Source organism: Spermophilus citellus, assembly GCF_964194105.1.
Source record: "Spermophilus citellus genome assembly, chromosome: 5".
NCBI classification, from domain to species: domain Eukaryota; kingdom Metazoa; phylum Chordata; class Mammalia; order Rodentia; family Sciuridae; genus Spermophilus; species Spermophilus citellus.
The window spans coordinates 46,982,820-47,126,998 of record NC_138186.1 but is presented as its reverse complement, the minus strand read 5'-3'; the positions used below and the strand labels follow the sequence as shown (position 1 = coordinate 47,126,998).

General features: G+C 41.1%; 3 protein-coding genes and 1 pseudogene across 4 annotated transcripts; 3 read left to right on the top strand and 1 right to left on the bottom strand.

Annotated features, from left to right (window-relative positions):
* Nucleotides 1–35,830: 35,830 nt before the first annotated feature.
* Nucleotides 35,831–49,119, bottom strand: LOC308648984 (MHC class I polypeptide-related sequence B-like). The gene is made up of 5 exons (XM_081294233.1): nt 48,977–49,119; nt 48,453–48,619; nt 47,639–47,917; nt 47,402–47,536; nt 35,831–44,586 (listed from the first exon to the last, which is right to left on the bottom strand). The coding sequence occupies exons 2-5, from the start codon at nt 48,580–48,582 to the stop codon at nt 44,534–44,536; spliced, it is 597 nt and encodes a 198-aa protein (XP_081150359.1). The 5' UTR covers nt 48,583–48,619; nt 48,977–49,119; the 3' UTR covers nt 35,831–44,533.
* Nucleotides 49,120–56,239: 7,120 nt separating this feature from the next.
* On the top strand, nt 56,240–59,616 carry LOC308648931 (formin-binding protein 1-like). Its single transcript, XM_081294137.1, is given in 3 exon segments — nt 56,240–56,596; nt 56,599–57,891; nt 59,399–59,616. Coding segments are annotated over 3 exon segments (1,491 nt in total). The 5' UTR covers nt 56,240–56,406; the 3' UTR covers nt 59,407–59,616.
* Nucleotides 59,617–70,002: 10,386 nt separating this feature from the next.
* LOC308649368 (S-adenosylmethionine synthase-like) lies at nt 70,003–71,252 on the top strand (the record flags this gene model as incomplete). Its single annotated transcript, XM_081294961.1, has 3 exons — nt 70,003–70,048; nt 70,147–71,142; nt 71,227–71,252. The coding sequence occupies 3 exons, from the start codon at nt 70,003–70,005 to the stop codon at nt 71,250–71,252; spliced, it is 1,068 nt and encodes a 355-aa protein (XP_081151087.1).
* An 8,891-nt stretch (nt 71,253–80,143) lies between these two features.
* LOC308649367 (trimeric intracellular cation channel type B-like) lies at nt 80,144–110,523 on the top strand (annotated as a pseudogene). The gene is made up of 3 exons: nt 80,144–80,772; nt 109,788–109,942; nt 110,476–110,523. The product of its transcript is annotated as a trimeric intracellular cation channel type B-like (transcript).
* The last annotated feature ends 33,656 nt before the right edge of the window (nt 110,524–144,179 follow it).

The window sequence follows — 144,179 nt, the reverse complement described above, 5'->3', positions numbered from 1 at the left end:
AAGATTCCCTGTTAGTGTTTTATAGAAGTGTTGCTTTAAGAACACAACCTGGAAGAGGGAGAGAATTGAACAACAGCAGGGGAGGTAGAGAGGGAAGATGGGAGGGGAGGGGAGGGGAGGGGGGATAGTAGGGGATAGGAAAGGTAGCAGAATACAACAGTCACTAATATGGCATTATGTAAAAATGTGAATATGTAACAGATGTGATTCTGCAATCTGTATTTGGGGTGAAAATGGGAGTTCAAAACACAATTCGAGTCAAATGTATGAAAGATGATATATCATGAGCTATGTAATGCTTTAAATAATCAATAAAAAAATCAAAAAAAAAAAAAGAACACAACCTGGGTTAATTGAAGATAATAAGCCATCACCTACAAGACAGATAGGATAACAGAGATCCCAATTAATAAAAAGATAAATAAGTGTAAAGTTATAGACATTAAAGCCCAGTACAAAGCCATGAAAAGATAATTTCGGCTTTACTATAAATTCCTGCAAATTCTGAACCTGCTTGGAATGCCTGCCCCGCCTTGAACTCACCCATGCCTGGCTCTCTGACCAGATAGCAGCCCTCTCTGAAACTTTAGTGATGCCTCACAAATCTTGGCCTTCCCTGGCCAGATAATGACCCTCTCTGAGGCTCTAATGACCTTCATAAATTCTGATGTTGGGCCAGCAAAATGTAAACTACCATTTGTGTTATGCTCGTCAGAGTTTTGTTATCTGTAACCTCCCTTTGTGTAACTTTCTGGGCTATAAAGCTGGGCTGCAGAAAAGCTGTGGCTGCTGTCTTGTTCCCGTGGTTTTTGGTGGGAGAGGCAGCCAGGCCAGTCAAAATAATAAACTTGCTTTAATTTGATTTTAATTGGAGTCAGTGGTCTTTTCTTGCGTTCTGGTCTAACACCCTTCTGAATCTGACTGCAGCCAATAAATCTGCTTCTTGCTACTTCTCATTGTCCAGCCTCCTCTGTCCTACTTCATTATCAGACAGGCACAGTGAAGCTGGCTAGCAGGTGACTTAGAACACTTCTGGGGGCCTCTGACCTGGATAAGAACTCTGGCCCTGCCACTAACCAGTTGACTTTAGGCAGGCTACTTGATCTTTATATTTTAGATTCCACACCCTGTGGACGTTTGTGAGTACTAATTGTTCAAAATAAGCTTTGGTCTAGCATTAAAAAACTCTCCCTACTGCATTAGAAATGTTAGTCTCCAGACCCAGATGGCTTTATGGGTCATTCTTCCTGAAATTTAAGAAACAGGGGATTCCTATTTTATGCATAGAATAAAGAAAAACAGACTAAAGGAAAGATGTGCATCTCATTTTCAAAAATAACAGTTTTGATTCTAAAACTAGAAAAAGATACAACCAGAAAAGAAATATGTGCTAAATTTCTTGTTAACATAGATGCAAAAATCATAAAAAGATTATTTGTCAAGTGTATCAGCTGCATACACACAGAAACACAGACACACACGCACATTCACACAATCCCACAGAATAAGCATACTCAATCCTGAAGATCCCTTCATATCACTACAAAGAGATATTTTAATTCCTGTGAACTGCTGCTGGCCTTATTGTGTGGATGGACTCAGTGTTCCCTAGACCCCATCTGGTGAACAAGAACAATTGCCATGCACTTTGAAACACTCTCTAGTTTTGCTCTTCTTTTGGCTTAAATTTTCTTTGTGCTACATAGTTATTTTTCACTATAGTTTAAAAGAAAGCAACCATGAGCACTGGGAAGATTAAAAAATTAGTGCAGAAAATGATAGAGAAAGCAAAGAAAGACCGATATTTATTGAGCAAAAGATCCCTCCTCCCTAATTTCTCCCTCTCCCCTTCCTTTCCTCTGTCTCTCCCCCTCTTCACCTCTCTTCTCTCTCTCTCTCTCTCTCTCTCTCTCTCTCTCTCTCTCTCTCTCTCTCTCTGTGTGTGATAAAGGGGATTAAAAAGGAGAGAAAGAATACTACATTCTATCTTAGTTATTTTGTATATATGATACTAACAAATAATGAAAGATGAAAGTCCTGAATTGATTGCATTTCTGAAGAAGTTATTTATTACAGATCAGAAAAGAAGCAGATATTTAAGACTCCTTCACACTAATTGCCGACAACATTTGCCTACTATTATGAATCCTCCTCCTTCTTGGGGTGTGAAGTCATTGAGGCTCCCCCCAACCCAGGTTTTAAAAATAGTTTTTATTTTTTTAAAGTTAATATGTACATTATAAGAGACAGAAAAACACGAGCAAAAGCAAAGTCATATAGTCACAAGCAGCTTAGTTGGATATCTCTCTCCAGGTTGTGCATATACATATATAACATCCCATTTTGTGTAATTGGTATTGTATACATCAGGCATTTTCCACACATCATTAGTATTCACCAACTCAAAATCCCAAAGCTACATGGGTATTTTTGACAATCAAGAATACCTACTGTTATAGTTTGGATGTGAAGTGTCCCCCCAAAACTCTGCATTAGAAAGGTTAGACTGTAGGACTCACAGTCTGTAGAAGCTCACATAAAAGCTTTGGGGGGATGTGGAGTGTCCCCCCCCCAAAAAAAAGCTCATGAGTGAAACAATGCAGGAAGGTTTAGAGGAGAAATGATTGAGTTGTGAGAGCTTTAACCCAATCAGTGAATTAATCTCCTGATGGGATTAACCAAATGGTAATTAAAAGCCAGTTGGGTGTGGCTGAAGGGGATATGTCCCTGGGGTATATATTTGTATCTGGTGAGTGGAGTCTCTGTGTTTTTCTGATCATCAAGTGAGCTGCTTCTCTCTGCCACACTTTGCCACATGATGTTTTGCTTCACCTCAAGCCCAGAGGAATGGAACTGGCTGTCCATGGACTGAAATCTCTGAAACTATGAGCTCTTAAATAAACTTTTCCCCCTCTACAATTGTTCTGGTCAGGTCCTTTAGTCACAGCAATGAAAAGCTGACTGAAACAACTACTCAAACTCAATTTCTTGGAACAAAATTGTAATCCTTTCTTGGGGACTAAAATTTCACTGAAGACAGAAATGGCAACAGGCCTCTAGATAGACATATTGGCAGAGTTACAATTAAAATGATGCATTCTTTAATGGTCAATTTAAAATTAGCTAAAGCAACAGAATATACCAAGCATATTTTTAAGAGTGTTCATTATCAGATTGCTACTTCTAAAATATTAGCAAGAATGCATGTTCCCTGTGAATTAAAGGATTCCTATAGTACAGCTAGAAGATGCACACAAACCAGTGGCTCACATCAGAATGTAAATCCTTGAGCATTTGCTCCCACCTTTCCCCGTGTGCTTCTGTCTGCCCTTCTGCTGCTAGCCTGATGAACAAGTCCTGATACACACTGCCCAGAGATAAAACAATTTATGTCTAAGATGCATCTTTTCTTACAAGTTGGCTAATTCACTAGCTTTACTTTTTATGGTACACTGTCACTTCAGGACATCTTAGATGTTGTGAAATAAATTATGAACTTTGTGCACAATGAACTTGAATACTTTACCAAAAATGCACATATAGATCTATGGTTATAATCCAAAAATGTCTTCTGGCTATGGAGATACTTGAAAAAAGCACTTCTCTTCAACCTTCCTTGTCTCCCTCTTCACCATTCCAGTGACTAAATTCAAGACTATGCCTAGCTCCATGAGGTGGATTAACAAAGGTCATTCCCAGAAGACAGTTTTTCCTAAAAACTAACAAAATGATGTTTATATAGGAATTATTTTGCTACTTCTAACAAACTTGGGGCATTAGGATTTACCCTTTAATACCTGGCAATATTAACTAAAATGTACAAATAATAATGGCTAGACAGTCTGAACTAATCTAAGGGGCACAGAATGCTTCTTTCTGCATACTTTCTCCTCCCCACCCCCACACCCAGTGAACCTTCAACATACTCTTCAAGACATCAAGGTTTAACAAGGCATTACTTTAGCCATCTACTACTATATGTTTCCAACAAGAACTTAAGTTTCCCACCATAGTACAGAATAAACCACACATGCTTAACAAAGGCTAGACTTGAAACAAAACTCCCTGTTTTAAAGGCTAGAATTTGAATTGTCTTTGAAACAGGCATATTCTGGCCTAGAATCCTCCCCCTTCTTATCTGTTAACCATCTTGGATCATGCATCTTTTATACTTCGACATCTCTAACAATTTTACTTCCTGAAATGTGGTTTTAAAAGCAGTTCTTACTATGAATCTTTACACAAAGTCAGTACACTGGTTTATGGAAGAATTGAACATTACTTTGAAGTTTCTCTTCATTAGTTACATAGAATATTTCCATTGCTTGATTAAAAGATCTTTCTATCTATAAAATTTATCAGTGGATCTTGTATTTGTATAGGTTGTACCATATGTAATTTTTACCATTAGGATTTTAATTTTAATTTTCTGTTTTTTACTTGGTGTCAGGATGTACAAGAAAGAATTAAAGTCATAAAGGAAGAGCAAGTTGCTATGCATTTGAATATCTTTGGGGTTTTTCTATTATGCTCCATTGGTTTGTCTGTTCATGCAGAGCCAAATTGTTCTGATGACACTGAGTTTGTAAAATTGTTAAATATGGAGTGTGGCTAAATATTCTTTCCTCACTTTGTTCTTCATTTTCCAGAATATTCTTTAATCTACTGATTTCCCTTGGATTTTCATGAGACCCCTCCCTCCCCTCCCCCACACCTTTCTTTTCCTTTTTCCTTTCTAGCTCCCACCTATGAGAGAAAACATGACTCTTGACCTTCTTAGTTTGGCTTATGTTGCTTAATTTAATCTTCTCAAATTCCATTCATTTCCCTGCAAATGTCATAATTTAATTTTTCTTTATAAATGAATAAAACTCCATTGTGTATATACATCACATTTTTTATCCATTCATCCATTGATAGACACCTAACCTGGTTCCATAGTTTGGCTATTGTGAATTGTGCTGCTATAAACCTGGGTATACATGAATTGTTATAGTGTGACAACTTTGCCTCTTTAATATAATTACCAAGAAGTGGTATTGTTGGGTCATAAAGTGGTTCCACTCCTAGTCTTTTGAGCAACCTTGCTACTGATTTCCATAGTGGGTTATACTAATTTACAATCCCATCAACAGTGTAAGACTGTTTCTTTTTCTCCACATCTTCTCCAGCATTTATTGTTGTTCACCTTCTTGATGGCTGCCATTCTGACTAGAATGAGATGAAATCTCAGTGTGGTTTTGATTTACCTTTTCCTGATTACTAATGATGTCAAACATTTTTTTCATGTATTTATTGGACTTTGTATTTCTTCTTTTGCGAAGTGTCTGTTTCATTCATTTGCCTGTTAATAAACTGGGTTTGTTTCTAGTGTTAAGTTTTTTAAGTTCTGTATATATTATGGTTATTAATCCTCTGTCAGAGAGTAGTTAGAAGAGATTTCTCCCATTCCACAGGTTCTTTCTTCACATTCTTATTGCTTCCTTTGCTGTGCAGAAACTTTTTAATTTGATGCCATCCTATTTATGAACTCCTGGCATCATTTCCTAGCTTTAGTGGTCTTATTGAGAAAGTTATTTCTTGTGCCTATATGCTGGAGTGTTAAATCCTACATTTTTCTAGTATTTACAGGGTTTCTGGTCTAATTCCCAAGGTCTATGATCCACTTGGGTTGACTTTTGTGCAGGGTGAGAGATAAGGGTTAATTTTATTCTTCTACATATGGATAACCAGTTTTCCCAGAACCATTTGATTAAAAGACTGTAGTTTTTCCAATGCATGTTTTTGGCACCTTCATCAAGGATCAGATGACTGTATCTGGGTGGGTTTGTATGTGTGTCTTCTGCTGCACCATTGGTTTATGCATCTGTTTTTATGTCAAGTACCATGTAATTTTTGTTACTATAGCTCTGTAGTATAATTTGAAGTTAGGTATTGTGATGCCTCAGCATGCTTTTGGGGCTTAGAATTGATTTGGCTATTCTGGGTCTTTTAGTCTTCCAAATGGATTTTAGGACTGTTTTCTCTAGTTCAATGAAGAAAGTCATTGGTATTTTTTTTAGAGAGAGAGAGAGAGAGAGAGAGAGAGATAATTTTTTAATATTTATTTTTTAGTTTTTGGCGGACACAACATCTTTGTTTGTATGTGGTGCTGAGGATGGAACCCGGGCCGCACGCATGCCAGGCGAGCGCGCTACCACTTGAGCCACATCCCCAGCCCCGTCATTGGTATTTTGATGGGGATTGTATTTAATCTATAGATTGATTTTGGTAGTATGGACATGTAAACATTATTTATTCTGCCTATCCATGAACATGGGTGGTCTTCCCATTTTCTGTGCCTTCTTCAGTTTATTTATTTAATGTTCTATTCATTGTGGAGGTCCTTCACTTCCTAGGTTAGATTTACTCCCAGGTGTCTTAAATTATTTTTGAGGCTATTGTGAAGGGGATTGCTTTCCTGACTTTTTTCTCAGCAATTTCATTATTGGTATAAAAACTATTGATTTTTGTATGCTGATTTTGTTAACTTCTGCATTGATGGATTTGTTTATTAGATCTAGCAGTCTTTTGATGTAATTCTTTGGATCATCTAAGATAGGATCATATCATGGGCAAACAGTGATAACTTGACTTCTTCCTTTCATACATTTGTCTCTGTTATTTCGTTTTCTTGTCTAATTGTTATACCTAGAATTTCTAGTACTATGGTTAAATAGGAGTGGTGAGAGGGGAATCCTTGTTTTGTTCCAGATTTTAAAGAAAATGCTTTCGGTTTTCTCCCATTCACTATGTTTTTCTTATATGGCCTTTATCATGATGTTAAGAGGTTTCATCTATCCTTAGTTTCTTCAGTGATTTTTTAACATGAAAGGGTGCTGAACTTCTTGAAAGCCTTCTCTGCATCTAATGTGTATGTAATTTTTGTCCTTAATTCCATATATGTGATGAATTACATCTATTGATTTGTGTATGTTAAACCATCCTTGCATCCATGGGATAAGACAAACTTGGTCAATGTACAATCTTCTTAAAATGCTAATTGAAGATAATTTGATTATATTTTATTAAGGATTTTTTCCATTTGAGTTAATCAGGGATTGTTAGGGTCTGTAAACAAGTCAAGATGGTGCCTGGCATTTTGCCAGAGGGAGTGGTTTGTGAAGTAACGCCATCGAGCCATTAAGTGTGGAGATTCCTTATTGGTTGACTGCTGTATCTAGTTTATGTTAATTAAGATAAGCTGTGTGTAATGTATATATACCCCTCCTGTCCTACAATAAATGGCTCCCTCTCCTGCTGTATCAATGTACACAAGTTGCTCATCACCCCCCGGTTATTTTACTGCAGCTAGACTGCGGCAGATGGTGGCCTGTACCGGGAGTCCTGGTACACTCGGGGGTAAGTGATGAAAAAGCTGCCCATCCCTAGATAGGACGGGAGAAAATCTGCTCATCCCTAGGCAGATAGGTCGAGAGGAAAAATGGCCATTTTGAGAAAATGGAGAAGATTGATACAGTATGTTTGTGTCTTGTTTTGTCTTGAAATGTTGTATTGTCTTTGTGACGAAAATATGGAAGGGGTCAGATTCCAACATGGCGGCGGGCGTGGAGAGATCAAGTCTCTGACCTCTTCAGCTGTGCAGGCATAGGGAGTCGTAAACAACCTAAATCTGTTTGCTCAGGATCACTAGGCAATGCTGAGCTGACGTGGATCTGGGGTGAACAGTCTGGGCCTCTCAGAACACACACTGAGCCTGAATCGGCTGAATTCAAGCTCCCGTTCACCTGCTTCCTGCAGACAAACAGCTGTGACTCAGCATTAATCCATCCAGCTGAAACAACTGGTCAGCCCTTCTGATCCTACGGAGGTAAATGCCAACCAAGCCTTCATAGGTAGTGGCCACAGGTTTGAAACGGGGCTTGGGAGAGACAGTAAGGACACACCCGTTGCATTGGTCACCCGGAAAAGGGAAACGAACTGTCACCATTTGCAAGAGATACCACCATGGCAGAGAACTGACGTCATCAGACTGCGGCGGAGGAGATAACTTCATTGAAACCTGCAGCTACAGGTGTGTAATTCCCTAGCCTTCCCTCTCCACACATCGGGGAAACCTTAAGGGCCCCTCCCAGCTCTCCCGTGAGCACGATAGCCAGACCAAGGGAATCAGAGGTGGCGTGGGACCCACGGCGCGGAACTACCGCTCCCACCAGGGCTGACTGCTGAGGTCTCTTGCTGAGGTCTCTTGCACCAGCTACCGGGGGCGTGGCTACCGGAGGGCAAGTAAAATTCGCTGAGGATTCTCAGCCCCAAGCTCTACAAACTTAGGGTCTGAGGGAATGGCAAACTGGGAGAGTGTGCCCAGTCGTTCATGAAAACAGGGCTCCCGGGAGCAGCAGACCTGGCGTGTAGCCAGTATTGTGGTGAGCGGCACCCGTGAGAGGGGCCTGGCTAGAGGAAAAGTGGGAAGTGACTAGACACAAGAGGAGGCCCTAGGCACTCAGGATTGGAGACTCGCCCAGTCTGGGAGGAGCTGCTGCACAGTGATTGGTTCCCGCGTATTGACAGGAGAAACTTGGCCTGGTGGGCACAGCGCCACCTACTGGAAGAGAAGTTAATCAAACTCTAAGACTGCATTTATTAGTTTTTTTTCTTTTTTCTTTTCTCTCTCTTTTTTTTTTGATTTGGGTTTTTCTTTCATTTTCATTTTTCTTTCTTGTTGTTTTTTTAAATTTGTTTTTACAATTTTTTTAAATTTTTTTCTTCTAATTTTAATTTTAATTTTTTTAATTATTTTTAAAAAAATTTTTTCTTTTTTTATTTCCTATTTTTTTCTTCTTTTGTCTTATCATTTCTTTTCAATTATCTTATCTCCCCTTCCTTGAATTCTACCTGCTTACTCTCATTCTCTTTAGTGACTTCTTCCCTTCCCTTCTAATACCTTTCCTCCCAAGCATCAAATAAATTTATAGGAGTAAACAGCAACTCAGCAGTCAAACAGAACAAGAAGTAACATGAGAAGCTTCAAAAAGCAAGGAAGAAAAGGACTACAAACAATGCAGGACAGCCTAAATATTCAGGAGGACCTAGAGTCATCAGAAAAATGGTCATATAAAGAACTCAAGGAACACCTTACACAGATGGAATGGAACCTTAAAGAGGATACAAGACAGCAAATTCAAGCAGCGAAAGAACACATTGAGAATGAATTACATAAATGGATAAAAGAAGAAGTTAAGCATCTTTATCAGGAGATAGAGATTATACAAAATAAATCAAACAATAATTCTAGAAATGAAGGAAATGATAAACCAAATTAAAAACTCAATTGAGAGTATCACTAACAGAGTGGTGCAAGTAGAAGCCAGAACGTCAGATAATGAAGACAAAATATATCATCTTGAAAAGAGTCTAGCCGACTCAGAAAGGCTGGTAAAAAATCATGAGAAAAACATCCAAGAGTTATGGGATAACATAAAAAAACAAACTTACGAGTCATTGGGATAGAAGAAGGTACAGAGATTCAAACCAAGGGAATGAGTAACCTGCTGAATGAAATAATTACAGAAAACTTTCCAGAAATAAAAAAGGAAACAGATATACAAATTGAAGATGCATACAGGACACCGAGCACACAAAATCACAGTAGACCAACGCTAAGACACATTGTTATGAAGATATCCAATATACAGAACAAAGAGAAAATATTAAAAGCTACAAGAGAAAGGAGACAGATTACATTCAGGGGTAAACCAATAAGGTTAACAACGGATTTTTCATCACAGACACTGAAAGCAAGAAGGTCATGGAACAATGTATTTCAAACACTGATAGACAATGGATGCCAACCAAGAATTCTGTATCCAGCAAAATTAAGCTTCAGGTATGACAACGAAATAAAAATCTTTCATGATAAACAAAAGTTAAAAGAATTTGCAGCCAGAAAACCAGCATTGCAAAGCATTTTGAGCAAAACACTACACAAGGAAGAAATGAAAAACAATAACCAAAACCATCAGTGGGAAGTGCCTCAGTAAAGACAGAGGGTGAGGGGAAAGATAATCATGGAGAAACAAACTAAATTTTTTTAAAAAAAGGATAAATAATCAAACATGGCTGGAAGTACAAACCATATATCAATAGTAACTCTGAATGTTAATGGCTTAAACTCTGCAATAAAGCGACATAGGCTGGTATCATGGATTAAAAAAACAAATCCAACAATATGCTGCCTCCAGGAGACACATCTGATTGGAAAAGACATACACAGGCTGAAGGTGAAAGGATGGGAAAAAATATACCACGCACACGGTCCTCGTAAGGAAGCAGGGGTGGCCATCCTCATATCGAATAAAGTCAACTTCAAGACTAAGTTAATCAAAAGGGATAAAGAAGGACATTATATACTGTTAAAAGGAACCATTCACCAACAAGACATAACAATTATCAATATTTATGCACCAAATAATGGTGCTGCGACATTCATAAAACAAATTCTCCTCAAGTTCAAGAATCAAATAGACCACAACACAATAATTATGGGTGACTTCAACACACCTCTCTCACCATTGGACAGATCCTCCAAACAAAAGTTGAATAAAGAAACTATAGAACTCAATATCACAATCAATAACCTAGACTTAACTGACATATATAGAATATATCAACCATCATCAAATGGATATACTTTTTTCTCAGCAGCACATGGATCCTTCTCAAAAATAGACCATATATTATGCCATAGGGCAACCCTCAGTAAATATAAAGGGGTGGAGATAATACCATGCATTTTATCTGATCATAATGGAATGAAACTGGAAATCAATGATAAAAGAAGGAAGGAAAAATCCTACATCACATGGAAAATGAACAATATGCTACTGAATGATCAATGGGTTACGGAAGACATAAAGGAGGAAATCAAAAAATTCTTAGAGATAAATGAAAATACAGACACAACATATCGGAATCTATGGGACACAATGAAAGCAGTTTTAAGAGGAAAATTCATCGCCTGGTGGTCATTCCTCAAAAAAAGAAAAAACCAACAAATAAATGAGCTCACACTTCATCTCAAAGCCCTAGAAAAGGAAAAGCAAAACAACAGCAAATGTAGCAGAAGGCAAGAAATAATTAAAATCAGAGCGGAAATCAATGAAACTATTGAAAAAATTAACAAAACTAAAAGTTGGTTCTTTGAAAAAATAAATAAGATCGACAGACCTTTAGCCATGCTAATGAAGAGAAGAAGAGAGAGAACTCAAATTACTAACATACGGGATGAAAAAGGCAATATCACAACAGATGCTACAGAAATACAGAAGACAATTAGAAATTATTTTGAAAACCTATATTCCAATAAAATAGAAGATAGTGAAGACATCGATAAATTTCTTAAGTCATATGAGTTGCCCAGACTGAGTCAGGAGGATACACACAATTTGAACAGACCAATATCAATGGATGAAATTGAAGAAGCCATCAAAAGACTACCAACCAAGAAAAGCCCAGTACCGGATGGGTATACAGCGTAGTTTTACAAAACCTTTAAAGAAGAATTAATACCAATACTTTTCAAGTTATTTCAGGAAATAGAAAAAGAGGGAGCTCTTCCAAATTCATTCTATGAGGCCAACATCACCCTGATTCTGAAACCAGACAAAGACACCTCAAAGAAAGAAAACTACAGACCAATATCTCTAATGAACCTAGATGCAAAAATCCTCAATAAAATTCTGGCGAATCGAATACAAAAACACATAAAAAATAATTGTGCACCATGGTCAAGTAGGATTCATCCCTGGGATGCAAGGATGGTTCAATATACGGAAATAAATAAATGTTATTCACCACATCAATAGACTTAAAGATAAGAACCATATGATCATCTCGATAGATGCAGAGAAAGCATTCGACAAAGTACAGCGTCCCTTTATGTTCAAAACATTAGAAAAACTAGGGATAACAGGAACTTACCTCGACATTGTAAAAGCTATCTATGCTAAGCCTCAGGCTAGCATCATTCTGAATGGACAAAAGTTAAAGGCATTCCCTCTAAAATCCGGAACAAGACAGGGATGCCCTCTATCACCACTTCTATTCAATATAGTTCTCGAAACACTGGCCAGAGCAATTAGACAGATGAAAGAAATTAAAGGCATAAAAATAGGAAAAGAAGAACTTAAATTATCACTATTTGCAGATGATATGATTCTATACCTAGAAGACCCAAAAGGGTTTACAAAGAAACTACTAGAACTAATAAATGAATTCAGCAAAGTGGCAGGATATAAAATCAACATGCATAAATCAAAGGCATTTCTGTATATCAGCGACAAAATTCTGAAACGGAAATGAGGAAAAACACTCCATTCACAATATCCTCAAAAAAAAAATACTTGGGAATCAACCTAACAAAAGAAGTGAAAGATTTATACAATGAAAACTACAGAACCCTAAATAGAGAAGTAAAAGAAGATCTTAGAAGATGGAAAAATATACCCTGTTCATGGATAGGCAGAACTAACATTATCAAAATGGCGATATTACCAAAAGTTCTCTATAGGTTTAATGCAATGCCAATCAAAATCCCAACAGCATTTCTTGTAGAAATAGATAAAGCAATCATGAAATTCATATGGAAAAATAAAAGACCCAGAATAGCAAAAGCAATTCGAAGCAGGAAGTGTGAATCAGGCGGTATAGCGATACCAGATTTCAAACTATATTACAGAGCAATAGTGACAAAAACAGCATGGTACTGGTACCAAAACAGGCGGGTGGACCAATGGTATAGAATAGAGGACACAGAGACGAATCCACAAAGTTACAACTATCTTATTTGATAAAGGGGCTAAAAGCATGCAATGGAGGAAGGATAGCATCTTCAACAAATGGTGTTGGGAAAACTGGAAATCCATATGCAACAAAATGAAACTGAATCCCTTTCTGTCACCATGCACAAAAGTTAACTCAAAATGGATCAAGGAGCTTGACATGAAATCAGAGACTGTGCGTCTGATAGAAGAAAAAGTTGGCTCCGATCTACATATTGTGGGGTCGGGCTCCAAATTCCTTAATAGGACACCCATAGCACAAGAGTTAATAACAAGAATCAACAAATGGGACTTACTTAAACTAAAAAGTTTTTTCTCAGCAAGAGAAACAATAAGAGAGGTAAATAGGGAGCCTATATCCTGGGAACAAATTTTTACTCCTCACACTTCAGATAGAGCCCTAATATCCAGAATATACAAAGAACTCAAAAAATTAGACAATAAGATAACAAATAACCCAATCAACAAATGGGCTAAGGACCTGAACAGACACTTCTCAGAGGAGGATATACAATTAATCAACTAGTACATGAAAAAATGCTCACCATCTCTAGCCGTCAGAGAAATGCAAATCAAAACCACCCTAAGATACCATCTCACTCCAGTAAGATTGGCAGCCACTATGAAGTCAAACAACAACAAGTGCTGGCGAGGATGTGGAGAAAAGAGTACTCTTGTACATTGCTGGTGGGACTGCAAATTGGTGCGGCCAATTTGGAAAGCAGTATGGAGATTCCTGGGAAAGCTGGGAATGGAACCACCATTTGACCCTGCTATTGCCCTTCTCAGACTATTCCCTGAAGACCTTAAAAGAGCATGCTACAGGGATACTGCCACATCGATGTTCATAGCAGCACAATTCACAATAGCTAGACTGTGGAACCAACCCAGATGCCCTTCAATAGATGAATGGATAAAAAAATGTGGCATCTATACACAATGGAGTACTATGCAGCAATAAAAAATGACAAAATCATAGAATTTGCAGGGAAATGGATGGCACTAGAGCAGATTATGCTTAGTGAAGCTAGCCAATCCCTAAAAAACAAATACCAAATGTTTTCTTTGGTATAATGAGAGCAACTATGAACAGAGCAGGGAGGAAGAGCAGGAAGAAAAGATTAACATTAAACAGAGACATGAGATGGGAGGAAAAGGGAGAGAAAAGGGAAATTGCATGGAAATGAAGGGAGACCCTCATTGCTATACAAAATTACATATAAGAGGTTGTGAGGGGAATGGGAAAATAAACAAGGAGAGAAATGAATTACAGTAGTTGGGGTAGAGAGAGAAGATGGGAGGGGAGGGGAGGGGGGATAGTAGGGGATAGGAAAGGTAGCAGAATACAACAATTACTAATAGGGCATTATGTAAAATTGTGGATGTGTAACCGACGTGATTCTGCAATCTGCATTTGGGGTAAAATTGGGAGTTCATAACCCACTTCAATCTAATGTATGAAATATGATATGTCAAGAGCTTTGTAATGTTGTGAACAACCAATAAAAAAATAATAAAATTAAAAAAAAGAAAATATGGAAGGGGTAAGAAGTAAATTGATAAGGGAAGAAGGCAGCCCAGTGGAACCAAGAATAGTTAGGGCATGTGTTGATGGAAGCCCAGGAACTCTAGTCAGAAAGAAAAAGAAAGTTCAGAGGAGGAAGGATTATCAGGAAAAAAGTTGCAGCAAAAGGCTGTTACTGAGTACTTTTTGTTACTGGAGGGTGCGTGAATCGGCCTGGCGGCTGCCACGTGCCCAAACCAGTCAGGGTGCAGCAAGGACTTTCCAAGCAGCGCAGCCGGCTCTTCCACTGCCGGGAGCCCAAATCTAGACCTGACCTGGAGGCACAGGCTCTTGCTCCCTCTGCCTGGTGGCAGTTTGAGTCCGGGACACTCCCCAGGGTCGTCTGGGGCTGCCCCAGATGCTACAGCTGGCGGCAGAAGATGCACCTGCGTCCCTGAAGTTTGGTCATTTCCAATGTCAATAACTACAATGGTTCTCCCACACCTGGAAGCTAATGAGTGATGAGCACTATTAAAGCTTATTTCAAATGTAAAAAAAAAAAACCTTGAGATAATGTACTAAATTGTACAGAAGGTTGTAATTTTTGGTCTGTAATTTTCTTTCCTTGAGGTGTTTATATCTGGTTTTGGTATCAGAGTGAGACTGGCTTCATAAAATGAATTTGGAAGTGTTTCATCCCTTCTATGTTATGAAACAATTTTAGGAGCATTGACATTAGTTATTTTTTAAAGATTCAAAGCCTTTTATATCCAAGGATTCTGTTTTTTTTCTTAATTTCTCTATTTCCTTATTGAAATTCTCATATTCTGTACTGACTTCCTAAATCCATTTGGTTGTTTTTATGTGTGCTCTTGGTATTCATTGATCATTTTTCCAGTGATTCTTTTGAATTCTTTCTCTGATATTTCATCCACTTCAATGTCTTTGGAGTCAGTCGATGGTGAATTAGAATTCAACTGGGAATTCAACTGGTCCTTGGCTTTTGTTTGTTGGAAGACTTACGGTTACTGTTTCTATCTCATTGCTGGTGATTTGTCTGTTTAGGTTTTCTACACCCTATTGATTCAATTTCAGCACGTTTCATGTGTCTATACATGTGTTCTATGTTTTCTAATTTATTAAAGTATAAGTTTTCAAAAATAGTCCCTAATATTCCTCTGTGTTCCTGTGGTAATTTTTTTCTTTTTCATCTCTAATTTTAAAATTTGTGTCTTTTCTATTTTTCTTTTGGTTAGTTTGTCTAAAGGCTTATCAATTTAAATAATATTTTCAAAAAACAAACTCTTCATTTCATTATTCTTTTTTTGATCTTCTCTATTTGATGTTTTGAATGCTTCTATATTGGGATGTCCATCTCATTCTCAAGACTTGGAAACTTTTCTATTATTATTTCCCTGATGAGGTTATCCATTTCTTTAACCAGCATCTCTCAACCTTCTTCAATTCTAATGATTCTTAAATTTGCCACCAGAGTTCTTTTATATTCTGGTCATAATTACTTCTTTTCTTTAACCTTGTCTGAATGTTCAAGGCTGGCTACTGTATATTTCAGTTTTGAGATTCTGTCTTCAGCATAGTCTACTCTAAACTGAACATTTTATTTGATTTATTGTGCCTCTTATATCCAAGGCTTCTGTTTTTTTTTCCTCGATCTATTTCCTTATGAAATTCTCCTTCATATTCTGTACTGACTTCCTTAATCCATTTGGTTGTTTTTATGTGTTCTCTTGGAATTCATTGATTATTTTTACAATGATTCTTTTGAATCCTTTATCTGATACTTCATCCACTTCAATATCTTTGGAGTCAGTTGCTGGAGAGTTATGAACTTTAGGGAATATTGTTTTACTTTTTTCATATTTCTTATATTCCTCTGCTGAGTTTTAGACATCTATTGGGATGGATTTCTTTTTCATTCTTATGTGTGTGCCTTTATAGAGCACAGCCTTCTCTTTCCAAAATATCCTAGAATTATCTAGAGTGAGCCCCTTGTTGGTGTGGTAACCACAGCTTTTCTGTTAATTCTGGTTTTGCTGTAGGAGTGAAAGTCCATTCATGGGACCTGAGGGTCCACCACTAGCTGTTCCTACTTGGGGTCTGGTTGTTAGTTTAGGTCTTTCTCTTCTCTTCTTTGTATTAAAGTATAGATGAAGTTGAAGTGTGGTTAATCTGTGTGGAGCAAGGGTCACCGTCTTTTGGCTGCATTTAGTTCAGCAGCAGAGTCTCTACCTTGCAAACTTACAGTGTCTCTGAGGATTCTAAGCACCTCACATAAAAGAGGGAAACAATGGCATCAACCAATGCAAACAATGTACAGCATTAAAATCAATACCTGTTGTCTCCTAAGATATCTACAACACTAATTGCCACAAAACAGGAATGGTGGGGTCAGCAATTGTGAAAAGCAAAACCAATAACTAACTGCAAAGTAGACCTGGCATTAAAGTAAACATCAGGTGTCAGTTATCATCCATAGCACTAAAAATTGCAAAAACAAATGGTGCAGGCAGGAGGTATATATACCACATTGTTTGAAACGATGGTAAAAATTCCTTAAGAGAAAAGAAATTTGATAGGAAGGTAAAAGATTTTAGAATATTCAAAATGGGGACAGAGAGAATGCAGAAAAGATGTAGCAAGTGATGGTTATAATGAAGGAAAAGAGAAAATAGAAAAAACAAAAGGGGCAGAGAGAGAGAAGGAGAGAGAGAGAGGGAGGGAGGGAGGGAGGGAGGGAAGGAGAGAGAGAGAGAGAGAGAGAGAGAGAGAGAGAGAGAGAGAGAGAGAGATGAGAATTTGGCTGTTAGAGGAAATGAGAGAAACAAACAAACACAACACAAAACCAAACCAAATCAAATTAAAAAACCCAAACCCATAACCCTCAAAAGATAAGACAAGGAAAAATTAACTATAAAAAATGCTAAAAATGAGTCTGGCACAGTGGTGCACGCCTGTCATCCCAGCGGCTCGGGAGTCTAAGTCAGGAGGATCATGAGTTCAAAGCCAGACTCAGCAACAGTGAGGCGCTGAGCAACTCAGTGAGACCCTGTCCCTAAATAAAATACAAAATAGGGCTGGGAATGTGCCTCAGAGGTTGACTTCCCCTGAGTTCAAACCCTTATATCCCTCCCACCCCAAAATGCTAAAAAATGAGGGAAAAAACCCAATAAATATGTATATGTAAATTAAAAAAAAAGAATTGCCTCCACTGAGGTGGTCAAAATAATCAGCGAGAATGGATGGTCACTTTCTATCCCCAACTCTCTTTTCTGTTTCTTATTGAGAAAGAAGAGAGAAAGAGCAAGGGCTGGAGATTGTTAACCACTTCCTCTTCTGTCTTGCTCATAAAGCTGCCAGTGGAATTGGCCTAAAGTTGAAACTGGTTGAAATTCTCACCAGTTTAAGGAGGAAAAAGGAAATATTGTTGTTTGGGGTTTTGTTGCACAGACCAGGTCAATGCATTCCTTGGGTGGGGCTGCTGCAGAAGTCTACAAGGGGGATTCCAGTGGCTGGGACTTGGGTCTAGTCAGGTCTTAGATCTTGTGTTGGGTGGCATCTGCTCTGGAGAGATTAGATCAGTATACTCCTAGGGGCTGGCAGATGCTAATCTATGCTGGGAATCCAGATCTCAGGAATCTACTAAGAATTCTACTAGCTGGGCAGGAGCACCAATTCTCCACACACTCTGCAGCCCCCAAAATGCAGCCTTCCCAGACTTAGTCCCTAAATGTATTCATACTTGCCTGTTCAGTTTCTCTACCCTCTTCAACTGGTCACATGAAGTACCAGGTTCAAAGGGAAAACAAGCTGTACTCCCCTTCATTTTTCTGCCTTGACTCCGCTTGGGTACAATCTTCTTTTGGCCTATTTCTCTCACATTCTGCTGGATATACCCTAAGCCACACCTAGACATTGCCAGGGCAGTAAGGCAGTGCTTGCTCTGATCCCTGCAGCAGCTTTCAAACACCAGTTCACCATGCAACCTCTGGATCAGCTAAGTTCAGGCTGCTTTTCTGAATATGGGCTTTTCTGTGCAAAATCTGTCTGTTGTGCTTTTCTCTCTGTTACCCCTCCCCTACCTGGTGAACCAGCACCACTTCTGCTGCTGCAACGGACTTGGCTCCAGCATACTCTTTCTTGTTCTTTGTTCAATGCACCTGGATTTTTGAGTAGCTAAGATAATGACTGTCCAGTATTGAATTTTAGTGAAGTTCTTCCTTCACCCACTTTGCTGAAAAGCAGTATGTCTTCTACTTGAATCCCAAGTCACAGAGCAACTGGAAATGCAGCCTTCCTTTAATCTGCCATCTTGAATCGCCCCTGAATTTCTTTTTCTTATGTGAATTTTATAATGAATAAGTCCAGCTTGAGAGAGAGATATTTGTTGTCCAGCTTGAGAGAAGTTGACATTTTATCAGGGTGTGTTACATTTATAAATGCAGTCTACCAAACAGCTTTGTATTGTCTTCCTATCCAAGAATATCCCTCCACGTGTTCAGATGTAACTTTGTAAATTTGGAATTTGTAAAATATGTATTTTAAAGCTTTCCTTATATAGGATTTACAAACTTCTTATTAAGTTGTATTTCACTTTTAAAAATATTTTTATTTTTCCTATTGTGTATGAAATCATCTTTTCAAAAAATTTCACTTGTGGGCTCAGTGGTACAGTGCTGGCCTAGCATGCCTGAGGCACTTGGTTTGATCGCCAGCACTGCCCACCAACACACATGCATACAAACTTTAACTTGCTACTGTTTATATAATTAAAGGTAAGCATTTACTGGTGAATAATTTATATCCTATTAATTTGCTAAATGCTACATTATATACAGTAGCTTCCAACATTTCTCTTGTGAATTTCAGGATGTAATCATCTTATCCAAATGGAGATAGGATTAGCCCTTGCTTTCAGATTTCTTCAAGCACTGTTTGCCTGTTATTTTAAAAATTTGTTTATTTTTCTTTTTTCCTTTAATGGGAAACAATTGTACATATTTATAAGCACAATGATATTTCAACCTTTGTATTTAATATGTATTGTTCAGATCATGGCAATCAGCATTTCCATTTCCTATCATTTCTTTATGTTTTGAGCATTTGAGCTCCTCTCTCCTAGTTCTTCTTAAAATATATATTAGGTATTATAAACTATAGTCACTCTACTGTGTTGTAGAATGCTAGAACTTGTTCCTCTTATCTCACTGTATTTTGGTGTCTGTCAACCTTCCCTACCCCACAACCCCTAATAGAAATCACTCTTCTACTCTGCTCAGAGATCTTTACTGGAGATCAACTTTGTTTTAGCTTTGACTGGTGGAAGAGAATAAGCATTTTCTTTATCTCCTTATCTTTTGCTGGGTACTTCAGTTGATCCATATCTTGGCTGTTGTGAAGAGTGCTGCAGTATGGGAGTGCAAGTATTTCTTTAATATGCTGATTTCCTTTGGACATGTACTCCAAAGTGCCATATATAGATTATATAATAAATCTCTGTTTTGAAGACTCCATGCTGTTCTTCATAATAGCTCATTTACACTCCAACTGGCAGTATCTGAAAGTTCCCTTTCTCCATTTTCCTCCTCTCCATATTTTTTTCTTTTAAAAAATTAAATATTTTTAAAGATGCTGATGGACCTTTATTTTATTCATTTATTTATATGTGGTGCTGAGAATCAAACCCAGTGCCTCACACATGCTAGGCAAGTGCTCTACCACTGAGCCACAACCCCAGCCCCTTTTAGGTCTTTTTATAGGGATTCAGACTTGGGTAGGAAGAGATCTCCTTGTGGTTTTCATTTCCATGATGCTAGTGATGTTTGGCATTTTTTTAATATAATGCTGATCATTTTTATTTCATATTTTGAGAAATGTGTATCATTTGCCCATTTAAAAACTGGATTATTTGTTTTGTTGCTGTTGTTGAGTTTATTTATTTATTTTATACTTTTACTAGTCATTATAGTTATACATAACAGTGGGGTTTATTTTGACGTAGTCATACAAGCATAAAATATAATTTTCTTCACTTCAGTCCCTGGTACTTCTCCATTCTTTCCTTTCCTCTCTCTCCCCACTCCCTTTCCTCTGTTGTTCTGGTTTTTCTTCTATTTATTTATTTATAATTTTTTTAAATTAATGCTTTATAGATATACATAATGGTGGAATTTACTATGACATATTTACATATGTACCTAGCATAATTTGGTCAATTTCATTCTGAGGATGTGGGGGAAAATGTACACTAGCACATTGTTGATGGGACTGCAAATTACTACAACCACTCTGGAAAGCAGTATGGAGTTTCTTCAAAAGACTAGGAATGAATACACCATATGACCAGAGGACCCAGTTATCCCACTCCTTGGTATTTATCCAAAAGAACTAAAATCAGTATACTCCAGTGATATAGGCACATCACTGTTTATAGCAGCATGATTCATAACAGCCAAGTTATGGAAACCAGCCCAGTTCCCTGACTGCAGAAGAACAGATGAAGTCATGTCCTTAACTTGCTGAAACAGGATAATGCTAAGTCACTACGAAATGTAGTGATTGGTCAGAGCCTCTTGTTTCAGGATGGAAGGTGTGGATCATTCAGAGTGGCTCCTCACAGGTAAGAGTTGCAGTCCAGTGGATCTAAGGAAGATATAAACATTAGCTGAAATAACTTGCATCTGATTTTTTTGTGGTCAGTGTTTCTGGCAAGTCCTCCTCCAGGTGTGATATTTCCCCCCCATAACTTGGGACTACAGAGTGTTTGGTAAGGGAGATTTGTGCATTCATAGCAAACTTTAGTGTGCAGTTTTTTCTATAAAAGATAGGCTTCAGTGAACAGTGATCCTTAAAAGATACAGCAGGCAGAAACAGAGAGAAACTTGGGAGAATGGAGTCTCCCCCACCCTGCCGCCAAGTTTTCTTATTATTTTAAAATCATTTACAAATGGGGAAAATGTTCTTAGTTTGTGACCTTAAAAAAGACAATCCTCAGCTAGATTTCCCTAGTGGGCTACACTTTACATGGAAGGATGGGAGGCCTCTCCTGGTGCAAAAGCTCTCTTGACCACTTAACTTATGAGTACAACTACTCCTCACAGCTCCCAATCTCCCTTCTTCTGTCTGTCTCAAGTGTTTATCACTTGATAAAATATTATATGATGTAGGTATTGTTCTTTAGTTTATTGTCTGGATGCTTCAATAGAATGTCAGCTCCATACAGAAAGGATTTTTTTTTTCATCCTTTTGGATCACTGTCATATTCCAATATGTAGAGAGTGCACAACTTCTCTGAGTGCCATTCCATAAGAAAGGGGTGAGAAACACCAGTCTTTGCAAATTCTGGTTCCATCCGTAGGAAGACAAGACAGAACCACATGTACACCGTCCACAGGCACCATGTACACCATTACTTTTATTCTGAGTTTTGTTTTAACACTCTCAGCCCCATTTCTCTCTCTTGATCAAGTCTTTATTCTATTGTGATAGTAGGAGCAAATGTGACTCCATTTTGTTTTATGACTCCATTCTGTAAAACAACCATGCCAAGTAGAAGAGTCATGACTGGGGCAAGATGTTCTTTTTCTTTTACTATAGAAACCTTTAAGAACATGGAACTACCTAATGGGGTATTGTTTCTGTAACTAGGGTAACGGGGCTCTGTTTCTGTAACTGGGGTGACTGGTATAACTGTGCTTGGCTAGGCTTCCCTCCGCTTGACTGCACTGTCCCCCTTCTGTAACCTGGCTTGCTTGCATTGGCTAGACCCCCCTGAACATCCCTTTTGCAGTTTTCAGGCTTATAAGGAGTGCCCTTGCAATTGTTTGGGGCTGATCAGGGGAATAGCTTTATGTTCTGGTTAGCCACCACAGGTGTGCTTCAATAAAGGCTTGATTCGATTTTACGTGAGTGGTCTGGAGGTCAGTTTATGAAACCCTGGGACGAAGTTTTAACTATAACACTATGAGTGTCAATGTCCTTCCCATTCTGGAGGCTGAAGAGTTCAAGATTAAAAGCAGATTAAATTGCATGATGAAGAGTTTTTTTCTCCTTCCAAGAGGAGCGAGGTCTTGTTGATTCCTCTGAAGGAGAAGAACACTTTTCTCACATGGTGGAAGGTAGAAGGATGTGTTGAGAATTGAGTCTTGATTGGGGTGGGAAATATGTGCACTTTCATGCTTATTCAACATCTCCCAGTTATTCAAACAGGCATCCAGGAGGTACTGAGAAGGGATTTTGTAGATGAACTTAAGGTCCAGATCAGTTGAATTTAAGACAGAGGGAATAACCTGGGTGATCCTGCCTTAATCTGAGTAGCCCTGGACTAGGTTTTTGCAGAGCAAGGAGGTTGCAAGAGAAGGATTCTGTGTAAGGAGGGGGTGAAGTTCAATGACTGACCTCGGGGTGGGGGTCAGGCTCTCACACTTTACAGTGTGACCTTGGGCCAGAGAGAGGCTTCCTTTGAGCATATGAAGAGATTACCTATGATGGTGTGGATTACATCTTGCTCAATGGGGACCTGCACACTCCAGGACTGCAGTAGATAGATCACCCATTGCCAATAGGAGGTTTCCGGGGATGCAGAGCACTACAGGCCCTACCTGCAGGAGGAGTGCCTGGAGTGACTCTGCAGATACCTGGAGAAAGGAAAGGACAAGATACTGCACACAGGTACCAGGGCATGAGGGGAGTCTGGCAGATTTGGGGAAGAAAATGAGATTGCCATCAGAATACCCACTTCTCCATTCTCCTCCTTTAGGTCCTGAGGGAGGGGAGTCCTCCAGGGTTTTCAGATCCTGTACCAGAAAGTGACTCTGAGGGTTCATCTTTCTCTTAGGACAATTAAGGGATCCAGTTTTTCTTGGGATGGAGAGGAAGAAGATCTCTGAAATAATTTAGCAGATTGCTTTGACCCTGACAGCAGCCTTAGGTACCCCTGGGTGATTTTCCCTTTCAGGCATTGTTCTCAGCTCCACACCCAAACTGTTTGAGGTTGACTCCAGCTTTTGTGAGTCCTTAGGCTTCCATTCAGGTCAGAACCTGAAGTCCCTCTCAGAGACCTGGAGCATCCTTTCCTGGTCAATCTGATTCTAGAACTTTCCAAGTAAAAGGAGATTATCCCAGAAGTCTGGTGTCTGGGTTTTTCTTTCTCTCCTCATTTCCATTGTCTTGTCCATTCTCAGGATGGTCACATAAGCACTGGTTCAGTGGCCATGGGAGGTAATGAAAATGTCTTAGTTTCTGTATTTTCTTCTTCAGAACCCCCACCCGCCGCCACACACACATGTGACCTATCATCTCAGTTTCGAAGGAGATGTCACCCTGAAGGAGATGTGCCTTGGGTTTTTACCCACCACTGATCACCCTGACCTGGTAACAGGAGAGGAGGACCTAGGATATGGAGCTTGTGGGGGACCAGACCTGCAGGAGATGGAACCTTCTAGAAGTGGGCAGCTATAGTTGTGCCTTCAGGGGAGGAACAGAGATGCATGTGCCATGTACAACCTGAAATGGGTTAAAGAGGAAATGAGGGCACAGAGGCTGTTTTCAGGGAAAATAGGAGCCTTTCTGGAGACCTTCAGCAAGGTTAGTGCTGAGAACTGGGATACAGGGACCCTCACCTCCTTTCCCCTCATTTCCCAGAGATGCCTCCTCAGCCCACCATTCCCATCATGGAATAGTGTTGGCCCAGTTCTCCTTGGAGCTGTGGTCACTAGAGCTGTGGTGGCTGTGGTGATGTTGAGGAGGAAGAATGCAGGTAGGGAATGGATGGGGGTCTGATTATTCTTTTTTCAAGTCCTAGATAAAAGTGTGTGTTGCCTCATTAATAGGCAGCACTATCCACCCACAGATGCTTGTTCAACCCAGTGCCTTGTGTACTACATGGAAGATAAAGGAAAAACGCATCATCGTGACAATGGTGATGAGGACCTGATTTCCAGCACTCAGAGGTCCGAGGGAAATTTCCCTGCTGAGGACAGACCACTGCAGGGCAGTTGGTCCAGTGTTTGCACATCTCCATTCCTCTTGCCTTCTGATCTTTCCTTGGGTCGATAGTCACAGTTCTGGAAACTTCCCTTGGGTGCAGGACTAAGGGATTGCCCTAGGACCTCACGGCCCTGCCTCCTCTCTAGCCTCTCACAGAAACTTTTCTGCCCACTGTTGGAAAAGGAGGCAGTTGTGCTCAGGCTGCAAATAAGTATGAGTGACTAGGTGGGTTTTATTTATTTAGTTTTTGTTCTTTTCCAGCCAAGGAAAATGCCAAGCTTTCTGATGAGTCTCTTGTGGCTTCTAAAAGTGAGACCCTGTAGACCTGAAGTGGGGGAGGGGATAGAATAGAGGAGGCACAATTGGGTTCTGGGGATTCTCTGAATTTGGGCCTGTTGAGTGAGTGATGGGTTGTTTGGAATGTTGCCATTTAGTGTATCTGCCCTGAATTTGTTCATGCTTTTTTTTCCCTGTCATATGAGACAGTTGATGGGACAGAACAACACAACATTTTCCCAAGTTTCCTCTTGTGACTTCAAGAATCTCTGTATTCTTTTTCTGCAAATGGCTTAAATGTGTCTGAGTTCCTATTGGCAAAATGTGAGGAGGTGAAAAAACCAGCCCACCAGGACCCCTGTCCCCACACTGACCTGTGTTCTTTTCTGTAGTGACCTTCCTATTCCAGCAGAAATGGGGCCAGGGTGTCTCCATCCCTGGATTAACTTCTGAAAAATTTGTTCTTTTTAAATATACATGACAATAGAGTATATTTTGATATATTATACATACATGGAGTATTACTCTAATTATGATCCCATTCTTGTGGTTGTACATGATGTGGAGTTTCACTGTGATGTGTTTGTGTATGAACACAGGAAAGTTATGTTAGATTCATTTCATTGTCTTCCCTACTTCCATCCCCCCTTCATTCCCCTTTGTTTAATCCAGTGAACTTATATTCTTCCCTCCCAGCCCCCTTGTTGTGTATTAGCATCTACACATCAGAGAGAACATTTGGCATTTGGTTTTTGAGACTGGCTTATTTCACTTCATGATAATCTCTAGTTCCATCCATTTACCAGCAAATGTCATAAAATCATTATTCTTTGTGGCTGAGTAATATTCCACTGCATATATATTCAAGCGGCACAAGATTCCACAATTTGTGAGAGAAAACAGAGATCTGAGAACCTCCCAGAATTCACGTGTTTGCTGTGCTGAGTCTGCTGCAGTGGGCACAGGAGAAGGCTGTGAAGAGCTGCGTGTGGGCAGGGTTGCAGCTAGGCAGTGCTCAGTCTCTGTGGGCTTTGATGTGGGTTTGACTCTTCAGCTTAGTCATCATTGCTGATCCTTTGTCTCTCAGTACAGCCTTGAACTCCTGGACTTGTGATCATGGGGCTTCAGACATTGCCCATGTTCAAGACCTTAAGTGGGGCTTCGTGTGGCCAGATCAGCCTAGGTGCAGGCCTGAGTCTTAGGTTCCCATTTGCTGTGTTCATTTATTTATTTTATCAGAGGATTGTGCCCAATCTTGACCTTCTGACTGAGCTCTGTCCTTCTCTGTGTGTCCCTATCTCTGACAGCAGCAAGAGAAGATGTTCTGTCTGTCATTGTCCTGCTATACCAAGGTGGCCCCTGTGAACAGGAATTTCTGTGGTATCAAGAGATTAATTTTCAGATTCATATAGCTTTTGCCTTTTTCTAGGGCTGTTTCCTGCTCATTCCATCTTTTCAATTTTTTTTTAATGAACTAGATTCTGGGATAGGCATAGAGAAGGTGTCCTATAATTTCTCATCTTAGAGAAGTTCCTGCTGTGTTTCTGTTCTTCCTCAGTCTTCTGCGTTCTCCACCTCCTCTTAGCTCTAATAATCCTACTGCTGGTTCTAGTCTAAGCTCATGAGTCTCATTTAAATTATAGTTGGTGGAAAATTAAATCCATTTGCTTGGGAGGTTTTTCTTCCTAAAGGGGCAAATGAAATGATGTGCTGTGGAGTGCAAGGAGGGCTGGTGTGGGTGGAGGGAGGGAAGAAGAGCAGCTCTTATAAGAAGAGCCCAGGCAGCCTGGACTTCTGTGTGAGAGGACATTGTGCTGTAGCTGCCACAAGCAGCCTTTGGCCTGAGGCTCCATTAATAATGATAGTGTCTCTAGAAGAGGGAGGTGCTCTGAAGTGAACATTCATCCAACTTGACACTTGTTGCATGTCAGATAGGTTACACTGTTTCTGCACCTGAGAAACAGGAGCAAAATGAAATCAGACAATTGTCCTCTCTGAGGAGCAGGAGTCCTAGTGGGCAGAGTTGGAGGACATCAGAGTTCATGGCAGGAGGTGGCAAGTATTATAGGGAAGGTGATCAAGCACATGGTGGGAGGCAGGGAAGAGGGCTGTGTGCTGGGGTGGGCAGTGTGGGCATCATGAAGGAGTTGAGAATTGAGGAAAGACTTGAGGACCTGCAGTAATTAGCTGTGAGGACACCTGGAAGAAGTTCTTCCCAGGCCAAGAGAAGCTGCACTGCAGATATAACAGGGCAGGGGCTAGATAGGGGAGCGAGTAGGTGCTGTGGCTGTATCTGATAATAATGGAGATCATGTCTGAGGCGCATTCACATCCTTTAGCCTGAGTCCAGGAGAGATAGACTTCACCCATATACTTACGGATGTCTTGTCATGGTGTCCACACAGCTCTGCTTCTGCTCTGGGGACTCCTTTCATGGCCAAAGAAGTGAAGTGACCACAGCCTGTGCTCAGGAATCTCTGCTCCTAGGTTGTTCTCTTCACTCCTGAGGTGGCTGGCTTGATGAAGGGTGCATGACCTTTTGATGACCCAGTGACAGTGCAAGCTACGTGGCTCCATATTGCAGGGCTGCTCATGCTCTGAACTAACATCCAGCATGTGGGTGCTGTCCCCCCCCCCCCAGCCAGGATTCCTGGATCCAGGAATCAAGGGATGGAAATGGGAGTGGCAGCTGTCAAGAGGCCCCCAGTATCCCACTAGCAAAGTGTGTGCTTCCTGTCTGGTGACCTCATGCCCTGCTGGCCTAGAGTTTTAGCTCCCAAAGTGAAATGCTTCCACCAAGGGGCACAGCAATGACTCTACTGAACTGTTCCATCAGTCACACCAGGTCCCCTCAATGTCCTGTACTCTCATCCTCTCTAGGCTCTGCACACCCCTCTTTTGTCTCCTTTTACACCTCCTCCTCAACTCCTGAAAACTTTCCACTGCATCTTCTGGAATTCTCAGCTCAGGACCAACAAAACCTCCAAAGTCCTCTCTCAGGATATTCCTCACCTCCTGGCTCTAACAGAAAACTGGGTTTCTTGGAGAACATGGCCCCTCTGAAGTCCTGTCTTGTGGGAGTGCTTCCCTAGGGCCAGGAGCTGGGGTAGGGTCCTTGCTCCTAATGGAAGTTCTCAGACTTTTCTACAGTCCCCTCACTGACATTCCTTAACCTGTCATCAGACTAGAGCCCCCAGGAGACTACTACTCCCAGGAGACCCCAGGCTACCACCCTATTTTGTACTCTTCACTTCTGGCTCCTCATCATTTTTCCAGCAGTGCTGTGTCCTTGCTCTTCAGTGATTTTAACACAATAAAATGTGGTGACTGAAGAAAGGTCCCCAAACATGTTCAGGCCCTAATTCTTGGAACTGTGCATACATAGCATCACGTGACAGAAGGGACATTACTGATGTAGTTAAGGTTAAGGACTTGAAAATAGGGAAATTACCTTGCACCGTCTGCATGGCCCAGTGAGATTCAGAAATCCTTAGAAGAGGAGACCCAGGGGATGGGAGTGTTGCCCAGAGGTAGAGTGCTGACCTAGAATATATGAGGCCAAGTTCTATCCCCAGCACCATGAGGAGCAGGGGAATCAGAGAATCTCTGACTCGAGTAAGAGAGATGTTACAGAACAGGCAGATGGAGGAAATGTGGCAGAGGGGACAGCAAAGTTTCCACTGGAGGAAGGATTCGATGGGCTGTAGGGGCCATGTGGAAAGTATCCAAAGAAGGGCTCGATGAGGTAGGAGATAAACACTGTTCGTGTGTGACCATCAGCAAGGAACTAGGGACCTCATCCCCACATCTGCAAGGAATTGAATTCTGACAACAACCTGAATGAGCCTGGAAACAGATTTCTCCCCAAGCCTACAGTAAGGAACACAGACCAGCTGACACTTTGACCTTAACCCAGAGAGACCCATATTAGAGTTGGAACCTGCATAACTGTGAGGTCATATGGCATTAGATATTTTCACTGCATCTTATGGGGACATCTGTGACATAGTAAAATTTTAATGTTGTGTATATGTTCTAACAATTCTGCTAATGTTTCCTCCACTCACAGATCAGTGGTATCCACATGACACCACAAAGAACTTGCCATCCTCTTGTCTCTGCCTGTAGAGTAGCTGGGTTTATAGGCATGCACCACCAATCTGGCTTACACACATGTAGACTTGAAACCTAATTTTAGTCCAGCATTATATTGTGAACATTTCCTGTGTTGTTAGGAATTATTAAATTAAATTATCTCCAAATTATACTAAAAAGATCAAAGATTCCATACTTTGAAAGAATAATACAATGGTGACTATAGACCTAATTATTTCAATATTTTCTTACATTTCTTTTAGGATGTAAGAAATTATAGTTGTATAATTCTTGCTGAAAGACCAGAAAAAGCATTCATTGTGACACTTATTCCTAAGTAAATCAATGCTAATTATAAAATAACATTTTTCTTTGAATAATATGGTCATGACACTAAAACAATTAATATAATCTTCTAATATTATCCAATGTCAAATAGTATAAAATTCGCCTAATTACTTCACACATATCTTGCATTTGGAAGTATAATTGGGAGTCCTTGGCCCTTTCCAAGGATCCCATCTAAACTTTCAGCCCTGGTCCCTTGAGAACCACACCCAGGACAAGAGAAAAGTAGAAATATCTCCTCCACCTCCTCTCCTTTTTACCCAGCTTTTTTTTTTTTTCCTGTGGGGCAGGGGAGGGGATATGGTGATTGAACTCAGGGGAACTCAACCACTGAGCCACATTCCCAGACCGATTTTGTATTTTATTTAGAGAAAAGGTCTCACTGAGTTCTTAGCACCTTGCCTTTTGCTGAGGCTGGCTTTGAACTCACGATCCTCCTGCCTCAGTCTCCCAAGCCCAGGTGTGTGCCACCATGCCCAGATCTCAGTTTTTAAAAAATAAAATTTGGAAACACCCTAGTCACTAAGGTTTTTTAAACAAAATGTTCTTTTACTTGGGAACAGCAACTCACTGTCCACCAAATATCCTATGGTGTGGATATATACACTGGGACTATCAGGACAAGGTCACAGCCTCTGTTCTTTCCTGGGACTCTGTCCCCTTTAGCAGGACAGGGCTCTGTGTCAGGGTGTCATATGGTATCCAGAAATGGCACCTCCAGCAGCAGGTGTCAGAAGGTCTGACCCTAGGGGTAAGCACCCAACTCTCCTCAGTTGAGGAATAAATCATGCACAGCCTAGCCAACCTCCACCCTCAGACACTCCACCTAATGACAATCATGAAAATTTCCACAATGGCACTAAGACCCAACAACCCAAAACTAATTTTCATCCATAGATAAAAGAAACAGACCCAACTGCTCTTACACCTGCTCCTCTCCCAGCCTACCTCACTGCCTGTCCTGAATCCCCCAGGACTAACCACCTGTGTCCCTTCCCTGTTTGGTTAGCCATGCTAGGTCCCCTTCAACATCCTGCACTGTCATCCTCGTGAGGCTCTGCACAACCCTGTTCTGTCTCCTCTTGTGCCCTCTTCCCAAATCCTGGAATCTTCCCATGACACCTCCTGGAATTCTCAACTTATGAAAAACAAACCTACAAAATCCTCTCAAGATATCCTTGTCTGCCAGCTCTAACAGAAACCTGGGCTCCTAGAGAACAAAGGCCCAGTGAAGTCCTCTCCCCTGGGGGTTTCCATGGGGACAATGTATTCCTGGGCCAGCAGCTGGGGTGGGGTTCTTGCTCCACATTGAGTTCTCAGACCATTCTGCTCCCCATTCCCAATACCTTACCCCGTCTTAAATGGGAGCCCCCAACTCCATTCATTGTGGGCACTCCCAGGCACCCCAGGCAATTTCCCCATCTCTGCACTCTTAGTGTCTCCTTGTTCTTCACCCTCTCAGAAGTGCTATCTCCTTGCTCCTCACTGATTTCAACACAAGAAGAGGCGGGGACTGACGAATAGTTCCCAGAGATTCCCACACCCTAATCTTTGGAAGAGTGAAGAGGTTGTATCATATGGTGAAAGGGACATTACAAACTAAATTTGGAGCTGAAATCAATGAAATTGAAACAAAAGAAACAATTGAAAAAATTGACAAAACAAAACATTGGTTTTTTTTGAAAAAATAAATAAAACTGATAAACCCTTAGCCACACTAATGAAGAGAACGAGAGAGAAAACTCAAATTACTAAAATCCATAATGAAAAAGGAAATATCACAATACTGAAATACAGAGGATAATTAGAAAATATTTTGAAAATTTATACTCCCCAAAATAGAAAATATTGAAGACATTGACAAATTTTTAGAGTCATATTATCAACCAAAATGGAATCAGGATGATATACACAAGTTAAACAGATAAATTTCAAGCAATAAATTAGAAGATGCCATCAAAGCCTACCAATCAAGAAAAACTCAGGACCAGAGTATTCATAGCTGAGTTCTATTAGACCTTTAAAGAAAAACTAATACCCGACTCTCCCAATTATTCCATGAAATAGTAAAAGAGGGGGCTGGGGATGTGGCTCAAGTGGTAGCGCGCTCGCCTGGCATGCGTGCGGCCCGGGTTCGATCCTCAGCACCACATACCAACAAAGATGTTGTGTCTGCCGAGAACTGAAAATAAATATTAAAAAAACATTCTCTCTCTCTCTCTCTCTCCCTCTCCCCTTTCTAAAAAAAAAAAAAAAAAAAAAAGAAATAGTAAAAGAGGAACACTTCCAAACTTATTCTATGAGACTAGTATCACCTGATTCTAAATCCAAACAAAGACATATCAAGGAAAGAACACTTCAGACCAATATCTCTAATAAACACAGATGTAGAAATTGTCAATAAAATTCTGAAAATTGAATACAAAAACATATTAAAAAGATAGTGCACCACAATCATTTGGGGTTCATCCCAGAGATGCAAGGTTGGTTCAGCATATGGAAATCAATAAATGTAATCAATCACATCAAGAGACTTAAAATAAGAATCATATGATCATTTCAGTAGATGCAGAAAAAGCAATTGACAAAATGCAATAATGCTTCATGTTCAAAACACTAGAAAAACTAGGGATAACAGGAACATATATTAACATTGTAAAAGCTATCTATGCTAACCCCAAGGCCAACATCATTCTAAATGGAAAAAAATTGAAAGCATTCCCTCTAAAAATTGGAACAAGACAGGGATGCCCTCTTTCACCACTTCTATTTAACATAGTTCTTGAAACTCTAGCCAGAGCAATTAGAAAGACAAAAGAAATTAAAGGGATACAAATAGGAAAAGAAGAACTCAAACTATTAGTATTTGCCAAAGACATGATTATATACTTAAAGGATCTGAAAATTTCTAACAGAAACCTTTTAGAATTAATAAATGATTCAGCAAAGTAGCAGGATATAACATCAACATCCATAAATCAAATGCGATTCTGTATATCAGTGACAAATCCTCTGAAAGAGAAATTAGGAAAACTACCTCATTTACAATAGCCTTGAAAAAAATACTTGGGAATCAACATAACAAAAGAGGTAAAAGACCTCTACAATGAAAACTATAGAGCTAAAGAAAGAAATTAAAGAAGACCTTAGAAGATGGAAAGATCTCCCTTATTCTTGGATAGGCAGAATTAATATTGTCAAAATGATCATACTACCAAAAGTGTTATGCAGATTTAATGCAATTATAATCAAAATCCCAATGACATTCCTTATAGAAATAGAAAAAGCAATCATGAAATTCATCTGGAAAAATAAGAGACCCAGAATAGCCAAAGCAATCCTTAGCAAGAATGAAGCAGGTGGCGTCACAATACCAGAACTTAAACTACACTAAGGAGAAATAGTAACAAAAATGGTATGGTATTTGGCACCAAAATAGGCTTGAAGATCAATGGTACAGAATAGAGGACACAGAGACTAACCCACATAATTACAGTTATATTAGACAAAGGTGTCAAAAGTGTACATTGGAGAAAAGATAGCCTCTTCAACACATGGTGCTAGGAAAACTCGAAATCCATATGCAACAAAATGAAATTAAACCCCTATCTCTCACCATGCACAAAACTCAACTCAAAGTGGATCAAGGACCTAGGAATTAAACCAGAGAGACTGTGTCTATTAGAAGAAAAAGTAGGTCCAAATTTCTATCATGTCAGATTAGGCCCCAACTTCCTTAATAAGACTCCTATAGCGTAAAAATTAATATCAAGAATCAATAAATGGGATGGATTTAAGGCTGCTGATTCATAATGCAGTGGGGCATGGGAGGATTAGATGAACTCTAGATAGGGCAAAGGGGAAAAGGGGAAGGAGGGGAAGGGAGGGGGCTTGCGGATAAGAAAGAAGGTGGAATGAGATGGACACCATTACTGTAAGTACATGTATGAAGACACGAATGGTGTGACTCTATGTTCTGTACAACCAGAGATATGAAAAATTGTGCTCTAATAGTGTAATATTAATTGTAATGCATTATGCTGTTATATATAACAAATTAAAATAAAAAATGAAAAAAAGAACAAACAATGAAGTGAACCTACAGAATGGGAGCAAATTTTTACCACATGCACATCAGATAGAGCACTAATCTCTAGGATATATAAAGAACTCAAAAAACTTAACACCAAAAAAAAAAAAAAAAGATAACCCAATCAATAAATGGGCCAAGGAACTAAACAGACACTTCTCAGAAGATATACAATTGATCAACAAATATATGAAAAAATATTCTATATCTCTAGCAATTAGAGAAATGCAAATCAAAACTACTCTAAGATTTCATCTCACTCTAGTCAGAATTGCAGTTATCAAGAATACAAGAAAAAAAATAACTGTTGGCAAGGATGTGGGGGAAAAGGCCCACTTTGTCATTGCTGGTGGGATTGTAAATTGGTGCAACTAGTCTGGGAAGTAGTATGGAGATTCCTTGGAATGGAACCACCATTTGACCCAGCTATTCCACTTTTTGGTCTATACTCAAAGGACTTAAAAACAGAATACTACAGTGATGAAGCTACATCAGCACAATCCACAATAGCTAAGCTGTGGAACCAACCTAGATGTTCTTCAGTAGATGAATGGATAAAGAAACTGTGAGATTATATATATATATATATATAATATGAATATTACTCAGCATTAAAAGAGAATAAAATTATGGCATTTGTAGGTTAATGGATGGAGTTGGGGAATATCATGCTAAGTGAAGTAAGCCAATCCCCCCCAAAACAAAGGCTGAATGTTTTCTCTGATAAGTGGATGCTGACCCATAATGGGGTGGGGAGCATGAGAGAAATTGGAGAACTTTGGATAGGGGAAAGGGAAGGGAGGAGGAACAGGGGTAAGAAAGATGGTGGAATCAGATGGATATCCTTACTATAGATACATGTATTATGACACGAATGGGTGACTGTACTTCACGTACAACCAGAGAAATGAAAACAATTGTTCTCCATTTGTGTACTATGAATCAAAATGCATTCTGCTGTCATGTATAACTAATTAGAATAAATGAATAAATAAATAATTTTTTAAAAAAGGGACATTATTGATGCAACCAAAGTGAAGATCTGAAAATGGGGTGATTGTCTTGGGTGGCCCTATCAAATCACAGTAAAACTTCCAAGCAGAGACCATCCTCTGGCTGGATTCAGAGAGATGCTACAGGAGAGGCAGGCAGAGGAGAGGCAGCAGAGGGGACGTAAGAAGTTCCAGTGGAAGAGAGATGAGATGTGCTATAAGTGGCACATATGAGGACCTGAGAGAGGGCTCTAGGAGCTGAAAGTGGCCCCTGCATGACAGTCAGCCAGGAGATATGGACTGGATTCTCAGAATAACCATATTGACCCTGGAAGCAGATTCCTCACCAGAGCCTCCAGTAAGGAACAAAGACCCGTGACACCTTGACCCTGTGAGCCTCTTGGGGGGACTCGGAACCTACATAACTGTGAGGTCATAAGTGGAACTTCATAAAAGCCATTTGGCTTGTGGTAATTTCCATGATTTTTTAACCTCTGTGGAGACTAAGAAAATTGATATCCACCCCTCAGCAGGTGGACATGACTTAGATGAAGAACATAAGAAATCATCTTGATGATGTCAGGATCAAGTTCTTTCCAGTCATAGAGAAAGAGCATGCAAATGCACTGGGGCAGGAGCATGTCCCTGTGGTCATTGGAGAGTAAGTACTCTGGTGTGCCCTGAGTAGGGTCACTGAGTAGAGGCCAATGATGTGTTCAGATCCTGTAGGCCTGAAAGTTCCTGGAAGTCTTTGAATCTTTTTTTTCTGTGTGAGTCAGAGAGTTAGAAGACAGCTTGAGCACAGGAGGATCATAATAGAAATTCCCTTATAAAAAGACATGTGTTGCAGAAGGCACTATGGATTCTATGATGAGAAGACAATGCCAAAGAGAATCAAGAAAGGCAGTAGAAACTGCAGGGAACCAGTGTTCTGTTCCTGACTAGAGAGGCCAGTCTCATCCCTGGTGTGTCAGTAGTGGAAATGGTGGGGGTGATTGGATCCTAGATCCTTTCTGTGGATTGCCTTCCCAGCACTTCCTAATGGACTGAAGCTGGGGTATAAGAAGGAAGAGTCAGTGGTGCACCCCTTATATCAGACTGCATAATGAGAAGGATGGAGTTGCCCTCAGTGGAGCAGCAGAGGACTCTGGAAAGGGCATATGAGAGAAGGGACATGACAGGCACTCAGCATAGACATTGAACTGAGATCTATCCTGGAAATGCAGGTGAGGCTGGCACATTGGCAGTAGGATAGAGGGCATCTCCATCCTTCTCCTTAGTCCAGCCTACTGATCTGGGATATTTGGTCTGTGGACAGGATTGAGTGTTTTGTAACAAGACAACCAGCCATCTTGGTGCCCAGCCAGATAGGGACTACTGAGGTCAGTGATCAGTGTCAGAGTGGGAGGGGTCTTAAATCCACATTTAAATGTGTTTTTCTCTTGAGGAGAAAAGGGATGTATATTGTCAATGACGAGACATGATGTTGAAAGATCATGTTGTTCTCTCTTCCAGGGGTACAGCCAGGTGGAAGATACAGGTAGTGAAGAATATCTCTCTGCTGCTCTCTGAAACTGTGCCCAGACCCATTTCTTACTTCTTGGAGCAAAGAATGGGATCCATGTTTTTATTACTTAAATATTTAAGTTTTATACAGAATGAGGAATCAAAGATGGCAGAATAGAGGAAGGCTGTACTTTCAGAATAGAAGCTCAGAATAGAAGCAGTAGGAGTGCTGTGTTTCATTGAAGTGGGTGCCTGAGGAAATTCACTAAAGTTCAATATTAGACAGCAAGAGACCCAAGAATTCAGGTATTTTGAATAAAGCAAGAAAGAGTACATTGGAGCCAAGCTAAGGAGAAGCCATTCAAATGAGGCAAGGGGTCAGGTTTCAGGGGGTTGAGTCTAGCTTCCTTATGTCTGCTGTCAGCAGGTTGATTGACATCTAGGAAGTCTGCACCCAAAGGCAGAGCAAGAGAAGGGGACACACAAAGTGTTTCCATAGAATATTCTATCCCAAACAGGGCAAAGGGATAATATCACAAAGGAACAGGTGAGCCTAGCTCAGTCCATGGGGCAACACACCTACATCTGAAGATGTGTCCTCAAACTTCCAGGACTGGGGCAATGTCCAGGTCACTATGAGATGTAGTGATGGTCAAAGCCTCTCCGCTCTGGGACAGAGAACACGAACCATTCAAAGTGACTTCCCACAAGTGTTGCTAAGAAAATAAAAAATAGAATCAAATTAAACATTAGAAATCAATCAAAATGGCAAGAATTCATACATATCTCTCTTCTCTTTATAGGAATTTAAGTGGTCACATCATCGATTGAAATATGGATGCTGTCACAAAGTGTTAAAAAAAATAAGACCTCATTGTATGGTATTTGTATGACCCTTGACACAGGCAAAATATTCAAAGGCTGAAGTGAAAGAATGGACAATTATATTCCATGTAAACAGAACCCTAAAGTAAGTAGGAGTAGCTATTCATATCCGACTTAGTAGACTTCAAGCCAAAATTACTCAGGAGAGAAAATCTATACTGGTAAAGAGAACAATCCAAAACCAAAAGAAATATTTATACTCTAAATGTCAGTGCACCTAATTACAAATAATAGATACTGCTTGACCTAAAGACTCAGACTGCCGCAGTATAATAATACTAGGTGGTTTCAACACAATTTTCACATAGATAGGGCATTCAGGTATAAACTCATAAAAGATTCTTCAGGCCTAAAAATTTATTCATATGTACCCAACAGATTTCTTTAGAATATTTCAGCCAACAACAATCAAATTCACATTACTTTTAGCTGCTCATGGAAGCTTCTCCAAAATGGATCATATATTGCATCAAATAACAAGTCTTAGCAAATAAAAATAATAATTCTTTTCATCTTATCAGATCATAATGTAATCAATACAAATCCACAGCAATAAAAACTATAGAAACTATATAAACACACTGAGATTGAGCAATACACTTTGGACATTTTAACAAGTGATAGAAAATATCAGGGGAGAACTTTTAAAAATCTTTACATCAACGGAAAAGAAATATATCACAATCTCTAGGAGACTAAGAAGGCAGCTGTCAGAGGAAAGTTTATGAGTATCAACATTAAAAAATCCCAAATAAGGAATCTCTACATTGAAAATTAACAACATTGAGGAAAAATATTGAGAAGCCAGTAAAAGATGAAAAGCTTTCCCATGTTCATGGATACACAGAATTAGTATTGCTAAAATGGCTGTATTACCAAAAGCAATCTACTGATTCAATGCAGTCCCCATCAAAATTCAATTATATTATTCATAGCAAACAAACAAACAAAAAAACTCCCACAAAAACAGTCCCAAAACTATTCTAAGAAAAAAAATTCTGGAAGCATCACAATACCTGTCTTCAAATTACACTCCACAGCTATAGTAACAAAAACTGCATGGTACTGAAATAAGAATAGTTGCATAGATCAATGCAACAGAATAGAATACAGAGAGACAAATCCAGACAGATGTTGTCTTTCATCTGATCTTTGACAAAGGCACCAAAAACATACATGAAAGAAATAACAGCCTTTTAAATAAATGGTGTTGGGAAAAACGAATATCCAAGGTAGAAGAATGAAACTACATTTCAATATCTCACCCAGCCCGAACGTCAATTTGAAATGGAAATAAGACCCAGGAATTACAACAAAAAACTTTGAAATTGCTAGAAGAAAGCAGGGTAAAACTCTTTCATATAAGCAAAGAGAATGACTTTCTCTATAGGATTCCTAAAGCTCAGGACATAATACCAAGAATTAGTAAAATGTATGGCATCAGAGTAAGAAGGTTCTGAACAGTAAAGGAAATTATTCAGACCATGAAGAGAGAGCCTACAGAATGAGAGAAAATCTTTGCCAGATACTCTTCCAACAAGATAAGTATTCAGAATATATAAAGAAATAAAAAAACAAAAACTAAAACAAAACAAAACAAAAAAAACCAAAACCCACCAATAAATGGTTAAATGAGCCAGGCTTGGTGGTACAAGACAGTAATCCCATGGCTATGATGCTGAGGCAGGATTGTGAGTTCAAACCCAGCCTCAGCAACTTATCAAGGTCCTAAGCAACACAGTGAGACCCTGTCTGTAAATAAAATATTTTAAAATGGGTGGGGATGAGGCTCAGTGCTTAAGTGTCTCTGGGTTCAATCTCTGGTACCACCCCCCCAAAAGCTAAATAAACTAAATAAACACTTCTTAAAGGAAGAAATACAAATGGCTTTTAAAAAATGTTCAACATCTTTTGCTACAGGGATTTGCATTCAGGAAAATAAAAATCAATACTACACTGAAATCTTGTCTTAATCTAGTAAGAATGATAGTCATCAAGAATACAAATAATAATAATACTGATGAGGTTGTGGAAAAAAGATTTATTCAGTGTCAGTGGGACTGTAAATTAGTACAACCACTATGGAAATCAGTATGGAGGCTGATTCAAAGGTCCAGGAATGGAACCAACATAATACTCAGTTATGCTACTCTTTATGATTTATCCAAAAGAATTAAAGGGAGCATACTGCAGTAACACATGCATATCACTGTTCATTACAGCACAATTCACAATAGACAAATTATGGAGCCATGCTAGATGCCTGCCAACAGATGAATGGATGAAGAAAATGTGGTATATACACAAAATGGTATTTTTTTTCAGCCACAAAGAAGAATGAATTATGCTATTTGCAGGGGAATGAATGGAACTTGAGAAGTTTGTTAAGTCAAAATGCCACACTCAGAAGGGATGGGAAAGTAATGGAATTAGAATGGAGACCAGTAGAGGAAGGAAAGTGACTAGTGGGAGAGTGGAGGTAAGAGAATGATGAGTTACTAAGAAATGAAATTGACCAAATTACATTGTGCACATATATGAATATGTAATAAGGAATACTACTCATTGTTTAACTGTACATTTTTAAAATGAAATTTTAAAATAATAAAGATTGCATTCAGGAAAATGCAAATCAAAACTGTATACACACACACACACACACACACACACATACACAAAAGCAAAATGCTGAAAGCTAATTTCATTTTGAGGAGGGCCACAGGGATTACTGCTCTCCAGACCCATTTCCCTCATTCCATTGTGGGATAGTGGTTCAATTTCCCCTAAATAGTCAGCATCCATCATTTCAGCCAGCACAGTAACTCTGTTGATTGGCTGTTGGTTTGGCCTAACTTTCAGTTCAATGTTTCTTGTGGTGGCAGTATTCCTGCCTGTGGATGTTAGAGCTCAAGCCAGCAAAACACAAGGTACTGGTACAGGAAGCATAAATTTTGCCAATAAGTCCCTATAGGCAAGAGAGCATGTGGCTACTTCATTTCCAATTTGATTCCTGGCCTGAGAGAAATAGCACTATATATTGGAAAATGATTCAGAGCATATTCAGGCTTATGGAGAACCTTGCCCTTGCCCTGCAAGGTAGTGCAAGCTTGTTAGTGCTGTAACTGACTTCAAAAAACCCTTCCACTAATCTACCAAGACCCCTGCTTCAGGATGGTGGGGAGCATGGTAAGACATTCATGAGCACCAACCCATTGCTTTACTTCTTTGGATGTGAAGTAACTTCCTTGATCAGAAGCAATGCTGTGTGGAACATCACGATAATGCCAAAGGTATTCTGTAACCCACAGACAAAATTTTGGCAAAAGCATCGCCTGTAGGGAAGGTAAATCCATAGAGGGTAATTGTCTATTCCAACAAGAAGAAAACACTGCTCCTTCAGGGATGGTAGCTGTCCAGTGTAATTGACTTGCCATAGATAGCTTCTATTCACCAAGGGAAATGATATTCCATATAGGGAATCAGAGTTGTTCCTGCTGCTAGCAGACTGACTACAACCAACTTGGCCTTCGAAAGCAAAAGTAAGTCCTTGTTGCTGAGCTCATGCAAAACCTCCAGCCATGGTACCATGACCACATATATCAGCAGCCCAGTAGGCAATAGGAAGAGTGACTGGGGAAAGAGGATGTCTGGAATCTATAAAATGATGTACCCCATCCACTTCACTGTTAAAATCTTCCTCTACTGAATTCACCCCTTTCCTCAAAGTTCCTTGTCACTAAATTACTATAATGTTCCTTCCAAATCCATTGGTCACAAGAATTGATATATAATTGCACATTTGGCCTTTTTCTCTAGAAGTCAAGTTAACAGCCCACTCTCCTGCTTCAAATTCTGCCTACTGGGAGGGTGCCATCCATCAGGATCATTTAGGGATGTACCAGGAACAGAATGCAGTATGGCAGCTGTACACTTGTGCATTCTGCCTGCATATCATGTAGAACCATCTGTCAATCAGGACCAGGATTTCTCTTTCTCTGTCACTTGGGCATAGGGATATGAGACCAAAGGTACAGATTGGGAGAGGAGGTAGTAGAGCAGCAGTGATAGGCATGGAATCTGGGGTACTTCTTCATGTATTTGACTTCTGCCTTCAGAGCCTGCTTAGGCCTGAACTCATATACACCACTAGCCTGTAACACTGGAGTGCTCCTATGTACACACAAGTTTACAACTTGTTGAGTCAGATAAATGTAGCACATGATGGACAGCTCAGATCATATGGTAACTTGGTTGCCAAGGTTAACTGTTCAGTCTCAGGGGCAGAGGCTGCTAGTGGAAAGCCAATTTCAATTTCTCAAATGGAAAGAAGTTACCTGTGGATATAGCAGGATTTTGCTCCAAAATCTTAAGGGACCTGCGCATCAATTCACATAGTGGGGCTAACAGAATTTCTAGACAGCAACCCTACCTGCCACTGGCACAGCCTGCATCTATTGTAGAGCTTTCTATTGTTCTGAGCCCAACTCAAAAGTAGGAGCTTTTCAGTTCACTCAGTAAATGGCCTAGAGTAGCACTGCTACATGAAGAATGTTCTGCCTCCAAAATTCAGAGACCTACTAGGCATTGTGCCTCCTTGATATTTATAGAAGGGGTCAGATGCAATGACTCCTCCCTCACTTTAGAAGGAATATCTTTCCATTACTCCTAACATTGGGTTTCTATTTTAACGAGGTAGAAGACCCTAAATTTTGTCAAATATATTTTTCCCCTGTAACATGCAAGTGTCTTACTACTTCTCAGTCCCTAGATCCAATCAGCATAATGTCATCAATACAGCAGAAAATCATGGCTTCTTCTGAAAGGGAAAGCAATTAAAACCCTAAGGGGATAGGTCAGAGAGTTTGTGCCTATAAATCGACCAACTCAGGGAGCTAAGGCAGGAGGATTGCAAGTTCAAGGTGAGCCTGGGCAATATAGCAAAACTAGTTGTCAAGAAAAAGATTCTTCTGAACCAAATTATGACACAGGTCTTAGGAGTTGATATCTTCTGGAATGAGATAGCAAATGTGCCCTCTTCACTAAAGAATCTCTGAAAGCAAAGAAGAAAACTCCTGTTCTTCCCAAATCCAAAGTCAAGGCTTTGAAGACCAGGAAAGCAGTACTGAAAGGCATCCAGAGACACAAAACAAATAAATACAAGGGTTGGAGGTGTAGCTCAGAGGTAGAATGCAGGCTTAGTATGTGTAAAGCCTGGGTTTAATCCCTAGCACCAAGAAAGAAAGATCCACCCATGACCCATCTTCCAATGGACCCTTCATTGCTGCTCTGGAGGTAGCCCAAATATCCTATCTGAGGTACATGCTCAACTGCTCTTAATTGTGTTGCTTTGGATGTTGCCAACAGAATGTGGATCATTTAAACTCCATCCAGCTGGATAATTCTAAATACAATTTTTTTCATCATAAAGGAGAGAGAGAGAGAGAGAGAGAGAGAGAGAGAGAGAGAGAGAGAGAGAGAATATGTATCTTCCTGTCCTTGAGAGCTGAAGACAAACTGCTAACGTAGGCATTATGGATGACAATGGAGATAAAGCCATTTTCCAATCAGGTGTGGTGGTATGCACCTGTAATTCTAGAAACTCATGAGGTTTGAGGCCAGCCTCAACAACTTAGCGATCCCTTGTGTCAAAATAAAAAATAAAAAGGGCTGGGCATGTAGCTCATTGGTAAATAGTCCTTGGGTTGATTATTTAGCATCCCCCCCAAAAAAAAGGTGTTTTCTAGGTTAACAGCTGCATATCAGTTTCCAGGGGATGTATTATTTTGCTCAAGCAATAAAACCACCTCTGACATAGTAGTTGTGATTGGAAGGTGCCCCTTGTTAAGATTAAAACAATCCACTGTGATTCTTCAAATTCCTCTTTCTGCAGCAGAGGTCAGACAGTTGAGTTCAATGGTATAGGGGTAGCAATCACTAATCTTTGTAGTCTATCCAGGAGTGCAGTATTATTTGTCTAGATAGAGGCATTTCTAGCAGCTTCTGCTAGAAGGTGGTGCCTTCCCACCACAACAGCCCCCTGTGGCTGAAATGGTTTACTGCATTATGCATTTAGGAACTGTGGGATAACCACAGAATGGGTTAACATTTTGGTCCACTTTGAAAAGAAACTGAGCTAAAACTCCATTGACTTTCTGATCTCTATAAATTCCTGTTTGGATCAGGGAGCCATAGTGATATTTAGTGTCTCTGGAAATGAGTGTCAATTTAGAGTCAATGTCCAATAGTAATAAAATATTTGATTATTTCCTTTTCCCCAATGCACAGTTTCCTTACTAATAGCACATAGGGTCCCTTGATGAAGGCTGGGAGTAAGATGAATTGTAGGAATTTTCAGTAGTGCACTGAAAGGGATCCTTCCTCGAGGAAGCTGACTTCCCTTCACTTTGGGGTTCTGGGTCTGTAAACTGGCTCAAGTCTGGCAGATGATGGAGGGACTGTGTCTGTGTTCTTATGAACCAAGGTAGATGTGTGTTCATTTGTCCCAGAAATGTTTATCTTATACACATGAAGTAAGAAATGAGTAGGCTTTGTAACTGTTTCACTTCTAGGAATATCAGGATAAGTGATATAAAGCTAATGCCATCAGGGCACCAGCCACACTACTCTGACTGTTGCTGTGGCTGGTGTCCATTACAGAAGCCATATCTACCTTAAGGCCTTTGGCTACTGAGTGCCACCACTTGTTGACCTTAGAATCCAATTATGCTCATTATATTTAAGTTTTCACATTCAGAGACTGCAGTTTGTACTGTGCACTTCTGGCCTCATGGAAGCAGAGGAGGTCACAAATTCTCCAAGATTCCACTTATAAAGTGTCTAAAGCAGTCACATTCTTAGAATCTGCAAACAGAATGCTGGTTGCCAGGGCAGAGGGTGGGGAGGTTTTGTTGAAAGGACATAGTTTCCATTTTGCAAGATGGAAAAATACTAAAGATCTGATATACACCATGTGCTTATAGTTTGAGAGTATGTTATTATCTATTTAAATATGATTTTAATCATGGGTACAGTGGTGCCCACCTGTAATCCCAGTGACTTGGGATGCTAAGGCAGAAGGATTGCAAGTTTAAAGTCAACCTCAACATCTTAAGGAGACCCTGTCTCAAAACAAAAACAAAAATACTACAGATGTTGCTCAGTGGTAAAGCATCCCTGAGTTGAATTCCCAGTACCCAGTACTGCCCCCCAAAATCATTTCAATGGTTAACTTGGAGTTTCTACAATAGAAACGTGAATCCTGATACTAATTTAGTTGTGTGTGTGCTTGCATGTTTGCTCCTGGGGATAGAGCCCAGGGATGCTCTCACTGATTATGTCTCCAGCCCACTGCCTCTCACTGTTTTCTTTTTCTTTATTTTTTTAATATTTTTTTAGTTGTTGATGGACTTTATTGTCTTTATTTTTATATGGTGCAGAGGATCGAACCCAGTGCCTCTTGCATGCTAGGCAAGCACGCTACCACTGAGCCACAAGCCCAGCCCTCTCCCTGGGTTTTTGAGACAGAATTACACTACTTTCCAAGCTTAGCTTCAAAATTGTGATCTTCCTGCCCTAGCCTTCCAAGTAGCTGGTATGGTGTTTCTTCTCTCACAGAGACTCTGAATCTGATTTTGGAGACTCTGAGAAGAGAAATGTCCCTAGGGATAAAAAGTCATATTCTTCAAAATGGAGTGTCTTCTTCCCCACCACTCTGCATGCTTTAGCTGGACTGATGGTGGAAGATGCTGGTGTCTGATTCACATACATTCTGGGTCGCTTACTCTCAATATCTCAGGCCATAAGCACCTGCCAGTCACTTTTTTTCCCCAGGCCAACTGACTCCTATTGCTCAGCATAAGGACACCTCAAAGTTCCAACCCTGTCCCATCCATCAATGTGATTCTCCAGTTCATCACATGAGGGCTCCAACTCTTCAGGGCAGATGTCCTCCATAGCATCACCCTGGAAGCTTGACGCAAGCTGCAAGGTGCTGTTATGGTTCCTCTTCACCATCTGTTGATGATTCAGGACTTGTGAGCTCCTGAGCTATGGGAGAAGGGAAAAGTCAGTGTTCAATTGACTGCAGAATATGACATTTATTCCTCAGGGCCTCTCTCTTCTCAGACTATCCAAAATCAGATTCAGAGTTTGAGTGAGAAAAGAAAATGTCCCCACTAGTTTTCCTCACCAGCCTCCTCTCCTAAATCCATCAGCAGCCTCACCTGCCTCAGTTTCCACCATGCATTACTCAAGGGAATGAAAGACCAAAGAAGTAAGGGACAAGATCCCAAAGTGAAGCCCAGTGCCTGCTCCTCTGCCCAACCATTCCTGACAGAATAGGGACCTGCCATAGAAGGCAGTTCCTTCTGCCAATCCTGGGCACAGGGTTCACACACAGGCCTTTACCCCCTTAATATCCAGGCCTCCTCTGTTGCAGGGGCAGGTGCTCACCCAGCAGGGTCTGCTCCAGCAGCAGCTCAGCATCCTTTCCTCTCAGCCCTGAGCCAGCAGCTCCTAACTGGAAAGCCCACCAGGAAGCCCAGGGGCACCAGCAGGCCCAGCCAGAAAAACATGCCTGCCCCCTGGTCTGCTGCTCACCTGACCTGAAGCAGCCCACACACAGCAGATGCAGAATCCCTGACCCCCAACACTTACTCAGGTCCCTAATCTGTACTTTACCCTCCTACGGCCTACCTGGCCCATCTGCCCCAGGAAATCAGCTGCTCCCCAAGGGCTCCTGCTTCCTGAGACTGCCTCACCTTCTTTCTCCCAGCCCTAGCAGGGACTCACACAGGCCACAACCCTAGAGGTGTAGCTCCATGGTAGAGCACCCCTGGGTAAATCCTCACTATTTCTAAAAGAAAAAAAAAGATGTACTGAAAATGGAAATATTTTTATTGGGTATGAATATTTAGAGAAGAAATTTGGAAATATGAACACCTAACCTTCACTCTTTTCTGCATATGTTCCAGTGAAATTGCAGGCTGTGGGGAGCCACTCTGAATGAACACACCTTCAAGTCCTGACACAGGGGGCTCTGACCAATTACTACATTTCTTAGTGACTTTCACATTGTCCCAGCTCAGATAGCAAGGCATGGCTTCAGGTGTAGGTGTACCACTGGGATTGAGTTACACTCACCTGCTCCCTTGTAATCCTACCCCTTATGCCTTTTTTTGGATAGAACTTTCCAAAAAACAGCATCCCCCCAAATAAAAGCCCACTTCTGAATGTGCTTGCCCTCTCTCTCACCAGCCTCTGTGACTTTCTCTTGCTCTCCTTTTGGGGAACTTGAGGCTGGGAGCTGGGAAAGTTGTCCTGAAGCTTGTGTAAAGGTATTTTGTGTCTGTGTTTTATTTTGTATCACCCCAAATTCACACGAGTGACCTTAGTTCACTGCCTGTGCTGGACAGGGGTGGCAGTAGGCAACTATTTTTTCCCACAGAGAACCAGAACTAGCTTTCACCCCACAGCAGAGGCTGCAGGTGAGAGCAGCAGAGAGCACTGAACCATCTGCCCTGGAGGGAGAGTTACCTGGACAGCTCCTGCTGGGGGGCAGGTTTCCCAGACCCAAGGAGCTAATCACTCACCACCCCCACTGCTGACCCCACAGAAGGGGCAGAAACAACAGAAAGATCCTCCAAACCAGTAACTAACTGTACATGCTTCAACTTCGTTTCCTATTGAAACACCAACTTCCTGTTTTCTCTTTTCCTGACTCCTCCAGCAACTGATTGGTGACAGGGGAATGGTTTTGACCATCCCTTACTCCAAATGCACAGGGGAATGACCATCTTATAAAGGGGAATAGCCAAGGGAGGGCAGGGTGAGCAGAGGCCATAGAGCACAGACTCAACACACCAACACACACAGTCCTAGGGGCGTGCCCTCTGGGGCTGGACAGGAAACCCTAAGTGTCACAGTCAGCTTTCACTACTTTAACAAAACACCTAAAGTAAAACATTCAGGAGGAAAGATTTACATTGGCTCAAGTTTCACCAATTTCATCCCAGGGTCCCTTGGCCCCATTGCTGTGGGCTAGTGATAGGGCAGAAAATAATGATGGCCAGCACATGACAGAGTGACACTCTTCACTTCATGGTGGCTATGTGGTGGCCAGGTGGCACAGAAGGAGAGAGCCAGGAGTCTGGGACAAGATGTTCTCTTCAAGGAATGCCTCTTCCAACTAGGCCCACCTGCTAAGGCTTTACAACTTCCAGTAGGACCAACACCTGGGGCCAAGCCTGCAACTCATGAGCCTTTGGGAGATATTCCACATAGAAACTCTAACACCAGGTAGGACAAAAACGGACCACAGCTGCCCCACAATGGCTGGTTTCTCTCCCCAGATGGTTGGAGGCATCTGCTTTTTCATTTTTCCATAACATCTGTGAAGCCACTCCTGATGGACGACCATTGTGGTGGGGCCTGGGATGGAGTACATGCCCTAGTGACCCAGTGGACACACACAGGAGACACCCCTGAAGAGTGACTGGAGATGCTGATAAGATAGAAGATAACTACATGTGCTGAAGACCCCTGGGCCTGCTCTACAAAGGCCTCCCAGGGGAAGCAGAGGCAGGGCACTGGTGCCACAGGCCTCATGGTTCTTCTTATTAGTTTGCACATGACAGGTGGAGAGACAGGAAAGAGGCAGGCAGACAGGAAGAAACCAGAGGCAATACCCTTTGTGGGATTCCTCTAGAGTTTCTAAAGAACACAAATCACAGATCCTTTTATACTTTGTCTGCCTGTTCCAGAAGTCTGGTCACCTCCACTGCCCTCTGTGCAGCATGAGGCATGAGGGACCCTTCAACCCAGAATGACCCTGCCATCTCCATCCACTGCCCACTTTTCTTACCTGAACCCTCTGCAGCTGAAATTGTCTCCCTCCTGTTGCTCCAAAGCACATAAAGGAGAAGAAGAAGAACAGCATCAACAGCAGCAACCACACCTAGAGAGGCTCGCCATCGGCTTTGAAGCAGCAGGGTCGACCCTGAAAACACACATACTACCATCTGGGTTCCAGAACCTCTAGATTTCCTCCCTTTCACCACCCGGGTCACTGACCTACCCAGTTGGGAACACCCAGGCTTACCACAGGGCACAGTGCCAGTACTCTCTTTCCCACTATGTCGCACATGGCAGGTAAATCTCTGCTCCTGTCCTTGAGGAATCCTGGTGGACACGCAGGTCTGGTAGGTCCCATTCCCATATGGCAAGAGACTCCCAGACTGCTGTGTGTCCTGGCTCAGTGGTTCCCCATCCTGAAGCCAAGTCAGAGAGATAATCCAGGGATAGAAACCAAAAGCCCGACATGTGGCGTTGATGGTGTCCTCCAAGGCCTCACCACAGGTAACAGTCACTACTGGGGACACTAGAGAAGAAAAAGCAGAAACAGTCAGCCATGTGATCCAGCCTTATTCCCCTTAATGGAGGCAGAGGGAACAGGGTTGGTTCTTTCTGCTGTTCTGTCTCTGACCAAAGTCCTCATTGACACCAGAGCTGCTGCAAATCTGCTCTCAGCCGAGGGCCTCAGTCCTCTGACTGGCAGGAGGATGGGCCTCGGGTTTGTGGCCTCACATTCTAACTTGCACATGTTGATGTGAGGAGGGGGTGTTATGGGGACTCCTTGTTTGTGAGGCCACAAGGGAGCTCTGCATGATAAGCAGGTTGGCAGGCAGGTGGGCAGAAGAGGGCTCAATTCCTGCCTAACCCCAGTTGCCTGAGGCTCAGGGTACTTCCTCGTTGTGGCCCAGACAGTCATAAATTGCCAAACCCTCCGGTCTTTATGCAGTGGTTTAAAAGGATGGGGAAATCAGAATACATCACCCTCACAGAGAACACATGCATCCCATAGTACAGAGAAGGCCCCTTATATTGAGGCTCTAGGGGAATGGGGGCTGGGGTACCTATTGTCTTATTGAAGGCTATCCAGGAGTTCAGATATCTCTGGAGTCTTCCACAAATTGTTCCTTGCACATGGGCCCATTGAGCCTTGCTTGGACTATCATCCGATTTCCAGTGCTTCTTGGCTTCCATAGCCAAAGTCTGAGCCGAGGAAGGGTGCACTGTCCAGCTGTGAGTCACAGGGTGAAAGGAGAGGAAGGGCTCCTCATCATAGTAGAAATCCCAGAAGCCCCTGGTGCGGTTGTTCTTTTGCATCTCACAGCCCCAAGACTACTGGAGGGAATGAGACCCTGCCCCCATCCACCAGTCACTTTAGCATCCCCTGGTGCCTCTGCCTTCCTTCCCACCAAGAGAAACTCCAGCCCACAGAGGATCCCAGCATGGCTCTCTCTCTCTTCAATGTCCCTGTGCTGAGCTCTATGGACCCCATGCTTGCCCTTCCCAGACAAATGCAGTGAGAAGAGAGGTCCCTGCTCTCTGCCCCCAGCCTTTCTGCAGAAAGACCCTTCCCCCCACCCACACTCACCTTCTTTCTGCCTCTGCAGACTGATGATAACTGCCAGAGTCATTCTGAGGTTTTGCCCACTCTCTGCCAAGTCTTGGGTCTCTGTGTTCCAGGTCTCGGCTCCCAGGACTGTCTTTGCCCACAGTGCCTGAGGCTCTGCCCTGTCTCTTTCACTGTCATAGTGCAGGAAGGGCTGATCATCCAAAAGACCCTCAGCAAAGAACTGTCTGTGCACTAAATGGTTCTGGGATCTCATTTTCAGGTTATAACGAAGACTGTGGGACCCTGTGAAAGAAGATACCACAGATGATTTTTTTCTTCCTGGAATCAAGAGCTCAAGAACATGTAAAACATAGTTTTGGCCTCCTGGTGAGATAACTAAAAGCAAAAATAGACCATTGGAATAGCATCAACCTAAAATATTCCTGCCTAGCAGAGAAGACAATTTATAGAGTGAAGAGACAACCCCTAGACTGGGAGAAAACAATCATAGGTCAGATAATGGTTTAATACACAAAATATACAAATAACCTTATATTTAACATGGGCAAAGAAGTCGAAGAGACATTCGTCAAAATATGATACATAAATGGCCAACAGATATGTGAGTGAATGCAAATGCCAATTAAAACCAAAAGGAAATATTGTGTTACACTTATTAGATTGGTCATTGTGAAGACACAAAGAGTGCTGGCAAGGAGGTGGAAAAAAGGGGTGTGCACCACTGGTGTTGTAATTTAGTAGTTATTTTGGAAAATAGCATGGAGGTTCCTCCCAAAACTAAAATTTTTGCTTTATCCAGCAATCCCACTACCTCATTCACACCAAAGGAATGGGAATCCAGGTTCCCTGGATTCCCTGCACTGCGTGTCCACTGCAGCATCAGTCACAACAGTTAAGATATAGCAGCAACCTAAGTGGCCTCCAATAGATGAGTGGATTTAAAAACTGTCTTAAACTACCTGGTGCACACCTAAAATCCCAGCTACTCAGGAAGCTGACACAAGAGGATTGCTTGAGCCTGGAGTTGGAGGCCACCCTGGGAAAAACAGCAGCCCACCCTCAAAAAGAACTCCCTCGACAAAAACCAAACCAAACCATTATGGGATATACACACAAAAGAATATCAATTAGCCTTTTTAACAAAAGGAAATTAAGGATGAAAATGTAGCTTAGGGAGAGAGGACTTGCCTAGCAGTCACTAAAGCCTCAGATTTTATCACCAGAAACTTCTTCTTCTTCAAAAAAAAAACAAAACAAAACAAAAAAAACAAAACAAAACAAAACAAAAGCTAGGAAAATTTGTCATTTGTGACAATGTGGGTGGAAAGTAGAGGACCCTAAGAGAAATTAAAAAAAAAAAACAACAACAAAAAACAGACAAATGAATGGACAGAGAAAGGAGAGACACTGGTAAAGGGCCACAAAGTTTCATTTGGATAAGAGGAAGAGTCTGGTGTTCTATAACACAACAAAGCTTCTCCGCTTAATGCTGTATATTTTAAAATAACGAGAAAAAAGATTTTAAATGTTCTGACCAAAATGAAACCATAAATATTTGAGGTGATGGATATGCTAATTACCCCAAAATGATTATTCTAAAATGCACCCATAACATTACATCTCAGAAATAGATTCAACTATTTGTCAACAGAAAAATTTTTGGAGAGGAAATCAAACTAAACATCATTAAAAAAAAAGTTGGGGCTCTGGAAAGTTTGGGTGAGGTACAGAGGCAGCAGTGGATAAAACCTCTTGTAGGAAATGGCCCCTAAGAATAGGAGGAAAGGACTGAGGTTGGGGAGACAGGGTATCTAGTGTGCAGGAAGCACAGACCTAGGATGCAGTGTCTACCTTAGAAATGGGTCTGAAAACACAGCAGGAGTAGGGGAGGTAAGGGGAAGCCAACAGGCTGAGGAGACCTGTTGGGTGACGGGGAAGGAGGCATAGCGATCTGGTGAAAACACAGGCATATTAGAAAATAGATAGCATATTAGGGTGAGAGGAGTACAAGGGGGTACAGCATCCTAGGGCGCAGGATTCCAAGGGACAATGTGGGTGGAAATGAAAAAAGCCCCAGCAAGAAGATCTTGACTCAGCAATCTTAGCTGGTCACTTCCCTCAGTCTGTGTTTGATGCAGCCACAGTCCTCACAGAGGCAGGAAGGGCTCTATGGGGCTGGGACGTCCCTACCAGCTCAGGGCCAGAAGAAAAAGGTCTCCTAACTGGGGACTCCAATGAGCTCAGCTGAAAACAAGCCTATGACTGCGAGGAGAGCAGGGGCTTCAGGAGCCCGAACTGTCCCAATACTGTTGGGAAGAGGTTCCCTGAGCCGCGGACCTCAAAGGGTCCTTCAATGTCTTTCAAAGGAGAAACTCAGCCTGCACCTTGGGAATCCAGAGGCGACCGAGGACCGGTATGTCCAAAAGGGAAGAGCAAGGCGCAGGGCTGGGGCAAGTAAGCACGGACTTAGGACGCGGGACGTCGGGGTGGCAAGGTGCTTAGAAAGCGAAACTGCGGGGCTGGGGATGTGGCTCTAGCGGTAGCGCGCTCGCCTGGCATGCGTGCGGCCCGGGTTCGATCCTCAGCACCACATACAAAGATGCTGTACCCGCCGATTACTAAATAATAAATACTTAAAAAAAAAGTAAAAAAAAAAAAAAGAAAAGAAAGCGAAACTGCATGTGGTGGCAATGACTCGCGTCAGGTCCAGCACCTCTCCCCACCAAACCAGACCGCTCGGGTTCCCGGGACTCTCACAGAAACCCGCCTGCCTCCCTGCAGTAGCCGGGCAGCTCCCGCACCTCCAGGAACCGCATAGAGCTCACTCACCAGCGGCAGCACACAGGGGTGCCCAAAAGGCAGTTGCTGCCAGGAGCAGCAGGACGCGACACAGCCCAATAGAGACCAAACTTGACATCCTCTTATCTGGTGAGCAGGATGGAACTCTAAGAGGGTTCCCTGAAGGCTGATCTTATAGTCCTCCTGGCCCCTCCCACAACCACTCACCCAATGAAAATGGACGCCTTGAACTTGAATGTAGATCTTCAGTCTATGCTTGATCAGAGCAGGTTTCCCAAGTGTAACCACTCCAGCATGAAAAAATTGTTCTTTCACCTGTCACCTCTAAAAAATGTTTTCTAAAAATAGAACTATAGCTATTCTTACTATTGCCTAAGGCTCTAGCTTGTGCTTTTTCTGTGAGTGGAAATGTCATGCACCAACAAAGTTTTGACAATTTCTTAGACTTATTTTCATTTGTAGTAAGTATTTGATTGAAATAATTTTTTTTTTAAAGCACAGAAGACATTGGCGTCCAGTCCCATTCTCAGAGTTTATTTTCATTAGTTACAGGGGCAGGGATGATGTTAAGTTGGAGATCCCTCGCTTTCCTGGTTCATCAGCTGATAGGTGGCATAAAGTGGACACCTCTACCTCCATAATCAAGTAAGCAAGTCCCCATCATAAATCCCCTCTTATTGACTCCCACCTGCTTCTATCTGATTCTGTTTCTCTGGAAACTAATATAAGCCTCCAGTAAGTGCTGGGTCACAGTTACTGTGAGCTGATCCCAAGCCCTTTCAATCTCCATGTTGTCTATGCACCTTCGAGGACTCACTTGGAGTGACAGCTCCAGCAAACTGTCTCATTCCACCCATACCCAAAGACTTTTCCTACCTTAATAATTACATGCTAGGGAGCATTTACATATGGCTCAAGGAGAGAAGAAGCCTCAGAGGAGGCCCTGAAGGTCTTAGGCTCCAGATGTTGGGCAGTGCCCAGGATCAAGGCCTAGCTGCCCCTCCCCCAGCAAGCCTCTTAGATTCTCATCTGTGCAAGATACTGCTACCCCGCCCCTCCCCCTTCAGACTGTTCTGCTCTGCCCAATGAACTTCTGCTTCTCTCCCCCTCTCTTCTTTGCATCTTTGAACTCATAAGAACGGGGGTGGCTTACTCCTCACCCACCTTAGGATTCACTGCTGAGTCCTGAAAAGCAACAGAAATCACTCAGTGGTGTCCTTTAAACCCAGGGCGGGTCTCATGCACTATTTCAGGACTTTGCAGCCACATTTACCCAGAAGATCACCTTTTACCCACGCGGGCTTAACTAAAATAAAACCTGTTGATTGATGTAAAAGCAGATTGAAGGTGCTTATGGGAGCCTGGAGGCAGGCAAGCTGCATTTGGGTTGGGGTTTTCAGACTGCTAGGCAGATACACCTGTGAGCTGTGAGAATGCAGACTCAGTGGCTGGCGGAAGGACATTCTGAAGTGTGAATCAAGATCTGAAATCCAGCATACTTCAACCAACATTGCCTGTATTTTGATGCGGTTGGGTACTGAAATGCTTCTTCCCTCCCACCCCCCACTTCCACAGGGGGCCAGGGGGTGCATCTTGGATTCTAGGATCAGAAACTGCTTCCTCTGGAGCAGGTCTAATCAGTACCATGATATTACAGCAGCAATGAGTATAACAAGAGTGTTGAGCTCCCTGCAATACTGCAATGAGCTGTGTAAATAGCTGTGAACTTAAGGTCAAATAGGAGATATGGATGCTTCTACCCTGATTTTCTGCTACTGTTCCTAAGTGGGAACAGAAAATGCCAATTTCTATAATAGGCAAATATGTATTTTATTATTTTTAACTTTCAGTTTAGCACTCTGCTTACTTTCTGTCTTTTATTGACATTTTAAAAGAGCTATTTTCTCTAACCCCCATATCTAAATATAGGGCTGTTTTTGTAATGACAGCACCTGTCAGTATAAGTTTCAGATAGCCTAGCCTTTTAAATACAGATGTGTCAGGATCTTTGAATAAAGGGTTTGCTTTATTCATTCATTCATTCATTACTTAGCCAAAGTACAAATTTTGAAGAGAAATTATATATTGAGCCAGACTTTACATAAAATAAAATGTGTCTATTTGAAATGTACAGTTGTTCATTGAATTTGGGCACTGACATACACTTGTATCACCACCACCATAAAGAAGATGAAGAATATTCTGATTATCCCCCAAAGAAACGTTGTGCAATAAAATTCTATGCAGCCATCAAAAGGAACAGAATAAGTTTTAATGCACGGCTGTAAAAAGAGGTGCCCAACAGTTTTGAGCTTTTTTTTTTTTTAAGTTAGGAAAATGCTAGATTTTAACGCCACTAGTGCAATTACATAATGTACATTTTTAATAGTGGGAAAACCTGGAAGATTTTGCCCCAAATTTGACAGTGTTACTTCTAGGAACAAGGAAAACTCAGTGCCTGTCACTTTTTCTGAAATGTTGGAATTGTGTCTTCTCATATAAACTTGGATTAGCAAGTTTATATGTAATATTTTGTGTCAGACAGAATATTACAGATTGAAAATACAATAAGCTAAACCACAGATTCAAATACTAATTTTTTAAAACAAAATATTAATTACAATCCATCACCAGGAAATCCCTTAAGATAAGCCTTCATATTTTCATAGCTTTAAATCTTCCCCAAACTGCTTTTAAAAGGGATACCAAGACCGACTTTCTAATTTAAAAAAGTTTCAAAACCCTTTGGGCAAGGTGGTTTTCTGTAAGGAATATAGCCAATCTGGGGAAGCCCTTGGACTCCACATAGTAGTGGGGATGGAAAGAACAGAAATCCTGTAGGACTCTATGGGCCCCCAGTGTGGGACTGTGATTGTGGCCTAGGGGAGAATACTCAGGCAGACGTAGAAATGGGGAGGGGGTGGGGAAAAATTTGCAAAATTCCCTCTTTCCTCTACTCTGTGTTTGCCTTGGAGGGGACCAAATGGACCTGGGGGAGTCTGCAGAAGCAGAAATCCAGGTCTATTGGAGGGGAAGCCAAGGTCCCCCAGAGTACTCGACTTTCTTCTCCAAGTTCTTAGTAGGAGCAGAGTGTAAAACTGTCATTTAGAAATTAGGAATCATATGACCCACTCTGGTTCATTTGCAGGAAAAAAAAAAGCCAAATGCTACCTGTAACTCTTCTGGCCAGTAGAAGGGTCAGTAACTCTTCCTTTCCCTCTGGTGCTAGTTAGAAGGCTCCAGCTCTAAGACTCTGGGCTCCAGCCCTGCAGTCCTGAGCAGGCCCCTCCTTCCTAAGCTTTCTGACCTCCTACCCAGCCCCACTTCCCGTGTCTACTTCCTCCTTTTCCCTTTCCAGACCAGCTCCTGAGGTCTCTCTACTTCTTCAAAAGCCTTCTCCTGGGCACAGAGACCTCCAAAGTCCAGGACAAAAGAGAGACAGTGACCACTGAGAGAAGCTCTGAAGGACACATGTGTTCCCCATCCTAGAAGGCTTCTCTCCACCCCCTGATCTGTGTGTGTGTGAGAGAGTATGTGCTTGTGCATAAATGGACAGTCAACCAGTACTTCACCTGGTATCTAGGAAACTTCCCACCTTGGCTCTCCTGCAGTGGTTCACGTTGTGTATACCTGAGCCTTTCCCTCAGAGGAGGGGCGATGATACTCATCAAATCAGCGGCCAACAGCTTGTGGGACTCTAAAAAAGGTGTTGGGGAGACCAGGCGGTCATTGTGGATGTCAAAGTCCATCAGAGAAATTCCACTAGGGCAGAATCTCCTTGTCACATTTACATTCAGGCAGTGGCTCAAATTGAACCAATGTTCAAAAACCTCCAAATCTTCATTCAGGTGATATCATGAAGTTGAATGGAAGTCTGTGAGGTCTAGAGTAAAAAGTACCTGTGTGTTTGTGTCTGCAGGCCAACAGTCCTTACATCTCAGGGCCCCTGGAAGGACTCTCTTCCTTCAGCAGTGCACAGTGAACCCAGTTCTGGAGTGGAATGTACCATCCCCTTAGATACGCAAGATTTTAACATTTACTCTGGGATTTGGTAGATTTTGGCTTAATCTTTAAATTCTTACCATCACTTTGTTCTCTCTCTACGTGTAGAACCATAACTGTACCTGAAGCAGAAACAAGGGCCTGGTGGGAGGAGGTAAGGCCCCCCCCCTCAGAAGGCCCCCCCCTTTTTTTTTTTTGGCCTAAACATAGGATGTTGTAAGCCAACACAATCCATGCCTAGAGAAACAGTCAACTGTCCATGGATGAATATGTTTGTACAATGCTTTGAGAAGCAATTCAACCATATGTATAGGAAGACTTAAAAATGCCCATGTCATTTAATTTATTCCTATTCAACAAATTCATGATTTTAAACCAAAGTCCCAAATACAGAAGACTCTTTATATATATTAAAGGATAGCCCCCTCCCTCCCGGCTCCGGGAGGCGGGGACGTGGCGGCGGCTTCTCCTGTCGCGTCTCCCTCACTCACTGGGGAACCCGGCGGTGGGGGCACCCTTCGAGGCAAAGGCGTTCGGACGCGAGCCTGCCGGCTAGCCAGAGAAAGAAGTCGGACACACTGACTGCGAAGCCGACGGACGCACAGACAGCGGATCAGCCAGAAGATCGAGTCGCCTCAAGTTCCGCCATGAGCTGGGGCACGGAGCTGTGGGATCAGTTCAACAGCTTAGACAAGCATACACAATGGGGAATTGACTTCTTGGAAAGATATGCCAAATTTGTTAAAGAGAGGATAGAAATTGAACAGAACTATGCAAAACAGTTGAGAAATCTGGTTAAGAAGTATTGTCCCAAACGGTCATCCAAAGATGAAGAGCCAAGCATCTCCAAGAAGGACGAAAAGCTCAGCAATACCTTGACATGTGTTGGAAACAGATGGATAATAGTAAAAAGAAATTTGAAAGAGACTGTAGAGAGGCAGAGAAAGCACAACAGAGCTATGAAAGATTGGATAATGATACTAATGCAACCAAGGCAGAAGTTGAAAAGGCCAAACAACAATTGAACCTGCGTACACATATGGCTGATGAGAATAAAAATGAATATGCAGCACAGTTACAAAACTTTAATGGAGAACAACACAAGCATTTCTACGTAGTGATTCCTCAGATATACAAGCAACTACAAGAAATGGATGAACGAAGGACTATTAAACTCAGTGAATGTTACAGAGGATTCGCAGATTCAGAACGCAAAGTTATTCCTATCATTTCAAAATGTTTGGAAGGAATGATTCTTGCAGCAAAATCAGTTGATGAAAGAAGAGATTCTCAAATGGTGGTAGACTCCTTCAAGTCTGGCTTTGAACCTCCAGGAGACTTTCCATTTGAAGATTACAGTCAGCATATTTATAGAACCATTTCTGATGGAACTATCAGTGCATCCAAACAGGAGAGTGGGAAAGTGGATGCCAAAACCACAGTAGGAAAGGCCAAGGGCAAATTGTGGCTCTTTGGAAAGAAGCCAAAGGGGCCAGCGCTAGAAGATTTCAGTCATCTGCCGCCAGAACAGAGACGTAAAAAACTGCAGCAGCGCATTGATGAACTTAACAGGGAACTACAGAAAGAATCAGACCAAAAAGATGCACTCAACAAAATGAAAGATGTATATGAAAAAAATCCACAAATGGGGGATCCAGGGAGTTTGCAGCCTAAATTAGCAGAGACTATGAATAATATTGATCGTCTAAGAATGGAAATCCATAAGAATGAGGCTTGGCTGTCTGAAGTTGAAGGCAAAACAGGTGGGAGAGGAGACAGACGACACAGCAGTGACATAAACCATTTTGTTACACAGGGACGAGAAAGTCCTGAGGGAAGTTACACTGATGATGCAAACCAAGAAGTCCGTGGACCACCGCAACAGCATGGTCACCATGAGTTTGATGATGAATTTGAGGATGATGACCCCTTGCCTGCTATTGGACACTGCAAAGCTATCTACCCTTTTGATGGTCATAATGAAGGTACTCTGGCAATGAAAGAAGGTGAAGTGCTATACATTATTGAGGAGGACAAAGATGATGGATGGACAAGAGCCAGGAGACAGAACGGTGAAGAAGGCTACGTTCCGACATCATACATAGATGTAACTCTAGAGAAAAACAGTAAAGGTGCAGTAACTTATATCTAAACTAACCAGGCAGCTTTGTGCTATGTATGACATAAATAAACGGTATGACATAAATGAAAACACATTCAACAGGTCAGAAAAAATGAGAAAACCTAAAAGGGCATCCCAGTTTATTGTTCACTGTGTGAGCTGAATGTAGGCTTAAGAGATGTGAATATCACCACAAAAAGCTGTTTTTGTGATGCCTTCCTGTTTGAGTAATGTTGGTGTGAAGCTTAATTGATGCCTTTGCTTTATGTCCTGCTTAAGTCTCTGTGAAGGATTTGTGTTTTTCTGCCTTATAAATATAGAATTTGGCTTATTGGGCAGGAATACATAGGTTGATGCTCCTCCATCTGCTTTACTTCAGAAAACACAGTGACTGGTTAATTCACATAAGTAAAACTGCTCTGAAATGCTATAGAAAACTGACTTACGAAAGAGTGGTTTGTTGTAGGTGTTTGAATTTGTAGCTTCAGTATTTAGGGAAAAAAAGTAATAGTTAGAAAATTGGGTAAAATGATAACAATCATTTTAATTTTCCTCTCTATTCTTAATGTTGGTTTCCTAAAGGAAGAAAATAAGCACTTAGTGCATAATCTAAGTAGTGAGCTAATCAAGAAATCTATAAAATGTATGATCTGGTCTAGCTCTCTCTCCTTCTTCTTCTTCTTTTTTTTTTTTTTTTTTTTTTTGTGATACAAGGGATTTAACCCTGGGCCTCTTGCATGCTAGAGTGCATTCACAGTTCTTGCTTTGTTTTATTTTGAGACAGGGTCTCACCAGTGTGCCCAGGCTGGCCTTAAATTTGTGATCCTCCTGTTTCAACCTGCCAAGCAGCTAAGATTACAGGCATGTGCCACCATGCCCTGCCTAGTCTAGCTCTTATCTGAATAAAACAGTTTTAAGATCTGAAAATATTTTCAGATTTACTGCTGATTTTCAATAATGCACAAAATTCATTCCAAATTAATCTTATACTTGTGTTTTTCATCTTGAAAGTGGTTTGTGGGGAATATAACTTTAGTGATTATTTAGCAATTAGTAGGAAAATAAATATTCTAAATCAGTGAAGATAGAGGAAATCTTGAATGGAGAAGTACTGGCAATGTTTACTTGTAGAAGAGAGAAAACTTTTTTGACTGAGCTGAGGGAAGATATCTGTACTACCATTTATGGCCTCATTTTAGCTAGATCAGCAGTTACTAAAATAGATTTTTTTCCAATTAATTTCAATAAGCATTTGTTGAAAACACTGTACAATTAAGTATTGGGTGTGCTAGTCATGTGATCACACCCTGAATTAATTGTGTGGGTAAGCAAAGGGAGAAAGCAATGAGATGGGTCCTTGATTTTGCTCATATTTCACATTTTCCTGGTGTTTTCAGTGGCTGACTATAAAATGATTTTTAGAGACGTTTGGGGCAGACACTTTAAGCTGAACACCCCTTTTGGTCTTACCAAAGGTCTTCAGTAATTCTTCTTTTCTTTTTCCTCCTGGACTGCAGATTCCTGAAGAGGGTTTCTGAGGAAATGGGCAAGATGTTGAAGGAGGTTACATGCAGCTGCTTTTGGGGGGAGGGTATTAGAGTTGTCAGGCACAAAGAGTGAGAGAAGCAAGTTGCATGAGTGCATGCAGACATGATTTTTTTTTTTACTAACTTCGTTAGCATTCCATACATTGTTTTAAAAATTTGTTATAATACCAATCCTTAAATTCCTAGTTCACAGTTACTAACATAGAAGAAAGAAAAAAGCCAATAATGGCTGACCCTTTTCCATTTATTTTACTGGCGTGTCCAAATCACAAAGAGTGCAGAGCTGTCATAAAAATTTGTCTTATATTTGATTGTCTCAATAAGACTGTCTCTTCCCAGCTCTGTTTTAATTGCTTTTTAGACCCATTGTCTGTTAGAATTCTTGCCATGTGTCACTGTCTGCCTGTGCCATCTCCATGCTTGCTTAACATCCTGTTGCATGTCTAGAGTGATTAGACTTAGATTTTTCAGGCATGTCTTTATAATCCCTTGTTCATGTCAAAGCCTTTGTTTTGTTTTACATTTGTAGTGCAGATCATTTTGTCAAACATCTCCAGCACTAATGTTTCCATCTTAGTATTTGTGTACGCTGCTACAACTTCCCCACTGCAAACATTCCAATTTTGGCATTATGAAGACGTGGTCTGTGAACCTGAAGTATTTATGATAAGAAAAAGAAAACATCTCTGCTCTAGCTTACAGCCCAGTTGAAAGGACTCTTTGAAAAGTGATACATCTTCAGCACCTCAGTCTGGGAAGAATCTGTAGTCAGCACTGAAGTCCTGGCATAATAAACACAGAAGATACCACCTCAAGACAAAGGACTGTTGTCAAAAGTCAGCTGCTTCCATTCAAATGCTGCCTTAAACTAGAGTGCCTAAATCTGTTGATTGCCAACACTACCACTACAGTATCCCACAAAGGGCTTTGTGTCAGCTCAGTGTGACCTCCTTTAACTCTGCAGCTCTGCTGCAGCTGCCGATGTAGCCTCGGTAGGTAGCTTTTAGAGCTCTACCATGTACAATGGTGCATCTTCAAATTTATGCATCAAACTAAAGACATGTCTGAAGTCCATTTTACTTAGTGTTTTATGAGAAGTTTTATGAACCTCCCCAATCATCTTTTAATTTGAGGTTATAATGATCTCATTTGGTTATTGCAATGATAGTCTGTTTCCAAGTGATGCTTTTGTTTGAATCAGATAAAATTTAGTGAAACTTTGTAATGATCTATGTGCACTTTTACTTGTAAAACGGAAATTTCTGTATGTTTATACTTGTAAATATAATTGTCCTTAGTGTCCCTATTGCTCATGTTATCATGCCTCGCATTTGTGATTCTGTTATTGACTTGTATCTGAACTAATTTCTTAGTGATGTTGTACTAGGGAGATGGGCGGGTGGGAAGTTATTTGTACCACTGAACTTCATTAATTTGGTTCTTTACTGTTTTGAGGGGAGAAATAACGTGAAATGGTTTGTGTATTATTGGATTTTAAGCAATATTTTAGAAGCTGTGTGACTGTTTTAATAAAATTTTCCCAGTGTTATTTGAATCATACTACCAGTTACACTAAAGCTGAATGACAATTGTGTGAAAGTTAATGCCTTCCTAAGATCAAGTACACCACTGTTACACAGCTGACGTAGTGTATTACATTTGAGGCTAGTAAACTATAAACTTTAGATATTGAATCTCGTTACAGGGTTATTTATATAATGTGACATTATTCAATACTGACGGACTACATGAAGTAGTTTTAAAATCTAGTGCTATTTTTATTTTAAAGGTTAGCAGTGAGAAGGAAATGTGATCTGGCTGTGTTTGTCTTCTGTACAAAGCCTGCAGTGCTTATGTTTTTTTGGCTAACAGCCACAGAAGGCAAAGTTTAAGGCTTTCTTGTAAGGACTAACTGTTCTTTTGAAGCTACTGTTTGTTTTTCTAAAAGCAGAATTTGCTTCCGAAGGAGGCAGGTTCCTTCGTGTGGAATAGTGCAACCTGTATATGGGTTATTACAATAGGAAAGACATTTGTACTTGCACAGTTTAAATCATTATTAAATCATTCTTAAATTTTGAACATGTGAATTGTCCAAAAGAAATCTTAAAAATTTTCAGTAATTTTTACTCTTTGTGCACATGTTGATTTCTTAATGGTAAATTGTTTAAGATAGTGTTCTCTGTTGAGAATATTTTCATGGAATAAAACAATCTTTTCATGATCAAAAAAAATATTAAAGGATAATAATCAGACATTATTGACGATGAAGGAAAAATGATACAAAGGAGGGCTGGGGATATAACCATGTGTATAGCATGCTCCAAGCCCTGGCTTCAATCCCTACTACCAAAAACAATGCAAAACAAAACCAACCAAAAGGAAAAAGAAGAAAAAACAAGGGGGAGAGATATAGAAGAGGACTGCTTCTGTTTTTTTTAAAATAGTGTATAGCTCACAAAAACAATGTTTACTAAGTATTTGGATGTCATACAAAGTGGCTTATCAATCATAATAAGTTTCCAAATTCAAGATTCAAAATAATTCATCAGGAAGACAGTCCTCCCAGGGGCTGTGGCTGTGCAGTGCTGCACGGAAAGGAGTGGGTGGGCCGCAAGGTCTCTGTGCGGCACAGCTCCAGAGGCCCCTTCACACCCAAGCCCAACTCATCTGCCAGGTTACCCAGGATCCTCCCAGTGGAAACAAGAGGTGGTTTTACATCTTTCTGTTTGGTGTATTTTAAAATACTTTCTTTGTTTGATCAGTTTTTATTTTCTTATAGGATAAATTATGCACTGTGAAACAAAGCTTTAATGAAAAACCCATAAGGAGGCCTGGGGCCTCTTCTCCCTGCTGTGTCTTTGATCTTCATAGCTTTTGACAGCCTTTGACTCTTTCTTTTCCTTTTCTTTTTTTTCCCTCTTATCTTTTCTTTTCATTGGACCTGGTTCCCACAATGTTGTTCACCCCCGTCTTCAAACTCTTAAGCTCAAGTGATTCACCTCAGCCTCCCGGGTAGCTGGGACTACAGGCCAGCACCACTGTACCTGGCTTTAGCCTGTTTTCTAATGAAGGTTTCAAGCATTTCACAGCCCTACAAGTTGTTTAGATAAATTTAAAATTAAAGTAAAACAAGTATTCCAAAGTTCTCTATTCACAATTCAATTTTAGTTGCTACATTTGAAGGTACTCCCACAGATACAGAAGATCAGAAGCATGTTTCTCTATCTTTTTCTTGATACTGTCTCCCCTTGGCCCAAGAAGCTTCCTTCCTGTCTTACAATGACATAAATTAGGTTGGTCTGTTTTATACACATGGAATCACACAGCACCTACTCTTTTGTGTCTCATTTGAAGTCAAATAAAATACAGTGACAAATCTCAAGCAAGAGGTTTTATTTGGGACTCAGCAAAGAGTAGAATTGCATTTCTGGGCATATGGCGACCACAATGGACAATACTAAGTGAAATAAGCCAATTACAAAGAACCAAAGGCCAAATGTTTTCTTGGATATGTTGATGCTTATTTGCAAAAGGCGGGGGGTCTAGGTAAGTATGGAGATACTTTGTATTAGACAGAGGGGAGTGAAGTGATGGGAGGAGGCATGGGGGTAGGAAGGATAGGAGAATGAATCAGACATATTACCCTATGTACATATATGATTACATGACCAGTGTAATTCTATATCATGTTCAACCAGAAGAATGAGAAGTTATACTCCATTTATTTATGATGTGTCAAAATGCATTCTACTGTAATGTACAACTAATTAGAACCATTTTTTAAAAAAAAGAAATGTATGGGATTAGACAAAGGGAAATGAAGGGAAGGGGGATGGAATAGGAAAAATAGTAGAATGAATCGGACATAACATTCCTATGTGTAACTCCACATCTTGTACAACCACAAGAATGGAAACTTATACTCCATGTATGCATAATATGTCAAAATACATTCTACTGTCATATATAACTAAAAGAACAAATAACAAAGAAGTAAATTCCTTAAGGGCAGAAAAAAAGAAGTTAGACCCTTTACTTACTCATATATAAAAATTAATTCAAGATTGGAGATGTAGCTCAATGATAGAGTGCTACCCTGGCATGTGCAAGTGCCTGGATTCAATATTCAGAGTGTGTACACACACATACATACACATGCACACACACATAAAAAAAAACCCACTCAAAATGGAAAAAAATGTGAAATAAAAAACCAAACATTCCTAGAAGAAAACACATTGGCAGCTGAACATGTAGATGAATGCCTGTAATCCTGGCTATTCAGGGAACTGAGGCAGTTGAATGCAAGTTCAGGGCCAACCTGGCAACTTAGTCTTAAAATAAAAATTTAAAAAGTCCTGGAGGTAGCTCAGTGGTAGACTGCTTACTAGCATGTGAGAGACTCTGTGTTTAACACACCATACCAATATATATATTTGAAAATATATTGGCACTAATCTTCACAACAAAGGATTTGACCACATTTTCAATGAAATAACACCAAAAGCACAGTCAATGTAGAAAAAAATTGATAAATTGGACTCAACAAAATTAAAAACATAAAGACATTTGTAAACCAAAGGATACTCATAGAAATGATGATATGTGGATGCTTATTTTGCAAAAGATGGGTATAGGTAAGTATGGAGGTACTTTGTATTAGAGGGGAGTGAAGGGATGGGAGGAGTCTCCCTGCAATATGGGAGAAAATATTTGGAAGTCACATATCTAAGAGATCTTTCAGAATATATAAAGAAATGTTGGGCTGGGGATAGCTCAGCTGTAAAACACTTGCCTAGCATGTGCAAGGACCTGGGATTGACCCACTCTCCACAAAACAAGCAAACAAAAAAGAATCTCAACAACTCAACCATAAAAAAATGTTGACTCTATTCAGAATTGGGTAAAGGCTCTCTACAACCAGTTCACTCAGGAGGTTCACAAATAGCCAATAAGCCCATGAAGAGATACTCAATATCAGCAGCCATTAGGGAAATGAAAATAAAAGCACAATAAGACTTCACTTTATACCCATGAAGATGGTCACTGTTCAGAAAAAAAGAATGCAGAATGAACACGCTCATAAATAGGTAGAAAACAGCACCACGGGTGCATTGCTTGCCTATATATACACTGGTGCAGCTGCTATGAAAATTTTTTGGTGATTCCTCCAAATGCTCAAGAGATACTTTCTAAATGACCCAGAAATTGTATTTCTGGACATAAACACAAAAGAAGTGAAGGCAGGTAAGTGCAGAGACATTTGTACACCCACATTCATAACAGAATTGTTCCCCAAAGCCAAAAAGTAGAAGTAACCCAACTATCTATCAACTGATGAACTTCTAATCAAAATATGGCTTATATACAAAGTGAATATTATTCAGACTTAAAAAGGAAGGGCATTCTGACAATTGCTACACTATGTGTGATCTGGAGGACATGATGCTAAGTGGAAAAGCCAGTCATGAAAGGACAAATTCTGTACGAGTGCACTTGTATGAGGCATTTAGGGAGTCAAATTTGTAGAGACAGAATGTAGAATGCCAGCAGAAAGACGACAGGGACTGGGGAGGGGAGGATGGATGCTTACTGTTTAATGGGTACAGAGTTTCAATTTCCATAAAGAGTGTGAACACATAGAATGCCACTGAATTATATACTTAAAATGGTTAAAATAGAAAACTATACATTATGTCTATTTTACCACAATTAAACACCAAACAGAAATCATGGCAGTGTACTACAGATTAATGCAGAACAGAAAGAAGGAAATGGAGGCCTGAGAAGAGAGAATCAAGGAAGATGGACAAGTTGCACAACCGTGGGGAGGCCCTTCAGATTGGGAGAGGGTGGTGGGAGCTGGATATATCCCCCCAAAGCATCAGGTTAGAAAACCATCACAGGGGGATGAGGGTGGTGCTCAGTAGTGAAGTGCATAGTTGAGTCCAAGTTCAACACCCACCACAAAAAAAGAAATGAATAAATAAACAAACAAACAAAAACATCACAGGAGAAAAGTGGTTCTGGGAGAGGCCATAGTTGGGGAACACCAGGACCAACCTAGTAGCAAAACACAAATTTTGGATTCATGGTAGAGGGAGCAAAAGTCCTCTGAGGACTAGGAACTAAAAAGGAGGGGGAAGATCAAGGAGCAAAAGGACCAAGTGCCTTTTTTCTGGTATAGATGGGGAAGTGGGATGGGAAGGGCAAGTGAGATTAGTTGCCTGTGGGTTGGAGGAGAACGTGGCATATAGGTGACCCTGAGAGAACTTGGGTTAGGATGAGGACAGTAGTGTTGCTCTGGATGAAGGCAGATGAGCTGTAGTGGTTGGAAAGTTCCCACCACAGCGGACTTGTGACACATGAAAGTTGGTGAGGGCTCAAGACAGGTAGGCAGGGGATGGGTGCTGGAAAAGGCCCCACAGCAGAGAGGTACAGAAGGACCAGGGAGAGATAGAATCCAGCACTTGCAGGCTGGAGAATGGAGGCCTCAAAATGGTGAGGGTTCAGATGAAGAAGTGGTTAAGGCATAATCAAGAGGGAGATGTCTGCACTGGAGGAAGATGGAGGATGTAGTCTTGAGAACAGCAGGGAGGTCAAGGTGCCCTGCACTGTGCTGACAGTCAATGATTGTCAGCACCAAGACTCCAGCTGGTGAGAGCTTGGAGAAGTGGGGATGAAGGGGAGACCCAAAGACAGAAGGCTTTATGAGAAATTTAGGGTCATCAGGCTGGGAGTGTAGCTCAGTGGCAGAGCACTTCCCAGAGCACTTGAGGTCATGGGTTTTATCCCCAGCACACACACACACACACACACACACACACACAAAAATAAAATAAAAAGAAAGAAAGAAAGAAAAAGAAAAAGAAATAGGAAAGAGCAAAACCAGTTAGGGTTATCATAATTCTAATTTCATTCTACACAGAAATGGCAAAAACTTCTAGAATTCATATGGAATCATAAAAGACCCTGTTATGGTTTTAGATAGGAAATGTCTCCCAAAAGCTCACGTGTGAGAGAATGCAAGAAAGTTTAGAGGTGAAATGATTGATTTATGAGCATCTTAATCTAACCTTCACATTAACCTTCTGAGAGGGATTAACAAGGTGGTAACTGTAGGTAGGTAGGGTATGGCTGGAGGAGGTGGGTCATTGGGAAGTTATTTTGTTCTTATTGAGTGGAGCTCACTCTCTCTGCTTTCTGGTGCCATGTTCTGAGCTGCTTTCCATTATCTCACTCTTCTGCCATGATGTTCTGCCTTATCTCAGGCCCTGAGGAATGGAGTCAGCCATCTACAGAAAAGATCTCTAAAATGGAGAGCCTCAAAATAAACCTTTCCTCTTCTAAAATTGTTCTGTTCAGGTCTTTTGTTCATAGCTGAAAAAGGTGACTAAACAGATCCCCCCAAGTAAAATCAATACTGACCACAAAGGACAATACTGGGAATATCACAATACCAGATTTCAAAACAGATAACAAAACTACAGCAAATAAAACAGCATGGTACTTGCATGAAAGCAAATAGGATGACCAATGGAAAAGAACCCAGATGTAAACCCACAGGTACATAGTGCATGTATTTTTGACAAAGGTGATAAGTATATAATATGGGAAACGGGTATCTCAATAAAATTTGTTTTCTCAAATTTCTTGTTGTGAAAACAAGATATTCACAAACAAAAGAATGTAAATGGACCCTTATATCAGTCCTTATACAAGAATCAAACTCAAAATGCATTGAAAATTTAAATGTAAGACCTGAAGCAGGGTGTAGTAGAGTAGGCCAGTAGTTACAGTTATGTGAGAGGTTGAGGCAGAATGAGTACCTGGTATAAGACCAGCCTGGGCAAAAGAGCAAGAATACTTACAATTAAAAGGGGGAAAAAGTCCCACTGGAAACTATATAAGTGCCAGAAGAAAACACAGGAGCAATGACATTAATCTGGACAGAACTTTCTAGGTATGATCCCAAAGGCATAGGTAACCAAAGTGAAAATAGACAAATGGAATGCCATTCAAATAAAATACTTTTGCCCAGAAAAGAAAATAAGAAGAGAGTGAAAAGACAAATCATACATTGGGAGAGTATTTACAAATTATACATCAGATAAGGGGTTACTGTCCAAAATATATGAGGAACTCAAACTTCCCAATAACAAAAGAAGTAACCCAACTTAAAAATGGCCAAAGAAGAGAGATGGTGCATTATCAGATCCCATTGCTCAGTGGATCAGGATTCAAGTAGTAAGAGTACTGCTTCTCAGTATGCTGAATGAAAGAGGAAATTCAATGAAATTCAATGTCAGTGGCTTGTAGAGACTCAGAAATTCAGGTGCATGAACAGAAAGTAGAAATACACTGGAATGAAGCTTCTGTAGCAGTGGCACTGGTTCACCACAAAGGGAAAGGAAAACACATCAGAGGCAAAAACATCTTTGGCACAGAAAAATATGAAGATCAGAAAAGCAGTATGTATTTAACTGATCCAGAGGCTGCACAGTGAACAGGTCTTTGAAGAGTTCCCTGTTTCTCAACTGGCAAGCAGACAGTTGAGGCGGGAATCATTTTGAGGAGATCATGCTGCAGCTTGCTGCTGCCAGAGCTCAGGAGATCCTAACAAATATCACTATACTGTCCCAACAAGCACCCATAGTGTGGCCTAGGTTGTACCTAGAACAATGAGTGAAACAGGCATAGAGAATACTGTACCCAGGGGGATGCAAGTCAGAAATACAGAGAGAACTGCAACTCACTTTCCCTTTGGGTCTGGTGTGGCTCAATAGACCAGCTGAAGAGGGTTGGGAAAGTGAACAGGAGGGCATGAGCACACTCAGGGACTTACCCTGGGAAGGCCATATTTGTGGGCAGCTGAGTGTGTGACACCTGTGTAGGGTTGCTCCCTTGTCCCACAAGTAGAGTTCTTGGGAGGCTCCAGAGATCCTGACTCCCAGCAGAGATCTGCATCTGCTTAGACATAGAGTTTGTTGATCTAATCTCTTAGAGCATATAACATCCAATAAAGTTCCTAAGGCTGAACACACCCAAGCCACAGATACCAGATCTCTCCTCTTAGAGCTCTGTAGCAGGCTCACCCTGGGAGTGCATTAATCTGGTCTGTGAGAGAAAACTCCAGTCAACAGTCCTTCTCATCCCATCACCCCTTACACTGGTAAAAATCTGAGAACTGTTTCAACCAGCTTCAGTTTTAGACCACTCCTGCTGGCAACTTTGAGAGCAATAGAAAAAAAAAAAAAAGAAAAGAAAATGAGGAAGGGGTTAATAACTCCCAGTGTTGGGTCTCTGTCTCTTAATATAGCCCAAGAAGAAATGGAAAGAATGACACTTGGACAAAGGCAGTGACCATCCATACTCATCAACTGTATTGACCACCTCAGTGGAGAAAATTCTTTAAGTTTTCATTAAGAACTATCTTTTTTGGAGGGGTTGGTCTTGCTGTGCTGATTATTTTGTAAATATATCTACTCATACATATTTGTTTCCTTTTTCTCATTTTTACCATTTTTTCAACACTACTTATTTTCCCTTGTCTTGAGGGTTAGGGTTTTATTATTTTGTTTTTGGTTCTTTTTTCCCCTCATTTCCCCTTTTCTCTCTTTCCCCACAAACAGCCAAATTCTCTTGTTCTCTTTCTCTGTTCCTTTACTTTTTTCTAATTTATTTTTTCTCATCCTTCTTTACAGCCAACACTTGCTACATCTCTTTTGAATTCACTCTGTTCACATTTTGAACATTCTAAACTTTCCCCTTTACTATCCTATCACATTTTCTTCTCTCTTACTGAACACTATTTTTACCATCTCTTGGAATGCCTAATTTATATAACTCCTGCTCACACCATTCATTTTATTACATTTATTAGTACCATGGATGGCATAGGTGACACCTATTGCTGATTTTAATGTCAGATCTAGTTCATGGCTATTTATGTTTTTGCTGTTGGCAATTTCTGACCCCACTATTCCTGTTTCTGTGGTGATTAGTGTTGTAGATGTCATAGGAGGCACCAGGTATTGATTTTAATGCTGTATCTTATTTGTTTCAGTTGTTGAGATTTTTGGTTTCCCTTTTATCTGTGAGGTTCTGGGAATCTACAGGGACACTATAGTTCACAGGGTAGACACTCTGCTGCTGAAATAAACCCAGCCAAGGCAGCACAACTTGGTATACACACACAAATTAATCACAAACTTCATCAATATTTAGAATAAAAAATAGAGGGAAAAAAGTACACTAAACACCAATGCCATGTGGGAATGGCTAGGGGGCCCCTTGGGACCCACTCCTGGACATCCACTTCTATAGCAAAAAGAAAAAGAATGAACACAAAGGCTGTGGGTACCACACTGCTGAGGGTTCTAAATGGGTACCACACTGCTGAGGGTTCTAACCTAGAGTGCTCTAGGTCACTGTGGTAAGAAAGACCATGCTCTAAAAAGGCCCACACAGGCTCACCGCGCGCCGTCGCTGAGTGTTCTTCCTAGTCCGCGTGTTGCGCCTCCGCTGCCGGTCTGTCCGCTTCTCAGTGCCGCTCTTCTGCCGCCATCGCCGACATGAACGGTCAGCTCAACGGCTTCCACGAGGGGTTCATCGAGGAGGGCACGTTCCTCTTCACCTCGGAGTCTGTGGGGGAAGGCCACCCAGATAAGATTTGTGACCAAATCAGTGATGCTGTCCTTGATGCCCATCTTCAACAGGACCTGATGCCAAAGTGGCTTGTGAAACTGTTGCTAAAACTGGGATGATTCTTCTTGCTGGGGAAATTACATCAAGAGCTGCCATTGACTACCAGAAAGTGGTTCGGGAAGCCATTAAGCACATTGGATATGATGATTCTTCCAAAGGGTTTGACTATAAGACTTGTAATGTGCTGGTGGCCTTGGAGCAGCAGTCACCAGATATTGCTCAAGGTGTTCATCTTGACCGAAATGAGGAAGACATTGGTGCAGGAGACCAGGGCTTGATGTTTGGTTATGCCACCGATGAAACTGAGGAGTGTATGTCTTTAACCATTGTCTTAGCACACAAGCTAAATGCCAAACTGGCTGAACTACGCCGCAACGGCACTTTGCCTTGGTTACGCCCAGATTCAAAAACTCAAGTAACTGTGCAGTATATGCAAGATCGAGGTGCTGTGCTTCCCATCAGAGTCCATACAATCGTTATATCTGTTCAGCATGATGAAGAAGTTTGTCTTGATGAGATGAGGGATGCCCTGAAAGAGAAGGTCATCAAAGCTGTTGTACCTCCAAAATATCTTGATGAGGATACCATCTACCATCTTCAGCCAAGTGGCAGATTTGTTATTGGTGGGCCTCAGGGTGATGCTGGTTTGACTGGCCGGAAAATAATTGTGGATACCTATGGCGGTTGGGGAGCTCATGGAGGAGGTGCCTTTTCAGGAAAGGATTATACTAAGGTGGACCGCTCAGCTGCTTATGCTGCCCGTTGGGTGGCAAAATCCCTTGTTAAAGGAGGTCTGTGCAGGAGGGTTCTTGTTCAGGTCTCTTATGCTATTGGAGTTTCTCATCCATTGTCCATCTCCATTTTCCATTATGGTACCTCTCAGAAGACTGAGAGAGAGCTATTAGAGATTGTGAAGAAGAACTTTGATCTTCGCCCTGGGGTCATTGTCAGGGATCTGGATCTGAAGAAGCCAATTTATCAGAGGACTGCAGCCTATGGCCACTTTGGTAGGGACAGCTTCCCATGGGAAGTGCCCAAAAAGCTTAAATACTGAAAGTGTTAGCCTTTTTTCCCCAGACTTGTTGGCGTAGGCTACAGAGAAACCTTCAAGCTCTGAGGGAAAGGGCCCTTCTTGCTAAATTTTCTTGTCCTCTTCCTCTTTCAGCTCATCAGTTGCAGTCACTCTCTAGTCAATGACATGAATTTTAGCTTTTGTGGGGGACTGTAAGTTGGGCTTGCTATTCTCTCCCTAGAAGTTTTGTTCACCATTATAATGAATTTAGTGAGCATAGGTGATCCATGTAACTGCCTAGAAACAACACTTGTAGTGAATAATGCTTTGGAACTGAACCTTTGTGCCCTATCACCCAACCCTCCAAAGTCCTAAACACATTGACTTTCCTACCAAATGCTGAAAATATCCTTGTAATGTGCACGTAAAAGTACTAGTAGTTCCACTATAGCCTGTCTGGCAATGCCACAGCTCTCAGCATGAATTTGTAATGTCTTGAGCTCTATTATGAATGTGAAGCCTTCCCTTATCCTCCCTGTAACTTGATCCATTTCTAATTATGTAGTTCTTTGTCAGGGAGTGTTCCCTACCCAATCTATCTTGCATGTAACGCAAGTTCCAGTCAGAGCTCCAGCCTGACATAAAAAATCAAAAAGGCAGTTACCATTAAACCATCTCCCTGGTGCTTATGCTCTCAATTGCCACCTCTTTAATAGCACCAAATCAAAATTTCTCCACCTTCAGCTGTCTTTTGGAGGACGTACGTAATAAGGTTTTCATTTATTAAACCAATCCTATGCATGGTTTCAGCACTAGCCAAACCTCACCAACTCCTAGTCTAGAAAAACAGGCACTTGGCACCCTTGTGATGTCATACAGAGAAGTCACAGGGCAGTACCTGAGGGTCTGTAGGTTGCACACTTTGGTACCAGATAACTTTTTTTTTTCTTTATAAGAAAGATGAGTACTCCACACTGCACAATAATTCCTCCCAGGGTTTTAACTTTGTTTTATTTTCAAAACCAGGTCCAATGAGCTTTCTGAACAGCTGGTGTAGCTACAGAGAAACCAGCTTCCTTCAGAGAGCAGTGCTTTTGGCGGGGAGGAGGAAATCCCTTCATACTTGAACATTTTCTAATTGCTTATTTATTGTATTCTGAGGTATGGCGTAAGTACAGAGAAGCCATCACCTCAGATGGCAGCTTTTAAAAGATTTTTTTTTCCTCAACACCATGATTCCTTTAACAACATGTTTCCAGCATTCCCAGGTAGGCCAAGGTGTCCTACAGAAAAACCTTGGGTTAGACCTACAGGGGGTCTGGCTGGTGTTAAGCAAAGGGAGGGCAGAGCTGGTGCGGCTGACTGTGGAGAGAGCAGACTTGGCTGGCGTGGTACAGAGAAGCCAGCTTGTTTACATGCTACTCCATGACTGCTTGCCCAAAGCAGAAAGTGCCTTCCAGGGTCTATTTTTGGAGGTTTATTACGTATGTCTGGTTCTCAATTCCAACAGTTTAATGAAGATCTAAATAAAATGCTAGGTTCTACCCTGAAAAAAAAAAAAAAAGGCCCACACATAAAATCGAAAGAGAAATCCATCCCCAAAATGCATCAAACCCAACACAAGAATATAAGAAGTATGAAAAACAAGCTAACACAACACTCCTTAAAGTACACAATTCATCATAAAATGACTCTAAAGATATTTAAGTGGATGAAATATCAGATTAAGGATTCAAAAGAGTGATTATAAAAATAATGAATCTCAAGACAACACAGGAAAACAACTGAATGAACTAAGAAAGTCAGTGATGGGTACAAAGGAGAAATTCAATAAGGAGATAGAGATATTGAAAAAGAAACAGAAATATTGGAAATGAAGACAAATTGAGTAAAAAAAAAATCTTCAGTTGAAAGTTTCTTTAGTAGAGAAGACCATGCTGAAGACAGGATCTCAGAGCTCAAGGTCAAAGTGGGAGGCCCTGGATATTCAGACAATATTACAGAGAGTAAGTAATGTGGCCAGAATATATAAACTCTGGGAGAAGACTGAGAGACCAAATTTAAGAATCTTTGGAATTGAAGAGGGTTATGAAAGGAGGACTAATGGCATAGATAACTTCTTCAGGGAAATAACAGAAAATTTTCCAAAACTTGAGACAATACAGGAGGCATTGAGAACCCCAAACAGACAACATCAAAAAGGAATCTCTGCAGAACTCATTATAATTAAAATGCCTAACATTCAGAGCAAGGATAAAATGTTAAAATCCTCTGGGAAAAATGTCACATTAAATGTCACATTTAAAGGCAAGTCTATCAGAATTACATCTGATTTCTCAGCACAAACTCTAAAGTCGAGGAGGCTTTGAATGATGAGCTCCAAGCCCTGAAAGAAAATGACTGTCAGCCAGGATGGCTATATAGAGCAAAGCTTTCCATCAGAATCTAAGTGGAAAGAAAAACTTTCCAAGATAAGCAGAGACAAAAAGAATTCATGAGTACTGAGCTGGTGGTATAGAAAATATTTAAGCACATACACAGAAGAAATTTTAAAAAAGAGTTCACAAATGGACAAGTCTCATTTGAAGTGGCACTACACAAATGAGAAACAGGACAAATTAAACATTAGAAATAAATCAAAATGGCTGGAAATAATAGACATCTCTCATAATAACATCAAATGTGAATGGTCTCACCTTTCTAATTAGAAAACATAAGCTGTCAGATGGACTAAAAAACAAGACCCAACTAGATGTGTTGGTAAAAGGCTCACCTGACAGGCAAAGATAGCCATAGGCTGTAATGAAAGGATGGAAATTGAAATATTGTGCAAAATGGAGCCCCCTACCCCCAAAACATGAGTTTACATTGTCACACCCAACAAAGCAGATTTCAAGCCAAAATTAATCAGGAGAGACAAAGATAATTTCATAATGGTAAATAGAAAATCCAACAATAATTAATAGTTAAAACCCAAAAGGTGGTATAGCTAATTATATAAAACAGTCACTACTTACATAAAGACTCAGATAGACCCCTGTACAACAATACTGGTTGATTTCAACACACCTCTCTCATCAGTAGATAGGTCATCCAGACATAAATTCAGTAAAGGCTTTGTACTGAAAAAAATATTATAAATCAAATAGACTTAAATAGATTCTAGAGACTATTTCGTCTAACTTCAGCCAAACACACTTTCTTCTAAGATGCTTATGGGCCTTTCCCACAAACAGACCATATATGAGGCCACAAAGCAACCCATACCAAATAAAAAAACTTGATATAATTCCTTGCATCTTATCTTATCATAATAGAATGAAATTAGAAATCAACACCAAAAAAAAGACCTTCAGAACCTATAAAAACATGTGGAGATTGAACATTACATTTTGAATGATGATGAGTAATAGAAGAGAGAAATTTAAAAATTCTTAAAGTCAAACAAGAATAGTGATACAACATACCAGAACCTTGGCAACACGATGAACTCATTCTAAGAGACAAGTTTATAACAATAAGAGCCTATATTAGAAAATCAGAAAGATCCCAGATAAACAATCAAAGAATGCATCGCAAGACTCTTGAAAAACAAAAATAAATCAATTCCAAAATTGATTTATAGAAGGGAATAAATAATTAAGAACAGAGGTGAAATTGATGAAATAGAGAATATAAAAACAATAAAAAGGATCAATGACATGAAGAGTTGGTCTTTGAAAAGATAAACAAGATTGATAAGCCCTTAGCCAAACAACCAAAAGAAAAAGATAGAAGACCTAAATTAATCAAACTTGAAATAAAAAGGAGAAATGACTACAAATATCACAGAAATCCAGAGGATTGTTAGGCAGCAGTTTTAAAAACTTATACTCCAATATATTGGAAAACCTAGAAGAAATGGGGACATTTCTAGGCACATATAACCTGCCAAAATCAAATCAAGAAGACATAGAAAACTCACACAGATCAATAACTAGCAAGGAGATAGAAGCAATAATTAAAAAAAAAAAAACACCTGGGGGCTGGGGTTGTAGCTCAGTGGTAGAGCAATTGTCTCACAAGTGTGAGGCCCTGGGTTCCATCCTCAGCACCACATAAAAATAAATAAAGATTAAAAATAAATAAATAAATGTATTGTGTCCATCTACAACTAAAAATATATTTGAAAAAACCACCTATTATGGTTTAGATATGAGGTATCCCCAAAAGCTCATATGTAAGACAATGCAATGATTTTCAGAGGTGAAGTGATTAGAGGGGTATGAGCTAAGCAGTGGATTAATCCAGAGGTAACTGTAGGCAGGTAGGTTGTGGCTACCTGATTTAGGACACGGGGGATGTACCTTAGGTACTTACATTGTATAAATGAATCTGTTTCTCTCTCTCTCTCCTCCTCCCCCCTCCCTCTCCCCTCACCCCCTGGCACGCTCTCACTACCTGGCTCACTTGCGCTCACTCTCACTCTAGCTCTCTTGCTCTTACTCTCTGGCTCTCATTCTCACTCTCTAATTCTCACTCTCACCCTAGTTCCACTTCCTGGTCGCTATGAGGCCACCTGTGAATTACTTGAGGGTCTTCCCTAGGAATAGAAGCCAAGGAAATTTAGTTTTAATTTAGGGAACTATTTGTGGCTCCTCCCACTCAATAGATTGCCCAAGGCACAGAATCTTATTTCTGCTCTACAAGGAAGATCCCTCACAGTAGCTCTGGAGATGGGCGGAACCTGTTGGGAACTGAACAGCCCATCTTGTACCTTTTTCAGCAAGGAACATTCCATGGAAAACCTTTGATGTTTCCCAGTATATAAATAAAGCAAGTACAGGCTCCATTTTGCTATTTTTTTAGTGTGGAAGCAGCTAGCCCATCTTGACCCCCTTCCTCCCCCTTAAAATATATATATATATTTTCGGTGTTCTGTGGTGATTTCCCTTGCTGTATATTTCTCAGCCTTTATTCTGCACCTAGCCCATTCCACCTAGAGGAACCCCATTTTCACCCCCACCCCCAACCCCAAGTAGGTCTTGGCCTGGGTTCCTCCACCCCCTTCCACCACGATGTTCTGCCACATCTAGGTCCCATAACAATGGAGTGGGCCATCTATGGACTGAGATCTCTAAAATCATGAGTAACAAATAAAACTTTTCCTCCTCTCAAACAGTTCTTGTTAGAATTTTTGGTCACAGTAACAAAAAGGCTGACTAAAACATCATCCAACAGAAAAAAACCCAGGAACAAAATGATTCTAAGCTGAATTCTACCAGAATTTTAAAGGTTTACTCAGGCCAACTCTCCTCAAATAATTCCAAAAATGGAATGGGAATAAACACTTCAAATTCATAGTATGAAGCCAGTGTCATCATCAGACCAAAGCCAGTATCACTACAGATCAATATCTCTGATAAGCTTAGATGAAAAAATTCTTAATAAAATATTAGCAAAAGGGAGGGGGCAGGGGATTAGCAAGGATGGTGGAATGTGATGGACATCATTATACAAAGTGCACGTATAAAGACTTGAATTGGGAGTCAACATACTTTATATACAGAGATACAAAAATTGTGGTAAATATGTGAATTAAGAATTGTAAAGCAAAACAACAACAACAACAACAAAAGAATAGTGTTACTTTAGATTAGGTAGAGGGAAGTGAAGGGAGGGGAAGGCAGGGGATGTGGGGATAAGAAAGATAGTAGAATGAAACAGACATTATTACTGTATGTATATATGTATGTATGTGACTGTATGACCAATGTGATTCTATAATAAGTATACTTAGAAAAACGAGAAATTATATCCCATCTATGTATGATGCATCAAAGTATATAAGTGCATTCCACTGTCATGTATAACTAATTAAAAAAAAGGCAAAAAAAAAAACAATACCAAAAAATAAAATTTTAGCAAATTGTATTCAATAACATATTAAGATGATTGTACATCATGACTAAGAAGGATTTATCCAAATGATGCAAAGATGGTTTAACATTCACAAATCAAGACATGCAATATACTACATAAATAGAATTAAGGAGAAAAATCACATACTCATCTCAATAGATGCAGAGAAAGCCTTCAATGAAATTTGGCACCCATTCATGATAAAGACACCAAGGAAACTAGGCATAGAAGGAACTTACCTCATCATAAAGGATATGATCAACAAACACAAAGCCAACATCAGAGTGAAAGGGAAAAAACTGAAAGCATGTCCTTGAAGATCTGGAAAAAGAAAAGGATGTCTACACTCATCACTCCTATTCAATATATTACTAGAAATTCTACAGATCAAACAGACAAGAGAGAAAATCAAAGGGATAAAAATAGGAAAAGAAGAAGTCAAATTTTCAATGATTGCAAATGAAACAATTCTATAAGTAGAAGATCCAAAAATCTCCTAATAGACTACTAGAACCAATAAACAACTTCAGCAAAGTCGCAGGTTACAAAATCAACATGTAAAAATCAATATTTTCCCATACACCAATAATGAATCTCCTGAGAAAGAAATTAGAAAAACAATCCCATTCACAATAGCCTCAACAAAAAAAGTACCTAGGAATAAATCAAACCAAGGAGGTAAAAAACCTCTTACTATGTAAACTATAGAACAGTGAAGAAAGAAATTGAAGATGACACAAGAATATGGAGAGATGTCCCATGTCCAAAATTAGGCAAAATGAATATTGCTAAATGAACATAAAACCAACAGCAATATTCAGATTCGATGCAATACAATGACATTTTTTCACAGAACTAGAGAAAACAGTTTTATTGTGCAGTTGGAAGAATTAAAGACCCAAAGAGCCAAAGTAATTCTAAGTCTAAAAAGCAATGCTGGAGGCATCACAGCACCTGACTTCAAATTATACTACATGCATGGCACTTGGGTACTAGGTATAAAACATATATATATATATATATATATATTATACACAAACCCACACAGATATAGACATCTGATCCTTTGTAAAGGTGCTAAAACATGCATTGGAGAAAATAATGCCTTTTAAACAATGGTATTGGAAAACAGGCTATGCATATATGGAAGAATAAGGCGTGACTTTTATTTCTAACCCTGCACAAGTCAACTCAAAATGATCAAAGTCCTAGGGATTAGGCCAAAAACTACGAAAGACCTAGAAGAAAAAGGAGGTTCAACACCTAACATACAGGTACAGGCAATGACATTCTCAATAGGAACTTGAAAGCTCAGAAAATGACGCCTACTCTTCTGACAGAGGATTGATATCCAGAATATATAAAGAACTCAAAAAACTCAACACCATAAAAAATAATCCAAATAATAAATGGGCAAATCACCTAAACAAGACACTTCTCAAAAGAAACACAAATGGCCAACAAATACATGAAAATATCATTAGCAATTAGGGAAAAGTAAATCAAAACTACACTGAGATTTCATCCCACTCCAGTTTGAATGGCAGCCATCATGAATATAAACAATAATAAATGCTGGAGAAGATGTGGAGAAAGAACAACACTGTTGGTAGAATTGTAAATTAGTACAAATACTATGGAAATTAGTAGAGAGGTTCCTCAAGAGACTAGGAATGGAACCACCACCCAGTTGTACCACTCCTCAGTATTAAGTCTAAAAAATTAAAATCATCATACAACAGTGATACATGCACACTCATGTTTATAGCAGCACAATTCACAATAGCCAAAGTATGGTACCAGCCTAGATTTCCATCAATGGATGAAAAAAGAGAATATGGAATGTATAAAGGATGGAGTTTGACTTAGCCATAGGAAGAATGAAAATTTTCCATTTTCATGAAAATGGATGGAACTTGACAACATTAGGTTAAGTGAAATAATACAGAGTCAGAAAGTCAAGGGTCAATGTTTTCTCTCTTTGTGGAAGATAGAGAGGAAAAACCAAAGAAAGGAGGGGAGGGTCTCATGAGAATCAAAGGAAGATAAGTAGACTAGAGGAAAGGAACCAGGGGAGGGATGAGGAGATGGAAAGGGGAAATCCTGGGGAATGACATTAGACAATTACATTGTTATATTGTGTACACATTTGAATACATAACAACAAATTCCACCATATGTACAACTATTGTGCACCAATAAAAAATATAGAGAACAAAAAATGGAGAAGGAGCCAAGCCCTATGGTGCATTCTTGCTACCTGGAGGCTGAGGCAGGAGAATTCCTTTGAGCCAAGGAGTTTTAGTCCAACCTGGAAGATATAGCAGACTCACCTCCAAAGTAAAACAAAACAAAACAAAAGAACACAAACTGTGGCAAATACAAAGAATAATAATCAGTTTTAAGAACAACAACAAAAAGGTAATTAGGGCTGAGGATGAAGCTCATAGAGGGATTGCCCAGCAGACTCAAGACCCTGAGATCAATCCCTAGTATATTTACATAAAAAAGCCCCTGTAAAACAGGAAATTGTGTCATTTGTAACAATATAGATAAATTTAAAGGAGACAATGAGAGAATAAAATAGACATGCAAATGATCTCACTTTTATGTGGAGATTGAGGCAGGCAGGAGGGGTGCTGGTTAGCACAGGTTGAGAGTAGATACAAGAGGGGAGACACTGGTCAAGGGGTACAAAGTTTCAATTAGATAGGAGGAATTACATCTGTGCCATACTATAGCACATCAAGATGACCACAGTGATAATAATGTAGTATATGTTGCAAAATAGATAAAAGAGAGGATTTTAAATGATTGGGTCACAGGAAATGATAAATGTTTGACCTGAGAGATATGCTAATTACTCTGATTTCACCATTATAAAATGAATACTTATATCAAAACATCATACTGTGTCCTATAAATCTATACAACTATGTGTTAAGGAAAAGAAAATAAAACTAGAGGCCAGCTGGCAAGGCCCAGTCTCAGGGGTAGGTTGCAGCCATGGACTCTTCATGGGAGTAGCTGGCACTGACCTTCTCCTGCACGTCCATGTTCCTCTTTTTTGACATCACCCACATCTGGTGTCTTTGATGGCACTGAAACATCAGCTAGTAGGAGTGGAAGGGGCATGGAAGAATCCTGTTTCAAGCTGGTCTACTGCTGTGCTCCACTGCTTTGGTGGAGGAATTTTAACATGTGTACTGCTTGAAGAGCCTCCACTGAGGTTTCTTCCAAACCACATTGATATTTTACTGGCATCTTCAATCTGGTATATTATATATATATTTTTGCCCATGGGACCTAAATTCCCAGGACTATTCATTCTTATCTGCTCAACTTCTGGCTTTGGGGTTGAAGGAAGTGACCAGAACTTGGAAAATAGAAGGTGGAGTCACACATGCTAATAGTTATTACAAAAATGGCTGGCCAGTCATGATAGCTATTGGATGGGCCCAAGGTGCAGAGGGTATCCTTATCATGAATTTTTAATGGCTAGTGAAAGGAGATTAGAAACCAGAGATGATGAATCGCTGAAGATGTCCTATCCTTCCAAGGTAACCTTGCTGGGGTCCCTTCACATTTCAGCACACCAAGCATATGACCACATCAAAGCATAATCTTATGTTCCTTTATACCATCTTTCTTGTGGCCAAAAAGATAACCATCATGGTTACACAGACTTCTTCTATGACTCTTAGTCCTTTTGAGGATATATTGAGTTGGCTGATCTTTGGCAGCAACAGTTTTCATTATATGAAAAGAAATGTGGAACAAAATCATCTTCTAGTGGCACTAGTTCATTGGTCTCAAAACCTATGACTGATGGTTCAGATAATGTTAAAAGGAAATATACTAAGAACACTGAGTAAATTTACTTGAGCTCTCGAAGGCAAAAAAAAAATTTTTTTTCTACCTTTCAGATTGTGATATTTCTATGCAGATGATGTGAAATAATGATTATATAGAAGGAATGGAGGTGACAAAAAGAAATAAATTCTATATTAGGGTGACTACCACTTTCTTGACTTTAATTCTTGAATGTCATGAGTATATCATGTGAATTTGTTTCTGATATAAAGTATCTCTTGTGATTACTTAAATATTTTACATTGATAAAAGAAATTATCAGAATTTTAAAGATTGGGTATTTTCATACATTTAAAAATATGAATCTATTGGGCTTTAGTTCAGCAGAATTAAACTTTTGTTTTACATTGCCATCATAATTCTTAGGTATAGAAAATTAATTGATTAAAAAATTAAAAATGCTTTTTAATTTTGAGCACTGAAGACTGTAAAGTCTTCCTAAAAGAAAATATAAAATACTTTATAAGTGAAAATAAATTGCTAGTTTATGTTTGCTATGTAAACATTGTAATTTTGCCCACATTAAATGGAAAGTACCTGAAATTTAACTTAATTTTATCTCTAGTAGTATTTTTCAGTAAAAACACAATATTGTTAGTATGAGTTTCAATTTTAAGTCTGTTTCATGCCCTTGTTTCAAAAAACTGTTTTTCTTATTCCATCAAAAGAAAATCTGGGGTGTGATTTTTTGATAAATTACTAACTCCATGTTTGATACTTTTCAGTGTTCCAAAATTACAAAACGTGCTTGTTTTTTTTTTTTCGTTCCTCTCTTCCTCTCTCCTTAAAACATGTTTAATTCAACTGGAAAGAAATTTTTCATGTTTCACATGTTTTCTCTGACTTTGGTTGTTCTGAATACATTGCTAGCAGTTGTCTTAATGATTAAAAAAATGTATTATCTCCATTTAATTTTTTTCTTCCGTGTCTCCTTTCTAGTGGCTACTTTCTTAGTTTTTTGTTTGAATATCCCATGTTAGATTACATATGGTTATGTTTAGTTTTAATCTACATATATGTATTATTAATTTTAAATAAAAACTGATTAGCTTCATGTGAAAATGCTCAGCTCTGATGAGAACTGTGTACAATTGATAGTAATCAGCTAAGAAACAGATCAACAGAAATCCATTGATTGAAGAATGGTGACATTAAATCTTGTTTCTTACTGGCAAAATAAAAAACAAACAAGAAAAGGAATTAAATGATGCTAGAGTTTCTTTAACTGATAGTTTAAAAGTACACTTCCAACATTCAAACTCTGTGACATGACTTCTTATGCCAAGACTAAGAACCTGTATCAGGTAGAAATTTTAGATGGCTTACAAATACTCAAATCATATTCAAGTTGAAAGTTCTTTGCCTTTACTTTTTAAGGACTGTAAATACCAGCAGGTACTATACTTGCTTAGGAGAAATGATTTTTTCTTTTTTGAGGAGGGGAACAGGAGAAGCAATTTGATATTCTTGGAATGGTAAGAAGTTTAACAGCATTAAATTTGAGTTCTGTATTATATTTGATATCCTTATAGTCAAAAACTTCAAAATTAACATGTAATTAATCATTGGTAAGTTTTGAAGTTTAGATTTAACTGTAGCTAAAATGGTAGGAATTTTTCACCTTTGTATTAAAAGATAAATTCATTAAAATAAGTTATTCAACACCAAAGAGAGAGAGAGAGAGAGAGAGGAGAGAGAGAGAGAGGAGAGAGAGAGAGAGAGAGAGAGAGAGAGAAGGAAAAGAAAAAATGGGGAAAAAATAAAAAAAAATTTTAACAGCAAAATTTGGAACAGGGAAGGGCGGGATGGGGTGAGGGTTTTTTTTTTTACAGCAGCATTGGGTACAGCTACTGTAAGCAATGAGTCACAGGGAAGGAGGAAGGGCCAGCAGTGGGGAGGCAGGGGAGTTGTGAAACACTGACACCTTAGAAATAGATCAAAGCACTGCAGGCAGGAGGGGAGAGCTGGGAGGGCAAGGCAACAGGACAATAGGGTGGGGTGTGTGAGACAGGCAGCTGGGGAGGCACAGAGAGGTGTGGTGGGAACAGTGGAGTTCCTATTAGGGTAAGAGGGGGTGCAAGAGGGGAGCAGATCCCGCCCCACAAGCAGCAGGAGGCCAGGGGACCTTGAGGGTGGAGTTGAGAGAAGTCACCGGAAGAACCTCTTGGCCAAAGTCCTCAGATTCTAAGCTTGCTCAGTCTGAGTGTTTGGAGCAGCCATAGCGCCCTCAGCAATAGAAAAGGCAGTGGGAGACTGGGACATCCCTACTAGTTCCTGGCAGGAAAAAAGGAAGATCCTACTCCAGGCACTGAGGACTTCCGTGAGAACATGCTGCTGGTACTGGGAAGAGGATGGGGCTTCTGGCGGCTTGACATTCTCCCTTTCACTGGTGGCTGGTGGTCGTTTGAAAGGCAGACCTCCAAGGGACCTTGAATGTCTCTCAAAGGAACAAAGCTAGAAGCAGACCCCGGGAGTCCCAAGAACAACAAAAGGAAGAGCAAGGCTCAGAGGGGAGGAGGGAGGGAAGCAAGGTGCAGCACACATCCAGATGTGGAGGTGACAGGAGGTGATGGAGGAGTGTGCTGTGAAGAGCGGAGTTGAGGTTTTGTGGCAAACTGGTCCTATACAGCCCCGCACCCCTCCAGAGTGCACAAATGGTTTAGCCCCAAAGCTCACAAGTCTGCCACCCTTCCCTCTGACCCACAGCCCCCTGTTCCTGGGAAGGGAGATTCTGGTGGAGTTTAGCTGTCATTGGGTGTTGCTCAATAAGCACTTACTCAATGGGGACAGACCAAACAGAAGCAGAGAGGGAGGGGCTACGCTTAAAATCAAACTTCCCTACAAGTACAGGGTACTATTCCAAGAAAATGGGAAATATTCACCGGGTCCCATCAGCCTCAACGTCCAGAAAATCGACTGTGATTTAGGATGACCCAGGTAGGTTAGACAAGCAAGTAAGGGCAGCTAGGTGAATGCTGTAGCATCAGATTCTGAGCAAGTGCCATGGCCCAACCTTAGAAGCACTTCCACATCTCTGGGAACCTAGTGGAATTCAGCCCACAGAGAAGCAGGAGTCTCCCCAACCTCTGGTAGCACATCACCCCATGTGACCGGCTCTAGGTTGTTCCTTGCATGGCACATTTCTGGAAGAGCCAAGCCTTGTTACTCTCAGCACACTGCCCTCAATAAAGTACAGCCTTGCTGGCAATGTCACCAGTAACCAGATTAGATTTGTAGATTTCAGCCACCTCTGCTCTCAGAAGCACCTTCTGCACAAAAATCTCTCAGGCTCCAAACACCCTTAGAAGTTTCAGCCATTCTAATCTGCTCCTTTTTCTGCCATTGACTCAGAGATCCAGCCAGGTTTCCTTTCTTCTGGCCACATCCTGTAACTGCCCTAGCTGTCTCAGGGCAACTCAAGAGCCCCATCAAGCTGCTCTCCATGAGCCAATCCAACACCAACCAGACTCCCTTAGGGCATCTGCATCTCTGGGCCCATTTGACCCTCAAATCAGACAGGTCTATAAGCGCACTCTAAACACTTTTCCAACCACTATAGATCACCCCACCCCCCACACACTTGCCCTACTTCTATTAACTGCATCACCACCCTTGGTCACATCTCACTGACCCTTTCCCCTGCTCCTCTGGCTTTCCCAGGCAGCTCCTAAAACCATTTTTACAGCTCAACAGTCACTACCTTGGTACCAACTTTCAACTACCTTTATCCTAGAATCCTGCAAAGGCTTCTTCCTAAATACTGTCTCTATCTCCTGTTGTCACCATAATGCTCCAAGCCAAGCCACAGCAGCTGCATCTGTTGACTTTAACGTAGGATACCTCTACTCTCCCATCAAAGCCCACAGGTGCCACAACCTGCTGTTTAGCATCACCCTCTTCCCCATTTCTCTGGTCACATCTCTCCTAGGCTGAGGTCAAAGCAGGCTGCCCTGTCTCCTTACCCTGACTCGACAGGATATTACTGCAAAGCAATCTCCCTGGGGACTGCTCCTGCCTCTGCCTTCCAACCATCAGACCTCCTCTCCACATCCTTTAAACAATCCAAAGAAGGTAGTAGTGGTGGTGGCACAACCTCATGATTGTACTAAAACCACTGATTACACACTTTCAAAGTCTGACTTCAGATAAATGAATTACATCTCAATAGTAATAGTAATAACCATACTTACCAGAAAGCTCCTTGTGCTGAAGTTTGCCTTGTCATTAAACACCCTTTCTCCCTCCACTCTCCCTTGGGACTCCTGGACTCACAAGAATACCAGGGGCTTTCTCTGAGTTGACCTTGGGCGCCAATGCTGAGCTCCTGAATGCAAACCGAAACCACTGTTCAGCGTGGTTTGAAGTTTTTGGCGCCAAACTTTACCGAATTGCTGAAGATCACGTTATCCCCACTTGGACCAAAGAAAATCAAAACTATTGGTTGACATAAGAGCAGAGTGAAGGCGCTTGTGGGCGCGGGGGTGGGGTGGGGTGGGGGGGCGAGCTGCATCTGTGTTTCAGTTCTGGGGCTGCTTGGCAGTTAGGGGAGTCTGCGGGCTGCGAGAATCAGACCCCGAGGCTGGGGATATCCGCAGCCCTGAGCGGGATGTGGAGTCCCACACACTTCAACTAGCATCCGCCTGGATTGCGGTGGGTGGATCTGAAAAGCTGAGGAGCCCTCCCACCCCCACCCCCCAACAGGGCCGCCTTTGGGTTCTAGGATCAGATCTCTTCCAGGGCTCCGTTTCCCGCCAGGAGCAGAATTCCCTCCTCAGGGCGGGACTGATTGAAAACCCCCCAGATCTCAAGGAAAAAAAAGACTAATTTCAAGGAAAATCCTCTCAATGTTCGGACCCTTCAGTGAGGATCCTAATCCGGACCCCACAGTGTGCTCTCCAGGGAAGACTGAAGTGACTTTCACTGAACCTTCCCAGGAAGAGCAAAGACAGCGCCTCAGCGCGCACAGCACCCTGGTGAGGAGCCCTGCCTTGTGTCTCTTTATTTTGGCTTGTCCCAGGTGGATGCAGTCCCCTGTCTTGGCAACCAGCTTTCAAAAAAACAAGATGAAAGGAACAGGGAGAGTAAAGAAAAGAGGGTCCTGGAGAGAAAGGTTGAAATGCTGAAGGAAGGAGAGGAGAGGAAGAAAGGTGGGGGAGGGGAGGAGGATTTAAAAAGCAAGGACAGCAGGAAGGGGAAAGAGATGCAGAGATGGGGGCTGTCAGGTCCCGCCCTTACCTGCCTTCCCCCATCAAGCCTCTGCTTCCAAATCAACCCCATTAAGATTCCAGAACAGGATGCAGACCCTGAGCCTTAGGGACACCCCACAACCCCCACTGCAGAAGGGGCTACAGCCCCCCTCCATTTATCATATTTAAAATGAAAACCAGCTGGTGGTGATGGCACAAGCTTGTAATCCCAATGATTTGGGAGGTTGAGGCAGAAGGATTGCCAAGTTCAAGGCCAGCCTCAGCAATTTGAGAGGCCTTAAGCAACTTAATGAGACACTGTCTCAAAATAAAAAACTAAAAAGGGCTGGGGATGTATTCCATGGTAAAGTGCCTCTTGGGTTAATCCCCTGTGTGTGTGTGTGTGTGTGTGTGTGTGTGTGTGTATGTATGTATCTTAAGAGCATCGGTTTGTTTCATTTTCTTTATGCTTGCCTAGCACATGCAAGGCCCTGGGTTCGATTCTCAACACCACATAAAAATAAATAAATAAAATTAAAAATTAAAGTATTGTGTCCAACTACTAATATATATATATATATATATATATATATATATATATATATATATATATATCCAAAAAGAAATATAAGGAAGGGTAACAGAGTTCTATTTTTTCCAGTGATTATGTTTCTTTAAAATGTCATATTTAAAATGTATTTATTTGGTGGTTAAGAACACAGCACAGCCTGAACCAGGCCCTGGGTTCAATGCTCAGCACCTCCCAAAACAAGCAACATTAGGCATGGTTTGAAGTTTTTGATGCCAGACTTTACTGGATCGCTGAAGATCATGCAGACTTCAAGCATGCAGACTTTTCCTACTCAAGTGTAGAGGGCTGGGGATGTAACCCAAATGGTAACAGGCTTGCCTAGCATGTATGAAGCCTGGGTTTAATCCCTAGTACTTCAGAAACAAGTGTCTACAAAAGTTCTTTATGTGTCAAGCCCTGTTGCTAAACTACATCGTTTTAAAAACAGGGTTTAATTCTGATATCTATAATCACAATAAACTTTGAGTTTGGATTTAAGATCTGATGCCCTCCAAATGCAATAATGAATAAAAACAAAATAAATGATTGAAATTCTAGAATACATTATTTTGTTTCTTGACACATTAAATAGCCAGACATTAATTAGACAGACCTGGATGCAAGTCTAACCAGTACCAAAGAGTATAAAGGATGCATTGAGCTCCCTGCCACACTGCCATGAGAGATGCAAACATCTGTGAGTTTAGGGGTCAAAGTAGGAGGTATGGCTCCTACTATCCTGGTTTTCTGTTCATAATGGAAGAATATGCTAATTGTCAGAAAGAAAATATGTATTTATTATTTCTAGCTTTTATTTTTACCGTTAATCTAGGGTCATCTAGATTTTTGTCACAGTTGTTCTCACTCTCCCACCCTCATATACATATGGCTGTTAATGGGATTGCTGCACCTTTGGACAATAAGTTACAGACACCATAAGTCTTTTTTTTTTTTTTTTAACTTGGGATTGAACCCAGGGCATTTAACAACTAAGCCACATCACCAAGCCCTTTTTTTGTATTTTTATTTAGAGACAGGGTCTCACTAAATTGCTTAGGGCCTTTCTAAGTTGCTCATGCTGGCTTCGAACCTGTGATTCTCCTGTCTCAGCCTCCTGAGATGTTGGGATTGTTCAGGTGTTCACCACAAGGCCCAGCCCACCATAACTCTTTACCTCCAGATATGTCTGGGTCTATCTCTTAAGAACATGGGTTTGTTTATTTTCTTTACACAGAACCAAAATACAAATTTCAAGGGGGTTCCAGCCTTCTTAAATCAACTTTACTAATCCATAGTTTACATACAATAAAATGCATGTATTGTAATGTACAGCTCCTTGAGTTTGGATATTCATACATTCTTGTGTCACCAAAAGGGAATGAAGATGAAGAACATTCCTATCATACCCCAAAGAAAATCTATGCAATAAAATTCTAGGTAACCATTAAAATGAGCAAAATATATTTTAATTTATTGCTACTAAAAGAGATGCCCAGGGGCTGGGGTTGTGGCTCAGTGGTAGTGTGCTTGCCTAGCATGTGCGAGTCCTGGGTTTGATTCTCAACACCACATAAAAATAAGTAAACAAAATAAAGACATTGTGTCCAACTACAATTAAAAAAAATATTAAAAAGAAGATGTGCCCAACATATTTTAGGCTCCTATTAAAAGGTTAATAATATACTGGATTATAATGCTTCCACATACATAGTGTATATTTTTTAAGAAGGAAAACCTGGATGATTTTTCCCCAATGGTTTGACAGAGGCCCCAATTGAATAACCACAGCAATATTCTGCAACCAATTGAACACTGATTGGTTCCCCTTCTTCCCCAGAAGCCATGTCCTGGATCAGCACCAGAGGGCACAAGTGGCCACACTGGATCCACAAAGCTGGGGTGTCAGCCTCTGCTGAGAGCTCCTGGGGCTTCTCTGGGAGCTTATACTGTGCAGCCCTGCACTGACCAGCACTTTCCCACTTGCTGCTTTGGTTTTTCATCTCTACAATGTGGGCACACATGTTTTCTAACTTGGGGTTGGGGGTATATATGAGGTGCCTGCAGCTGTGCTGTTCTAGGTATCCTCATTATTTTATTGCATTATAATTTGCATAAAATTATGCAGGATGTGAAAACTTAAAAAGAAATCATTATATAATGAGAGTTATATTTATATATATTATTTATATACTTCCAGTCTGAAATCTACAAATTTTCCTCAATATAGCATTTAAAATATTTTAAAAACCTTATTTGTCAATTAGAGAAAATGATTAATTAACTGAAAAGAATTACCAAGATTCTCACTTATTATTCAATATTATAATGGCATTAAATTCTTAAAATATTATAAGAATTCTAATAAATCTCAATTAAATACCACTAGGTATTTTGTGATACTTGGTTAGCTGATTCTAAGCCTTGGATGGAAAGATTCATGAATAATAGGCAAGACACATTTAAGCAAGAAGAATAAAGGCAGTATTCTCTTAGTAGATCTCAAGACTTACACTAGAGTTCCTGTAGATAGAGAGTAGGTTGTTGATACAGAGACATACAAGTAGATCTTAGAACAGAGTAGGAAGCCACAAACCAAACAGCACACATGTAAACATCGGGTATATGTGACTCAGTGTATAATAGAGATCAAGACATTTAATTCATGTATACATACAAACTGGTATGATAGGTAATATACAGTGTTGATATATAACACTGGTAACATTAGAGATTGATGTGTAAAGGACAAATTTTGGACAAATTATATAAGCACATTGGTTATGCATATTGAAAAATTGGAATTGTACGCATCTCTTTCAAAATATTAATTAATATTGTAGACTATCTTTGTGACCTAAAGCAGAGGAAAAAAATTTTTTTGAGTTACAGTAAAGCATTTACCCTAAGGGAGATTGATACAATTAAAGACTAACTTGAACTTCCAGATCATTTGGAGATTTTCAATTTCTCAGTGGACAGAGGTAATGACTAATTCTCCTTCTGCACAATCCCTGTAAGAATATACCTCAGAATACATTGTAGGGGTCTTTCTTAAAGGCACCAGCCTTCCACTCAATGGATGGTATCTGACATGGACCCTTTTAGTGAGAAGCCATTCAAATGAGGCAAGGGGTCAGGTTTCAAGGGGCTGAGTCCAGCTTCCTGATGTCTACTGTCAGCAGGTTGACTGGCATCTAGGAAGGCCACACCCAAAGGCACAACAAGAGAAAGGGACACACAAAGTGTTTCCATGAAACATTCTATCCCAAACAGGGCAAAGGCGTAATATCACAATGGAACAGGTGAGCTTAGCTCAATTCATGGGGCGACACACCTATGTCTAAAGATGCATCCTCAACCTCCAGGACTAGGGCAATGTTCAGGTCACTACAAGATTTAGTGCTGGTCATAGCCTCTCCGCTCTGGGAAGGAGAATGGGAATCATTCAGACTGGCTGCCCACACACCTGTGATACATCATCATTGATATGGGCTGGTGGTTTTCACAAAGTTCTCTACACAGCAGACTCGGATAATGTACAGGCTCTAGAGTTTGCTTGAATTTGATTCATACCCTTCATTGAGGCCCTCTGCTCTGAGCCTCTGCTTCTTCCCTTGGCTGCTCACTAGAATCCCCTGGAGGGTTTCAGAGACAGGATTAGTACCTGAATTACTCTTCTGGTGAATCAGAGTTAAGGGTTTAATGTTTGATCCTAGCCTACACCTATTCAAAATCTCTCCAGATGACTTAACTTGAAGACATTTGTCTATTGCACAGATGAATTTAGGTTTTTATTAGCTAAACTAGTTAATGTACAAAAATGTTTGGCACTCAGAACAACACATTTTATCTGAGATGCTGACTGAGAGGACACATATAAAAGAATTCAGACCAATCATGTCTTATTTCTCCTTGTTCCAATACTGTAAGAGGAATCCAGGGGGAAAAAGAGCACAAACCAATGCTCCTTCACCCTCGCTTCCATCACAGTGCTCCTGTGTAGCCCAAGCTAACTGGGGGACAGATAGCAAGACTGACTTTGCAGATCAGTCAGTCCATACAGGGCAGTTCCCAGGACACCAAAAGGGACCTACCTGGAGACTGGATCAGCAGGGCAGAGAGGATATACCCTGCACACCTGCTATCTCCATTACATTCAAAAGTATACTGGATTTCCTAGCAAGTGTAATCAAGCAAGAGAAAATATAAACTATATATGAACTGACAAAAATTTACAGCAGTTGTTGGACAAGAACTAGAGACAAAACTCATTTGTATTTCTACAGAACACAATAATACTTTGAAAACATAATTGAGAGAGATTATGATTACTAGAGTAAGCTTTCAAAATGTTTGGAATAAGCCACCACAAGATAAAGAGTGTGAACAGCAACATTTTATTAAAATATTTTAATAGGGGAATATCCCATGTCCATGAATTATAAGACTCCATATGGTAAGAAATTGTCAGTGGTCTACAAACCTGTTTATTAAGTGTAATCCCTATCCAAAACAGAAATAAATATTTTGTGGAACTTCAAGAAGAGTATCTTTAACTTTAAAAAGTCATCAATGATAACAATGAAACTCTTGAAATCAAAACATTAAATTTATTGAATTTATTTACCTAGTAGACACATTATGATGGTATGAAATCCAACCAAATTTCTCAGAATGATTAAAAAAAGACCAGTACACAACAGAGGAAATCCAGGAAGCATCCCACGGAAATGAAGGCACTGGAATGCTGAGGAAGGTCATACCTTACCAGATGCGAAAAAGGACAGTTTTCCATATGTGATGAGTTGGTAAGTGATAATCCATGAATGAAAAAAAAGAAAAAAGAAAAAGATTGGGGCTGGGGATGTGGCTCAAGCGGTAGCGCGCTCGCCTGGCATGCGTTCGGCTGGGGTTCGATCCTCAGCACCACATACAAACAAAGATGTGTCCGCCGAAAACTAAAAAAAAATATATATATATATATATTAAAAAATTCCCTCTCTCTCTCTCTCTTTAAAAAAAAGGGATATGAGGGAACTTTAAAAAAAGATTTTAATGTCTTCTGCACACCACATATGCACAAAAACATTAAAATATATAAAACTATGGAGAAGTTGCAGACAATTAACTTTCTGATTATAACTTAAGAATTTCTTAAGCAAAACCAAAAAATGCATAGAAGAAATAAACTTAATACATGTCAGTACTTCAAAATTAGAAACTTGTTTTTCAAAGATATCACTAAAAAGTGAAACGAGAAGACAGAGAAGCATCTCCTGTGGCAAGGACTTGCAAATGGAATATGTAAAAAGTGGTCAGCCAGTGAGTCTAAGGCAGTAGGCTTCAGAGTGAGATGGACTTGGGATCCCAATTTACTAAACCCAATGGGAGGCAGAAGGTGAGGGGACATTTGGAATTACTGAGAAGAAGAGCCCCCAGCACACAGAGCATGGTGTGTGTAGGAGAAGAATGAATGGAAAATTCAAAAAGGAAAAAAAAACTACTTTCCATAAAACCCTTGGAAACATTCTTCACCTCATTAGCTCATCAGTTTCCCATTAGCCAAGAGGGAAATGCCTTTCAAACCACAATGACAACCTGGATGAACTTTGAAAGCAGGCTAAGTGAAAGAAGCCAGTCACAAAACACCACATGCTGTAGGATCCCCATTTACATGAGATGTTCAGATAATGAAACCTATAGTGACGGAGAGCAGGAGAGCAGGTGCCTAGTGCTGGCGAGAAGTCCTGGACAGGGAAAGGGGTGACTGTGAATGGGCATGGGATTTCTTCTTGGGGTGATGGAAATATTTTAAAATTGAATGTGGTGACTGGTGCGCAACTCTGTGAATGTACTGAAGTGTAGACTTTAAACGTGTGAATGGCATGCAAATTATAAACTCAGTAAAGTTGTAAGGAATAAATCTCATGAAAAATTAAAAGTGATTTCTAAATTACAATCACTGATGCTTCCATGTGGATGAGAAGTTGGGCCATTAAGAGCTTTCTTACACTGCTGCCATAGCACACAGGGGTACAGACACCTGGACAGCAGTGTGGCATCGGCTATTAGGTTGAATATTACACACACGCAGTAGTTCCACTCCTGGACACATAATTCTGAGAGCCACTTGCTCATATGCAACAATGAACATGTAACTGGAGGCTTAGAGCAGCTTTGTTTATCATTTTCCAAGCCTGAAAACAAACCAAATGACCACAAAGAGTAAAGGGGCATTATATTTGTATAACGCTTTTGGTAGTATGGCCATCTTGACAATATTAATTCCGCCTTCCAGGAACATGGGAGATCTTTCCATCTTCTGAGGTTTTCTTTGATTTCTTTCTTTAGGGTTTTGTAGTTTTAATTGTAGAGGTCTTTCACCTTTTTTGTTAGATTGAATTGATTCCCAGGGTTTTTTTTTTTTTTTTTTTTGTGTGTGTGTGTGTGTGTGTGTGGCTATTGTGAATGGTGTAGTTTTTCTAATTTCTCTTTCAGTGGATTCTTCACTGATGTATAGGAATGCGTTTGATTTATGGGTGTTGATTTTATATCCTGCTACTTAGGTGAATTCATTTATTAGTTCTAGAAGTTTTCTGGTGGAATTTTTGGATCTTGTAGATATAGAAACATGTCATCAGCACATAGTGATAGTTTGAGTTCTTCTTTGTGAATTTGTATCCCTTTAATTTCTTTCTTCTGTCTAATTGCTCTGGCTAGAGTTTCAAGAACAATGTTAAATAGAAGTGGTAAAAGAGGACATCCTTGTCCCAGGTTTTAGTGGGATGCTTTCAATTTTTCTCCATTTAGAATGATGTTTTGAACGTAAAGATGTGCTGTATTTTGTCAAATGCTATTTCTGCATCTATTGAGATGATCATAAGATTCTTGTTTTTAAGTTTATTAATATGATGTATTATGTTTATTGATTTCCGTATGTTGAACCAACCCTGCATTCCTGGGATGAATCCCACTTAATCATGGTACACTATCTTTTTAATATGTTTTTGTATGAAATTTGCCAGAATTTTATTGAGAATTTTTGTGTCTATGTTCATCAGGAATATTGGTCTGAAGTTTTGTTTCCTTGATGGGTCTTTGGTTTTGGTATCAGGGTGATATTAGTCTCATAGAATGAGTTTGGAAGGGTTCCTTCCTTTTCTATTTCATGAAATACTTTAAGGAGTATTGGTGTTAATTCTTCTTTGAAAGTCTTATAGAACTTGGCTGAGAATCCATCTGATCCTGGATTTTTCTTGGTTGGTAGGCTTTGGTGGCATTTTCTATTTCATTACTTGAAATTGATCTGTTTAAATTATGTATGACCTCCTTATTTAGTTTGGACAGGTCATACATCTCTAGAAATTTTCTTCAATATTTTCTATTTTATTACAGGATAAATTTTCAAAATAGTTTCTAATTGTCTTCTGTATTTCAGATGTGTCTGTTGTGATATTTCCTTCTTCATCTTGTATTTTAGTAATTTGAATTTTCTCTCTTTTTCTTTTGTTAGCATGCCAGGGGTCTATCTATTTTATTTATTTTTTCAAAGAACCAACTTTTTGTTTTGTCAATTTTTCAATTGTTTCTTTTGTTTCAATTTCATTGATTTCAGCTCTGATTTTAATTATTTCCTGTATTCTGCTTTTGGTGTTGATTTGTTCTTCTTTATCTGGGGCTTTGAGGTATAGTGTTAAGTCATTTATTTGTTGACTTTTTATTCTTTTAGTGAATGCACTCAATGCAATAAACTTTCCTCTTAGTACTGCCTTCATAGTGTCCCAGAGATTTTGATATGTTGTATCAGTGTTCTCATTTACATCTAAGAATTTTATTTCATCCTTGATTTCTTCTACTATCCACTCATCATTCAATTGTGTATCATTTAGTCCCCATTTGTTACAGTAGCTTTTACTTTTTTATTTTATCATTGATTTCTAATTTCATTCCATTGTGGTCTGGTAGAATATAGGGTAGTATCTGTGCTCTTTTGTAAGAGTTTTTTCTAAGAGTTGCTTTGTGGCATAAGATATGATCTATTTTAGAGAAGGAGCCATGTGCTACTGAGAAGAAAGTATATTTGCTCACTGATGGATGAAATGTTCTATATATGTCTGTTAAGTCTAAATTATTGATTGTATTATTTAGTGCCACAGTCCGGCTGCTGGGCAAAATAACTGGGGGGTGATGAACAACTTGTGTAGATTGATACAGCAGGAGTAGGAGCCGTTTATTGTAGGACAGGAGGGGTATTTATACATTCCACACAGCTTATCTAATTAACATAAACTAGATACATCAGTCAACCAATAAGAAATCTCCACACTTAATGGCTCGCTGGCCTTACTTCACAAACCACTCCCTCTGGCATTTTGCCAGGCGCCATCCAGACTTCTTTATAGACTCTAACATTCCCCTGACAAAATGCCAGGTGCCATCCTGACTTGTTTACAGACTCTACCAATTTAGTTCTATAGTTTCCTTACTTAGTTTTTGTTTTGAAAATCTGTCCAGTAGTGAGAGAGGAGTGTTAAAGTCACCCAGTATTATTGTATTGTGATCTATTTGACTCTTGAAATTTAGAACAGTTTGTTTGATGTACATAGATGCTCCATTGTTTGGGGCATAAATGTTTATAATTGTTATGTCCTGCTTATATATACTTCCCTTAAGAAGTATGAAATGTCCTTGTTTCTTCTAATTAACTTTGGTTTGAAGTCTACTTTATCTGAAACGAGAATGGAAACCCCTGCTTGTTTATGTAATCCATATAAGTGCAAAGTTTTTTCCCATTCTTTTACCTTCAGCCTGTAAATGTCTTTGCCCATGAGGTGAGTCTCTTAAAGACAGCATATTGTTAGGTCTTGCTTTTTAATTCAGTCTGCCAGTCTTTGTCTTTTGATTGATGTGTTTAGGCAGTTAACATTCAAGGATATTATTGAGATATGATTTGAATTCCCTGTCATTTTGATTTATTTCTGGTTTTTGATTTGTCTTAGTTTATCATTTGGTTGAATGTCACTTTAGTATAGATCCTTCCTTTGCTGTTTTTCACTTTTTAAAAAAAAAAATCACGTCATCCACATGGAATATTTTAATGAGAATGCTCTGTAGTGTAGGCTTTCTAGTTGTAAATTCTTTTAATTTTTATTTATCATGGGATGTTTTAATTTCATTTTCAAATCTGAAACTTAATTTTGCTGGATATAAAATTCTCAGTTGGCATCTGTTTTCTTTCAGAGCTTGAAATATATTATTCCAGGACCCGAGGTTGAGAGGAAAGGTCCCTTCTCATAGGATATGGGTGGCTCTGAAGAGAGTCCTCCTCTTACTCCCCTACTTTGGTACATGCAATCAAGACTATAAACTGTGCTGTATGGATGGGTGTCCAATGTTTTCAAGCTTTTAAACAGGTGCTAAATGTGTGATGTTCTAGCACTCTGAATCCTTCTGAGATGAGATTGAGTAAACATCTTATCCTAATTTTTAAAATATCAAGCTAACTTTCATTATGGTGAAGAAAGGAATAAATTTCAGGGTTTTTTGTTGTTGTTGTTCTTGTTGAAAATAATAATCAACTTGGAAATCCATCTCCAGGAACTGTTATTCACATGGTGTTAACCAGTGGTGAGACAGTTTTATTTTGACATCTGCATCTATAACATTCTCAGTTCACCTTGGCAAAATCACTTAATCCCAGTAACTTCACCTTAGAAACATTTTCTGAACCTTGATGACTAATTTGGTCTATCTGTTTTTCACTCTTGGCCAGAAACTCTTCATTAGGATTTAGAAATTGTGATTGGTTAACTTTCTTAATCAAGTATTTGTGTCTGTAATAAATAAAGGTTAATTTTATTGTGGCCCTAAAATGCCTTTAAGTATGAATATGAAAGTAGCAAGTTATGTGTTGGATAGCCTGGAGCCATCACAAAATGAATATGAAATATGCCCTATCAAAATGCTTATTTATGTAATAGCCTGAAGAGGTTTTCTGTTCTTAAAAACATTTTGCTGCTTTTAAAGGGAACAATATTTTAAAAACCAGTTTCTCTTATGACACATATCCTGTAAGAACCTGGACAAATGATGCATTATGACAACAGGATGAGACATCCAAAATTCTTATAAAATGAAATGGTTGCAAAAACTCCATATGAAAATATACTTTGGGCTGGGGATGTGGCTCAAGTGGTAGTGCACTCGCCTAGCATGCATGGGGTACTGGGTTCGAGTCTCAGTACCCTGTAAAAATAAAATATTGTGTCCATCTAAAAAACTAAAAATAAATATTAAAAAATAAATAAATAAAATATGCTTACAGTGGAAGATTATTTTTTGTAATTGAAGATTTGCAAAGCACGGAGAAGATGGCCGCTGCATACAGGGGTTGCTGAAGTGCTGAGCCTGGTGCTCAGAGCAGCAGCTTTAATTGAGACTTTACGCAGCTTGTTAGAGCTCCTTTCACCATTAATCTGTAGTGGACCACCCGGCCAAGCAGCAGAAAAAACAAAGAGATTGAAAAAGAGACGCTTGGCTCCCGGACGCTTTCCTGCTCAGAGCCGCGCGCGCTTTGCGCCCATCTGTTTCCTCTTTCACTTCGCTCCCAGCAGAGAAGCTGAATGGGTAATCAGCAGTGGATTGTAAGTACCTGAGGCAAAGAAAGCTCAGTACACCCCGCCCTTTTTTTTTTTTTTTGAATATTGTCTATACAGGGAGAGTTAGTGGATTGGAATTGTTGGCGGGGCTGTAGTTTCGGGGCCGAAAATCCACTCCGCGGGAGCCGCCATTTGCTTTCTGCATGCTGTCTTGATGGCCCTGTCTACACGATCCAGCTGCCACATCTAGAGACTGGAACTGGGCTGCGGGGCGAGCCCTGTCCTCCGAAGGCTGGACCACGGCCTCAAGTGCCTCTGTTGCCTGTTCCCTGCTGCACCTTGGGGCAGAGCCTGCTCTGGGGTCGTTCGGCATCCCCCTGCGAGGGGACCCGCGCTCCGGAGGAGGTGGCTGGAGAGGCGCGGCGGCAGCCGCTTGGGCCCTGGGTGCTAGGCACCGGGCGGAGGAGCAGCGGAGGCCACGGCAGCGCTGCTAAGGTCACGGACAAGCGCAGCGCCCAAGAGCGCGGCCCAGAGGTGAAGGCGACGGCAGCAGGGTTTCAGTTCTAGAAAACTGGACTGGAAACAGAAGCAGCAGTTTGTATAACCCCAAGATCTTGCTTATGCCAGGAAACTGTAAGGGTAACATGAATATCATTGAGGAGGTCTAACATGGTGGCAGGCGTGGAGAGATCAAGTCTCTGACCTCTTCAACTGCGCGGGCATAGGGAGCTGTAAATTATCTAAAGCCTATTTGCTCAGGATCACTAGGCAATGCTGAGCTGACGTGGAGCTAGGGTGTACACTTTGGGCCCCTCAGAAAACACACACTGAGCACGAATCTGCTGCATTTAAGCCCCGGATCGCCTGCTTCTCGTGACTCAGCACTAACGATCCCACTGAAATAACTAGTCGGCCCACCTGATCTCACAGAGGTAAAAGCCAACTGAGCACCATAGCCAGACCCAAGGAATCAGGAGTGACATGGGACTAGCGGCGCAGAATCCCCGGCTATCGCTCCCACCAGGGCTGACAACAGAGGTCCCTTGCACCAGCTACCAGGGGAGTTGCTACCTGAGGGCAAACAAATTTGCTGGGGGTCCTCAGCCCCAAGCCCTACAAACTTAGGGTCCGAGGGAGGCAAACAGAAAGGGTGTGCCCAGGCATCCATGAAAACAGGGCTCCCAGGGGCAGCAGACCCGGGGTGTAGCCAGTAATGTGGTAAGCGTCACAGGTGAGTGGGGCCTGGATTGAGGAACCACAAGAGAAGGACCTAGGCACTCAAGACTGGAGACCCGCACAGTCTGGGAAGAAGAGCTGAGACACAGTGGTTGGTTCCCACCTATCACGAGGAGAAGCCTGGCCCAGTGGGCATAGCTCCACCTACTGGAAGAGAAGTTAATCGAGCTCTATGACTGCATTTATTATTATTATTATTATTTTTTAATGATTATTATTAGTATTTTTTAAATTTTTTTTATTCTCACTTTTTGTAGTTGATGTTGTTGTTGTTCTTTAACTTTCTTATTAATGGTTTCAATTTTTTAAATTCTTTTTATTATATTATTATTATTATTATTTTTTAAACTTCAACTTCCATTTTTTTATTATAATTATAATTTTTTTTGTTTGTTTTAAATTTTTATTTTTTCGTTTTTTCTTTCTTTCTTTTCACTTTTCTTTCTTTTGTCTTTTCATTTCTTTTCAATTTTCTTATTCCCCCACTCTTGAATTCCACCTGCCTACACTCACTCTCTTTAGTCACTTCTTCCCTTCCCTTCTAATACCTCTCCTCCCAAGCATCAAATAAATTTATAAGAGTAAACAGTAACTCAGCAGTCAAACAGAACAAGAAGTATCATGAGCATAAAAAAGCAAGGAAGAAAAGGAGTATAAACAATGAAAGACAGCCTAAATATTCAGGAGGACCTGGAGTCATCAGAAAAATGGCCATATAAAGAACTCAAGGAACATCTTAGACAGATGGAAAGGAACCTTAAAGATCACATTGAAAATGAATTACATAAACAGATAAAAGAAGAAGTTAAGCATTTTTATCAGGAGATAGAGATTATAAAAAAAAATCAAACAATAATTCTAGAAATGAAGAAAACGATAAACCAAATTAAAAACTCAATCGAGAGTATCACTAACAGAGTGGAGCAAGTAGAAGCCAGAATGTCAGATAATGAAGACAAAATATATCATCTTGAAAAGAGTCTAGCCAACTCAGATAGACTGGTAAGAAATCACGAGAAAAACATCCAAGAGATTTGGGATAACTTAAAAAAACAAAACTTACGAGTCATCGGGATAGAGGAAGGCACAGAGATTCATGCCAAGGGAATGAGTAACTTGCTGAAGGAAATAATTACAGAAAACTTTCCAGAAATAAAAAAGGAAACAGATATACAAATTGTAGATGCATACAGGACACCGAGCACACAAAATCACAGTAGACCAACGCCAAGACACATTGTTATGAAGCTATCCAATATACAGAACAAAGAGAAACTATTAAAAGCTACAAGAGAAAAGAGGCAGATTACATTTAGGGGTAAACCAATAAGGTTGACAATGGATTTTTCATCACAGACGCTGAAAGCGAGAAGATCCTGGAACAACGTATTTCAAACACTGAAAGACAATGGATGCCAACCAAGAATTCTGTATCCAGCAAAATTAAGCTTCAGATACTACAACGAAATAAAAACCTTTCATGATAAACAAAAGCTAAAAGAATTTGTAGCCAGAAAACCAGCATTGCAAAGCATCTTGAGCAAAACTCTACACGAGGAAGAAATGGAAAACAATAACCAAAACCATCAGCGGGAAGTGCCTCGGTAAAGACAGAGGATGGGGGGAAAGCTAATCATGGAGAAACAAACTAAATTAGGAAAAAAAAGAGATAAATAATCAAACATGGCAGGAAGTACAAACCATATATCAATAGTAACTCTAAATGTTAATGGCTTAAACTCTCCAATAAAGCGACATAGGCTGGTAACATGGATTAAAAAAACAAATCCAACAATATGCTGCCTCCAGGAGACACATCTGATTGGAAAAGACATACACAGGCTCAAGGTAAAAGGTTGGGAAAAAATACCATGCACACAGTCCTCGTAAGCAAGCAGGGGTGGCCATCCTCATATCGAATAAAATCGACTTCAAGACTAAGTTAATCAAAAGGGATAAGGAAGGACATTATAAACTGTTAAAAGGAACCATTCACCAACAAGACATAACAATTATCAATATTTATGCACCAAATAATGGCGCTGCGATGTTCATAAAACAAACTCTCCTCAAGTTCAAGAATCAAATAGACCATAACACAAAAATCATGGGTGACTTCAACACACCTCTCTCACCATTGGACAGATCCTCCAAACAAAAGTTGAATAAAGAAACTATTGACCTCAATATCACAATCAATAACCTAGACTTAACTGACATATACAGAATATATCAACCATCATCAAGTGGATATACTTTTTTCTCAGCAGCACATGGAACCTTCTCAAAAATAGATCATATATTATGCCATAGGGCAACCCTCAGTAAATATAAAGGGGTTGAGATAATACCATGCACTTTATCAGATCATAATGGAATGAAACTGGAAATCAATGATAAAAGAAGGAAGGAAAAATCCTACATCACATGGACAATGAACAATACATTACTGAATGATCAATGGGTTACAGAAGACATAAAGGAGGGAATCAAAAAATTCTTAGAGATAAATGAAAATACAGACACAACATATCGGAATCTATGGGACACAATGAAAGCAGTTTTAAGAGGGAAATTCATCGCCTGGAGGTCATTCCTCAAAAAAAGGAAAAACCAACAAATAAATGAGCTCACACTTCATCTCAAAGCCCTAGAAAAGGAAGAGCAAAACAATAGCAAATGTAGCAGAAGGCAAGAATTATTTAAAATCAGAGCAGAAATCAATGAAATTGAAACAAAAGAAACTATTAAAAAAATTAACAAAACAAAAAGTTGGTTCTTTGAAAAAATAAATAAGATTGACAGACCCCTAGCCATACTAATGAAGAGAAGAAGAGAGAGAACTCAAATTACTAACATACGGGATGAAAAAGGCAGTATTACAACAGACGCTTCAGAAATACAGAAAACAATTAGAAATTATTTTGAAAACCTATATTCCAATAAAATAGAAGATAATGAAGACATCGATAAATTCCTTAAGTCATATGATTTGCCCAGACTGAGTCAGGAGGAAACTCACAACTTAAACAGACCAATATCAATAGATGAAATAGAAGAAGCAATCAAAAGACTTCCAACCAAGAAAAGCCCAGGACCGGATGGGTATACAGCGGAGTTCTATAAAACCTTTAAAGAAGAATTAATACCAATACTTTTCAAGTTATTTCAGGAAATAGAAAAAGAGGGAGCTCTTCCAAATTCATTCTATGAGGCCAACATCACCCTGATTCCGAAACCAGACAAAGACACCTCAAAGAAAGAAAACTACAGACCAATATCTCTAATGAACCTAGATGCAAAAATCCTCAATAAAATTCTGGCGAATCGGATACAAAGGCACATCAAAAAAATTGTGCACCATGATCAAGTAGGATTCATCTCTGGGATGCAAGGATGGTTCAATATACGGAAATCAATAAATGCTATTCACCACATCAATAGACTTAAAGATAAGAACCATATGATCATCTCGATAGATGCAGAAAAAGCATTTGACAAAATACAGCATCCCTTTATGTTCAAAACATTAGAAAAACTAGGGATAACAGGAACTTACCTCGACATTGTAAAAGCTATCTATGCTAAGCCTCAGGCTAGCATCATTCTGAATGGAGAAAAATTGAAGGCATTCCCTCTAAAATCTGGAACAAGACAGGGATGCCCCCTATCACCACTTCTATTCAATATAGTTCTCAAAACACTGGCCAGAGCAATTAGACAGACGAAAGAAATTAAAGGCATAAAAATAGGAAAAGAAGAACTTAAACTATCACTATTTGCAGATGACATGATTCTATACCTAGAAGACCCAAAAGGGTCTACAAAGAAACTACTAGAACTAATAAATGAATTCAGCAAAGTGGCAGGATATAAAATCAACACACATAAATCAAAGACATTTCTGTATATCAGCGACAAAACTTCTGAAATGGAAATGAGGAAAAACACTCCATTCACAATATCCTCAAAAAAAATAAAATACTTGGGAATCAACCTACCAAAATAGGTGAAAGACCTATACAATGAAAACTACAGAACCCTAAAGAAAGAAATAGAAGAGGATCTTAGAAGATGGAAAAATATACCTTGTTCATGGATAGGCAGAACTAACATCATCAAAATGGCGATATTACCAAAAGTTCTCTATAGGTTTAATGCAATGCCAATCAAAATCCCAATGGCATTTCTTGTAGAAATAGATAAAGCAATCGTGAAATTCATATGGAAAAATAAAAGACCCAGAATAGCAAAAACAATTCTAAGCAGGAAGTGTGAATCAGGTGGTATAGCAATACCAGATTTCAAACTATATTACAGAGCAATAGTAATAAAAACAGCATGGTACTGGTACCAGAACAGGCGGGTGGACCAATGGTACAGAATAGAGGACACAGAGACTAATCCACAAAGCTACAACTATCTTATATTTGATAAAGGAGCTAAAAACATGCAATGGAGGAAGGATAGCATCTTCAACAAATGGTGCTGGGAAAACTGGAAATCCATATGCAACAAAATGAAACTGAATCCCCTCCTCTCCATGCACAAAAGTCAACTCAAAGTGGATAAAGGAGCTAGATATCAAATCAGAGACTCTCCATCTGATAGAAGAAAAAGTTGGCTCCGATCTACAGATTGTGGGGACAGGATCAAAATTCCTTAATAGGATACCCATAGCACAAGAGTTAATAACAAGAATCAACAAATGGGACTTTCTTAAACTGAAAAGTTTTTTCTCAGCAAGAGAAACAATAAGAGAGGTAAATAGGGAGCCTACATCCTGGGAACAAATTTTTACTTCTCACACTTCAGATAGAGCCCTAATATCCAGAGTATACAAAGAACTCAAAAAATTAGACAATAAGAAAACAAACAACCCAATCAACAAATGGGCCAAGGACATGAACAAACACTTCATAGAGGAGGACATACAATCAATCAACAAGTACATGAAAAAATGCTCACCATCTCTAGCAGTCAAGGAAATGCAAATCAAAACCACCCTAAGATACCACCTCACCCCAGTAAGATTGGCAGCCATGATGAAGTCAAACAACAAAGAGTGCTGGCGATGATGTGGGGAAAAGGGTACTCTTGTACACTGCTGGTGGGACTGCAAACGGGTGCGGCCAATTTGGAAAGCAGTATGGAGATTCCTGGGAAAGCTGGGAATGGAACCACCATTTGACCCAGCTATTGCCCTTCTCGGACTATTTCCTGAAAACCTTAAAAGAGCACACTACAGGGATACTGCCACATCGATGTTCATAGCAGCACAATTCACAATTGCTAGACTGTGGAATCAACCCAGATGCCCTTCAATAGATGAATGGATAAAAAAATGTGGCATTTATACACCATGGAGTATTACGCAGCACTAAAAAATGACAAAATCACAGAATTTGCAGGGAAATGGATGGCACTAGAGCATATTATGCTTAGTGAAGGTAGCCAATCCCTAAAAAACAAATACCAAATGTCTTCTTTGATATAATGAGAGCAACTAAGAACAGAACAGGGAGGAAGAGCAGGAAGAAAAGATTAACATTAAACAGAGACATGAGGTGGGAGGGAAAGGGAGAAAGAAAGGGAAATCACATGGAAATGGAGGGAGACCCTCATTGTTATACAAAATTACATATAAGAGGTTATGAGGGGAATGGGATAACAAACATGGATGGAAATGAATTACAGTAGATGGGGTAGAGAGAGAAGATGGGAGGGGAGGGGAGGGGGGATAGTAGAGGATAGGAAAGGTAGCAGAATACAACAGTCACTAATATGGCAGTATGTAAAAATGTGATGTGTAACCGATGTGATTCTGCAATCTGTATTTGGGGTAAAAATGGGAGTTCATAACCCACTTGATTCTAATGTATGAAATATGATTTGTCAAGAGCTTTGTAATGTTGTGAACATCCAATAAAAAAAATTAAAAAAAACCAATAAGCACAACCAGGGGGAAAAAAAGATTTGCAGCATGCCTGTATTTTATTTTCATATTTATAAGTGGTGCTAAGGATCAAACCCAGTGCCTCACATATGCTAAGCAAGTGATCTGCCACTGAGCTACAGCCCTAGACCTGGGGAAGACTATTAATGGAATAAAAGTCATTAGAAAAGTAATAAGAAATGCTGAATTAAAACATCAATTTAAATTTGGATAATTAATAATTATCCAAAATGAAGAAAAATTGGAGGAAGTACCAAAGAGCATTTTACACAGGAAGAAAATGGCTAAATAGAAAATACATTAAAATATCTGTAATGCAATGGTGAGCCAGAAAGATATAGAACATAAGAAAAAAAAGCATTCAGGAGATTGTAAGTCAAAATAAGACTTGTTGTACATCAAATAAAAGTTTCTGTATGAAAAATGTGGGAAGAAATAATAATCAAAGACAGTCTGTGAGGTTTGGATGAATACTCATATTTGAAAATGAAATGAAAATACTCATGTTTGAAAAGAGTCTCATGCTTGTGGTTGTGAGTGTGTTTAAAAAAACAAACAAGGTAGATCTCTGATAGTATAATAACATTTACACAGGAAAGGGCTATAAAGTTAAACATTTTAAGGTTCCCAGTTATTGGGGAAAAAAAGATTCTGGTTAAGTTTACACTTAGATGTTTCATTTGCATAATTGAGTTGTGTGAAATCACAATGTTTAATAAAATATGATATATATCAATAAAAGGGAAGAAATGAAGTAGCATTAAAGAAGGGCAGAAACATGGATCAATATAGTCAATTGCAGGAAAGAACTATTTTAAAAAGCACAAGTAGAATAACCAACGCATTAAATAAGACTCTACGTGTAAAAATAAAATCCAGTATTTACAACAAATGAAAATAGATTAATCTTACTAGTGATGTCATTTACTGAGTTTGAGTGTATTCCACCAATTCTTAGGGAAAAACAAGAAGCCTCATCTTTGAAATTTGCATCTAATTTCCTATTGCCATGTAAATATGCCAATTCTATTTCTTTCTCTAAGCATGAGTACCTACATTTCAAGTCTCAATCTCAGGAGACTTATTTTCTGCCTGCACTTAATTGTCCTTTATGGATTTGCTTTATCAAATCATTGTTAGTTAAACAGGCTTCTAAATCTGTCTATAGATCACATTTCTGTAAATCAGCAAATGAAAAATTTTCATCTGATACTAGGATTACTGTATTTCTTCTCTGAAATAAGCTGACACCCCCATGTTCTGTAATTCCAGTTATGACTTTTACACTGTGAATCAGTCTTCAAAAATCTGGTACTTTACTTTTGCTCATTATTGATGTTTTCTATGACACCATCTGCTTGGACCTGGATACAGGACAGTGTTTAACTTACAAACTGTACCACAAGAACTACAATTTGCCAGTGAGTATTTTGTTACTGATTTGCCTTCAGATCTCTAAAATGTGTTGTTCAAAACTGAGCAAATTTCAATCTCTGAATTGATATCTATGACAGTGTAAACTTAGAGAATGTAAATGTAAGTTTGAGATGTAAAGTATAAAATTTTTTTTCTCTACTAAAGGGCATTATCTGAGTTCCTGCTCTTTGCCACTATACCCATAAACTGGCTTACCTTGTGGGCCAGAATAGTCACCAAGAACCAAATAAATCACAGTCCAACTCTATTACCTTTGAGCTGCAAAGGAAGAAAGACCTGATGTGATGTTGTTTGTACTTTGTTTGTTTGTTGGTTTTAATTTTTTACTTTTGGATATCTGAAATAGATTCTTAGCAAAGTTGTAATCATTTTTTATTGCACATGGGAGAATGTTGACTAGCAACAGAGATACAAAATCAAAGAAAAAAACCCAATATATACCCAAAGGAAATTCAGAAATATGACTCTGATATTTGGGATTGCTTATTATACCACATATTCCAAAGGAGGCAATTGAGTGAGAAGTTGGATGTATGTTGACAGATATATAGGTCTGTGTTGAGAAGATGGGGTCCAAATCAGCAGTGCTTTCTACTTGAAATATTACCACTGACTTAACCCAAGACAAACATTGCAGCCTGCAAAGTACTGCAAAGAACAAAGTATTGTCTTGCAATTTCCTTTTCAAATGTTGAAAAGCTTATGTAACTAAATGTGCCCAATGGGTGCACTCCAAGTAGTACCACTGATAATTGAAAAGAATCAGACATTTATCGTCTACGGATTGTATCTTGAACAAATGTATATTTAGAGATGTAATAAACAGAACCTGGCAGATTGGAAACATGGAAATCTTTTCCCGCTTTTTCTGCAAAGGATGAAATTATTTCATGTCTCTTAGCCTTTTTGTTGGGTTGATGTTCTAAGTGTGATACCATGTTAACTGCACCATCATCAGCAGAAGTTTTGAGTTCGTGGTTTATGTGAAGCTACATGCTTTTTCTGGAACCACACAGGTTGCTCTTTCCACTTCAGAGGATTCTTTGAATAGACTCAGGAAACAACATATAAGAACTTTGTTGTCTTTTACTCCTCTAAAGATAGTGGTATTTGGGCAGGGAGCAGACATTAGTTTCCAATATAACTATACTAGGAAGTAATTTGCTTTGATTATATGGTAATTGATTTAGGTTTGCAATTTGTGCCTATCTCATGAAAAATGACAAAGCATTTAAGAAAATTTTTGTAACACAGTTAAAATCCTACTGAGAAACAAAGCCAACAGTGATTAATATAATAGAGGAGAAAGGCCCATAATTATACAAGAGCTAAGGCAATTGGAATTAGAAATTGGGTTATGTTTAAGTGTCTAGAAATCTAAACAATTAATTTGGAAGGAAACAGTGGAACATTTTTATAAAAAACTTTCTGACTGTTCCCCATAAATGAAATAGATAACAAATATCATTCTTAATGCTATCAAACTTAAAAATTGAGTGCCTTAAAAAATGTTCTACTGATTAAATTGATGTTTTTCTAAGATAAAAAATGGAAATATTACTGAAACTAGGGCACTGTCTTATTCCAATATCCTATTAGTCTTCTGTAAAGGAAGTTGAGTATGACTATTATACAATGATAGGACTGGAGTGGGGACGTAACTCTCCCTAGGCCCTCTTGCTGAGCTGCTCATGGAACTCCCTGTAATGATGAATATCCTTCCTCAGATAGTTACATACTATAAACTCCCAGCAGTGAACTCAGAGCATCCTTCCTCAGCTAGCGACTCCCACTGTGAACAGAAATCTTTCCACTGCTGAATTTCAGTATTTTCAACACTGAAGACAAGCAGTGATGGATTTTGGATTCAAGGAAAATAGTTATGACTAGCAAATATCTAATTGCCATTGCTTTGTTTTTTATTGATTTGATCATACTGGAAATATTTTAATTTTCACAAAGCAGAATGCAAAAAGATAACTTAAACAAACGCTGGTGTTTCAGGCTTGATGAGGACTTTTTGTTTATCTCAGGAAGAACTTTGAAAGAAGTAAAAATCTTCCAATGTGATGAATTGGTAAGACAAATTTTCATGTCATGTAGGGCTAAGCTAGGACCACAAGTCAGGTTCCCCTATCCCCCAAGCTGGTACCAGAAGATGTTCCATCCTGAGGAGAGCTGGGTGGCAGTTGGGGCTTCAAGACTCAGACTGGGATCACTTCATCACTTCTCCCTGTGCCTCCCCGGGGCTCCATGTCATATTTAAGCAGCCCATGCTCCCTACTTGTAACTGAGGGCCACCAAAATTGAGAGCAGCCTTCACTCTAAGCCATTAAGAAATGATGAGGCACAGTTAATAGGCCATAATTTGATATTTCTGTATTCTGTTCCCAAGGGTTCCCTCCTAAGTTATTACCTAGGGAGAAACATGAAATTGCACATAAGACTGTGTATTTCATAGAAACAAAAGAATGAGCTCTTTTTTCCCTGTACCTCCCTGTAATTTAAGGCAGTGTGTCTTCCTAGCTAGAAATGAGGTTGCTATTCACAGATCAGAGATGTTGCCTTCACTGGCTTGTACCATTGGGATGTGGACATGTGTACAGGGCTGGCTGCAGAATTTGTGTGTCCTGGTGCAAAATAAACATGTGGGACCTCTTGTTAAAAATCTAAGGAATTTCAAATCTTCAGCAGATGATCATTAACCAAAGGTGGGGAATTTCTGAGTCGATTGCTGGGTGGCTTCAGAGATGGCATGTCTGCAGAGCCAGATCTTCACAGGCAGGATGCTCTGAGGATCAGAAGGTCAAGGCCTCCAAGCAGACTCTTGCCTTTGCCTGGCCTCTGCAGACAATGGAGATTGTAAGAAGATAAGGAGAAAGTTTGGGGTGGCTTCTCTGGGAGAAGGGGGGGTGGCCAAGGACAGATTCCTCCCTAGTGGTTCTCCTGGTCCTGATGTGCCTGGAGTTGGGTACTAGAGGGCCCAAAGATCAGAAAATAGATAATGACAGGAGGATATTGGAAGGAAGAAAGGATCTAATATGCAAGAGCATGCTGGGATTGAAGAAGGGGTAGACACAAGACAGAGGTTCTGGGCAGGGAATTATCCCCATTGTGTTTTCATTGAATCAACTATATATGTATTTGTGTGTGTGTGTTTATTTGATACACACACACACACACACACACGCACGCATGCACGCACACATTATTTTCTTATTTTTAATGAAGTATAATGCATCAAATTCAGATAAATTAATTTAGATAAATCATTTTTTTCCTCTAACCTACTCCTCCCATTTGTCTACCTTGGTAATTTTTAATCACTGTCTTCCTCATTGATCCAGGCAGAAACAGGGAGTCATCTCTGACACCTCTCTAATATCCTATCACTTCTACTATCAGTGTCTCTCTTTAGCCAAAACAGGTACTTTCCATGGATGCCACCATTATTCCTGGCCATGACTGACAACACACTTTTCAATTCTTGCCTTTTGCACCATGCAGACAGAAGTTTGAGTCTTCCTTTTGCACATATTAGCTGGGTGACTTCACTGAACCTCAGTTTCCTCTTCAATAAAGAGAGAATAACACTACTTATCTTTAAGTGTTATTACAGAACTTGAAATGAGAGTAGGGCTTTACCATCATTCTTGCTTTTGTATCCTCAGGCCATAGTTTAAGTGTAACTTTTTTTAACTCTTAATAAAAAAGCATTTAATATTACCACTTGATTTTGTGTCGAAAATATAGTTGTAAGCTATTAGTATATTAGGACTTCATTTTCCATATCTCCCTTTATTTTCCCAGATCATTTCTGCCAGCATTGGAAATGTTGGCCTTGTCCAACTCATTGTGTTAAATCCCTAAACAAATTTTCAGGTATGAGAATGACCTGGCTGTATGCCAGACTGGAGTCTGACATCATTGGCCTGTACAAGGTACTGGATGAGCTAATCCTGGCCAGAGGTGACCTGGAGATGCAGATTGAGAACCTGACTGAAGAACTGGCCTATCTAAAGAAGAACCACAAGGAGGTCAGAAGTTGTTTCTTTCCTCCAAGACCCCAAAATTACAGTTTCAAGTTTACAAATCTGGAGTTAAAATATGTCCTGTTAAAGTGGTCACTTGTTTTAGATGTGCCTGTGTGAACATTGCTGCTGGTGCTGTTGATAATGGTTCCGACTAAGGTTTAACAAATTAGAGGAACTTTCTGATTTTATCATTTTCATTCTTAGGTAATGAATTAGGTAATGAGAATTCTAATTATCTTCATTTAGTGATTTTGAAAATAATATATGTATGGTATTTCAAAAGTTAGAAAATAAACAAGTCTATCAATAATACAAAATGCTATCTATGCCACACATGGAACTCTGATTGGCCATGGTGTATATTAGGGGCTGGTGTAGAGAATGGACACAGGCAGTAAATTCCTAAAGGACTCCACTCAATTTTCAATGACTCTGCAAACCCTGCAGGCCTAGGCACTGTTTTCAGCCCTCAGTTTGACAACTATAGTTGAAATCCTTCCAGCAACATGCTTACCAGGCCTCCCCTTCCTGTACAGAAAGTGGACTCTCTAGAAAAAGGGCCAACTAACCCCTATGGCCCATAGGTGCAGCATGTAAGGTCATAGTCACTAAAAGGACCAGTGAAAATATCTTAAGTTTTTATTTTTTTATTTTATCGTGTTCAAATATATTGCCTTTTTTTAGTTCTAATTAGTTACATATGAGAGTAGAGTGGATTTTGGCACTTCATGTATCATAGAGTATAACTTCTCATTCTTCTGACTGTATATGACATAAAATTAGAGTGGCTGTGTTTTCATATTTACACATGAGGTAATAATATGTGATTTATTCTCCTAACCCACCTACTTCTATACCCCCTCCTCCTTTCATTCCCCTGTGTCTAATTTAAAGTGTCTCTATGCTTCCCTAGACACCTTCCCTTACTGTGAATTTGAATCTACATATCAGAGAAAACGTTTGGCCTTTGGTTCTTTGGGATTGGCTTATTTCACTTAGCATAGTATTCTCCAGCTGTATCCATTTACCAGCAAAGTCCATCATTTCATTCTTTATGGCTCAGTAATGTTACATAACATATATATACCACATTTTCTTTATCCATTCATCTGTTAAAAGGCACCTAGTTTGGTTCCATAGTTTAGATATTGCGAATTGAATGGCTGTAAACTTTGATGTTGCTGTGTTACTTTGGATATAAACTGAGAAGTGAGATAACTGGGTCAAAAGGGGGTTCCATTCCATTTTTTCCTGAAGAATATTCATACTGCTTTCCATATGGTTGCACCAATTTCCAACCCCACATGCCCTGTATGAGTGTACCTTTTTCCCCACATCCTCATCAAAATTTATTGTTGCTGATATCCTTGATAGTTGCCAGTCTGACTGGGGTGAGATAAAATCTTAGAGGAATTTTGATTTGTATTTCTCTAATCTCTAGAGATGTTGAACATTTTTTCATATATTTGTTGATTATATTTATTCTTCTCTGACATGTCTGTTCATTTCCTTTGCCCATATATTGACTGGATTATTTGGTTTTTAGGTGTAAAGATTTTTGAGTTCTTTATATATCCTGGAGATTATGCATATGATAACTATTTTGTCACATTCTGTAGACTCTCTCTTCATCCTTTGCTATTAAGAAACCTTTTAGTTTAATTCCATCCCATTTATTTATTATTGATTTTACTTCTCATGCTTTAGGAATCTTGTTAAGGAAGTCAGCTCCTAAGCCAAAGTGGTGAAGAATTGAGCCTACTTTTTCTTCTACTAGGCACAGGTTCTCTCTTCTAGTGTGTAACTTCTTGGTTCACTTTGAGTTGAGTTTCTCATGTTTAATTTCATTTTGCTACATATAGATTTCCATTTTCTCAGCACGATTTGTTGAAGACGCTATCTTTTCTCCAATATATGTTTTGGCAACTTAGTCTAGTATGAGATAACTGAATTTATGTGGGTTTGTCTTTGTGCCATCTATTCTGTACCATTAATCTATATGTCTGTATTGGTGTCAATACCATGTTGTTTTTGTTACTTGTAGTATAATTTAAGGTTTATTGATTTCCTATAAACATCATTTTTTTAAACCAGGGATTAAACTCAGGGGCACTCAACCACTGAGCCACATCTTCTGCCCTATTTTGTATTTTTATTTAGAGACAGGATCTCACTGAGTTGTTTAGTGTCTTATCACTTCTGAGGCTGGCATTAAACTCACCATCCTCCTGCCTCAGCTTCTATAGCCACTGGGATTATAGATGTTTGCCATTGTGCCCAGCTAAATATCACTTCTTTAGGGATCCCTTTTCTGCTGTGCTCAGTGATGGCTCTCACAGGCCCCCAGACTGCTCTGCAGCATTCATCACATGAATCTGTCTTCTCATACCTGTCCTCTCCAAAAGGACAAGTATTCTGACCTTGTATACCTAATGAGGGGCCTGACAAGGAGATGGAGTTCAAATCATTATATAACTGATATAATTCATACATAGTCAGCTTTAAGTAAGTGAGTAAATTCACACTAAAATACCACTTTGGAGATTCCTTTAATCATGGATGCTGGTGTGCTTGCTTCACCAGAGCCAATCCTTTATAAGAAACAGAACTTGGTCAGAAAATGCCACTCCAGGCAGGCCTGACAGAGTCAGGAATCCAGGTTCCCAGGTCAACACAACAGAACACAGGGGGTATGGAGCAAATGTATGGCAGTGCAGAGGGCAGGAGGAAACCCCAGGGGAAAGAATGAAAGTGGTATTGGAAGGTTCCTTGGCTCAAGGCCACCTGAGTTGTTTGTCTTCTGGCCCTGGAAGCTCCCCACCCTGTCTTCCCCACTAAGACCATCTGAGCAAGACATGAGGGGGCCAGTGCCCTGAGAAGACCAACACAGGCCTAAAGGTGGGGTGGCTTATTTTTGTGTGATCTTTGTGAAATAAAATACATATGCAAAGTACATGAAATGTATCTGTGGAGATTGATGAATTATAACATGAGTGGGCTGACACCCACCTCCCCAGTCAGGACCTACAGCATCCCCAGCACCATAGAATCACACACATATTATTCCTGACCTACTTGCTACATCCCTAAGGTGGCCTTGGCCCTGGATTTTGTCATTACCATGTCCTCACTCCCCAAAGAGTAATTATATGTCTCCTGGTTTTGAAGGTCTTAAGGATGGGAACATAGAGCACATTTTGTTCTTTCCACTCAGTATTTTGTGAGTCATCTTCTAGTTGTATGTAGCCTGTTTACTCACTGTTCCTGCATTAAATTTTGTGCCTGAGAGTCTCATAAGCTATGCATCCTGATTCTGTTGATGGACAGTTGTGCTATGTCTGGCTTGTGTGCACTCTGTGTCTTAATGTGAGGCTATCCTTCTGGATGACTTGTAACATTGTGGGGAGTTTGGAGGGGAAGGGAAGGGAGGAGACACAGGAAGCATATATTTTCATGGGGACAGGGCAGGTGTGAGAGGCCTGGCTACAGAAGTGAGAGTGGGCCTATGGGCACCATGAAGAAAAGGCACTGCAAATCTCCTTTGATGTTTACTCCTGTCTGAGACTGGACTGGTATCCTTCTCCTAAAAAGATTTGGTTGTTATGGGCACCACACAATCCTCTGGACTGGGATACCTGACCCCTGCAACCCTCTGGGGTATAAACTAGTCCTATATGCATAGAGAAGCCAGGCAAGACAATCTATTGCAAAACACTGTCCATGAGGGGCAAAGGAAACACCACCAACTGGCCAACAACTGTGTCTCTTTTCCCAAGATGGGCATATCTCAAGAGGTTTCTGTTTGGGAGATTCAAGGATTCACTGTCACACATCCAGGGGCTGGCCTGCTTAGAGATAAGGTAGCCAGAACCCTGGAGTGAAGATGCTTACACAGCTGGCCCCTACCCACACCTCAGCTGTGCTGGGAACCAGGCTGCTCAGTGGAACCCAACTCTTGGAGACTTCTGAGAGCTCAGGGCAGAGCTCCCCACCTTTTCAAGAAAACCTATCTCAGCATCACCTCAAATCTCCTATTTCCTACTGGGGACTGTCCTGGCCAAAGATGGCCAGGAGTCTCTCCTGTCATAGGAGACTGGGGGGGGGGCTAAAGCTCCAAACCCCAGTTCTTCTGTTCTGAAGAAATAAGACTTTGAGTCAGTCACTGAAAACCAGAAAAGAGAATTTTATTAGTAGTAAAACTAAATTAAGACTCAAACAAAGAGCACTCCCAAGAGGGTAGGTCATCTCCCAGCAATGAACAACAGGAAACAGTGCTATCTCTGAATATTTTGGTGTTTTGTGGTTGCCTTGAGAACTGGGTCTACCTTCAGCACCCTTTGCCAATCAGGTGTTCACCTCCTTCTTGTTGGGTGGTTGAGTTTTGACCTTAGTTGGTCCTCTCCAGAACTGTCATGGTGGCCTTCTTGTTCAGAGGACTTCATCTACAAGTCAGTTTTCTGTTAATATGAATATTCAGGTTAATGACAAGGCAGAATTCACCTTACAGCCCCTGCACTACTGAGAAAATTTTTCTTCTGATATATATTGCAATAACTATGGCCATAATTTCTAGCTTTACAATGACCCCAGTTGACCATGTCAAGAGTTAGAATAGCCTCCATTAATCTTTCTTTCTGGATATATATCTTGATTGGCCCTCTTTTACCTGTTTATTCTTTAAGGTTTCCACACCTGTTGTTTTTCTGTAAGTTATTTTTTTACCCATTTGCCTTAAAAGTAACATAAAGAAAACCATAAAAGTAACTTTAAAGGAAACCCATGACCTTGCCATGTTATTGGTTTGCATTTCACTGGTCACACTAACTGCTACCTAATACTCCCTGCCAAGGTTCAAGACCCTAAAGCATATATGGGACAAGGGTGACTAATACCTACTTTCTGCTGATAAGGGTAGGTATCTCCCATACTTGCTGTCAGTGAAATGCTCTTGCTTATGAGTTAAACTCTATCCAGGGGGCCTCAATATCTGAAATAGAGGAAATCATTTAGAGGCAAATGCCCTATGAGAAACACAACAAGATACAACTATCACCATAAAATTGATATACCAAGAGACAGAGAAATATCAGATACATTGAGCTGTTCCCAAAACCAGAAATTTCCTCCACCAAAAAGTGCTAGAAAACCCCTAACTAAAAACTTCTCTCCATGGCAAGGGTGGTGAGGACAGAGCATCTTTTGGGGAATGCAAATCTGGTTTTTATGGTAGGGGTTACCAGAGACTGAAGTCAGGGGAAACTCACCGCTAAGCAACATCCCCAACCATTTTTATATTTTATTCAAAGACAGGGTCTTCCTGAATTGCTTGGGGCCTTGCTACTTTGCTGAGGCTGGCTTTGTACTTACAGTCTTCCTGCCTGAGCCTCCCCAGCCACTGGGGTTCAGGCATGTGCTTCACTTTCCAATGGCTTCTTCTGCCACATACAGGGCAAGAAGTCTTTGGAAGCCTGGCCTTAATTGGGCAGATTTTCTTCTAGTGCCCTCACTTTCTGTAATGATGACAGACACCCACAGAGGCTCAAGGGTTCTGTGGGGAAGAAAAGAGGGTGGCCATGAAGAGCTGCAGTCAATAATTGTATTGGTCTCTTGGCCCTCTTTTCTCCTTTCTTAGGTCCCTTCATGTTTCCTCCTGGTTTGATCATAAAAGACCTGCATGGCTATATTTAAGGGAAGTCCCAGGGCCTGCTACCAATTTTGTAATTTCTAAAATCTGGGGCAAATTGAAGAATAAATATATCTTTTAAAATAAGTTGCCTTTCAAGAGATGCAGGATCTAAGAATGTATATTTTACTAAGCCTTCCTTCAATATTTCTACAAAAGTCCTGGGATTTCACCCCAACCCCTGATCAATTGATGCCAATGTCATAGAATAGGTTTCATCCTATTATTTTTAAGTGCTGCCTTGAGACAAGTGATCAGGTGATCTCTGTATCACCTTCCAAGTGATTCATCATAACTCCAATGAGGATGCTCAGTTTGAACAGCAGAAGGGCCCACAAGGTATAAAGTGTTAGGAAAATATAAATCATCCTCCAAACCTTAGCAAACTGAGGTCTCGGTTAGAGTTTGACTCAAAATTATTGTTATATCTCTCCAGATTACCTCAAGGCCTGAGTTTGAATCCCTCAATATATTTATCAGGGTCATCAGCAAATCTTCCTAAATCCTGTTGGGCCTGTTTTAGATCTTGCATAGAAAAAGGTACCTGCATTCTTACCAGTCAGTATTCTCCATTTTCCTCTTGTAATGTGTATAAACTGGTAGTAGGCTAAGTAGGGACAGACTCATGATGAGGGAAACCAGGGTTGCGGGAATGGGGTGGGTAGAGAAGAGTGGGAAAATTTGATATTGACAGATGAGTGTTAGGTACATTGTTGAGAGGAAGGAAGGTGTGGTTTGGGGGTCCATAGGCCAGTAATGTTTTGACTCACTGCTAGAAAGGCCTCATCAGAGTAGGATGGGCATGATATTGAAAAGTGGGTGAGGGGAGCAAGAGTTTTTGTGTCACTCTATTGGAAACATAGATAGTCCAAAAATAACAACAGGATTACTGACATAGAAAAGAGCAAGAATCATTATATTCCTTGGCTTCCCTTTGGAATAATAAATGTGAGGGGACATGGGGTCCATGCAAAGGCACTATAGAATAAGGACCATAACTACCACTTTGGTGAAGAAAAGATACCAACTGAGAACATATTTCTTAGCTATGAGGGATCTTCAACTAGTGCCCCATGAGAAGATTTGTAAGTAGATAAAGGTGGTTAACTCATTGCCCTCCAGATTCTGGAAGTAACCTATAAAAATGGTGGTGTGATGCCCATTACTGAAGAGAGACAGGGGGACACCATAAGGCAACAGCCATAACAGTGGAGCCTCATTGCCGCTCTGATGGCCTTGCTCAAAAGAATGCCACAAAAAGCAAGAGAAAGTGTACATCTATATGTCATCAGGAAAAAAAAGTCACTGTTATAAAGAGGGAAAAAAAAGATGAACAGTGACAACATAAATGACAATAGACAAAGCATGGGTGTGACATATGGAAGAGGTTTCAGCAGAGGAAAGTGTAGACAGAGAAACTAAAGCAAACTGTAAGATATCAGAGGCTAAGTTAGACATAATCTCAACAAAAGCTGGGAGAGGAATAAGGTGAAGTTTAAATTCCTTCCTGTAGATGGCTGTCAATCTGATTCAAGGCACTTGATTAGATGTCACTGGAAAGTGGGGAGGTGAAACTCCAAACCTCAGGTCTTGTGTTCCAAAGTAAGAAAATTTGAAGTCAGAAACCAAAGATAATGCAAGATAACTTTTTCTTAAAGTAAAAATAAAGTAAGGCTCAAACAAAGAGCATTCTCCAAACAGTGGTTCACTCCCAGCAGAGAACAATGAAGGAAAGAGTGCTGTCTCCAAATTCATTGGTATTTTATGGTTTCCCTGAGAACTGGATCCACATTCACCACTTTTTGACAATCAGGTGTTCAACTCCTTCATGTCAAGGGATAGAGTTTTTACTTAGTTGTTCTTCTCCAGAACTGTTATATTGGTCATCATATTAAGTGGGGGGCTTCATTTACAAGTAAATACTATGTTACTGTGAGTATTAGGGTCAATGACCAGAAAGAACTTAACTTTTTTCTCCTGTAATGCTAAGAAAATGTCTCTTCTGAAATTTATTGAGACACTTGTGACCATAAATTCTAGCTTCACAATGACCCCAAATGACCCTGACAAGAGTTAGTAATAGCCCCATTAATCTTTCTTGGTGTATTTCTTAATTGACTCTCTTTGTTCTGATTATTTGTGTACCTGTTGTTTTTCTGCATTATGTCTACCCACTTGCCTTAAAAGTAATTTAAAGAAAGCCTTTGAGCAACATAAAGAAAACCCATGACATTGGCTGTTATTTGTTTGCATTTCAGTGCTCACTACTAACTGCGATCTAACATCTCTCACCCACTGAGAGAAATGACAATGGCCTTCTTTGGTTTGGCAGATAGAGGTCAGAGGAGGGTCCCTTTGCCTTGGAGCTGGCAGGCCACATGGCAGATGAACAAAATCCCCCTGCCTTCCACAAAGACCATGAAGGAGAGCAGGTAGAGGGTGGGGGTCAGTGACAGAGCTACCTTTGTTAGGATGTTCCTCCTCACACAGTTCAGCAACCAGACTTCCTAAAAATTGGTGAAGTACTTCACTGATCTTCAACAGCCCCATGGGCAGATTGGACACAAGTCTTCAAAGAGAAGAAATTAAAGCAGATCACAGCTGTCCAAGTGGCCTAAACATAAGCACTAAGGGGATTGGAATTCAGGTCCCACCACCCTTGTTCAGGGCTATTGGGTGGCAAAGAGCCAGGCACACATGGGCACTGGCCTGGGCAGGCACCAAGATGTGGTTTCACCAGACTGAGGTTCTGATGGAGTTGGTGTCTGGTGCAAAACTTTAATTCAACTGTTACCTCTAAAAACAGGAAAGCATATGTTCTAATCAATAAAATTTTCCCTTTTGGACAACATTATGGTACAAAATTCTGATATCTTTTTCAGATTTAAAAATGTAATAATAAAATATAATATTATTAGAGCATAATATTTAAAACAACACAAAATGCAAGCATGGCTTTAGATTTCTCACAAAATATATTTCCCCCAGATTAAATAATTATTCAAATATATCATTTATATATCTTTATGGGGTACATTATGGCAACTCAATAGACATACACAAGTTTTATCATGCAACTTTGATATTACATCCAGGAAGTCCCTATAATGAAACCTGAAATTAGTTTCATTGTGATGGATTACTTTTCCTAGAATTTATACTGTGACAGAGTCTGAGAGACTGTCTCTTCAGGCCCTTCAAGAATTAGGACATTCTAGCATTTCAAGCAGGCATTGATGCAGGAAAGATGAGTCTGGACACCTGAGGAATTTGGAGGAAGCAGATTTATTTAAGCTGCAGCAATCCAGAGGAGCTAACACCAAACAAGCTCTGGACCCCAGGTCTGGAAATTCTCTAAGATTTCAGTCGGTGGTTACACAGCACAATGTTTAATATAACTTAACTTTGTTCCACATTCATAGGTTGGACAGAGGTTTCACAATATTTTACACAGAAAACAGAAATTTTCGCACATCAAAAAACTTGATTGGAGACTATTTTTTTTTTTTTTTAGGATGTGGATGAGCACAATACCTTTATTTTTATGTGGTGCTGAGAATTGAACAAGGGGCCCCACATGTGCGAGGCAAGTGCTCTATCACTGAGCCACAACCCCAGCCCTGCAGGCCTAACTCTTACAAGAAAGAGAAACCTGCTCTTTACAACAAAAAGGAGCTCAAAGCACAATGAGTGCTCAGGCAATTTTGCTGACTTCTTAAAATAATCTCTTCTTGATTAGGAGAGAGACTTGTGTGTTACAATTAAGGTGGGGGTCTTTGGGCAACTACACCATTACCCCCTTTGATGCTCATTATTTAATCCTCTAAGTCAAAGGGCATTATTATCTTCTTGGCTTAAAGGTTTATATGATGTAGTATCATAGCTGTTGTTTCTCTTTTTTTAAAAAAAGAAATGTGCTTCTATTGTAGAACCACTAGTTTTAATGAAAAGAGGAAACAAACATGGAGGCAATACGCAAGTTCATAGCATAATCCATGCTATGTCAATTAAGCTTTTGAATCCACCAAGAAAAAGAAACCATCCTCCCAATAGTGAGCTTGGATCTCAACTGCAATGCCCTTTCAGGATTGAACTGGTACATGTGTTTGTTTTCTGATATTATTAACTATGTGTTTGATTGTTATCAGTCCTAGAGTCAAGACAAAACAAGGGACTCTGTATATGACAGAAGTAAGGGGTGGCAATGACAGTATAAGAGCTGTCTTAAAGAGTGAAACAGTCCATTTTCCTTTTGGTTAGTATATCTTTCACCTTGTACATCCAACCCAGAGTGGCTGAAGCAGGGCTGATGTTTCCTCAAGCTTTGGGTACATTCAGGATAGTCAGCTTCCAGAGTGACTTGAGCAGGGTTGGTGTCCTTCGGATCTTTGAGTTTCTCTGGTGTTTCCTTCTTCCTGATGCTCAGCTTAAGGAGTACAAATTAAGGAGGGAAACATGCAAAAGAATGTACGTAAGAATAAGAGATTTTATTTTCAGGAGGTTCCAAAGCAGGCTAAAAGGAACAAAGTATTACATAATGTATATCTCTGTATATGTACATACATGGATTGACATATTTGGTGACACTCTAAAAATTAGAGTAAGGGATTGTAGATAGTGCTCTATGTGGGGGTGTGACAAGAGGTGGGGGGATATCCCAGGAGGCTTGAACTATGTAGATTTAACTCAATGTAACTTTAAACAAATTTGAAAACAGCCTATAATTTCACAAGCCTGACCGAACATTGGCTTATGATCTTCCATATATTATCATTTCTTCTAAAAAATGAAGTAAATTCAATCGCCTGCTCACAGGTCAATTGCCTTCCAAAGGTGCACCTCTAAGTGGGTTGACTTTAATCTCAGAATATATTTCTGCATGGAAATCATGTCAAATGCCTTCCTGGCTCCCAAAGTTTAGGTACTGCTCAACAGCTTAATTTTACCCCTGGCTTATCCTCCTCACCAACTTTACTTTACCAGATGCAAACCCAAGGTTGTACCTAGTTCTGCACCCTGGTCAAGGTCACCCAGTTAAGAGGGATTTAAATCCAGCTCTATTCAATCTGAAGTCTTTACTTCTCCTCACACTACCACTTAGCCAGACAAACTTGCTTACTTATATTTTTCTTTTTTTTGATAATCTCTTGGAAGAAGCCAGGGTTAGGCTAAATTTGGTAGATCTAGGAGGGTATTTTCCCAATAGGCTATTTTTCCTACAAGTCCAGGTATGGCCAGTCTGGCTGTCCCCAGCCTGCTGCAATGTACCGGGGCCTTACACCACTGCCCAGAGACCCTGTGCCCAGATGACCCTATGTCAAGGACACAGAGTCTCCTCAGGGAAGAGTGGAGGAGTAGGGGAAGGAGACACCATGGAAAGTTCAGGAGAAAGGACCAGAAGGTTCTTCCAGGGCTAGAGTCCCAGAGCAGCCAAAGATCCCTCTCTATCTTGCTCTACAGGATCAGGTCTAGACCTGGCCAGCAGCTCCCAGGCTCTAACCCCACCCTCTCACCAGTGAGCTGGACCCACCTAGCCCCACCCACTGCCTGCTGTGAGGACTGCAGCCTTTATTTAAAGTGCTCACTTGTTTATTTGGATGAGTTCCCTCAGTTAGAGCCACAACTCCTCAAGGGTCCTGAGGACTGGTGGCTGGTCCTGGGGTGACAAAAGGCAGGCAGCATGCAGTGGAACTTGGTGAGGTGACTGTAATGGAGAATGATCAGTTTCCCGGGTCTTATACATCCTTGGGAGCATCCTTGGGGTCAATTCACTGCAATGGCACCATCATGACATGGTGGCATATGGTGGCAAGAGCAGCATCCAGCTGTTTTGGGCACAGGGCATCAGGCATCAAAAGTCAGGAGTTGAGTATTGGCTTGGGGTGGGGGCGACTGTGGCGGTGTCAGCATGCAGCTGTGATTTGGGAGTTCCTTGCTTCCTACTCATGGTGGCGGTGACAGTGGAAGAATCCAGAAACAGTGGTTGTAACAACAGATGAATCCAGCAATGAGTGTTTTCATCTGCCCTAGTGACAAGGGTCTGGCTGCAGTTGCAATGAAGTTGGCCCCAGTACTGAGTGTCACTGTCTAGTATCCATGTTAAAGTCTGGTGGCAGCAGGGAGGAGCTCCAGAGTCTGGCAGGGGCGGGAGCAACAGGCAGCTGCATCAGGGGTCCAGCCTCAGTATAGGGGTTGGGCACCAGGTGTGGGGTAAAGTACAATGACACTGGGGCCTTGGTGGGCAGTGTTGGAGTTCATCTGGAGTTTGGAAGTTTGAGTGCTGCACAATGGTGGTGGCACCATAAGAGTTCAGAAGCAGGGGCAGCAACAACAGGCAGTGTCCAGCAGTGAGCATCTTGATCCTGCAGAAGTAACTGGCGTCCAGCTGCAGGACAGTGAAGGTGGCATCCAGTGGCCATGTGGGGAGTCTGGTTGGCTGCAGCAAAGAGCTCCTGGCTGGCATGGCAGCAAGGGCATGGGATAGTGGGTGTCAGAGTGATAAGGTAACCAGTAGATGGGATGTCCTCTGTGGTGGAGGCTCCAGGCCCCGGTCTTGCGCCTCATCGACTGGCCTGCTCAGGAAGAAGAATGCGGGAGGCGGTGGTACCCAGGCAGCTGCCCAGGACCTTATACTTCCCAGAGCTGCCATGTCTCGCTCTGGCCATGAGCCCACTGTGTGTCTGCTCACCCCATCACCTGATATAGCCTCTCTACTGAGGAACTAGGCTGTCTGCTAGGTTGGGGCGGTCTTGGGAGAGAACCTCACCATCCCCAGCCACATCTTGCATGGACTGTGGGTGCAGAAAGCAGAGGTCCTAGGACATCTTCACGCCCAAAGTGCATTTCTGTGGCTGGGGGTGGCAGAAGACCAAGACAGAGAACTGCTTGCTCTTAGACTCCCACTGCCACCTGTGCCCTCCACCCTTGTCCTGCCCCAGGGATGCACTTGGAGGGTGAGGATTTTCTAGGCCCCCCCACCTCCCACCTCTGCACTCTGCTACCACAGCCCAGGGGAGATGTAGCTGGGGAGGGTGGGGGCCTTCTCCCAAGGCTGCCCCAGCTGGCAGCAGGCCTACTCATCCCTCAGAGGCTGCAACTCAGGGAGGGGCAGGGTGAACTCAAGGATTAGGTGAGCAGCCTGGTGGACTCAAGGCCAATGCCAGGCATTGCTGGAATGGGCAGCATAAGGTCCTCACCAGGTGTCTGGGTACCACCAGCTCCTGTGCCCTGCTTCGTGGGCAGGCAGGCCCTACCAGGAGCAATACCAGTTGCCTGGAGGAGCCACTCTGAGGCCTGCTGTCCCAAGATTGACCTTCTAGATGACTTGCAAGAGCTTCTACTTCGGCACTTGTTTCTTTGCCTTGCACTTTTATTTTATGGAGAGGGGCCTCTTGCCAAAAACATAATGGACCAAACTCTGGCACCTTCAAACTTCTTATGCAGCTTTCTCACTTCTCTTGTCAGTATAACAATCTAAAGTGATGGCCTTATCTGGATTTGACTTCATCTTCATAGAACGTTGGTTGTTTTTTATTTTCTTCAGAATATAAAAAGTTTTTCCAGATCATCAATAAGGCTGTTTTTGCTTTCTAGTCATTTACATATGCCCTGGAGCAGCAATTTAATTTCCTTCTTGAACATTTCCTTTGCAGTCTCAGTGTGACAAAGTAGTGTAAGGTGCACAGCTTTTTATTTGAAGTGCAAAACGTAAGACTCTTCTTTTTATGTAAACAATACAGACCGTTACTGAGTCATTAACGGTTCTAACTTCAATATTGTGTCTTGAAGAAAAAGATGATGGTGAGCCATGATCTGTGGAGCAATAAGAATGTACACATTAAGGTTTTTATCTTATATGAGAAGGATTTGTAGTGCCACATGACAGTTAAAATAGATCGTAGTATGAGTTATAATGGCCTGAAATCTTCAACACTCATTAGGCAGTCCCTTCTGCTCCATAACAGGGGCATCTATCTCACCTCCTCCTGGATGGCCTGTTTGTATCCTCTCTCACAGCACCTATGAGCTCTACATGGGCTCCATCAGCAGATTTGCAGTACTGGTGGTGGCATAGCCTGGTGAATGGATTAAGCACTTTTAGGTCAACATAAAAGAATGTCACTAAAAACACTTCCAATGCCATAAGAATTAGCATCACAAAAAATAAAATAGATAATCTCAGAGGGGAGGGGAAGGATAGCTGTGCTGGGGGTTCTGGCACTGGGTAATGCTCAGGAGCTCACATGTGGGAGATGCCATTGAAAAGTTCAGAACTAGGGAAGTGAGGATAGATTCTAGGAGATGTGGAGGGCTGTGGCCTAATAGTTTCTTGACCTCCTGCCTCTATTGTTTTGGACCCTGAATTTATATTGCTGCCAGGAAAGGTGGTTCTCTTTCAGAGGATGGGATGGCAGCTTGGAGCACCATATGTACCATACATATATACCAAGTGGAAGAAAATGTTCAATATCCACTGACCTGCTTATTGGCAGCTAAGCTTCCTCCTCTTCTTGAAGGTTCAGTGGCCACTGGTGGCTCCATATCCTCCTGTGTGGTCAATGCTGGTGGAGGACCAACCTCTGATTTTGAGGGCTATTTCTTCTCCTTCACAGGGAATGTGATGATATGCTCCCCCAAATGTAAGCAAGTAAATTGAGCCATGGCTGCTGGAGGCAATTATATCACTTGATATGGTGCTAGAGCTGCAGGAGAAAACACCCAACATGACTGACTTTCCTTGGGCCTTTCCCAATTCACACTAGAACCCTGCCTCTGAGAATAGTCCTGGCCCTCCTCCACAATTGGCCATCTTTCCAGACTAGGTTCCACCAGCTGAAGGATGTCAGAGTTGTGTGTCTTGGGAACATATGGCAGATCCCAGGGGCACCAGCTGAGATTCCTCTGCACACACCTTCAGTCATCCGCCCCAGACCCCATCATCAGAGAGCTCAGACTTACAGGATCTGTGTTCTTCAGCTGGGGAAGCACATGGAAGTTCCCCTCTGATTCAGGCATAATGATCAACAGGAAGGTCCTGAGAAGCTTCAGGTTTTCCAAGTCTTGGGACCTCAAAAATATTCTGGATAGAGGTACAGCTGCATTTTGATGATGGAGCAGAGGGTGCTGTGGAATGTGGAGTGAAACAGGGAGTCATGGTGGACAGGGCCTCTCTTTTAACTGGAACCTCCCAAGGTCCCTGCATCATGGGTTCCCAAAGAGTAGCCAGGCAAGTCCATGCACCAGATCAAAAGTGCAACCTGTGAGGCACATGTGTGGGTAAGGGGCTCCCCACACTTTTTCTCCAGTCTCTGTACAGATAACTAGTGGCATCCTGGGCTTGGATCGGCTGTGTTGGAAAGGGATCCACACAGGGCTTGGCTCTGAGGCCCCAACCACTACTCTGTTCCTTTGGTGCCCAGAATCAAATGCAGAACAATATGTTCTTTCTACAGGGTAAACCCCAGAGTTGAGTCCTCTGCAGGAAATCACACAGGGTGGAAATTGGGATTTGCCCAGCCATCATTTATAAGAGCTCCCCATGAAACAGGAGCCCTCCTGACTGGCCCAAAGAACACCCCCTTCTTTCCTTGAAGCTACTCCTCACAAACATCTGGCTGCAGGTTTCTATACCTAGAGATGGTGAGGAGGCTGACACCTCTAACATCCTGTGCCCCTCATCTGCCAAGATGGCTGGTGGGCTTGACTAACTTCCTGACAATATTGGAACTCCAGGAGGACTAGTAGGTTTGTCTGCATTGATTCCTAAATAGTAGGCCAAATGATGGCCCATGGTGGTGCTACACATACATTTGAGTGATGACTGAGCCAAATCACCGACTGCCTAGCTCTTCAGGGCCAGGACCCTATTCGTTTCTCCCCAGGTGTCCCTATTCTGGCTACATGCAGGTTGGAATGCTCCCAGATGCAATCCACAAGACTCCTTCCTAAATGTGGAAATTGTTTTTCCTGAAGCCTCAGAGTGGTGAGGCCTGAGGCAGAGAACTTTCTCACAGGGAGGGGATATGCCCACAGGGTAAGGCCAGAGCTATAGGCTGCCTATAGTTACACAGAACCAGACCTGAGGCAGACACTCTTTGGGCTCATCCTACTCGGTTTTCTAAACATCCAGGCAGGATGCTCCTCTGAAAACACTACTTTCCCCAGAGCTGACTGAGTTCCCAGAATTCCCAGCACCAAGCAGGAGATGGCCATGTGCCAGGGCTTGGAAGCAATACACATCTTTTACACAGCAGCTCCAGCACCTTCTGAGGAATGTCCAAATTTGGGGAGGAATGCAGTACCTTTCAAGAATTGAAGACAGTAGCTGCTGCATAGTAAGTGTGCATACATTTGTTTTAGTAGCACCACCTACCACTGTGTTTCTGGCCCATGCTCATGGATATGGTTTCTTCAACTCTTCATGGTAACTCAATGTGATGGGTATATCCCCCCTCTAGAGATGAGGAAACTGAGTCATGGTCAGATGAAATGACTTGCCACAGATACTCAGCTACAAGTGCCAGGGTGGGAATTCAAATCCAGGCTGTCCCACACCAAGTCTGGAAGAGAGTACCGTTATTCACTCATTCAACAAACCCCTATGGGTGCCTCCTGGAAGTGAGTGCTTCCTGTGTAAGCCCAAAGATTCATAGCACCCATGCAATGAGGGTGTCGCTTTTACCATTCCCAAGCTTCCAATGAGGCTGCTGACCTAGGAAGGCAAGGCTCATCAGGCCTGTGAGGAGACTGCACTTTGCATCAGTGAAGCTCCACATGGATTCAGGCTGCTCTGTCCTGATGGCCAACGCACCTGCTTCCTCAGATCACAGCCAGGAAACATCATGGTCATGGCCAAAGGTGGGTTCATGTCATTCTACAACTGTCCATTCCCACAGAATGTGCATCAGCAAGAGGAAAGATTAAGGTTAGCTCCAGACTCTAGGTGACAATGATGTGGGTTTCTGAACTGGAACAAATGTGCCTCTCTGGTGGGTAGTGATGGTGACAGAGGCAGAGGCTGGGCAGGGATGGGAGCATTTGGGAAATCTCTGTTCTTCCCCTCAATTCTCTCAAAAGTTATCAAGTAAAAAACAAGAGGAGGAAGAAGTGTGCTTTGTCACTCTGCACTGGGAGAGGCTGAGGGCAGGCAACCAGAGCTTGGGGCAAACAGACCCAGCACCTCCTTCCCAACCTGCCTCTCTCCAAGCTCAGCACAGCATGGTCTTCAAGGGGCATTGGGGTCTTTATAGAGAAGCTGTCTGATGGTGACAGCTCAGAAGCCCTGCCTGACACCTCCTCAGAAGGCCTTGAGGGGAGACTCAGATTTAGGGTGGCCCACCTCTCCCTCTCTGTCCCTGGGCTGTCCCTACTTATCTCCATTCCACCCCTGCTCCCTCAGAGGCTGCCAGCTGCTTGCTGCCTGAGCACCTATGAGCTGCCCTTCCCACTTCTTGGCCCAGCAGCTCCTGTCCATCAATAAGCTCTCAGCGCTCATGACACTTCCTCTAAGAAGCCCATTCTGACTGCCACCTAGGAACACCCTGTCCCTCTGTCTCCTCTGTTTCCTCAACCATTTCTGAATTCATCCTATTTCTTCATCAGTTTACTTGTCCTCGCTCGGTCTCTCCTTCTAGACTGTGGGCTCCAAGAGGGTAGGGGCCTTCCTTGTGCTCACTGTTGTCTCCACAGCTCCCCCAGGATTGGAAAGGAGGGCTTGGAAGCTGTGGAAAAGTCATAGGGTGAGGATATAATGAGAAGTGGGTCAGCCACAACCTGAGGGAGGGCCCTCACCATACCCTGCCATCCTGGCCCCCTGATCTTGGCCTGCCAGCCTTCAGATCTGTGAGAAATCAGTTTCTGATGTTTCAAAGCCACACAGTTGATGGTCGTAGTTACAACTGCCTCCACTGATTCAGACCTGGGCAATCTGAGCCAGGCTTGGGTACTGCACTCAGGACACTTGGAGGTACCCAGGAAAGCTGAGGATGCTCTGTCCATGCAGCCAGTTGGTGTCTGTTTGTACAATATCAGGGTCTGCTCACCTGATCCAGTGGACACCTGGCAAATAGTCAGCCTGCAGGCAGCACTTAAGACCAAAGACAGGCACAGGGGCAAAACCAGCCACCTCCACTGCAAGGGGCTGTGTTCTAAATGCGGCTGCTCTCACCCCTTCAGTGGGGACATCTGTGGCTTGCCTGCTTGGCTTTCATCTCCCTGTCTCATCATTTACCCTTGAATACTTTTGGTGACTCTTTCTTTCTCTCACACAATGATTCAGCCCCTCCAGGCTTGACCTCTGAGATCAATCCATCCCACCATGATGGGCAGAAAGAAGCAGTGACCCAGGCTGGCCCATGACTTTCACTCTCATCATTAGGACACTGTCTTTTCCTCCAATGCCAAACTAGAAGATTGTGTCTCTAAAGCTGCTTGGCAACATGCCACCACCCCCAGAGACAGGGTGGGCAAAGAAGGCAGTGTCGGGAGATGGAGCGAGGCAGTGTCCTGATGATGACACTGCAACCTCTGGATAAAGCTGTGCCTGAATCTGTTGTGTTCAGCCCACAATTCCCAAACATGTGAACCAAAGCAATCCACTTGTCAGCCTTTCTTTCTCCTGTAAACTTATGCTTGTTTACTTATTGATTTAGCTAACAGTGTTAGGGTTTATCCAATTTGAAAGGTGGACCGCTTTGCTGCTTCATAGCTGTCTGGCCTTGGCTCAAGTCCTTAAACCCTCAGAGCTTCAACTTCCTTGCTAATGAAGAGGAGTTGCTACTTTCACCTACACAAGAGGAAGTCAGCCTTGTAGATTATATGAGACAAGGCAAAGCACTCAGGATTGATGTTTGATGAACTGAAGATTCTATAATTCTAGTCTACTAATTAAGCATAATTGACTGAAGAATAACTACAGAGAATGCTTTCAAAGACCCAAGTATCACTGAGTGTCTGACTCCTAGGGCCTCAGCTATCTGATTTTTCAATGTGGCCTCGGTATGGCAGCAACTGTTGCATTCCACAGAACACCCACAATCTGAGCTCCTAAAACATCAGGAACAGAAAAAGCATAAAAATATGAATCTTCCATCTTCTCATATCACTAAAAGAAAAACACAGTGACCCATCTGAATTTAGAACTCTGAAACCCCTCACCCAAGGGCTCAGGACAACTCCATGGCAGGATCAGGAGGCTCCCCCAAAAGAGCTTTTCCCTTTGGACATCAAGAAATACCCCTTGCATTCAACATATAGCACAGCTCTGGGGCCTGCAGCACCCCTACCAGGGGCTTATCCAGGTGATCAAGCTCATGCTCTGAGAGCATCTGCAAAGTCATCTGTGAGCACAGGGCAGAAACTGACCCCCTGCAGCTGAGTCCATCTTGCTCCCACTGGAGTGAGTGAAGCAGTCCTTCCTGCATACAGATGGCACCACTAGAACAGGTCAGCAACCCTGCTGCTCAAGGGAAAAGAGACTGTCATTCCAGAGGTTCAGGTGCTTCTAAATGGGCAGGACCACAATTTGAACCCAGGACTGTCTGATTCCAAACTCTGGCCCTTTGCCAACTCCAACTCACACTCCCAGCATAGGTCTCAACCACCTGTGGGCTGTTGGTTGCAGCTGCAGAGCAATGTAAAGCACGGTTTGCAGCCAGATCCCTGGGTGAACTACTCACTATCTCTGTGACCTTAGGCAAGATACCTGCCATGTCCTTGTCCCAGTTTTCTAATGCACCAGTGAAGGTGTGTTGTTCACTCCACAGAGCATGGGGGTGCTTAAATGAGATTGTCTATTGAACAGCTAGGTATCATATGGTAATTTTTTGTTTTGTTTGTTTGTTTTTATGCCTTTATTTACTCAGGATGTCTTTAACTGAATCCTAGGCCTCCTGGAGGGGAGCAAGCCTTATCAGCTGCTGTTTTATTATATCTTAAGTACAGCCTTGGCAAATTCCAGGGAGGACCGGTCACAGAGCATGGTGCCAGCTGGTGGCTAGAACCTAGGGCTCACCAGAGGTGGTGGTCAGCTCTAGAACCTCCTGTGCTTAGAAAGCAGGAACAGGGGATGTGAGCAGGGACTTTTTAGGAATCACATGGTTGTTAGGGACAGAGGCCTGGGAACAAGGCTCAGGCCATGTCCTGTTGCATCAGGTGCCTGAAGCCTTAGCAATTTTGCAGGCCCATGGGGGTGACAAAAGTGCCCTTTCCTACTTGTTAACCCATGACAAAATCCTCCCCCAAGCTACTACAGCACCTCATGAGGCTTCTGCAGGGAGACCCAACAGCATGGCACAGGAGACACAAGCAAACAAGAAAGCCAGGCCCCTCTTGCCACTCTCACTATTGATAACCAGGAAGATCAAGGCTACCAGACACCCGACACTATCCAAAGCTCCCAGGAGCTGTGCTGCCAGAGTCCTGAAACAGCCTCAAAACACATCGTATGGGTGGGACAGCATTATTCATGAGAAGTTCTGCCCCCATGAGCCTACACACAGGCTCAACTGAGTCAATCCTACAGGACTCAAGGGACCCAGAAATGTCCTTCTTGGAAGTTCTGTGCCCATTCAATGAACAAGGATTCTGCCACCCCTACTCTGAATGCTGAAAAGTGGAGGCTGAGCCTGGGGTTCCCAGCCCAGAGGCAAAATTCTGCAAAGAATAGGCCGAAGTTTCCTCTTTGGCCTGACACCCTAGTGACCGTGCTTCCTTCCTACTGGTCCCTGATACTTCCATGTACCTCCTCTGGTCCAAACTCCCCCAGGGCTCCCATCTTACCCAGGGTGAGGGCCAAAGACCACAGCAGCCACGAGACTCTGCAAGGTGGACCCTGTTCTTTCTCTGACAGCATCATCACTCTCCTTCACTCTGCTCTGGTTTCATTGGCCACCTTGCTACTCTGTCTTCCCAGCTCAAGATCTTGCAGGTGTTGATAATTCTGCCAGGAACACCCTTCCTGAAGGAGTGTATGTCCTCCCTTCCTTCAACGCTCTGCTCAAACATTATCCCCTCAGAGAGGCCAAGCTGACCACCACCTCTGGTGAGTCCTTTCCCTGTCTTTCTGACCTTCATTTCAGCCATGGAACTTATTATTTATCTACCTGTCCTCAGACTGGATTGTACTCTCAATGAAAGCATGTGAGTAAGAGCTCAATTTGCATCTGCACGGGGAGGGGAGCCTCAGTGGTGCTCAGTTCGTCCACCACATGATGCCACCCCTAACACACACACACACACACACACACACACACACACACACAGAAAGAGAGAGAGAGAGAGAGAGAGAGAGAGAGAGAGAGAGAGAGAGACAGACAGACAGACAGACAGACAGACCAGGCTGGCCCAAAATGTCTACACCTTGTAAGATCTCGAGCTGACAGCTCACAAGATGCAAACATGGCTGCAAAGGGGTGCCAGGCTGAGCAATGGTGGGGGGTGACAAGAGAAGGGCAAATCTCACACACACATACACACACAAAAAAAATTATAGCCTTATTTATTCATATATACTCATGCATTACACTAAACAGACTCACATGGAATGTCTGGAAATGCACTTGGACATCTGCAGACAGATGCACATACATTCTCATACTCACATACTGCAGCCCAAACTCCACACATATGCACACCACACACACACACACACACACACACACACACACACACACACACACACAGCCATGTGTGTACCCATGCACACTCAGTCCAGACCTGCAGATGCCATCCTCGGCCCGGCCACTCTAAATGTTCCCTACCTCTACAGGGACCTCAGAGGTGACTAGCTATAAATCCAGAGGCTGGACTAATCTCCACCATGGCCCAAGGGACAGTAAATGGGCAGCAGGGCAGCAGAAGTCTGTTTGTCATTCTCCTGTGTTAGGTGGTTAAGATGATGGGATGCTGCCTGCCAATGGAGCAGTCCACAGACCTGAGACCCCCAAGAAGGGGCCTCTGTCTCCTGGTGGTGGTGGCTCTGGGTACTGCAAATGTGTGTGTGCAGGAGGGAGTCTTTTTGTCCCCAAACTGAACCTCTCCTTTGCTGAACGCTGGGCCCCCTTTGGCAGGTCCACTCAACATGGTCCTCCCCAAACAGGCCTACCTGTCCCCAGGAGCTTGTCTCTCCTTTAAGGCCCCCTCACTGAGACCCACACAACTGTTCCTGCACAACAGGGGGTCCCAACCAGACACCTCAAGGTATGCCCCCAACCTGGAGGATCTTCACACTGCATCCACCCCTGCACACAGCTTAAAGACACCACAGGTACCCCATACCTCCAGCCCCAGAACCCTAAACACAAGGTTCATCCCTCCAGCCCTCCAGAGGTAGATGCTCATCCTGGGTGAGCCTGCCTACAGTGTGGCAGCTCCTGTCACCCGGGAGCACCCCTCCAAGAACCATTGGCCCCCACCCAAGTTGGCTGTGCCTTCCCAGATGTGCGGCCTGCACCTACCTTCTTCCTCAAGGTCAGCAGCAGCTTCAATACTCTGCAGCAGCTTCTGCCTTATGCCAGGTCTTCATCTCTAGGGGACAAGCCGGTGGGCATGGGTGACCACATGGTAGGAGCATACAGGGCTGTCCACTCCCCAGCCCACCTTGACCTTCCTTACCTGAGGGAGCAGCAGCCATGGCTCTCACAGCGTCCTCTGAACAGAAAGGGATGGGGGACCCTTGGGAATATGTGCCTGGTAAGGGCAGTGTGTTTGGTGTGCTACACCTCAGGTGGGCATGGGTAGAGCCAGGGACTGCCAAGTTCTGAACTCAGAGTCAGGTGCCTCCCACTACAGTTGGACCATTCACTAGAAGGGCACCATCACCTAAGATCAGCTTGGAAAGTGTTGGGAAATTTTCCTGGAGACCAAAGCCTTCCTCAGGATCTGAGGATCTCCTCACCTGATCCACGCTGCCCTCACATGGACTCATCCCAGCATCACAGAGCAATGGTGCAGTAGCTTAACCACAAGAGGCCTCTGCTTCCTGCAGTGTCACTTCAGCGCCCTCTACTGAGGAAGCCGACAGCGTGCACTGTGTAAATGGGAAATGGTGTAAAAGCCAGGCTATGGTGGAGGAGCAAACACTGAAGGAAGGAAGGAAATAAAATCGGAGCCAACATTAATGAACTTGACAACAAACATAACAACACTAAGGACCAATGAAACAGTTGTTTCTTTAAAAAGGTAAACAAGATTGAAAAGCCCCCATGCTAAAATAACCAAGAAAAAAGCAGAGAAAAGCCAAGTTTATAAAATTAGAGATTAAAAAGGTGAAATCACCATAGATATCACAGAAATCTAGCGAATCATTAGAGACTATTTTGAAAACTTGTACTCCAATACATTGGAAAACCTAGAAGAAATGAATACATTTCTAGATAAATAGGATCTCCCAAAACTGAATCCAGAGCAAAAGAAAACCCAAACATACTAATGACTTGTAATGAGATGGAAGGCTTTTCATTACTGTCTCTAACAAAGAAAAACTCAGGGCTGGATGGACTCCCAGCTGAGGTCTACCAAAAATCTTTGAAGAAGAAGTGATGCCAAAACTCCTCAAATGACTCCATGAAATACAAAGGGATGGAACACATTCCACATTTATAAAGCCAACATTGCACACATACCCAAACCAGATAAGGACACATCAAGGAAAAAAACCTACACATCAACATCCCCAAAGAACTTAGATGCACAAATATTGGATGTACGTTTTCTCTGATATGCAAAAAAAATAAAGAACAAAAAGGAAAAGGAATGTGGGAAAGATGAGTAGAGAAAAGGGACCAAGCAGTAGGGGTAGGGGAACTGAGCCATATTGCATCAGTAAAAATATGGGGAAAATGATAAAGATTTCCAGGAAGTCTTGATACTAACCCCAACAACTGAGACAACCAGTCATTAAGGGAATGGAACAGCTCTCAAAAACTGAGAGGTATCTCATTTCACATAAAACCACTGTTTGCTTGTTTTTGGGGGTGGGGAGACAGGGGACTTGTCAATTAGCCTACCCTTTAATATAGAAAAAAATGCCACAAGATATTTGTTTGATGACATCGGAGGAAGCCCTAAAAGAAACTCCAACACAAGTCTTCACAGGTGTCAGCTTTCTGAGGCAGGCAACATGGCTCTCAGTAAATTAAGTGTCCTGGTAGAAACGTGAAGTGATCCAAATCAAGCTAAAGGAGAGCTGGAATCCTAGAGGTGATGACCCAACCAAGAGCTGCTCCTGGATACTGCATTCCCCCACCCCCACTTTGGGTAGTAGTTATGACCGTTTAATTTTTTCTCATGAAATTTATAAAATAGGTGCAGAATAACCATCTTAGTGTATTCTACTGTGATTAAGTTTTTTGTTCACACAGAAAACACTCTACTACCATCCCAATTCCAGAAAGTGGGAAGATGTACTCAGGGGGCACTCTTCCTCTGTCAAAGCAGAATGACACCAATGCCTCAAGAATATGTTACACCCTTGAATTAATTTTTCCCTAGGTTCAAAAAAAGTGAGTTTTCTTTTCTTGTTCTTCCTGGCCCAGGTGTTCTGATGCCAGGCCTGCACTCTCTTTTAAGATGTTTGTGATGGTAATTGGCCCAAGACTCACAAACTGCACAAAGGATCAAAAAGAAGAGGCCACCTCAGAAACGGAAAAGTGTGGGCAGTGGGGCCCCTAGTGGATGTGACAGATGATTCAGACCCTTCAAGACCAAGGAAGTGGGTGACAGGTGGCAGCTCATACAGCAAGTGTGAGTCTTCCCTTTACACTTACAGTGGGGGCAAGAGATCAGGGGCCAGCATCCCTTCAACTCAAGAAATATTTTGAATAGGCCAGAAATTATTTTGCAAGAATGCATCTATAGGCCAAGGCACACGGTCTCCTTTGGAGTGATGGTTCCATTCCACATCTTTGGGGAGCCCAATCTACTCGGTGGAGAGTCCCACAAAAGTCATGTAGTGTACCAAAACATGAGGTGGATCTCTCACCCATTCAGCTTCTCCTGCCAGTAGCCATCTGGCTCCATTACCTACTCCATTGCCTTTGTCTGGAGTGGTGTTGAATCCTTTCTAGAAGAGACATACTTTCTCTTCTCAGTCTTGATTTTTAACATCTCAGGACTCTCCTGGTTAGAAGGGGGAAGGAGGCATTTTCAGTTGAGCATGGCAGCATTCCCCCCTGATCTGAGCCAGTTAGGAGACTGCTGCCAGGTACTTTGAATGGCTGCCTGAATTTTCCAAGTTAGTCAGTGTCCAGCAGAGGGAGCTCTCTGAAGTCCCAGCCATCTACCTGATGATGGAGATCAGAAACTGAGAGCCCAATCTGTAACCAGGTGGAAAGGAATCTGACCTGGATTGAGGGAGGGATAGAGAAGGTCAAGACGAACAGTAATTGAACATATCATGTGTTCATCTGGGGCTTGTCTCCTGAACAGACATGTGAGATTTGTAGAGGGGTTGTCAGCTAACCAGGGACTGTGGATTCCCAGGATGAGCAGGACAATCATCTTCTGGTGGTGTCCTTCCTCTTCAGATGTGGTGAATGAGGGTTAGAAATGTGTGAGTGCGTGGTTAGGAGAAATTCATGAGGGCCTGTCCACTTATCCATGAGTTGCACTTCTGATCTCTGGCTTTTCTATGTCTATAGTAGGATTGAGTCTCCTGCCTAGAATGTATGAGAAGGGTCCTGAGGAGAGGGTGTTGTCCTAGAAAAAGGAAATTCCTGCATGGAGGTCAGAATTAGTTTCAGCAGCTGTAAAGAATAGTGAGTGCTGTCTTCATATTTTCAAAATGGAGAATGCATTCTTCTTAGTGAGGTCTGAATGATCTCATAAGGGTTCAACTGCAGCCCCATTCTGGGGACAGACAGGATGTGGAGCTGGGCAGTAGGTAATATCATTTTCCCTATCAATCTAGTTTCTTGACATAATCAGTCTTCCGTGATTTTGTGACACACACCATGGAATTGACTGCGTTCTTTGCCTTGTTCATCCATTGAAGGAATTTCACAGACACAAATAGTGAAAGTGTGAGGGCAAAGTGTCAGATTATACAAAAACAATATAAAGAAAGCAGAACTCCTGCATGGGTGGGGTCCCAAGGGAGGGTTGCCAATGAGTGGCAATTGTCTCAGGTTTTATAAGGATCTAAGGGTTAAGAAAATAAGCCTCCAGCCCACTCTTGGTAAGGCATTCAGGGACAATGTGCACTTCATGTGCCATTTCTTCCCCTCATGTTAAGGTCACTGTGTTGAAGTTTATCCCTTTTTAACAGATGTCTCACCCTTTGTTTGAAGCTCAGCCTTGCATCTGTGGTCTTTGTATTCTATTCCACTGTCGTCTTTCTGTTAGGAGAAACTTGACCTTGGTGAGTGCAAGTCTCCTATCTGCCTACCCAGCTCTTTCCCTACCTACATTTTAGGGTGTGAGTCATATTTTGTGTGTTCCATGTTGATTGAGACTTCAGGCATCACACAGTCTCCAAAGAACTCAAGATTTGCTCAACTGGTGAATTACTTTGGAGACAAAGGTGAGAACATAATTACATTGAACGAGTCACCTATACTCTCCCTGGGGAAGCTGTCTCCCAATAGTCACCCTCAAGGTACTTCTGAGCCCCTTTCCATTCAATTTTCTACCAGTCTTGGACATTTAGGTGAAGTTCATTGCCAATATTCAGAACAATATGGCCCTCAAATTGGGCCCACTATTTTTGGCAGCTCTTTCATTTTCAGTCTCTTTTGGACACAGAATTGGCATCTGAGTCCCCTCTTTTTTCTGTCATAAGCATTCCAATTCCTCAGAAGAGCTGTCTGGATAATTGCATACACATATCTGTTCCAAAATGAGATTTTAAGGGACAAAACCAATGTCCTTCAGTGCTCAAGAAAACCTCTTCTAGTGGTAGGCACTTCCCTACCAACTGCAGGAGGAAGTAGAGAGGCATGACCCACAGACCCTTCTGTCTACATCACACCACAGGAACACCAGAGGCTCCCCACTCTCTTGACAAACAGAGAACTCCACTCCTTCACACTGTGGAACTCAATGCCCAGGGTCAGTCCTCACTAGTCACAGCTAGAGATGCAACAAGGAATAGAGGCAATGGAGTGCATCTGGAGTGAAACTCAACACCACACAGTTAGCCGACTGCACCAGGAGAAGGCAGATGATAAGAATAAATCCAAAACAAATGTGAGACACAACTGGGCATGGCAGTGCCTGCCTTTAATCCCAGAAGATGGGAGGCTGAGGTAGGAGGATTGAAATTTCAAATCCAGCCTCTGTAACATAGTGATGCCCTGTTCAAATTAGTGATAGCTTCTCTCAAAATGAAAATGAAAAAAAGTGGCTGGCTCAGTGCTTAAGCTCCTCTGTGTTCCATCCTAGATTAATACTATATAAATAAATAAATCAATAGCAGAGACACATCCATCTCAACGGCAGGGAAAATTTAGCACAAATACAAGAAATTTCACAATACAAGGAAACCTGACACCTCCTACATTCTATAACTTTCTTGGCACTGATGCCAAATATTTGAACTTGCCAGACAAACTATGCAAAACATTAATCTTTTAAAAATATCAATGGAATCTGAGAGAATTCAGCTGAAAGATTGAAGGGGTTTAAGGCAGAACATGAACCCAGAGAGAGAATGTTTGAAAAAGAACCAGACTTAAACAATGAGTCACAATGGCCGCCAGAAGGAACTTTGATTTGGAAACCCTCACTGAATTGGACAATTTTTGTTGCTGGACAGGAAAATGGGCAAAAACATTCAGGCTTTTTGAGATATGACCCTGTCCTTCCCTCTGCTCTCTGCTCTGTCCTCCTCTCTGTTCTATCTGTTCTCCTGATCCAGTCTTCCTTGCTAGGAAAATCCCAAACTCCTTCCCATTGTTCTTCAACCTCTCTTTCCACATCCTCAGAACCACCCGAGCTGCTCTCAGACCTACCTTACCTGTCTTCCCCCTCCCAATACACACCAATCTGCTCCTGCCACCCCTCTTACCCCTCCACCCCTCCTCCTGCCACCACAGCTCCTCCTCCCTCGCTCCATACAAGTCCCTCTTCTCCTGCAGCCAAGGCTCCTCTGCCCACCTCTTCTACTGACACAACCTTTCCCCTCCCACTCCATCCCTCTCACCCCCCTCCTTCCTCCTCTCCTGAAGCCATGATTACTTCCACCCACTCACCCCTCTTTTCTCCTGTCAGTGCCCACACCCACTCCCACCAGACCCTCTTACCAGATAACCCAAAGTTCCTTTGTCCCTTCAGGGAAGTGGCTCATGCTGAAGGGATTGTCCAAGTACATGTCCCATTCTCACTTCAAGATCTTTCCCAGATTGAAGAGCACCTTGGGTCCTTCTCTGCTGACATTTCTACTTATATTTCAAAATGCCAATACCTCTCCCAGACTTATGATCTTATCTGGCATGACATCTCTGTTGTTCTGTCCTCCATCCTTACCCCCATGAGTGAGCCCACAACTAGCAGACTCAGTCAACCTATGATATCAGAAAAAAAGCTCAAACAAGCTGAGGAGGGCCCTCAGAACCCTATCCAATATCTGGTGAAAATGGCCTTTAAAGTCTATAATGTCCAGGAGGAGTCAGCTCAACTAGCTAGGTAGGCTCAATTACAGAAAAAGGTAACACTTCAAACCCAGGCCGTACCAGAGCCCTGAGGCCTACAGCTCAAGCAAGAGCTTCATGGAGGTTCCATCATTCCTCTACACCAGGTACTTGCTTCAAATGTGGATGCAAAGGTCACTGAAATCACCAATGCCCAAAGCCTCACCCTCCTTCCAGGCCATGCCCTATCTGTAAGCAGACAGAACATTTGAAGAGTGACAGCCCCATGGCTGGCCCTTCCTTGGTGCCTCTACATGGGAGTATGACCAGCTAGGTGGTATCTTCTCAAACTATTGGGGTTCACAGAAGACTGAAGAAGCCCAGATTTGAGGACCCCCATTACACTCACGGAGCCCAGGATAACAGTTCAGGTAGTGGTTAAGTCCACAACCATCCTTGTGGACACAGGGGCTACCTATTCGGTCTTGCCTGCTCACTCTAGGCCTCTGTTTTCTTCCAAGGTCTCAGTTATGGAGATTGAAGGCAAACCCTCCTCCCCAAACTGAACTGCTCAGCTGACCTGTGCCCTGAAAGGACACCCATTCACAAACTCTTTTCTAGTCATTCCATCCTGTCCGATTCCTCTCCTAGGCAGAGATGTTCTCAAATTACTAGGAGCCATGGTCCAAAATACATCCAGGGAATACTACCACCCATGTCCTTCTGCCTCTAATCTTTACCCTCTCTAATATCCAGACAGTAGCTACTGTGCCATCATCCCATGATCTAGTCGATCTCCAGGACTGGGACATCTTCAAACCGGTCATAGCCTCCCAACACAAGCCAGTACAAATTTAGCTGAAACTGCAAACTAAACTTCCTTTATGTCCCCATTTCCCATCTCCAAAACCTATAGGGAGCAATTTAAACCCATTATAGACTGCTTACTTGCCCAGGGACCCCACTTTCCTACTGACTCCCCCTGCAACACTCCCATATTGCCAGGATTCAAAACCTCAGGAGCCTATCACTTAGTCCAGAATCTCCGCCTAATGAATGAGACAGTTATTCCCATCCACCTGGTGGTTCCCAACCCTGACACTCTTCTATCTCATGTCCCCCTTTGAGCACTCACTTTATTGTCCTGGATCTTAAAGATGCCTTCTTTATAGTGTCCCTCCATCCTGACTCTTATTAGCTCTTTGCCTTCACATGGGAAGACCCTACATCCTTTAGGTTATCATCAGCTGACATGGACAGTCCTACCCCAAGGCTTCAGGGACAGTCCCTATCTCTTTGGGCAAGGCTTGGCATGGGATCTAACTGCTTGTGACTTAGGGGACAGCACACTCTTACAATATGTGAATGACCTTCTATGCAGTTCATCATTCAAGGCTTGTGAACTCACACTGCTCAGCTCCTCAATTTCCTGGGGTCCCTGGACTACTGGGCCTCTCCAGCCAAAGCCCAGCTTACTACCTCTTCAGTTAACTATTTAGGTACACTTCTCACTTCAACCTCTAAAAGCCTGATATCAGATAGAATTCAAGCTCTCCATGACCTACAACCACCCAAAACAGTGGACTACATCCTCTCCTTCCTGGGTCTGGCAGATATTTTCAGGCATTTGCACTTCTTACCAACCCCTTATACAAGGCAACTAAGGAGATCCCTCATTGGACCCTCACCTCCCCTAAGCTAGTAGCCAATTCCTTTTACAAGCTCAGGAATGCTCTTACATATTCTTGCACTCTCTCTCTTCCTAACCCTAAACACCCTTTCTACCTCGTTATGGATGAAAGACAGGGTATCACCACTGGCCTCCTCGCTCAGCCAACTGCACCCTCCTATAAGCCAATGGGATACCTCTTCAAGCAGCTTCACTTTATGGTTCATGATGACTACCGAGAAATGTTATAAAATTTTATGTTCTCCTGAGAAGTCAACTTAAATATATCTCTAAAAGACAACAAAGAGAGCCTAACTTATTTAAAGTTTAAAAATGTTTTACCTCTTTCCCTTAACAGGGAATTAAAAGCTCTCTTACCTTGTCTGTTTCATGTTTCATATATAATGATAAATTACATTCACTAATTAATATTAATTTAAAAATTATGTATAATTTTTTATAAAATAATATTCAAGTAAAAAATTAAGACTAGTTTCAAAATCAAAACATCTTGCCTAAGATTGAACAAGTGGCCACCATACCTAAGTTAAAATTCTTTCATCTCATTCCAAGGTAAGACAATTATTCAAGTTTATTTAAAATTAAATTCAGAAGATAGGCTTTTGTTATAAAGATTACTATATTCCTAAAGTAAACAAAAACACTATATATAAATAAGTAAATGTTTCAAATTATAAAAATTATATTCCTTAATTTATAACTATTATAAAATTAAATCTTTTACTCTCATTAGTTTTATATTGTATTATCCTTACAAGTTTTAAAACTATTATCTCATAAAGCCTTATGCAAGTACAAATTTTAATGTAACAACTGAAGGTAATTTATAATAATAAGGTGATTTCTTATAAGACAAACAAGTTACAATACTGTATTTTAGTATCTATACTGGCCCCAGTTTATACTTTTATTGCTTAGCCCATTAGTAGAGACAAAGGGAAATCATAAGACTCATAAAAACAAACAAAACAACAAAAATCTAGGCCTCCTTTTGCTGTGGTGCCCTCTTTAGCTCGACAGCATGGACTTTAACAATCCTCCCTTGCATCACAGGTCACTCTTGCTAATTTTCCTGGCCAAATAAAAATATGTTTTGTCACTTCTTGATGTTTAATACTTGTACAGTGCTGGGCCATTCTCTAAAGCTAATGGTGCTCCAGCTAATATCAACTTTTTTCTACAATTTTCAAAATAAAAAGGGGGAAACAAAATCCCATATAACCCCACTAAATCTCGCAATTATTTTGAAAAGTTTCAAAATTGTGATATTAAAAGTCTCACTCCTGATGAGTGACACATGGAGCACTAGAATAAACCAGATTTAGTAATAACATAGGGTAAAGGCTATGCCTCTGTATTTCCAGAAAACCCAACCTGTCATTGAGGAGACAACTGAAGGACCTGGCCTTTAAGGCTGAGCAGATAGTTCAACAACAAGGAGGTCACAATTCTCAACCACAATGGCTATGCTGGTTCTGTTGAGTTGCCAGGTGAGTGGAGTCTATGGAAAAATTTATTGGACCTGTTTCCCAGATCTACCGTTAGTACATCCAGCTATGTGGATGAAGAATCCATCCCACTATCTACTAATTATATTCATATAATGGGAGGTTTTAAATGCATGTGCCTGGATTTAATTACATTGGCTACAGTGGGAATCCACCTATATTTTAGTCCCATGATAAACATCATGGCTGTTTTAAAAGTAACTTTTAAGGTAAAGACAGCATACTGGCCTCTGGGACTTAAGGTCAAATGGCTGGACAGTTATTAAAAAGGGAGTTGCCCATAAAAAGCCAGCCATTTCTATGGAAAATCCACCAATAACTTACTGCTCTAATTATTCTGCAATAGAATTTGGCACCTGTCCTAAATCAACAGAGTGTGTTAATGTCTTGCCAGCGCAACATAATGCCTCTAGAAATGTGGATATATTTGGATGGATCTCCAAGAATTGATAAAACCACATCAGGATGCTATGACCCCTGGAGGTCCATATTCTAATTTCAGCAAGGGTGGTATTCCAAAAGATCTCTGGCATTTAGTTGCTGCCTCAGATTTTCTCAATTATACTCATGGCTCCATGACTGACTTTATAGACAAGAATTGCAAAGGGGACTCCTGTTATGGCCTAGGAACCTGTGTTCAATCTCCTTAGGCTTTAATTACTGGAAATGTAAGAGTGAGGAGAAAAGGTGATAAATATCATAGAACTTTTTAAGAAATGTAATCTAATGAAGCTCATTGCCTCAATAATTTGGCTCAAAACACTTCCAAAGCTGTTACAATTGGGAGAATATTGAAGAAAAGATTGAGACTAAATTAATGGTTTGAAAATTCATATAGGAGATAAACTTTCCACACTCAAATTTGAAGAAAGGCTTAGATGCCATGCTGGCTATAAGCATATCTGTCATTACTGCAGACAAATATTATGCTTCCCAACATGGTAGGGAAAATGTCAAAAATTATCTAATGGGGTTTGGCATAGCAATAATAATAGTTGGACCCTATGAGCCTTAGCTAACAGCCCTAGGGTCAAACGCAACCACCCAGAGATGGGAATAACATGCAGAGTCTCAAACAATTTGTTTTCCCCACTCTTATCCTGTTTTTCTGATCCGCAAGGAATCCCTTTGGTGTGTTTCATTATCAATGAAACATTTCTAGGCTTTTCTGTTTGTTAGCATCAGACCCATCAGTTCTCTTCCACTTGTCAAGCCCCTGCTTCCAATATTGTCCTGCATCTTTTGTGTTTAGTTCTTAATATTACTATCCTGGCCTTTATTTTCAGCCAACCCACACTTCAATGGTTACTTCCTCCTTCCTCATGCAGATGACTAGCAGGATTGGTGTATTTCAAGCACTGAAAGAACAGAGGTGCCAACCTAGATTACTGCAACCAGGAATGTAGTGCCTTCAGAACTGGAAGAGAATTAAAGACCTTCCAAGATGAGAAGAACCTAACAGAATTCATGGCCATTAAACAAGCTGGACAGATACTTAAAGGAATCCTACACACAGAAGAGGAAGAAAGATGAACTGGGAGTGTTCAGGAAGTGTCTCTAGGAGAATAGATACACAGTTGAGAAATGAGAGAGTCATATGTTATCAATTTAGAAAACCCTGAAACATCTGAGCATTCCATGTTTCCTTCTTCACCAAAAAGACAAGCATAAAAAAAAAGAATTAAAGAAACAAAGAAAGCTTACGAAAAGATAAGAAACATGCCATATTTTTCAGAATAATCTTGAGTACACATGGTCTTTAGTCTTCAACTTAAATATAGAAGGGTAGATTGGATTTTTTAAAAATCTACTTCCCACAAGAAACTCCCCTCCCCTGCAAAGGTGAGCAAGACTGAACATGGAAAGATGGAAAATAATTTTCCAAGCAAGTGGAGTCTGGAGGCAGGGAGAAGTCACTATGCTTATATATGACAAACACACTGAAGCCAAAGCCAGGCAGAAGAGCAAACAAGTTCACTCTATGTTCATCAAGGGAAATAGCAAGAAGATATCCCAATGTCACCAATACATATAAATGCACCAATGTTGGAGCACCCAGTTTTATCAAACACTACTAGACAAAGAAGAAGGGATAGGCTCCAGCAAAACAAAATTGGGGGACTCCAGAGCCCATCTCTCAGTGAGTTAGATCTTACAGATGAACAATCAACAAGGGAATGTTAGAGTTAAATGGCACTATGGGACAAGTGGACTTAATAGACATCAACAGAATGGGGAATACAACAGCTGTGAGGTACACATTCCACTCACCATCACAAGGAACGTTTCCCAAGGTATGTTATGTATTAGGCCATAAAGCAAGTTTTTAAAATATTTTTTTAAATCTTATTCTTTTTAATCACCATACAATGAAAAGTAGGGGGGCTGAAGGTGTTAAAGCCCAAGTGTGTTCTTAGCGCTTTGTCGCGCTTCTTGTTTCTCCACGTGGGCTGATGACCATGGCTCCAAAGGCAGAGATCAGATCTGGGAGCCAGTCTGGGCTCCCAGGGCTCATAGATGGATTATGGGTGGACATCAAAGTAGAGGTTGATTTTGAGGATGTGGTGCTGGTTCCCCCAGGAGAGCTTAAGCCTTTCTGTGAGGGCAGGTTTTGGGAGATGGCAGTAACTGTGGCCACACCAGAGGTTGCTTTCCCTGGTGTGTGCCTTGCTTTCTGTCCCTTGGTCCCCATGATGGTGCTCTGGCTAGGGGCACTGGAGGTGTTGTGTTCTAACTGTGCCCCATGTTGCTGCCTGTTGCTTGGAGTACCTCCTCTTTTGGAGGAGATACACAT

Bases quoted from the DNA above. Each gene is read 5' to 3' on its own strand.
- LOC308648984 (XM_081294233.1), bottom strand. From the start codon at position 48,582: ATGGAAGCCAAGAAGCACTGGAAATCGGATGATAGTCCAAGCAAGGCT. The intron at 47,918-48,452 runs GTACCCCAGCCC...TTTCTTCTCTAG, and splicing joins AGCCTTCAATAAGACAATAG to TGTCCCCAGTAGTGACTGTT. The intron at 44,587-47,401 runs GTAAGAAAAGTG...CTTCTCCCATAG, and splicing joins TTCAGCTGCAGAGGGTTCAG to CTCAGGAGCTCACAAGTCCT.